Source organism: Diuraphis noxia, unplaced genomic scaffold (assembly GCF_037042655.1).
Source record: "Diuraphis noxia isolate RWA-SAM2 unplaced genomic scaffold, SU_Dnox_SAM2 contig0001, whole genome shotgun sequence".
Lineage (NCBI taxonomy): Eukaryota > Metazoa > Arthropoda > Insecta > Hemiptera > Aphididae > Diuraphis > Diuraphis noxia.
In genome coordinates this window covers 65,036,305-65,172,109 of record NW_028301711.1, presented here as the reverse complement: position 1 = coordinate 65,172,109, position 135,805 = coordinate 65,036,305, and the positions used below count along the sequence as shown (strand labels likewise).

Here is a 135,805-nt window from a genome sequence, read left to right as displayed (position 1 = left end):
GACAATAACAGGCTTTTGAACTAAAAATAATCGTTCTACTGTGTGATCAAGTAATGCTTGTAAAGAAATTTCTGCGATTGTAGAAGTTACTTGTATGTTTTCTGGTTTTGGATAACACTGTTTTTTACTTTCTTGTACGACTTTGTATGATGGAAATTTATCTGGGACACTCATCCTAATAATATTGTACTGATGTCTAGAAAGCTTTGCATCTACTATAACAGCTAGAGCATCTTCACCCGATAGTTTTTTAGGTGCTTGTGCAGACTGCTTCTAAGCTTCTTAAATACTTTTCTATATCTACTTGCACGTGTGGAAGTGGATGTAGTTATTTCCTTCAGTAACTTTGCGGCTTCAACTTGTCCCGATGCTCTTAAGCTCATCTGTGTTGCATGACTTAACACATTAACAGACGTATTATTTCTCAGTTCTTGAGTTCTTTTCCGCTTGTTTCGTTCGCTACTCATCTCAAATGCCACTACTGGACAACCACGATTATTCTGGTTATTTAAAGATACAAATTTAATAGAAGCATTTAACCAGTTTTTATTTTCTACAATAAATCGTAATTAAATCGTTAAATCGTTAAATTATATATCATTTTCGTGATACAAATATATTATTATTATTATTATTATTATTAGTTAGTTATCTAGGTAAATATTATGTATAACTCGGTAAAACGTATATATTAAACGTTACGTAACTTACCTGTAGCTAATGGTTCCATAATAAACTGAATTGAATACACAAACAATCGCTAAGTTACAGAAAAAAACTAAATTGTAAAATAATATTATTCTGTTGGATTTACACTGCAACACTGTGGACTTATATTACGACTGCTGTAACTAAATCAATTTAAGCCACAACACGTGCACTAAACCAGTAAACTATGCAGTATGAACTCCATTATTGATACATATAATAATTCGATAAGATAAGTAAAATTTGATAAATGCTATTTTTGCCAGCTTTCGATGTCAATTGCCCCACTGTGCATTGGTGCGAATATAAGTATGTGGTAAAATAGGCAATATTATACAATTAGGTAATCTAAATGTCGTAAAAGAGTCAATGTATACATAAGATATATATAATAACTTATTCTTGATTTAGACTTGTTAGAATTTTTTTCATACTTTTGGTGGAGATCATACTTTTGGTGGTCAGGAATGGACAAAGAAATCGAAAATATCACACAAAGTTGCGACAATTGTATTAATGTCAGCAAAATCCGCCAAAATCTGTAACATCACCTTGGAAATGGCCAGAAAAACCGTGGACTAGAGTGCATTGCGATTTTCTTGGACCATTTCAAAATAAATATTTTTTTGTCATTGTTGACGCAACCACAAAATGGTTAGAAGTATTTCAAATAAATTCTATGACAGCAGAAATTGTTATTCAAAAATTTTCAGAAACGATAGCACGATTTGGAATTCCAAAAACAATTACATCAGATGGTGCAAAATGTTTCACTGGTTTTGAATTTCAAGCATATTGCAAAAATCTAGGTATAAGGCATATGACAGGCGCTCCATTTCACCCAGAATTAAACGGCTGTGCGGAATCAGCAGTCAAAACAATAAAAAATTTTTTTTTTAAATGCTCGACTGCACAATCCCAATTATATAAATTTCTTTTGATGTATCGTAATACACCTCATTCAACAACACGAGAAACGCCAGCTAAACGAATGTTAGGTCGATCAACACGTTTACAATTTGACGCGTTAATGCCGAATACAAGTGAAGTGGTTATTGAACGACAAATATCACAAATAAACAATGGTGGTAATAGGATAGTATCATTTAATACAGGTGATAATGTTTTAGCTAGATATTATAGGAATAATAACAATAAATGGCAAAAGGGTAAAATTATCAAATCCATTAGTTGTAGTACACACGATGTAGAGCTCGATGACGGAACTATTTGGAAGAGACACAATGATCAATTACTCATTGATAAATCGCTGACACCAGCGAATAATTCAATTTCACTTACACCCACTAGACAAATAAATGAAAATACTGAAAATATCGAAACCGTAGGTGCAAAACAAAATCCTGATACTATAATAATAACATAAACGTATTATATAGACATTTATTGTTAACAGTATAAATCGTAATGACGTACAATATTTATATTAATATTTCTACTCGCTAATAACCGATGGACAGTCCCCACCGATCGTAATATGATACTTATGATTATTGTTAGTATAAACAGTATAGGTGTAATATCATATAATATAAATGTTGAATATGCAACAGGGAGGGGGTCTATCCCCCCTCTCGTTTGACCGCCACTGGTGGATAGGTACATTATTAAATTAATAAACCTTACAGTTATGAAATCAAATAAACTAAATTTGACGGCGACAAAGACGGATTAATTGTATTTATAATTTTATAATGAAATAAAATTGGCAAATCACATTATTCAACACAGGGTAAAAGTGAGTCATAATAATACAAAATTATAATGTGTAATATTAAACAGCTTTATTTTGGCGACACTGACGTTTTGAAATTTGACTGTATTGATTATTTGAATGGTGGTGAATTTTGTTGTGATAAGCACGGACTAAACTAAGTTTATCGTAGTCCGTGGTGATAAGTAATTAATCAATACACTAACATATTGTACATTGAACCCTGGAATCCCAGCAACTAGTGACCTGGGCATCAACTCACTTAAAATTTAATAATTTAATAATCATCGGTTACTTATCTTATCTGACATTTAACAATAACCCAATAAGATGGCTAAACATCATCCAGACTTGGTATTTTGTCGTAAGCAGCCCGGCGTTGGTAAGTGTAAAACTGTAGACAATGTATAATATTTATATCTGTAGACTATACTACTCAATTATGTTACGATTGTCTATAATGGTGTTTTTATGGGGTGAGTTGATTTGATAAGATATCATGAATTACGACCATACAAATGAACAAAATACAATAAAACTTACCTACAAATATTAATATTTCATATTTTCATCTTTTAGTTGTCTCTTAAATCTCTAAGAAACTCAATATTAGCCACTTAATATTAAATTAAAACAATTTAAGTTTTCATAAAAAAAATAGAAAACAAAAACATAAAGATTTCTTTATAAGTGTTTAATGTTTTTTTCTTATCATAATGACTTTTTATTTTAGTTACATATTTTATTAAAAGATTCCAATAGTTACGGTTACATGGCATTTAATGTTGTAAATAAATAATTTTTAATATAAACTAAAAAAAAAATATATTAACAATAACTATTAATTTTTTTTTTGATCTTAATTGTATTAACAATAATAGGTAATCTAGAAAAATTTATAAATTTATAAATTTATAACTTTTTCCTACATTGGAGGGTTGAAAATAAAATGAAGATTTTACTCAAAGTCTGATTTACCTAAGTACTAGTTATTTCTGATTAAGTTGTCTATAATGCCCACTCAGAACACTTAGCATATAGTTGACCTCAAATATTTTTTGTGAATAAAATGATGAATACAATATACGATTTTGAACTGTGATAATTTATTTTATCAGAAGGTTAAAATAATAATTGAAATATTTTATAATTTTTTTTATGCAATTATTTATACACAATAACAATATATCAATATAAATTTACTACCCCCTAAACATTTTGCTACCTCTGGAACCTAACTATAGTAATACAATATTTAATTATTATAATATTCTTTTTAGTTAATTTAAGTATTTAACACACATTACCTTCATTACAGCTATAGGACGATTATGTGATAAATGCGACGGTAAATGTGTTATTTGTGATTCCTACGTTAGACCATGTACACTGGTACGCATTTGTGAAGACTGCAATTATGGCTCATATCAGGGTCGATGTATTACATGCGGTGGACTTGGAATTTCAGATGCATATTATTGTAAGGAATGTACAATTCAAGAAAAAGATGTTAGTTATATTTTAAAATGTGTTAAAATTGTCATGACTAATTCAAGTTTGTAATATTTATTTTATTTCAGAGAGATGGATGTCCAAAAATTGTAAATTTGGGAATTGCAAAAACAGATCTATACTATCAACGGAAAAAATATGGGTTCAAAGTACGTTAACATCTACATATTTGCATTTTTATTTTTATAATTTTAAGTTTCTATTTTTAGTTAACTCAAAGAATAAGTATGAAATGTATGTTTTTTTTTTTTTTTGATTACCATTAAATGATTAAAAATTGAGGTTTTATGTAAAATTACTCAAAATATTATAATTTCATAAATATAACTAGTGTTTTTATATATATATTTATATAATTTATAAATTTTAATAATTTAATAAAAATAATTATAGCTATAAATATTAATATAATTGTTTAATATACTGTTATTTACTATAACAACTTAATAGGCAAATAGGAATGGTAATTAATTAATTTTTTTTCTTCATTAAATAAAATACGTGGTAACTTACCCATTGGAATTCAAAGTTTGTAATATTATTATTTGCATTTAACTATTCATATTTTATAGTTTTATAACTATACAAAAGTTGACAAAAAAAAAGTTGTAATCGAGTTATTTTGAGAGGTTCTTTGAAAAATGTGACTCTTAGACTCTTTCGATCTCAGACCAACACTGATAATGTAACATTCAATCTATAAATTTACAATTTATTTCATATTACATAATATGAAATTATTTATAATCTTGTAATATTGTTAATTTTAAGTTAAATGTAGGCTAACCTATAGTTTTTCTATAATTCTATATTATAATTGTCTGCACTGTGTTGATCTTAAAATGTATTATCTCATAACAATAGAAATAAATAAATAAAATAAACTGGTAAAATTATATATATGTATATATATTTTTTTTTTCTGTGCATTATTAATATGAAACTCCATAGTTAATAAATATTTATTAAATAGTGGTTATTTTTTACCATACTACACAAATAACTAGTAACAATTAACGAAATCGATATATTTAAAATATAGCCAGCATCAAAATAATAAATTCAACTTAAAGTTATTAGGTATAAGAACTGGGATCAGTTCACCAGGAATTTGGGAGTTTTCATTATGAACTGTCTCATTTGCTATAAGCTGTTTTTAATTTTCTAGTTAGTTATTGCTAAATGTCTTTAATCAGTCATAAATTAGCCTTTTGTTAAATAGAAAAATAATAACGATATCTTGCACATTTAGGTGTTTGAACGCAACTTTACTACTACCTAATCATAATATCGGATGCAGGTGCATTTACTGTATTTCTACTACTATACCTACAAGGCTACAAATATCATATAATTGATTAATAAATTATAATGTTTTTAATTACTTGTAAATAATACTATTAAATATTTTTTTTATGTGTTACTATATGATTATCATGCCTATTGCCTAGTAATTAAACAAAAAAATGTATATAAAAATTGAGTTAAATAATACTATAATATATATTATACATGACAAAATAAAATATACTTATCATCGGCATAGATCACAAAAAACCTAATAGATGTATTAGCCCCATCTCCACCCAAAGAATAAAATAAAAATACACAGTTTTTTAGTTGTGTGAGATCAAATCCGGCTCTCATTATTTTAAAAAAGTTAGACCTCCTGAAATTTTAAAGAGTTACTGCCAATAATTCAAATATATATACTTCAAAAATATAATATATTTTCTCATTATTATATATAAATATAAGCACACTTAAGAACAAATTATTTGTGAAGTATAAATCAAAATAAATAAATATCAAACTTGTCCTTGTTTTAATATCAGTAAAAAATGTTTGCAGGTTTTGACAGATAAATTTATATTATATACAAAATATTAGTTGAAAAGAATTAATTATTGTAGTACTGTATAGAAACTTATTTTTTTAGTGTCTTTATTTTTTAATTAACAATATATTATATAATATTTATAAATCAATAATTAGTATGTAGCAATAGTATTGGCATAACGCGTATGAGTTACTAATCTGGTTATTAATGTATATATTATATTATATCAGTTTGCTAGCTGGCTAGGTATTAACAATTTAAATAATCTTAAGAAAATAATTTGAATCAAAGATAAATCAGTCAATAATAAAAATTTGTCTATCAAGAGATTAACAATGATTGTGCGCTGATCTATTTACTATAATATCTTCCCAAACCACTCCTGTTAGGTCCATAAGTTAAAATTGTCTTCAAATTATTTCGGTTATATGAATGTTTTTCTGTGTGACTAATATAACATAATTTCACCATTTCTTCATTAACCTAGCTTCACAATGCCATAAGATCAATCTTGAATGTGGATAATATATTTGTATCAGTGCACCATCAAATTCCATTTAATGTGTTATAGATATTAGAAATTATTTACAAATTCACGATGCATACCTTGATATTATATAATATTATACAATACATACTATTATATAATTGTATCTACTTTACCTTCCTCTAAAATATGTTTCAAATTTTATGTAGTAGAGGAAAGTATGACATATTTAAACTAAGAACAATAATATCATATAATGTAGACAAATTCATTTATTTATTATAAATGTACAAAAATAGGATATTTATACTCTTTTTCCGACCGAAACTGGTCGCAGCCACGCATCCTCCACCCAAAAACACAACACTTTCGGACTGCGTGGAGGGGGATTTCACAGGCGAACAAGCCGACTGGAGCTCATTCTACATGCGCAAAACGGTCCTGTTCTCTCGTGAAAAAGAGTATAGGGTGATTTTTGTAATATGATTTATGTACAGTTTCATCATTTAAGACATTTAAGTAACAATAATTTTAGGATCTATTGATATTTGAATTTTGTTTTCAACTAATAAATTATCAACAATATATATTTTGTAGTACATATAACAATACATTTAATCGCCAGAAAAAAAAAATATACTTGCTACTGTTTTACATATTTAACAATTTTAATAGTCTGTGTGTCACTATAAATCATAAAACATGTATAATTTATGGCAGAGTGTATTAGAACTGTGTTCTATGACAGTATAAATACCCCTAGGTACTTAAAAAGCTCATTAATATTTTTATTATCAATAGTTACTTAGAAAATAAAAAAGATTTCAGCATATTATTTTTATTTTGGAAAAGTCACTCAAAGTCAACATTATGACTTTTAACCGAAGGAAATATTTATATTCTGCCGTGTGGTTTTAAAATTATATCTCAACTACACAGGCTATAATAAATTTATTAAAATCAGCACTGTTCGTACTTATAAAAATAAAATAAAAATGTTATTTTATTTTAAAATAGATTTATATGCTTATTATTTTTATTATCTATATATATAAAAATGGAGACGAAAATGTATAACAATTCATCAGTTGAGAACGGCTGAACCGATTTCGCTCACTCTTTTTTTGTTTGGGTCGTAATTGTCAGGAGAAGGTTCTTACGGATGAAAAATTTGAGAAAGTTATCGGGTTAGAGAAATATGATGAGGGTGTGATGAAATTAAAGTGGCGCCATCTGCCCAGTAAAAAATAAAATAAATAATATTAATATGTTTTGGTAGTCAAAGGCAACCATTTAAACAAACAAGTGCTCTCGAGAGCAGCTGGAATTATTTTTAGGATGGACATTTTTGTTTACTTATAAATGGTTGCTTTACTGACAGTTATTATTAGCGGTTATTATTGTTCTGTGTTATTAGTGATGGTTATATATATATTTATCTGTTGGTCCGATATACATTCTAAGACAGCTGGACCGATTGCGACCAAATTTGGTACATAATTTTATTAGACATAATATGAGCAGAAGATATGGTAAGTTAGAAAGTGTTATGCCTAAATATCATTGAATTGAATATTTAAATTGTCAACATTATATTGAAAAAACGAAGAAAATTACATAATGATATACGAAATTGAATATCGTTGTAAGATTATAATATATTTTAACCACTATCTATCATTATGTATAAAAATATACTGATAGCATCATCACATGAAATGAATTTAACACACAATATGAACTATGGACCATAAAATAGATAGAATTTTTAACGGGCTACGAAGTGCACGGGTTCAGCTAGTCTTACAACGATATTCAATTTCGTATATCATTATGTAATTTTCTACCAAGCTACCAAAACCGATCGTTTTATTTTATTGTATATTATTTTATTTATTTATTTACCAACGACATAATTTTATACGAATTAAATTAAAATGACTACATTTTTTTGGCAAGTACCTATATCATATATTATAATATTATATATATTATATTATGTATATTAGTATTATAAAATTACATGCATCGCTGACCTGTTCAACTATACCAGTGCTTCTCAACCTTTTTTGTTATAAGGCCCCCTAAATTTAATGTTAAACTGTCAAGGCTCCCTTCCATGGATGTAAAAGCAAAAAATAAATAAAAAAAGGTCATCAGTATTATTTTTTTCAATGATATACTAATATACTATACTTACATGCACTAATTTCACAATTTCACACAAATAAATTATTAAAATGTACAGATGTATAAAACCTAAAAACATATATTATAAACAAAAAAAGAATTGGTAAAAAAGGCTAGGTTAATAATAATAATAACTGAATAACCAAAAATATTTTAAATAAAAAAAAAATTTCAAGACCCCCAATCATATAGCCACGGCCCACAGTGGTCCACAAATTAAAATTAGGCGGTCTTTATTGCCCAATTTTAAAATGATAAAAATTGGATTTTTTTTTTTATTTAATATGTCTACATCCTGACAAGTCCAAATGTGTGTTTTGAAATTCATAAATATTTTCATAACTCGAGTTATAGCTATTTTAATGAGACATTTTTCGATTTATCTGTTATTTTATTTTAATTTTGGTCATTAATTGATTATTTATTTATATCACATTGTAACCACAAAAAAATTAAAAATATACTTTTTTAAATGATATTATTTCTGTTCTATAAATAGATATACTTTTACGAAATATATATATTTTTTAACACATTTATGATGAAGTTAACTCAAAACTTTTCGTTTTTTTCTTTTTTTTTCTTTTTTCAAAGTCTGCAGATAAAATTTACTCAACTTTACACTATATCCAATACATTTATCTTATAGATGAACTTCTCAGCTATACATTGATGTACATTTTGTTTGCAACTATTACGTACACGAATTATTATCACTTCAAAATTACAGATTACTCTAAAAACCTAACCTAACCTAACCTAACCCTCGACATTATTACGTTATTATTTTTAGACTATGTGATTTAAAATGTAGTATTTCTTTTCAGAAATCTTTTCAGTATTGGTTCCTTCATAATTTTTACTGGAATGGACAAATTACTCAAAACGGGGCAATTATTATCAGTAGAGAAAACCGGTCTAACATCTACAAGTAAAAGCAGTACTTCGTCTGTTCCATTGGAAAACTCGACTTTCCACCGTGAAGCAGCTCCTCCCCAAAAACTAACTGTCGAAAATGAGGCATTTCTAAGTAAGGAATACACTCAAATTAATTTTTCAAAAGGTAAAACAAGACGATATGATGAAGAATATTTATCGTTTGGATTTATTCTCATTGGAGTAGACACGTTTCCCGATGTGAGGTGCGTAGTTTGTGAAAAAGTTCTCAGTAACAGTTCTTTGGCTCCTGCGAAGCTTAAGCGACATTTGAAATCTAATCATCCAAATCTGTAAGGGAAAGATCTGGAATTTTTTAGAATGAAGAAAGAAATTTCAATTGAAAGTGCGAGTTCTCTCACTAAGTATGTAAAAGACGAAAATGAGAAAAACACAGAGGCTTCATCTATATTAGGTTTTAATATTGCACGTGCCGGAAAATCTCACACCATTGCCGAAAGTTTGATTAAACCTAGTATGATAGAAGTGGTCTCTTGTGTTCTCGGAGAAGATGCGGGAAAAAAAGTTGCAGCAGTGCAGTGCTCAAAAGCCTCAAACAATACAATTTCTGATCGAATTCAAAAAATTTCATCCATTGAATACGAAAGTTTGCTTGAAGTAAAATCTTCATCTGAATTAAAATTCAAGTTCAAGTCACTTAAAATTAAGGAATTCTGGATCGCCATGGAAAGTGATTACGAACAATTGTCCATAAAGGCTATCGCCGTTATATTACCATTTTCAACTTCCTACTTGTGTGAAACTGGCTTTTCAGCGTATACAAAGACCAATAATAAGTTTCGAAATCAACTGAATGCGGCTCCGGACCTACGAATCCAGCTTTCATGAATAACTCCAGATTTAAAAACAATTATGAAGAAAACTATGGAAAGATTCCAATCTTCTCATTAAATCTATTTTAGAGTAATAAAAGAGAAATATTAAATTTTAAGCTATGGTATGATCATTTATATTTATAATATTGTAATTGTAATAGTTATAAACAAAATAAAATGTTAAAACTGTCTTAACTATGTTTTTTAAATTTTATTAATGACACTTTTATGCCGGAAGTGTCCAAAAACCCACTCATTTCAGTGTACAAAACATATATCTGCATTACTATTATAGAAAAAATGGGGGTTCCTCAAAATGTTCAAGATCTTGCAAGGGTTCCGCAAGTAAAAGAAGTTGGGAAACGCTGCCTTAGATCATATACAATGGATAGAGCTACTGCATTATAAACGTACTATGGGTTGAAGACAACATTATGAAGTTGACTGATATTTATTGCGCATGCGTTATCATTATTTTATTTAATTTTTTAGAATATACGTCCAGGACCCTTTTGTACATAACAGAGACAGGTATAATAGTTTACAAAGAAATAGTGAAAGAGAGAGAAAAAAGCATATAAAATATATACATACATGAGTTATAGAGAAAAGGATATATGAAAGTGTTTAAGTGTGATATAACAAAGTGAATAATAATAATAGGATACAATAATAGTGAAATATATTTAACTATTAGCTAAAAAAGAGAAAAGTGGGGTCCAAAATGGCATTACGCATTATACGTTTAATAGGCTCATTTAGCAAGTAGTTGGTAGAACAAAAAGGAACATAAAATGTAGTGATGGAACGAGTGGTGCGTTTAGGTACTTTAAAGTTAACTGAGGAAAGTAACGTTGGGGAATCAACTTTACCATCTAACAGCCCTTTTAAGAACTTGCCACCCATTATGCGCCTGCGCTCTGCCAGTGATGCTAAATCAAGATGAATGGCAACAGGGGAGTAATCATGTGATGGACATTTGATGCCCAAAAAGTAGCTGGTGAATCGCAAGAACCTGCGCTGTATCCTTTCAACCTGGCATGAATTTTTGGCAGTATAGGGATCCAAAATAATAGAACCGTATTCAAAAATTGGTTGGACTAATGAACAATAGAAAGTTTTCAATGACGAAGTTAGATTAAAATCCTTTGACAATCTCAATATTATGCCCAAAACTCTTAGGGCTTTACAACAAACCATTTCAATATGAAAACCCGGGTCAAGGCTACTGGATAGTTTGAATCCAAGTTCCATTACAAATCCATCACAGCGAGAAATAACTGAACCATGGATAAGATATGAGAATGTTATAGTGTAGCGGGTCCTAGTAAACGTCAAGGTTTTACACTTATCTAGATTCAGTGACAAACCTAATTTATCAAAAAGAGTGACAAATCTACCAAAGTCACTTTGCAGTTTAAGACAGTCTTCCAAGCAGTTTATTTGCATAAAAAATTTGACGTCGTCCGCGAAACAAAGAACCTGACAATGATGTAGAGCTTTACTAAGACTGTTAATAAAGATAGAAAATAGTAACGGAGACGATGTCTGCCTTGAGGTACACTAGAAGGGATAAAGAACACATTGGATTTAACATTGGGTAATTTAACCAATTGGTATCTATTTTCCAAGTAGGATTTGTAGCGTCCCAATATACAGGAGGACGAATGACTGGTGTTGAGGTAGATTGATTGAGTGAAATAAGTATAACACTTGATTTGTGATTAATTATTATATATTTATTTGATTACTAGGTATGTAAATAAAACACTTTTACTGCACAAAATGATTTAATTCGAAATATTCTAAGTCCAAATGATTAATTTAGAATGGTGTCTGGCGTGAAGGTGCATGCACTGACTCTGGTGGCTCACGTCTGATTTGAGTCTAATTGGGGCTCTCCAATATAGTCCTACTCCCTGCGTTTCCTCTCCTATCGATAAGATAAGTATGTGTCCATGGTCGGGTCGTGCAAAAGCATACGCGAGTATTATTTTAATATCGCAGCTTCCCATGCTCGTGCGACCGGTCGGTTAGGTATTTACATATTCGCGATATGTAATCTCAATAACCCGATGACATTAATCATCTCTAGGTATGCCTGTCAATACTACGATTTCATATTTAATATTTCGTAGAACTAATTCTAACTATGGCGATATTTTGAAAAGGCTAGTAGTTTGGCCTTTAATACAGCTATTGAGGTCTTACACAATATAACTGGTTGGCGAAATCATACGCCCCGGGGACACTTACGTACACCTACATGTATATGCAGATTTAGTGGTTTTAGCGGGACGTCAGTACATAGCAGATTTTAGCCAAGATAATAGAGGCTCAACAGTACCAAAATCTTTAAGAATTTGTATTAAGACAGTATGGTTGATGGTATCAAAGGCCTTATGAAAATCAGTGTAAATACCATCCATCTGCGAATGGTGTTGAAAAGCATTGAAAATAAAATTATGAAAAATTAGACTGTTGGTGGTGGTAGAAAGGCCAGGGCGAACCCCTGTTGCTCATCCGTGATAATATTGTTGAACGATCTTTGAACCTCTATTTGGACCAAAGATTCAACAATTTTGGCTATATGCGATAAAATTGAGAGGAGCCTGTAGTTGGAAATAACAGACGGACATCCGGACTTTAAAATTGGCGTGATTGATCCCAGCTTTAAAATTTGTGGAAAGATGCCTTCATCAAGTGATCGCCTAAAAAGGATCCAAAGGGGATACGATATAATAGACCTTAGTTTGAAAAGAAATACAACAGGTAGCCTGTTGTATTATATATATATTATATTATATATATCTGGACCGACGGTCTTATTACAGTGTAGTTCAGATATTTTTTGGAAGACACCATTAGCGCTTAATGAAACGTTGCTGGACAGATCAAAAGGGTAGGTGTATAGACTATCAAAGTCGCAAGGAATATCCATGGAAGTATAAACAGAGGAAAAGTATGTATTATGAAATGTGATTACGTATTTACTATTTACGTGAATTCAAAATTTGTTCTCAGTTAATATTTAATAATTAATATTCATATTTCATAATTCATTACATATAACTTTGTAGGTCGTAGGTACCTATTTAAACTATGCTGCAGTAATAAGAATGCTATTTAATACTTAGTTTTATACTAATATACTCTATTTTTAATGTTTATAGAAAAATTTTATAAATTATACATTTAAAAAAATGGTTATTTCTAAATAATAATTAAAAAAATAAAATAATATTTATATCCAGTTTAAACTTTAATTTTAATTTTAAAAATAACCGGAATTTTGTTTTTCGTTATCACTGTCAAAATCTCAAAATCAGTGTTTCCCTTCACTAGTGAGTAGTTTATGGGCCTTAAAAATCCCAAATTCTTACAATAAAATAGATAACCATATATTATATTAAAATTGTTTTTATTGATCCATCGGAAACTATAGCAATTAGTATTTTGGTATAGGGGTTACTCTATAACTTCATATGTCTATTATATACCGAAAAAATGAATAATATTTTTAAAATTTTCAAACGACTGCAATTTAAAAAAAAATTATTTAATCATAAAAAGTATCGAGGTTCGCTTCAAAATATTTTCCTCTTTCATTTTCATAATATTGATGTTTTTATTCTAAAATCTCTTCTATGCGATATATTTTCAATAAAATTAAACATGCTATATCACACTAAAAATCACCTTTTTACAAAATCGGAATTTACGTATTTTGTTAAAAGATTTGAATTATACATCTAGAAAATAATTAAATTTCATAATATCATAGCTATTTAGAATGTGAAGAGAAATAATTTGGTGTAAACTGTACAAGTGTAACGAATAATTTATTTATGGCGAACACAAATTATGGCGAAAAAAGAAAAAAGAAAAAGAAAAAAGAAAATGTTTCAAATCAAAAACATCGGCAAAGTGAGCAGCAGCAGCTAGGTTAGTCAACGTGTGCACTATGTGTAAAATACCGTTTGATGATAACGGTCATGAGCTCCTGGAACTCAGCGGCATCCTGCTTCATCCGGTTGTCGTCTACGTCGTGGCCGCTCTTACTATTGTCATCTGGCAAGTGGCTATATCCATCGCCCCACCGCTTAGCGACAAGTTGCAGCCAGCTGGCTGTGGGCAACAGGTTGAATGGTGGTGGCATGTCATCCAGCAACATATAGCTGACGTACACCTGGGTTCGGCCAAAAAGCCACTCATATTCAGCGTTGTCAGCCACCCGCTGAAATGTGTCTGACATGGCGGCGACCAACATGTTCATCATGACGATGACCATGAGTACCTCGAACACAGCAAACAGTCCGTAACCCACTAGCTGGGTGAAGTGATGTGGCTGGACAGCTGTATCCACGCCACCGGTGGCGACCACCATGTTATCAACCACCACGTTGGGCGCGTCTAGCGAAGTCATGCAGAATATACCCCAGAACAGCGTCTTAAACGTGTCGCTGACGGCGATAAACGAGTCCTCCTGCCGGACCATCTCACCAGTATCACGGTCCCTATGCGTCATGCCTGCATAATAAGCGTAGTATGTACCTAGACCGCACGTGAACGCCGCCATAATGATGACCAGGAACGTGGTGAACTTCGCGAAGTCGTACAGCACCTTTCCTAGAGACACCTGCATTGGTCCAATGTCACAGTTGAGCTGGCACAGGAACAGCAGACGCATGTAAGCCATAACGGTGGCCACGGCGAATAGAGCCTCAGCTACCAATTGCGGGTCAGCCCAGTGCCAGTATTTTCGGTCCAAGTCGTCAGACATATAGCCGGCCAAGGCTAGAGCGCTCTCCACCGCCCAGCACAGGAACGCCAGCGTGAAGAGTGTTAGTTTTACCGTGTCGAACACGTTCCATAAGTTTCTGAAGAATCTCTCCGGGCCCTGCTGCATCCGAAGCTTTATCTTCTCAACCCCGTGGCCAAGTAAAAACACGGCGATCAGCAACCAAGTGCTTAACTCTTGCACACCCCTTCGTGCCATGAACTTGTCAGCGTTCGAATGCACGAACAGCAATACCAGAAACACCAAATACACGACCAGGCTGTTAAACATCCGGTTGATCGGCAACCGATTGACCTGGTTCCACTTCGAATTGGGTGCCAACATGCCAAGCACCACCATGACAGGTAGCATGAAGAACCTCATTAGGAGGTATGCCAACTTCCACAGCACCGAGTAGGACTTCCACTCGATCCAATCACCCAGCCACGCCGTCTCCAACACATGTTGGATATTGGTATGCGCCACGAACTTCTTTTGCTTATAGTCCATAGCCGTTATCAACCTAGGATACGGAAACTCTCCTCTAAACTTGCATCCGTCTCGATTTCGCAACATTATCTTCACTTCCTCTGACGTCCTACAATTCACTATCATATCAACCGCAAATTGTGTTACCTGCAGCAGAATGTAAGTGTAGATTTAGTTTTTGATATGAAACATCTAATGTGACAGGCGAATCCGTTTGTCGGCATAGTGATGCTCTGAATAAGATTATGCGCGGAAAGCATAAAAAGCACTCAACGTACGAATAATTTTCAATGTTTGACTCCATCAGGTGCCTCGTGACGGCTCACTTTTTTTAAGAGTTTTAATTGTAAAATAGTGAATATTTACATTATATGGTTAAATAAAATAAATGTATTTGATTATTATTATAGCATATACAAAATAGGTATAGAAATTAAAAAGTTATTTTTATTCTTTAACTCAACTAGTTAAATTTAATTTTAGTATAACGGTCAGACACTCGGACACAATATTTTCGGATGTTTTAAGAGCTTATTGTGCTTCCTAAATGCACGAAACTTTTGATACTCACCTGTTCGGCCATTGACGTGTAGGTGGCCTTGTACACAAGTTCTTCGGATCCACACCTCATCAGTTCGTCACGCAACTGGAAGCATCTGAGTACTGGATCGGCGCTGGTGGACGTGGTGCATATAAACGTCGGATTGCTGATAGCCCAGTACGCATTTAACCGTTCACAGCTATCGGTAACCACCTCACCACGCTTGGCCGCGGCTGCGCACCGTTCATCACAAGTGCATCGCGGTGGGTGCGGTCTGTCCAGCGTGTGGCCGTGGTTCAGCAAATATTCTACCGTCTCATACAGACCGCATTGTGTAGCCAACAACAGTGGCGTCATAAATTGTGGGAACTCTTCCGAATCGTAGTCGTCAGAAGGGCCAAAGGTATTCGACTCTATCTTTTTCCACCCACTGGCTCTGCCATGAATTTTGGCTTTGCCATTGATCTCCTCGAATTCCAGAAGTCGATCCAGCAGCTTAAGGTTGTCGCACGTGATCGCCAACAGCATCGAATCACCAATTACCACACCTGCAGTTTATGTTATATTATATAGTACCAGCTATTATTGCATCAGGACCAAATTTTGGCAGTTATACTAAACAATATTAGGCGAGTGATTAATTTTGTTAAGGTGGAAAATTTTTTTTATAATTTCTATAATTCTTAAACAAGTAGGATATATTTTGACTTGAAATGATGGGTTTACTGTACCACACTACCACGAATCTATACGTAGCGTAATTTAAAATGTCACAAAAGTCAAACTGGTACCTAATAAAAATCATCAAGTAGATACCTATTCGAAGTTACAAATAAAGGTAGTTGATGACTTAATTTTTTTAATAATGTTAACAAGTTTTACTGTATAAAAATACACATGTATATTGTATTTATTCTTAATTCATGTACCTATGAATGTATTAATTTTTGCGATGAGTATTTTTATCTGTGATCACATTTTGAATTACTAAAAATTCTAGAATTTTTGACTTTAATATCTTTTTCGGTAAAAAATTGAATCAAATTACTATTTTGAAGAGTTAAAAGTAAAAAGTAGAACATCAGCTGTATTGAATTCAATAATAATAATTACATACCAAACACAATTCTATGCGAAAAAAGTGTGTCATCCTATCATATTTGTATAAATAATTATATTTAATAGTTATAAAAATATTAGTCATAATCAACAATATGTCATGGCTATATAGATTAGGTAGATAACTTTCCGGCAGCACTTATTCCCCAAATCATTATTCGAATTTTGGGGTTTAGGTAATCAGGTACTTGATGCATTCAAGTTTCCAAACATCGGAATAGCATATTCAAACAAGTGTTTGGGTGTTTACAATCAACTTTATTTAGGTACATTTTCCTAAGAATCTTAAAAAAGCTAAGTCGAAGGATATAAATTTAGGACGGCGAGCCAAAGAGAAATAAAATAAAATATAAATCACGATTTTCTGATTTCCAGAGAATTGGGAAATATAGCCTCGAATACAATATCGCTACAATATTCTTTACTAAATTATAATAATACAGATTGGGAAGTTGATTTGCAAATAAAACTAGATATTAATTATTAGAGGTATAGACAGGGCTGGTCAGGAGGCGGGAGCCATGGGACCAATTTGCACCTATTTCGCTTACAATGTTGCGGCCGCTGTGATTCAAAAAAAAAATTAAGTAATCATCTATATCTTCATAGATACATAGATTAAGTAGATTAATATACTCAAGCACTTTAGTAGTAATTTTCAAAACACTATAACAAATATTTAATAATTTTGACAAGACTTAGTGTTTAAAAAAAATAGTCAATATGAAAATAACACTTTCATTAAATCCAAAATGTATTAGTAGAACAATACTTAATTAATTCACACTTCATTTTAATCTACTGTGGACTAAATTAATCTCACATAAGATGGTATAAATAAGAAAAAAATCTCGAAATATAACATATTTTGGTTAAGTAAATGCAATTATTATAAACATAATTAACGTATCTTTTATTTTTACACATTTATTGCAAAAAATTAAAATAATAAATATTTCTCTATATATTATAGCAATAGCTATCTCTATTAAATTATAATCAATTTTTTCAAATATTATACTGTAGTTAAATTTTTTATCTCGTATTCGGTCCAAATTGTACATGCAAATTAAAATAGGAACATAGAATGCCAGAACAATGTTACAGACAGGAAAATTAGAAAATGTAAAAATTGAAATGGATAGACAAAATATAGAAATATTAGGTATTGGTGGAACAAGATGGGGTGGAAATGGTGATTTTACATCAGACCTGTACAGAATAATACACTAAGGGAAACAATCAGAAAAAGCCGGAGTGGCAGTGGTATTAAACGAAAAATGGGCACAATCAGTTATCGGACAAGCCACAATTTCTGATAGATTAACAATGGTAAAATTAAGATCATACCTAAATTACATGATACTATTACAAGTATATATGCCTACATCAAATGATGACATTGAAGAAGTTGAAAAAATTTACGAAGATATGGAAGAATTTTTAAAACTAACAAAACAAAAGGAAAATCTCATCATAATTGGTGATTTCAATGCAGTCATTAGTGAAGGATCAGATGGAAGAGAAGTTGGAAATTATGGATTAGGAAAAGGAATGATAGAGGTGACCGACTACTGGAGTTCTGCAGACAACATAAGTTGGTTATTTCTAACATTTTATTCGACAATCATAAAAGAAGACGATACACGTGGAAGATGCCTGGAGATCTTGGAAGATACCAAATAGATTTTATACTAGTCAGAAATAGATTCAAGAATCAAGTCAAACCATGCAAAACATACCCAGGTGCAGACATTAACAGCGACCATAATCTTTTAATGATGAAATGTGACCTAAAATTCAAAAAAAAAAAAAAATAAGCCAAATAAGAAATACCACAAATGGAACTTAGAAAAACTAAAAAAAAACAGAAATAACAGAAAAATATCAAAATAAATGTGACGAACAAATCAACTGCCAAAAGTACCTCAACTTTGAAATAAATGAAATATCTATAGAGAATCGTTGGCATCAGATAAAGGAATCCATTACCTTAGCAGCAGAAAGCTTCTTAGAAAGAAAAAAACAAGACCCCAAACAAAAGTGGATAACTCAAGAAATAATTAACGACATACAAAAAAGAAGAACGCTTAAAAATAAAAATTATCCAGATAGTATAAGAAAATATAGAACACTGAGAAATAAGATAAATAGAGAAGCGAGACGTGCAAAAGAACAATGGAGTGAATCACGATGTAAAGAAGTAGAAACCACAATGAAGAATGCAAGACAAAGCCTACAAAATAATAAAAACATATTTTGGAGAAAGAAAAACAAAATGTGCATACATCAAAGATAAAGATGGAAATATACTAATTGAAGAAGAAAAAATAGCTGACCGATGGAAAGAATATGTAGAAATATGAGGAAAATGATCCCGAACCATTTATCCGAATGCAAATAAATGTAGACTTACAAGGAAACATGATGACTACAAATATTTTAAGATCAGAATTCGAATATGCATTAAAAATTATAAAAGCAAACAAAGCACCGGGACCAGATAATATAAACACAGAATTACTACAATAAGTCGGCACAAAAACAAAAGAAGAACTAATACACGATATATACAACACAGGGAATGCTCAAAAAGACTTTAACAAAAGCACACTAGTACTATTGTCTATTACCAAAAAATCAGAGGCAGATCAATGTAATAACTTCAGAACCTTAAGCCTAATATCACATGGCACATGCTTCTAAACTCCTAACAATAATTATAAGTAAAAGAATTGTAAATAGAATTGAAGAACAACTAGATTATGATCAATATGGTTTTCGAAAAAACAAAGGCACCAGAGAAGCAATACTAAGCCTAAGATTAATATCTTAGATAGATAGATAGACAGGGTTAAAGAAGATATAAACAAGTGCGCCCAGAGATTAACTTTAGAAGATAGTATTGACAGAGATACTTGGAAAAAAGTAGTAGAGGCAGCGAAAGTCCTTCAAGGACAGTAAAAGCTGAGAAAGAAGAAGAAGAAGATTAATATTAGAAAAACAATTAGATAGACAAAAGAAAACCTTTATGGCTTTTCTAGATTTAGAAAAAGCTTTTGATAATGTCAATTGGAAAATACTATTTAATATAATGGAAAATGTTGGAATAGACATCAAAGACAGAAACATCCTACATGCAATATATAAAAATTAAGAAGCCGAAATTAAAATCAACTCCACTACAAAGACTGCTAATATACAAAAAGGAGTAAGGCAAGGACGTCCACTGTCGCCATCTTTATTTAATGTCTACGTGGAACAAGCGATAAGAGAAATAAAACAAATGATAGTAGTAGTAATAGGAGGTATATTAATATCAATGATACGATTTACAGATGACATAGTTATGCTCGTCACATCTGAAAACTATTTACAAACAGCACTTATTGAAATGGATAACATATATTTTATAAAATTAAAATTAAATATAAATACGGGAAAAACAAAAGTAATGATATGTAGTAAACAAAATGAACCAAAAATTAATATATCCCTAAATGGAAAAATAATAGAACAATTAATAGATCAAAGAAATATTTAGGAAGCATAATAGATAATGAAGGAAGATCAAAAAAGGATATAAAAAGAAGAATAAGTCAAGCAAAAAAGGCATTCATACTTAAGAGTAAATTACTAACATCTATAAATGTAGATCTAAGAACGAGAAAACGTTTAATTAAAACATACGTGTGGAGTACAGCATTATATGGTTGTGAAACATGGACGATGAACAAAAAAGATGAAATCACTCTAGACGCTTTTGAAATGTGGGGATGGCGTAAAATGGAGAAAATAAAATGGACGGAATTTAAAACAAACGAAGAAATATTAGATTAAGTCAAAGAGAAAAAAACATTGCCAAAAAGTTTAAGATCAAGACGATGGCATATGATAAGTCATATGTTAAGACACAATGAAGAACTCCATAGCTTCATACTGGAAGGTATGATAGAAGGGAAACGCGGAAGAGGAAGGCCAAGAACGTGTTACATAAGTCAAATAATAAAAGATGCAAGAGTCAATTCATACAAACGACTTAAAGTTAAAGCACAAGACAGAGAATCATGGAGAGAACATTTACTGTAAACCAATCCACGGATTAAATACAAAAAAAAAAAAGGGTTCGAATAACGGAGGTTTGGATAATCGAAGTTCTACTGTATTCAATCTTACCTATGAAAGTAAAATGTTTCTAACATTCAACTGAAAAATAACTTATAGATTTGTATGGGTATAAATAATTCAAAAATGTAAAAATAGTTTGAAACTTTTGCCAATAAGGGAAAATTGTAATTTTGGTAGTTTCTGCGGTAATTAAATGAAAAGTAACTGTAGATAGGTACCTACTGGCTACTTAAAATGTATAACAAATATTTTTAAAATTTATTTATTTATTTATTTTTGGTAAAATTTCTGAATAAGTTGTCTCTTTTTGAGTAATTGTAATATTATATTATTGCCTTTTTGTTGGAGAAATAAATCGACTAGGGGTTCACATTGGTTCTGTATAGCTAGATGCAATGGTGTGTCTCCCTGGAATTTCATATTGATATTCACACTATTGGTTGTCAAATAGTTTTCGATTGCCAGTAAATTGCAACTCTTTACTAACTCGAAGAATTGTTGGTCCTGCGGCGTCAACGTGTCCGTATATTTATAGATTATAGACATTAAAATTTTTTTTTTTTAATTATTTATATACATATATATAGTATTAATATTGTATACATATATCATAGTATTAGTATTATATGTGAGAGGTTTATTTTTTTTTTCATGAACAATTGATATTCGGTAAAATTAGATATTTAAACGTACCTATATAGATGATGAATTTTAGTTAAACTGTTGAAATTCAAAAATATTATTATTCTTTAGATTAATTGTGATTTATGAGCTTTCTACTAGTTATTTATTTGGATTTTTTTTACTTTGAAATACCTTGTATGATCTAAGTAAAGTCAACATTTTGCGTCTATTGTTTTATAGTGAAGATTTAGGTACTCGCCTTTTTGTTGGAGGATTAAATCGACTAGGGGTTCACATTGGTTCTGTATAGCTAGATACAACGGTGTGTCTCCCTGGAATTTCATATTGATATTCACACTATTGTTTGTCAAATAGTTTTCGATTGCCGGTAAATTGCAACTCTTTACTAACTCGAAGAATTGTTGGTCCTGCGGCGTCAACGTGTCCGTAAACGAATACAAATGCCCGGACATGTTGATCTTCGTTTCTTTCTATATGAAAAATAATATATTATTGAATAAGCATGAAATTTAATGCAACACAGGCGTAAAAAACAAAAATTAACCTGTTATTTAAATTAAGAGGTATACAAGTGAATAATTTGAATATAACAAACATCATTATAATTTACGTTCTCATGCATACCGATAATATATATAATATATATATATTATAATATATAATATTAATTTAGCATAAGAAACTATTATTTCAAAAACAATTTACCTAAACATTTTAGAAAATATTGAAAATATTTTACAAGAGTATAAAAGAAAATTATTCAAATTATTAGTCTACTGAACAGCTCATCAAAAATTTAAAACTTTAAATTCATTTAGCTATCTAGCTACCTAATGAACTATGTATTTATCTGAAATTTGATGTTTAAAAATCAAAATACTCCGAACAATACTATACTATACAATACTATACAATAGTACAATACAATACTCTGTTTCAGAATATTGTAACGGAGTAATAACATAAAATGTCCTTTTCAGGACCGTCACGCTATACACATAGCAGGTTGTACTTGATTATGTTTCAACGATATGACGAGGAAAATTCACGCCGAACTAATGACAAATATTAGACAACGGTGCGATGATGGCTCGTCATAATAACAAACTTGTAACCAATCAACAATAAATACACAACACAAACGGGTATATTACAGGTGCAAATCGGAGACTTATTGTTGAGTATGAGAATGAGTTTTCGATTTTAGTGATGAAGGTGAGGTCAGTAAGTATTCAATGATTTTAACGATTTCAGTCGGAATGTTGATTTGAGAAATTTTGTTAAGGAGATCTTTGTGCCAGACTCGATCGAAAGCTTCTCCACGTCAAGAAAGATGGAAGTGGTGTTAACTTTGTCGTTAAAGTTCTGGTTAAGTTGGTGAGGAAGTTTGATTAGTTGTAAAGTAGTTGAGTGTTCAGGTCTGAAGGCAAATTGTTCAGGGAGGATTTTGTCTCGGAGATTGTTTTGAAGGAGAGCGAGAATGAGACGTTTCGTAGATTTTAGATAATGAGGATAGTAGCACAATGGGTCGGTAGTTTTCGGGTAGTTAGTGGTCTTTGCGTGGTTTGGGAATGGAAATGAGAACTGCTTTTTTCCAGCTGAACATCCTCGCAAGGGTACCTCAAGGATCCTGCCTATCCCCAACTCTACACCTGATCTATATTAATGACTCCAAAAGCTTACCTCTCACTTTTCGCCGATGATACTATGTTCTTCACCTCCGACAAAACCCCAAACGTGTGGCCATACAATTACAACAACAACTCAACCTAGAAACCACCGGTTCCCTCTCAAAATATCCCATGCATCAAAATATCCCTCGTTCAAAATATCCCCCGTTAAAAATATCCCCGTTACAAATATCCTACGTTGAAAATATCCACGTTACAAATATCCCAATTAAAAATATCCTATATTCAAAATATCTCCAGTAATATTATCCCTTAATTTATAACAATATACATAAAAAAAGATTTTTAAACTTTAAACTTTTTTTAACTTCTCATCAATTAGGTTATAGTTATAGTAACATACATACTATTTGTAAATCATAGTGTATAATGAATATAAGTAGAATTCATACATATCCTTTAATTTATATTTTAATGACTGACCGAACAAAAGAAACGTATTCAGAAATTTTTAAATTTTTAAAAACTAAGAAACCAAATCTGAAGCCATATATGTTAATGGTTGACTTTGAAAATGCTTTTATATCAACTTTTAAAGAAGAATTCCCAACGGCGGTTATTAGAGGTTGCTTTTTTAATTTTACTCAGTGTGTTTGGAGGAAAATACAAAATAGTGGCCTACAGATAAAATATGGTTCAAGATTCTGAATTTGCATTACAAGTTCGACTTCTTTGTTCATTGTCATTTATACCACTAAATAAAGTAATCGAAGCCTTTGATGAGCTTATTGAATCAAAATATTATATACAAAATGAAGAACTATTAGAATCTATAATAATGTATTTTGAAGACACGTGGATTGGACGTTTAGGGTGAAGAGGACGAAGAGGAGCACATTTTAATATTGATTTATGGAATTGTTATCAATCAGTTATTGACAATAAGCCTCGCACAAACAATGCCGTTGAGCGGTGGCACCATGCCTTTAATGGATCTCTAGGAGCTCATCATGCATCGATATGGAAATTTATCAAGTGTCTCCAATTAGAGCAAGGTAAATAAAATATACAATTATTATTCATTTTCTTTTTATTTAAGTAATATTATTACAATTACGTTATGATTATATTACAATTATGTAGGCCTTCAAGAAGCAAAAATTGAAAAATACATGTCTGGTGAGCTACCCGTTAAAAAAAAAGAAAATTTACGAGAAATTAGATAAACAATTAAAAGAAGTGGTTCTTAATTATGAACATGTTACTGTACTTAACTATTTAAAAGGCATTGCGTGTAATTTTTTATTTTAAAAAATCTTTTATATGTATATTTTATTTCAAAAATAATGTTAAAAGTGTTCTGTGTTATATGGCTATTATATTGAATTCTACTTATATTCATTATACACTATGATTTACAAATAATATGTATGTTAATATAACTATAACCTAATTGATGAGAAGTAAAAAAAAGTTTAAAGTTTAAAAATCTTTTTTTATGTATATTGTTATAAAATAAGGGATAATACTACTGGAGATATTTTTAATATAGGATATATTTAATTGGGATATTTGTAACGTGGTTATTTTCAACGTAGGATATTTGTAACGGGGATATTTTTAACGGGGGATATTTGTAACGGGGATATTGTTAACGGGGGATATTTTGAACGAGGGATATTTTGATGCATAGGATATTTTGAGGGTGCACCGAAACCACCTGGTTCTACCAATGGCGTATTAAAATTAACCTAACTATACTGTAGGCATCCTATTCGACCGTCTCGAATATAAATGAATACTATAGTGTGGTCCATGAAAAGTAGGCCGCGATCGACACGCGCCTACCGGCCGTTTTACCTTGCCGCGCATGGACAATGGAAATGGTACGAGAAGTTTTCCAAAAAATTGTATACATGATACAATCATTGATATCGATGGTTATCGATGGTTATCTATTGTATAGTCGTAGAGACACTGATTATGGTGATCAATCACATCAATTACGCATTTTAAACGGTACAACAGTTGACATTGACAGTAACTGACTAGTTCCGTATTCACCATTGCTGTGTAAAATCTATAAAGCGCACATAAACATTTAACTCTGCAGGTCGGTAAATTCCATAAAATATATTTGCAAATATGGCCAAAAGGGCAGTGATATGGCTGTATTTACTGTTCAAAATGTTAACAAAAACTATGAAATAACACGGTATCAAATGAGCGGATACGGCGGATACATCAGCATCAATGAAGTAGTTAGGCGTATTTTGAGTTTTTCGATACACGAAAGAGACCCTACTGTTATACATTTGACCATGTACTTTGAAAATGGACAGCGTGTTTATTTCATGGAAGTGATTGCTCTACAACATGCATCATTTCTCCCAAAAACCATAGTAACTGAGTTTTTCTAACTATGTAGCCAACCAGATATTCCCAGTCAATTCACTAAGACATTAATGTATACTAATATACCACGATATTTTGCATGGTACAAAAAATCAAAAAAGTGAGAACCGCGAAAGCGAGGTGTTCCGGTTGAAGGATACAACAGCATATTTATGTGAAATACATTAGGCTGATTATACACAGTTCATCCAAAACAACGTGAATGTCTCTTTTTGAGTTTATTATTGGTTAATTTTCCTGGACCGACGTCCTTCCACTACTTGCGAGAAGTCAATGGTATTTTGTACGACAAATATCATGATACATGTCGTGAATTCCATTTACTGGAAGATGACAACCATTGAGATATTAGACTTGCAGATGCAGCATTGAGTTCCTCTATTCATCAAATTCTCCAGTTATTCACCATTATATTATTGACGGCATGTTTTTCAAGCTTTTGTCCTTTGAGACAAATATAAAGATTCCATGAGCGACGGCATTCTACACCGTATTCAGAACGCTGATCAAGATTTTTTGCCAGAAATATATAACAAGGTGTTTATAAAGATTGAAAATAATTGTTTTCTGATTTCGAATATTCCAATCATTCATTTTGGTATGCCCTAACCTAACCACTCAGCAACAAACATTATTAACAGATTCAGCGCAAAAAACAGTTCGATACGGTCTCTTTAACTACTTTCGTTAAAAATAATGAGCAACTACTCACTGATGAACAAAAGAATGTATATGATTGAATTAATTTGTCAATTGCAGTAGAACAAAGTAGATTCTTCTTTTTTTTGGGGCACACATTTAAATGCACTTAAGCTATGCAAGAGTTCAAGATTAGTCATAATAAAAAATTATAAGCAATGTTCTTAAAGCTATAACTTTGAACGGTAAATTTGTTCTCCTATCACGAATCTCAATGATCCCTTCAGACCATAGATAATACATAATGGATAGGCCCTGTATATACTAGTTACATAGCGGGCAGCGTTTCCGAATAAAGAAGAGAGACGGCAATATAAAAAACGTATCTTCTATCCTATTCAGCAAAAAAGTTATCTTTTCTTCCATGGTTTGTGTGTTTTGCCATGCGTGTTATAGCACAGAACACTGATAAGTGATAAACGATATTCTATATTACTTGCATTGTGGGATTTGAATCGTGCGTTTAACGTTGACTTAAGAAGTTAAGTCTAATTGTTATAAGTTTTCTTTTGTTACTTTAAGTGTTAATTATTGAAGTTTAACTTTCGTTAATAACCAGTCCACCGATTTAATAGTATTTTAGTTAATAATTAGTAATTATCTATATATATTTATGATTTAATTTTGAAAACAATTGTATCAATGTGCACGAACTTAAATATATTTCATATACCTATGAGTTTTACATATTAATAAATAATACATAGATTATTTTATATACATAAAATAACAATAAATTATTAATAGAAAATACAGTTAAATGTTTAAAAACATTAAAATAACACAAAATGTTTCATTTTTATTATTTGCCTGACTTTAAATAAGCATTTAGTTAAATGCCTAGTCATTTTATTAAATTACTAGGCATTTGGCTAAGTGTCTATGCGGATAGTGAAATTGCATAAAAATTAAATTCTTTGATTATATGCCAAGGCATTTAATAAAATGCCTGTTTTGACTATATGCCTACGACATATTCACTTCTGTTATAAAAAATTCAAATTTCAATTAATTTCATGGAAGGATATTTTTTAAATATCATGGAGTGTAAACTCTTTTGTCGAGTGAGTCAGAAAATCTAAGAACGTCTGATAATCAATATGGCCTATGCATTATGTATTATCTATACTTCAGACTCCCCCATTCCAGGAGCGTTTAAATACAGGAATGCACCGTTCATGGTGCGCATGTGCAATATGGTATCGTCTCCATAACGTTAGTAACTGATAAGAGCTAACTAATAATAATAATATTTATTATTCTATTGTGTAGGTATAACATTTTTAATAATAAAAGAATAGTTTTAGTCAATAGTAATATTAATAAAAACAATAATCACTATGTATAAATTTAAAATATTGCAAAATATAATGTGCTACATTTAGTCAATGGTAGGTACAACATATTTTAATAATAATAGAATAGTTTTAGTCAATAGTAATATTAATAAAAACAATAATCACAATGTATAAATTTAAAATATTTCAAAATATAATTTAATAACAATAAAGTTATAGTTATCTATTTCATCAATTTCACTTATTGTTCAAAATTTATGTAACTGATTGTGGAAATATAAATAAAGTAATTAAAAAAAAAAATAATAATAATATCGTATTTATTCAAAATTTAAGTTTGCCGCTTAAATCACTGATAATCGATAATACAAGCGTCTAGTGACAGGGAATCCGAATGGCTGCAAGATGGCCGACTTCGATATCATAATCAGTAATCACAGATTTTACAATCACTTCATTCTCAAAATAATATATTTCTTTCCCTTATACCTTATTTCTACCCGAGTTGTATTCTAAGTAGTGTGTTCTAAGTCTAATATACTAATTCCAAGTTTATTATTCTCTAGTGACAGTAAAGTATCTAATTGCTCTATCTTATTTTAAACACTGAACAGGTTAAATGAACTCACTACATCAAATACTTTCTTTAGCCTTTTAAATGTTTTATTCATCCCTTTTCTTTATGTACTAACCTGGAATATTGTTTTAAATTGTAATCAACACGTTATCTAATATCTACGTTATGCGGACGATACCATATTGCGCATGCGCACCATGAGCGGTGCATTCTTGTATTTAAACACTCCTCCCATTCCATTCAGAAATCTGCAATTTCCAATTCACTTGGCGTTTGCCGTGACTATTAATAAGTCACAAGGTCAAACAATGTCGATTTGTAAGTTGGATCTAGAAATTCCAGTCTTTTCACATGGCCAATTATATATTTACGTGAGAACACGCCTATATTTGAAAAACCGTCAAGTTTATTCATTTATACTCTTCAAATTGACTAAAAATATTGTTCATCGATTCGCAATATGATAAAATTACAACCAGCATTATTAATTATTACGAATTGTTTTTAGAAAAATGTATGTTATTTGAAAATAAAGAATAATGAAATTATTATATTATTTGTCTTTCATTTCATTCTTTGCGTAATATCATCTTAATCACTTGAAATATCATGCAGGACAATGTCTGTCTAGTTCGCTAGTATTATTATAAATTAATATTTTAAATTTGGGACTTATGACTTACATTCATTTTACCTTGGTTTACAATGGAATAAAAAAATCATGCGAACCCAGTGTATTATAGAACTCCTACTAAGCTATAACTTTTTCGGTTCAACTTATTGCTTATGACTCATGAATTATTACAATATTCATATGCATAGGTAGTGAATAATATGTAAGTTTAAAAATATTTTTTCTATTTTGTTAGTCCAAGCCTTTCCCAAGTGCGCAATTATAGGTAAGTACTAAGTATATAATTAATTTCTCCTGTTCGTTAAAATTAAATGAAATATTTTAAATTATAATTATTCACACTTTAACACTCACTTTAATTCCCATCGCGAGAGGTTGAATGCCAGAGTTATATGTATAAAAGTAATATTAAACTCATGGTTAACAAATTGGTTTGTATTTTGTTTGATAATCGTATTTCGTAAGCAAAAGGTAAATAAAAATAATCGTTTACGCTTATAAACTATTATTCGATAACCACAGTAACTATGTTTTATTATCTTTTAAAACTAAATGTAAGTAGGTGTCATGATATTTTAATATTTTATTCTGTTCTATTGTATTCTCTGATATTATATGATCTAGAATCTTAGACAGTTTTCAATTTTGTTTAACGGTCTCGAATAGTAGTAAGCATACCTACTAGGGTGGTCCTTATTTATAGAAGTAAGAAAATAATATTTATATTTTTAATGTAAGACCCCCTCATTTTTTTCATTGTTATAAGAAAATAATTTTGGTTAATTTTGGTCGTGACTACTCACTCCCTTCCCGTGCCCCTGGGGGGTTGAAAAATAGCCAACAAGGGTAGTTTTATCATTTTGTCGACCTAACTAAATAAATATGATACCTAGCGAAAAAATGTATAGAACTTAAATTGTAGAACGTAAAGTTTTCAATAAAAAGTTAAAGTATATTATTTATTGTAAGTCTATTACTTTCGAAGAAAAATAACAAAGTACAACATTAAAATTTTTTTTTACCAAATTGATAATTTGTAGTTATTTGAATATATTTGTTGAACGGATGAAATTATAAAAAAACATTTTCTATAAAAGTTATGTAAAATTAAATTTCTCATTAAAAAGGTTATATGTAAAAAGTTCATATAGTTGTCCATTTTATTGTTATACCGGACTATTGTAACATATTTTAATATTATTGAAGAAAATTATAATTTTGTTATATTAATTTCAGTTAAGTAATTTACTATAAATACCTTTTAATAGGTACGAGATATGATTAGATACAAAGTATGAGTGTTTAATAGTTTTATCTTATCTTATCATGTCCATTATTTAATGGGTATGATAAAATAAGTTGATTTTATACGTATTTCTCAGTTACTGTGGAGCGTATGTTAGTACAGTACGAGTGTCCCAACGTCGTCACGTTGTTTAATATTTGAACAGCTCTAATTTTATTCTATATGTTTAATAGTTTATACCTATTTCTATTTATTGTTCTTTTTAAGTTCTTTTTAAGATTAATAATGGCTGCTAGAATATTACGATGTAGAGAAAATTATTGCAATACCAGAGTTAGAATGTGGTACAGGAAAAGAGCAGGCGTCTGCAATTTATGATACATTATTAAATTGGAATATTCAAAAATCGATAAAAGCATTAAGTTTCGATACAACTGCGGTAAACACTGGTCGACTAAATGGTACATGCATATTATTGGAACAACTTTTGGAAAAAAATTTACTATATTTGCCATGCCGTCACCAAATTTTTGAAATCGTTCTTCGTAGTGTTTTTGACGAAAAAATGAGTAAGTCAGTAGGTTGCGATGTACCCATTTTTAAAAGATTTCAAAAAGAGTGGAAAAATATAGACAAAACGAAATTTAAACCAGGTATTGAAAATAAAAAAGTAAATGAAATCCTCAAACCTTATATTAACCATATTGTTTTTTATGCCAAATCAAAATTGTCTGAAAATCAACCACGTGATAACTATAGAGAGTTATTAGATCTAACATTGTTTTTCCTTGGTCACGGTGCTAACCAGACATTCCGTTTACCAGGAGCTTTTCACCACGCAAGGTGGATGGCTAAGGCAATATATTGTCTAAAAATATATTTATTTCGCTATGAATTTAAATTAACAAAAATAGAAGAGAAAGGGTTATGTGACATTTCAATATTTTTGGTCTTAGTATATATTGAAGCTTGGTTTGATGCAACGTTAGCTTCGACTGCACCTTATAATGATCTTAATTTTATTAAAAAACTTTATAACTATAAAACAATTGATGATAGTATATCAAGAGTTTCATTTAATAAATTTAAAAATCATTTATGGTATTTAAGTCCTGAATCAGTTGGTTTAGCTTTTTTTGATATCAATATATCAGTTGAAACAAAAAAAAAAATGGTTAAAAATCTTAAACTTGAGAAAGAATCACCTGGAATGTGTAAACGAGTTCAAGTAAATGACCAATTTATTGCGTATTTTATGAAATATGAAATTGAACATTTTATATCAAGTGAAACTAATGAATTTTTTAATAGATTCAATTTTGATATTAGTTTCCTTCAAAAAGATCCTTCTACTTGGCCTCTTGACGAATCTTATAAAAATGCTTTTGATATTGTAAAGAAACTAAATGTTGTAAATGATGCGGCGGAAAGAGGTATAAAAATCATTGAAGACTACAACAATTTGTTAACAAAAAACGAAGAACAAAAACAATTAGTACTGCAAGTAGTCAGTGACTATCGTAGCCATTATCCAGACTGCAAAAAAAATAATTTGAAAAACCCATTATAATTTTATAAATAAGATTGTTCAAATTAATATAAATAGTTAATAATAATTGGTTTGATATATATTTAAGAATTAAGTGTGTAAATTGTATTAAAACATGTTTAGTTTAGTATTAATTAGCATAGAAACATATTTTTTTTATGTATTTATTAGAAGATGACTGTTTTTTTTTTTTATCTTAGTATTTATAATATTTAATAAATCTGACTCAAACAATGCAATGAAGGATCCAATAAATATTTTACATATAACCTTTTTAATGAGAAATTTAATTTTACATAACTTTTATAGAAAATGTTTTTTTATAATTTCATCCGTTCAACAAATATATTCAAATAACTACAAATTATCAATTTGGTAAAAAAAAATTTTAATGTTGTACTTTGTTATTTTTCTTCGAAAGTAATAGACTTAAAATAAATAATATACTTTAACTTTTTATTGAAAACTTTACGTTCTACAATTTAAGTTCTATACATTTTTTCGCTAGGTATCATATTTATTTAGTTAGGTCGACAAAATGATAAAACTACCCTTGTTGGCTATTTTTCAACCCCCCAGGGGCACGGGAAGGGAGTGAGTAGTCACGACCAAAATTAACCAAAATTATTTTCTGATAACAATGAAAAAAATGAGGGGGTCCTACATCAACAATTTCAAAGTTCAAAAATAAGGACCACCCTAATACCTACATTCAATAGTTTATGGTTTTTACTAGGGCATATATTATACTGTATACACTAATTATACACAATTCTTTCTTAGTCCTATCTCTATTTCATACTTATGCCAAGTACTAACCAATTATACTAGTCACAAAATTAACTCTTAAAAAAGGGAGAAGATATAATACGGTGGATCTGGCAAGTGATTAATAGAGTATAGAAAACAGAGAAACTTCTAAATGATTGGAAAGTGGCGGTAGTATTCCCAATTCACAAAATAGAGATTAACAAGATTCCAAAAACTACCGCGGAATATCCTTGCTCGATGTAGCGTATAAAATATTCTCGTCTTCTCGAATTATGTTTTAAACAGAATAAAAGAAAAAGCAGATAAAATAATAGGGCACTATCAAGCAGGGTTTAGAACTGACAGATTCACGACGGACCAAATGTTCATAATAATCAGGCAATTGTATCAAAAATGTTGGGAGTTCAATAAAAAGATTCATACCCTTTTCATGGACTTCAAGAAAGCGTATTATAATATTCATTAAGAGAGCAGTGGCGGTCTTTGACCAATTCCAAGGGGAGGGGGGCGAAATATTTTTTACATTAAATACAATAAGTACTCAAAAATAGAAGTCATAAAATGTATTTCATGTAGTAATTTTATATTTTATATTTACCAAGGCGAGCCAACCCCCCCCCCTAAAGTAGGACCACCACTGGGAGAGAGTCTACTGAATATTATGAAAGAAATTCATTTTCCATAAATACTGGTAAATTTAGTATCAATAAATGTTATTGAGACCTTGATAAAAGCTCAGATAGAAAATTCAATAACTGACCCGGCTACAGTGAACTCGGGGTAAGTCTGTTCAACGGGGTGTTTGAAAAGGTTATTAGAGAAATGAAAATTTGCCTAACAAGGGTATAAGGCTACAAGACACCTCGATAGGCCTACTTGCTTATGCTGACAATATAGTATTGATAGAAGAGTCTCAGGATAGGTTGAAGATTTTATTCAGTAGACTATATAAAGCAGCATCAAAAGTAGGACTATATGTAAACGAGGGAAAAACTGAGTATATGTTTTTGAGTAGACGGGAACTACCTTTTTGTCAATCTATAAAAATAGATCACTATGAATTTAAAAGGGTAGAACAGATACCTAGATTCTATTTTAATTGAAAAAAATAATGTAGCAAACGAGGTAGCAGCAAGAATTCAAGCTGAGAATAAATGTTACTATTGACTGACTAAGGTACTAAGCTCACGAGAAATATCGCGAAGAATGAAAGAACAATTATATACGTCCTTAATACGACTGGTTGTATTGTATGGATCGGAAATATGGCCTCTTAGAAAAATGGAAGAGCATAGATTCATGGCCTTCGAAAGAAAAGTGTTGCGGAAAATATATGGTTCGATCAAAGACAAAATAACTGGGGAGTAGAGACTTGGTTGGAGGAGCTAAAATCTACTATTAAATGCAGTGATTGAAAAAAATCCTGTAGGTAAAAAGTCTCTGGGAAGACCAAGAATGCGATATTATAAAAAAGGACGTTGAACAGTTAGGAGGTGTTGATTATGAGACGGGATGGTCTAAAAGGCCCAATAAACTCCCCCCCTCCAAAAAAAAAAAAAATATATATATTTTATTATATTGTTATTAATTGAAAAAGTACACAATCATAGTGCCTTTAATAAGTCAAAAGTTTCATAGGCATATTTTACAAACGAGTCACAGCTTAAGTTATACTTTTTTAACATGTATATTAACATATAGATAACAACTAAAGCGCAGTTTACGTTATACCTTTTTAACGTAGATAAAAATTTGAGCTCAGTTTACAAAAAAAAAGGTCATTTGGGCATAGTTTACGTATGCCTGATGACTTACCTACTTCACTGTTGTCACCCCGAGTATGCTATAACATTTTTGTGGTTGCCGGATGTCCTGGTTTGCGTACGGATCTAACGTTTCCACTGGTGTTGTCGTCTAATTTAACGTCACCTTGGGTAACATTTTTTTATATACTTCTATACGCATTAGAGGCGCAAGTATTATATTCGCATGTCCCGAAACTGGTCGGTGTCGTGTAATTGTATGCGCGTCGAAGTCCGGTAATACATATTGCACGGTAACTTTCATTCGAGTGGTATCTGCTCGCCATCACATTCTGTTTGCCAATTTCGCTGAGATCCAGAAGTCACACGGTTCGCAAAATTCAGCATCACGGACATGTCAGTTTTGTCTTTTGTCCGTTCAAAGCTGTCTTGGAGGTTGGTCCACGTGATGTTCGTGGTCCGTCGGTCCGACGGTATTATTGTATTTGTAAACTTATACTCATCATCTTCATTTATATTGTGTTCTATGAGGCATTTAAATTAATTTGGTTCCGTTATTATAACAGTGAAACCTCTAAATACTGGACACTTTCGGTAGTCGTAATTTTGTTCGTTATTTCAGAGGTGTCCGCTATTCAGGAGAGGGAGGGGGTAAATTCTCGAAAATAACTCGGAGAAATTAATATTTACATAATATCTACAACATATTGCATTATTTATATACCTAATATTTATAATCAATGATATTTATATATTTCTATTATTTTAATTCAAATATTAATTTTACGTATTATTCTTTAAAATTATATGAAAAATGCAATTACTTTAATTTGTATTTGACCTTGATGCATAGTAATTTCGTATATCAAGACATTTTCTAATTTAACAGCGTTGGAGACAATACGTTTACGTTTCTAGTTTTTATTTTATTTTTGCAAACTTAATTATAATAAGTACAAAAAACACTGATGAATCAGTGGAAGCAGTCACACACACGTGGCTTAAAAAAAACATGTGCCTGGCCAAATGATAGAAAACATTCTAAAAGATACATTGTAAAAAGGGTTATTCCTAATCAGCTAGAATTTTAATGGTTGCCTACACGAAAACTTGGAAATGCCTATAGTATAAGTATTATAAAACATGATTTAAAAATTATATAATTTAATCTTTAACAAGATCTTTAATCAACATAATATACCCAATTGTTATTTTGAATTAATGTTCACAGGTAGTTTGAATCAGCCCATGCTAAATGTAAATTAGCTTAATATTTATCTGACTTATCAAACACTGAAGAATTGAATATTACCAAAAGTGAGCAAAATCGTGTGTCTAAAAACAAAAATTATCAATTCAACAGAATTGCAAGTCCTCCAAAGTTGAAAACTACAAGTTCTTATCAATTTTTTAATTTTTTAGTTAACTTTGTAACATTAAGTAAATATAAATACTTTTATAATTTTTATTTCTATTTTAAACTAATTATAGTTTTTTCTAGAATTTAATTTTAATAATCTGGGTAACAAAATTATTGGTTTAGTACATATTATACCTACACTTTTTTATTTATATTTTATTTTGAGTAACTATATATATATATACATATAATATACATATTTTAATATTTAAATAACTAACTAGTAACTATATTGTTATATTGTTATACAATATTGAAAAATGATATGATTAAATATTTTTTCAACTTATTAATAGTATTATAATCAATAAGCTTAAATAAAAAATTTAAGATGCTTGTATCAAATAACACAAGCGGGGAATCAGCTGATGAAGAAACATATGATTCTGAAAAAGATCCTGAATATGTGTTAATCCCCCGTGTTAGAGAAAACTGTAAGTTAAAAAAAAAATCCCTATCTATTATCTAGTCATAAAATATTTTATTATAAACAATGAATGCAATGCATAGGCCATATTTTAATATCTAAATTTGTGATTTCCAAATTATTTGTTTATTAATTATTATAGTTGTTAAAATACCATTTGATTTGTTTATCAAATAACTACACTCATTATTTTTTCAAAAACTATTAGAAATTTAGAATAATAAATTAATAAGATTGATATAATTAAGGTTAATATTTTTACATTTATTGATGATCAATGTAAGGTTTTATCTTCTTGTAGACGATGAATTAGACCAAAAAAGTCCATGTTTAGAAGCAAACACGTCAGTTGATTTTAATAAGTCTACTTCTTATGTTCAGTCTCCAATAGGGAAAATAATGGTCGAAAATATTGATGATAATTTAGACTCTGCTGCAAGCACCATTAATATAAAGTTTGAAATCGAAGCATTATTTCGACTAGTTATGCTGTACACAGACACAAAAAAAAAAAAAAAAAACACATAATTGTAAAATCAATACATTCATCACTTCGTTCAGAATCTAATAAAATGAGAACACTGTATCACATCATTAGTAAATTAATACCTATTATTCGTTATCCATGTCAAAAAAAGGAACGATTCTAGTTTAGCAACCTATCGATTTTAAAATTTTTTTTTTCTAAAATCCGTGGTTTACGGTGCTTTATAAGAATATAAAAAAAAGCCCCCTCAAACTTCGTTTTGAAGTTATTGACGAAAAACATTTTTTTTCGTCAACGCGCAATTAAAAAAAAATACTTACAATTGAATATTTTTAATTTTTTAAATTCTGAACGAAGTGATGAATGTATTGATTTTACAATGATGTGTGTTTTTTTTTTTATGTGTGTACAGCATAACTAGTCTAAATAATGCTTCGATTTCAAACTTTGGGGGTGGTTTCCGATGTAAAATTGAGATCCTTGGTGCATTATAGAGGTCAAAAGTAAACATTTTCAAACAGTTTTCAAAAAAATCGAGAAAAACAAAAAAAAAATGACAGAAAACCGGGAATTTTTACGCAAAATCAGTTTTCGACCAAATCGATTTTTTTATATGGTTGAAATTCAAAAACTAATCACTGTAAATACTTGAAATTTTCACCAAATGTTTATGTTAGTGATATCTATATACAGTTTAATTTTCAAAAATTTTTGACTTTTTTTTGAGTTATTTATAGACCACTGACATTTTCAATTTTTTTGAGAATTTTTTTTTGAAGTGTCGGTAAAAAAATGTTGGATGACCAAAAAAACTTGAAAATTTAATAGAAGGTTCCTTATAAGTTGTTCTTATTGTAGATAATAAAAATTTAAATTCGTAAGTCACAATTTTTTTTAATAAGCGTTTATAGTTCAAAATTTTACGAAATCTGTCAAAAACGCGAAAATTTGCAAGTAATTTTGAAGTTGAAAAATCATAAAAAATTTTGCGTTTATAACTAACTAAATTCGTCAAAACCATGAATATTTGCAAATTATTTTGTAGTTCAAAATTCATAAGTCGTAGATACTTGAAAATTTCACCATTTATTTAGATCGGAAATTGAAAAATTGAAAATTTGTACACAGATTATATTATATTATATTATGATTATATTGTGATTATGAAATGTTATCATGGATATTAGAGAAGAATTTGTTTGAAAATTTAATACAAAGTTCCTCATTAGTTATTCTTATAGTGATTAAAAATTTATAAGAATACATACGCACAATTTTTTTTTATAAGCGTTTATAGTTCAAATTTTTACGAAATCTGTCGAAAATGCGAAAACTTATTGCTAGTAATTTTGAAGCTGAAAAATCATAAAATTTTTTGCGTTTATAACTAAGGATTGAAAATACAACACTAAGTTTTCCATAAGTTTTTCTTGAGTTGCTATAGAGAAAACTCGAAGCATCATTATAGGAAAAATTTTAAGTGCGTTTGAATTTTAAATTTTTACGAAATAGCGTAACGATAACGATTAATCCTCAAACGATTTTGAATATTTATTATTATTCAAAAAGTATAAGCCGTAGATACGTGAAAATTTTATCAGTTATTTAGATTGGCATTTTCTTTACATGATTTAATTTTCAAAATATTTTGACTTTTTTTTAGATATTAATGGACAACTGAAATTTTTTGAAGGGTTGATAAAAATTTTTCGGCCCTATCAAAATACTTGAAAATTGAATACAAAGTTCCTCATAAGTTATTCTTATAGTAATTAAAAAATTATACAAATACGTAAGCACAATTTTTTTTTTATTAGCATTTGAAATTCAAATATTGACTAAATACGTAAAAATTACGAAAATTCGCAAATTATTTTAAGCTAGAAATTTATACAAAATGTTCTTTTTAAATCAAAGATTTGAAAATTTTTAATTATCTATAATATATCCTAGACTGACAAATCATCTCCGTTCAGAATCGTTTTTCGTATACAATGATACCTATCATTGCATTGAAATCTAACCTACCCTAGTCAGAGGTCCCCCCCCCCCACCACCTAATGTACAGCAGAGCGACATCCACTTACCCGCTTTTTTTTTTTCTCAATGTTTAGTTTTTAGCGTTTAATAAATTGGTAAAATCAAAACTTAACTAAAATACCGACATTTGAAGTTTTTGCACGTATAAATTGGAAAACACCATTTTCAAGATTCATAATAAATCCTTTCTAAAATTAGCTAAAAATCGGTTTGTTTAATATTTTTATTTTATTACTGCGTATAGTTTTTGTAGAAAAAGTTTTTATTGAAGTCAGAATTGTGCTATCTAGCTTAGTTTTAGAGTTACAGGTAAAAGAAAGTTTCCTAATTTATGAAAAAATGTAATACAGGAAACAGGTAGTTTCAATTTTATTTATAATTTTATAAAGCAAATTTTTTTTTTAAAAGACGTGTTTTTAATACTAATTTAGGAACTGTTTGAACTTAGTAAGTACTGTAAGTTGTAACCTTGCCAGTTAAAGTAACATAAGTATATTATTGACTCCGGACCTCGAGTTTGTTGGGGGCTCGGCTCCTAAACCCCCTGAAGCTTAAATATCCAACCTGGGTGGCAGGGGGAGGGCGACCCCTTCAGGGTCGCGGGGGGGATTGATACCTGCCCTACGGGCAGATGGATGACCTAACAAGTATAACCTGAACTTCATTATTTAAAGTATTTAAGTATTTAAAGTATAATCGCTTCGGTTTTCAAACTTAAGAAACAATTTATGAAAAAATGTAATACGGGTAAACAGTAAGTTACAATTTTATTTATAAATTTAAAATTTAAAAAATTAAAAAATTGTTAATTAAAAAAAAATCATCATCCTCATCGTCTGAACCCGAATCAGAATTATTTGGTGTTTCTGTGCAGTCTAAAGTTAGTCCATTTGGGTCATACAATTGTGCTGCAAGTTTGAAAAATTCAACTAAAGGGTTTAGGTCCAAAGAACGACATCCCTTTAGGGACATATATTTGGCCAAATACCCCGCATAAAAATGTTTTTTCCTAGAGTACTGTGTCATGGAAGCTTTGGTATGACGCCACATTCCTTCGACGTTATTAGTATGTGCGCCACTTTCCGGGTTCTTAAATTCTATTGAATGGTTTACCGTTAAATGACTATATCCTTCGTCTTTTAAACAGTCATAACTCTAAAAACATTGAACTCATTTAAATTTAACACAATTGAGTTAAATCAATTAAAACACAAACTTACCTTCCAACAATCACTTATTATTAATGTTCCTGGCAAAATACAATCCTTAATTATAGTTAATAATGTATCTTTATCACGCTTGGTAAAAATTGCACTTAACATTCTTTTTACTGCTGTTCACATAAGTTTGTTTACATCGCCAAACGACACCGTCACAATAAGCTGTGCTAGGACACAATTCTAAAAAGTGATCTTTATTACACTTAGTAATATTATTTTTTGCAATAAGGCTCCAGGACTGTAAAACACTTATAACCTGCATGGACAGATGGCCACTCGTTTTATGTTCAAATATTTCATAAATTTCAATGATCGATGTCATTTTAAATTTTGAATAAAATAAAATTATAACTGCATAACAAAATACTAGTTTAACGTACTAAGTAATCGATCGTAAAGACGATCATGAAAATGCATGATTATGCTATTATTATTATAATATTATTGTTATTGGACAAAGTAGTATCTATTAAAATTTTATCTTTTTTTTTCAAGATATTATAAGAATTAAATACCACATTTTCTGTATATATTTTATCTAATTAATGATGCTTATTTTGGCAACTACCAATATATATATATATATATATATACCTGTTTACCTGTATTACATTTTTTCATAAATAAGGAAACTTTTAAGGCTGTTGAAGCATAGCATATTTTAAGGAGTAATATTTAGGCAGAATATATTACATGTATATTTGAACGGTGTCATTGTGTGAGTAGTGAATGAACATTAGTGTGTGTGATGCTTTATCTGGGCAATTATCGCGTTGTCGTACCACCGCGCACCGCCTACCTATCAGCTGTAATACGCGGGTATTCTCAGAACTGATTTATTACGATGGTTCAATAACCAAAATAAACTATGTTTATTATTTATACTGCAGTTGAAGGCGAATTCCAGTTTTTAAAGCATAAGTGATCTTTACTTTCGATTCCTAATGTTGATCTATGATCTAATCTATGACAAATACAACAGTATTTGTTTCTTATGCCTATGAATAAAAATTTTTTGGTTCTTTGGCCAACAATACAAGCCTGAAATTATATTTTTAAATTTTAAAATTATGACAATTTTATAAATCTTAATTATAATTACTACTCCCGATGACGCGTTGTAGTTTCTTTTATAAGATCTTTTACTCCAAGCACCATCTGTACGTAATATTATATTATGATAATAATGTCCAAAAAAAATCAAAGCATTCATAATGTAAGTCATATACCTATTATGGCAGATAATACGATAAAACGATCTATATTATTTTTATCATATTATATACAAAAATATAACTTCCCATACGTAATGCACATTTCGTTTATCGTTATTCGTTTATACATAGGTACATAGGTAATAGGTTTATAATATATATTATATAAGTAAGGTACATATGTAATGATAATTACTTGGGCCGCAACTCACCTATCGCTAAAATATTGTCGGGCCGCAACTAACTTACACCTAAAATATTATCGGGCCGGAATTCACCGGTCTCCAACACCGAAACGAATGGTCGGGCCGCAACTCACCTTCAGCCAATACTACGGTCTACGGCCCAAGAAAGAAATTATTTTTATCATTTCATTCTAACGATTTCAATATAAGAGTGGTGTTATTGGGTGTTTGACCTTTGACGGTGTTTGGTGTCAGAAACAACGTCCAAGTTACTTAGGTAAGTAGTTTTACAATTATTTTACATTGAAAGACAACATTAAATTGTGATTCGTATATAATCATTGTCGTCATTGGTGTTACGTAAATACTAGAAATTTAATATTAATTATTAAAACTAATGGTTTTGGACATATTTATATATTTCATCTACATAATATATTAAATTTTAAAGAAAATTAAATAACCTTATAATTTAAAATTTTATGAAAAGTTGTTAGTAAAATCACGTGAGTTGTCATATTACTTTATTAAATATATCGTATATCGACAATCTTATTATTATACCGTGTTCGCAAATCGTTACGTTATATTATATATTTATATTGTGGACGCGATTGTCACTTATTATAATATATCTATTATACATTTTATTCATATTTTTAATGGAGGCTTGACTGTTTTCCTTAACTCACATTTAATATTTTTATACCTCCATCGAGAATCACTACATATTATTATTATCGTTATTGGTGAAGACGTTTGCTCAAAACCGTAGCAGAAAAAAACCATTTTCATTGTAAATAAAATATTATTATTACTCTTTCCATAATTATAATTCAATAAATTATTTATTTACTATAAACATATATTTTTTTTTTATTGCATACAAATAAACAGCCCTTTAAATAAACAGCATGTTTAGAAATTTAAATTACAGATATAAAAAAAAATATCCAAAAAAATTGTAACCACGGGCCTCAATGATCGTAGTTCCGCCACTGACGAAATGCTTAGCAGAAATGAAAGTAAGATTTATTACTTTAAAATTAACTTAATGTAATTATTATTTGTATAATGTTTATAATTGTCGTTAAGAAGACGCTATCCATGCATTTGATGTCTTCATTTTACACACGTACAAAATAGAAAATTTTCATTCACAGTGCTTAAGTGTCGGGAATTTTTCAATACATTAATTTTCAAATAACCATTAAATTAAGATATTGAAAAATCGACAACTTTTAAGCACAGATAATGTTATTATATCTAAAAGTTAAATAATAGATCAATTTTAAATAATGTCGTATATGTGTAAGACGGAAATAACAAATTCATGTGTAGTGAGCTCTTAAATGAAGACTACTTCTATTACTACTGAATGTAAAATGTAATATTATTACTAGAATAAAGCAACAATCACTGACAAAAATTGAAAAATCTATCAACACCGTTTGCTGAAGGAATAGTTCAACTGAATATGAACAACCAAACTGAAGGATGGATCACAGATTTTCTAAATTAGTAAATCATTCATATCCATGCATATGGTTATTCATAGAAAATATGCGATTAGAATTAGGAGTCGATGAAGTTAAAATTGGGCAAAGAGATATCGGACAATCTCCGGCAAAAAAATAAAAAAAATGTATATTAATATGCAAGAACATTTTTAAAAAATATGTAAGGAATTTAATAATAATGATGAAAGAAGTATTGAAAACTTTTTAAAATGTATATCATTAACGTCATTGATGAATCAGAATTCATCTAGCTTAAGTACTACAGTTTTATTAGGTGATGTAATACTTTCTGTTGTTTTAGTAGTAATATTTAGTTCATTGAAACATCTGACATATGACATATCTAACCATTCTAGGAACTCAGATATGCACTCTGATAAATTTATAAACCAATCACATGTAGACACTAAATTATTTAGATTAGACTCACTATAATATAATTATTATATTACACACAGATTACATTTTATTATTATTTATGTTAAATTACCTAACTCATTAATGAATGTAAACATTCAAGTAGTTTAGTAGGTACTTGCCTACTTACAAGTATGAAGTTATTTATATTGTAATTCCATTGTTGGATCTTACGCAATTTTAAGAATATATGAAAAAATGGTTTTGTGCTAAATGAACCACTTATGCTACAGTCATAGTTAATAAAATAAAATAAATACCTACAACCTACGTCATGAATCATGATAAAAAAAACTTAAAAAACCAATATCTTCCGTAGCAAAGCTTATAAATTCATAGCTGAGCAATGAATAAACCTATATTGATTTTATGGGTCAAACATAAATTGCCTATATATTAGGTGCCTAGGTATAATATAATATTATGATTTTCTATTTTCTTTCTGTCTGCATCACTTTTTAGTGAAGTAAAAGTTAAAAACTAAAAGAAATTAAACAATTTTTAAGTAGTTTTCTATAACATGAGAAAAAAATTAACAAAATTAAAGAAAAAACAAAATTTTTACCCAAAACCTGCAAATAAATATCTCAAAAAAGTCAAAATATTTTTTAAATTAAATCATGTAAAGAAAATGGCAATCTAAATAACTGATAAAATTTTCACGTATCTACGGCTTATACTTTTTGAATAATAACAAATATTCAAAATCGTTATCGTTACGTTATTTCGTAAAAATTTAAAATTCAAACGCACTTAAAATTTTTCCTATAATGATGCTACGAGTTTTCTCTATAGCTACTCAAGAAAAACTTATGGAAAACTTAGTGTTGTATTTTCAATTCTTAGTTATAAATACAAAAAATTTTATGATTTTTCAGCTTCAAAATAACTCGCATATTTTCGCATTTTCGACAGATTTCGTAAAAATTTGAACTATAAACGCTTATAAAAAAAAAATTGTGCGTATGTATTCTTATAAGTTTTTAATCACTATAAGAATAACTAATGAGGAACTTTGTATTAAATTTTCAAACAAATTCTTCTCTAATATCCATGAAAACATTTCGTAATCACAATATAATCATCTCGTCTAATATATATGTGTTATAATCTGTGTACAAATTTTCAATTTTTCAATTTCCGATCTAAATATATGGTGAAATTTTCAAGTATCTACGACTTATAATTTTTGAAGTATAACAAATAATATTTAAATTCGTTTTACTCGTTTGAGGATAAATCGTTATCATTACGCGATTTCATAAAAATTTAAAACTTAAACGCTCAAAACAGTTTTCCTATAATGACACTTCAAATTTTCTCTATAGCTATTTGAAGCAAAACTTATGGAAAACTTGGTGTTAAATTTTATAACCTTAGATATGAATACAAATTCAATGAATTTTGAACTACAAAATAATTTGCAAATATTCATGGTTTTGACGAATTTTTGTCAATATTTAAAATTCAAATGCTAATAAAAATTTAATTTGAATTTCCGGTTGACATTTTTTTGGTGATAAAGATTGACAAATTTGTAAGGAATCTTGTATAAATTTTCAAATCTTAGATTTAAAAAGAAAATTTTTTTATGAATTCCTAGCTTATAATAATTCGCGGATTTTCGTGATTTTTACGTATGTTGTCAAAATTAAAATTTAAATGCTTGTAAAAAAAAAAAATGTGGCTATACATTTCTTTTATTTTTCAACTGCTATTGTAAAAATATTTTAGGAGTCTTGTATAAAATTTTCAAATCTTAGGTATAAAAAGAAAAACTTTTATGAATTTCGATCTAAGATAATTTGAACATTGCCGTAATTTTTATGTATTTAGTCAAAATTTGAACTTCAAATGCTAATAAAAAAAAATCCTGCATATGTATTTTTGTAATTTTTTAATCACAATATGAATAACTTATGAGGAACTTTGTATTAAATTTTCAAGTATTTTGATAGAGCCAAAACATTTTTTATCAACACTTCAAAAAAAAATTTTTCAGAAAAATTGAAAATTTCAGTTGTCTATAAATACCTCAAAAAAAGTCAAAATATTTTGAAAATTAAATCATGTAAAGAAAATGCCTATCTAAATAACTGGTATAATTTTCAAGTATCTACGACTTATACTTTTTGAATAATAACAAATGTCTAAAATCGTTTGAGGATTAATCCTTATCGTTACGCTATTTCGTAAAAATTTAAAATTCAAACGCACTTAAAATTTTTTCTATAATGATGCTTCGAGTTTTCTCTTCAGTTATTTAAAGGAAAACTTATGGAAAACTTAGCGTTGTATTCTTAATACTTAGTTACAAACACAAAAAATTTTATGATTTTTCATCTTCAAAATTACTTGTAAATTTTCGCATTTTCGACAGATTTCGTAAAAATTTGAACTATAAACGGTTATAAAAAAAAAATTGTGACTAATGATTTTTAATTTTTTTTAGCTACAATAAGAACAACTTGTATTAAATTTTCAAGTTTTTTTGGTCGTCCAACATTTTTTTACCGACACTTCAAAAAAAATTCTCAAAAAAATCGAAAATTTCAGTGGTCTATAAATAACTCAAAAAAGTCAAAACTTTTTGAAAATTAAACTGTATATATGTAATACTAACATAAACATTTTGTGAAAATTTCAAGTATTTATAGTGATTAGTTTTTGAATTACAACCATATAAAAAAAAAAACGATTTTTTTGAAAACTGTTTGAAAATGTTTACTTTTGACCTCTATTATGCACCAAGGATCTTCAATTTTACATCGGAAACCACCCCCAAAGTTTGAAATCGAAGCATTATTTCGACTAGTTATGCTGTACATAGACACAAAAACAAAAAACACACATCATTGTAAAATTAATACATTCATCACTTCGTTCAGAATCTAAAATAAAATATAATATAATTAATTCATTAATATCTTATTTTAACTAATTTAATTTTAGCAATACAGTTTATTGTTGTCAGTGTTACGAAAATAAATAGGTTCGCTAAAATTATTGGCCGTGGTCGAGCTGTTAACTCGCAACGTTTGAAATAAAGTGTATTTATAGTTTTTAGTATATTTATATTTATAGTCATTTTATTGTAAACAATAAAATGATTATTTTGCGAATAAAGCTAAAACGTATTGTAACGACTTTATTTTGTAAAATATATAGTATTCGACCAATCGTCCGTCTTGTGAGTCGTGTTGTGTGTTTTTATATTTTGTTTTAAATATTTGTTAGAATATTTATGGACTCATGATTTATATTTAGAAAATAATTTTTAACGAGATGTTAAATAAAAGGTTTTTTTCTTAAAAAAATAAAATAAGCCATTTTTTTTTTTAATAAAGTTATTTTATTTTATAATTTGACAATTGTTGGGTCATTTTTTGCAGACATTTTCCATAATTTTTACATCATTTATTTATATTTTTTATGTCATTTTTTTTTTTTTGGTTCTTTAGGTCAACAACATCCGAGCCAGAAATAATTTTACAATTATTTTTACGTGTAGGTTAAGCTTATATTTGTAAGTGAATTTAAATTTAAGAAATTGAACACTTCAAATACAGTGACCTACTCAATAGGTACCGAAGAACATTCGACACTGCCATATTTTTTTTGACACAGTTCAATAAAACCACGAAATCGTTTGCAGAAAAAGCTTGACTTTTTGACTTTTTTTGACTTATAAATAGATCACTGAAATTTTCGACTTTTTTGAGAATTTATTTTTGAAATGTCGGTAAAAAAATGTTGGATAACCAAAAAACTTGAAAATTTAATACAAGATTCCTTATGAGTTGTTCTTATTGTAGCTAAAAATATTCAAAAATCGTTAGTCACAATTTATTTTTATAAGTGTTTATAGTTGAAATTTTTACGAAATCTGTAGAAAACGCGAATATTTGCAAGTAATTTTGAAGTTGAAAAATCATAAAAATGTTTGTGTTTATAGCTAAGAATTAAAAATACAACACATTTATGTTCAAATATTGACAAAAATTCGTCAAAACCATGAATATTTGCAAATTATTTTGTAGTTTAAAATTCATAATATTGTTTGTATTTATATCTAAGGTTATAAAATTTAACACCAAGTTTTCCATAAGTTTTTCTTCAAATAGCTATAGAGAAAATTTGAAGTGTCATTATAGGAAAAATGTTTTGAGCGTTTGAGTTTTAAATTTTTATGAAATCGCGAAATGATAACGATTTATCCTCAAACCAGGTATATGTTTATCTATGATAATATAAAGTATTATGAATTATGGTAACTATATGCAATGTTTTTGGAAAAATTGATTAACCATGCCTTATTCAAAATGCGTCCTATTTGAAAAATAATTTATTTGTTTCTAAATAGAATATATGACAATATTTAAATATAATATATCCTAGACTGACAAATTATCTCCGTTCAGATTCGTTTTTCGTATACAATGATACCTATCATTGCATTCAAATTTAATCCCATCCATTACAGTAACCTACTGTACAGCAGAGCGACATCCATGACTAACCGCTTTAAAAAAAAATATTTTTAAAATTTATTTGCGTAGAAAATAATATGTATTTAGATATACGTGATGATGAAAAGTGTCAAGTCACTGCGATTAATATTTTTTGAATTACTGGGAAATAATTAAAATCGTAATTTTTCGTTAATAATTTAAAATATACTACTTAAAATTAAAACTTCAATTAAATTAAATGTTAACAAAGAAAATTGTGTACCTATGTCAATTTTCAATCTTTTTAAAATTCTGTGAAATAACTTATAAGTTATAAAGAACTTTAAATTACATTTTCTAGTAAAATGTATTTAAATTTTAAATTGTATGATTTCTTAACTATCAGTACAAAATAACTTAAAAATATTAAGGTTTTGTTGAATTTCATCTCAATAAATTCAATAAATTCAATAAAAAGTTAAGTTAATGTCGAAGGTTCCTCAGCGTGTAAGTCACTGCTATTAATGGATTTGTTAAATTTGAACACAATCAGTGTTGAATCCAGCCAATTTTTCTGGGGGGGGGGCCCACACTTTTTCACTTTTTTTCATTGGTGAATGGTGATACGTCATTTTAGTATTATGAATTATATATTATCTATTAATTAATAGGTATTTATTCTTATTACAATTTATAATTTAGACCAGCGGTTCTCAACCTTTTTATAGTCACGTACCACCTACACAATTTGAAAATTTGTACGTACCACCTGACAATTTTTTCGCTTATTAATAATGTATACGTTTATGTGTTATGTATAGAATTTTGTTAATAAATTAATTTTTTATAAAGGTAGATTTTCTTCACGTACCACCTATGAGCTTTCAGCGTACCACTAGTGGTACGCTTACCACAGGTTGAGAAGCGCTGATTTAGACATTTCAAATTTATATAAAACTACAAAACAAATTAAAAACAAATAATTTTTTTAAAATTTTTAAATCAATCTAAGGTTATCACACATTATAAATCGTATTACCTATTGGCTATTATTATTATTTATAGCAATTCAGAAATTATAAATATTTAAAAAGTTATAAAACAAATTATTAATTTTTAAATTTTTAAATCAATCTAAGGTTAATATAAAGGTCGTCACATATTATAAATTGTATTATTATAATTTATTACAATTCAGAAATTATAAATATTGAAAAAATTACAAAATAAATTAGAAACCTATTAATTATTTATTTTTAAATTAGTATTGTGCATTTAATAAATAGGTACATTTTGTTGAAAGACAGAAAATTGTATTTGTCAAGGGGGGCATCCGCCCCCCTGAAGTATACCTGGATTCAACACTGAACACAATAGTGTGACAATAGAAAATCATTGCTTACAAAAAATGATTCTAAGCATTTACTAATATAGTTATATGATGCTTATATTATGTTATATTCCTATAAGAATATTTTATTATATATTTATATTGCAATAACTATATGTCTATATAAGTAATAAGTAAATTAATACATTACATTGAACTAATTTTTCAAATTTTTGTCTAAAACAAATCAAAAATTCAGGCAAGGTAAATATATTAAATGTGCACCTTAAAACTTATAAGGTTAAGATCTATAAATAGTATTATTAAATATTTTTGCCTATAAGAACTTATAGCAACTTATAGGATGATCAGGAACCTTATAATACATTATCATACAAACTTTCGCTTTAAAAATTGAAAATTGCTATCCTGATACTACTTTCAACATAAATTACTAATGGCAATATAAATATATAGGAGTGATCTACAAAATATTTCTCTAGAAAAATAGAATTTTATGAAAAATATTTTATTTAAAATCTATTCAGTATACAAAAAATAAATTGTTAAAAATGATGTCCCAAAACGTAGGTACGTAGTTTATCTGAAAATCAACTTGGATTTCAGAAATCCAATGAATAATTTCAGAAAAAATATTTTCTATTGTTATACTGTCGGTATAGGTACATACTCGTATTCAGACGAAATACAGTTCTAATATATTATTAATTTATTATATATAATAATATCTAATATTGCGACATTACAATAAATAGTTCGAGCAGAATATTTTTCTGCTAAATTATGGTTCTGATTAAATATTTTCAGATATTTTACACACACCTAAAGTCAGGACCCCTTGGTTTTGGTAAAGGGAGTCACTTTAACTATATTTGAGTTACTTCAACTAACAAAAATAAGTTTACTTGTTAAGTTATCCGTCTGCCCATAGATTATAATGAATTATATTATATTAAAATAATATGCTTGTTATTTAAATTTAATGTCACGTGTTGACACAGAAGACATGTGTAATTGTGTGCGTAATGTTAAGGCTATGTAGGTAGATATAGCAATATATTAGGTACCTTATAAGTTATAAATTTATAATTATTAAAAACTGCCTGTACCAACATGCCTGTATGGAATACGCGTATTCGGATGTTAAAAAAACTTTGCAGTATGTATGGAGGGATGGTAAACAAGCATGTTATTTTATCACATGCATGGAGGTAAACTTAGGATACCTAATGTGATCCGACGCACCAACAATAAGTATTAAAAAAAAAAATAAAAAGTAATGTACTAATGTCTATTCATCTCTTGTCTAAACAACTGTGAAAGCAACGCTATCGCGGCGCAACATTACGAGCATCGAGGACGTCCGACGCGGGGATCGGACACGGCACAACACAAAGCGACGCGCATGCGCGGCATAAAGCGACACGCACGCGCACATATTACAGCACACGCAAATCGCACGATGATAGTGGTGATACGCACAGAGAAACACAATAATAATAATAATAATAAATGTGTAAGCTGCATAAAATGTAAATGTTTTAGTCGTTCATAGAATTGTCGTCGTCGGTTATCACGGACGGAAGTTGTCGTGAGCGAAAAGAACAAGATATTACTATCGTAGTGGTCGTTTTCTCGTATTGACTCGTAAGTTACCTATACAATTTCTTACCGTTTTTCGATCTCACTGCTGTCGCCGCTGTCCGACGGACACCAATACACCACACGCGCGAACGACTGAGCAAACAACCGCGACATCCGGTCCCGGAAGACATTTTTATTTCGAGAATTCTCCATTTCGCGTCCGGCGGTCGCTGTTCATTTTCTCTTTTTACTCTGATGTGTTCCGGTGAGATTGATCGATCCGTTTCTGATAAATGACGTGTTTAGATTGACGTGAAAATGGGACAAAAAGTGAGCAGCCTTGGCGACGTGTTCCCTTGGAAGAATGCCGACTCGTCGAAAAACAATGACGGGTCGACGGTGGGAGCCAGAAACAGTACGCGTACGTCCGCCCCGGCCACAGCTTTCGTTCCTGTCTGTGCAGTGCACGGAGTCCCGGTAACTGGAGACCAGCAGCATTTCGAGAACCTTTACGTTTCCAACAGCGATGTGCCATCGACATCCAGCAACGACCAGAATGTGAACGGTTCTGAAGCGTCAGCAGTGGCATCCGGCATAGAAACAATGGCGTCCAAGAACACTCAGTCGTCGTCATCGTCATCAAAAAGTACGACTGGTTCCAAGAAGCTTAACAACTGGGTGTTACGTTTCAACTGTTCTCGTCCAAAGTCAAAGAATAAGTGCTACAATCCGCCTGAAAATGTTCCCGAGTCAAACGAAGGAAAGTGCGAGACGTGCGTATGCACACGATATGAACGCACAGAAGATAATCATCAAATTGACAACAATGTTGTGGTATTCGATCCTTCTCCTGTACCAGTCGAATATGAAGAGCAAGATGAAGAGGATGAAACATCGCAAGATTTGCTAGACTTTGAAGGTGCGTTCAATGCGTTCAATGCATTTGAAAGTCACAGCCAGTTGGTGTTACCTTCATTTGATGAAGGCCTCATGGATCTGCATTCAGATATTAGTGGGGAAGAATTTATGAATGAAGACTTTGAAGACAGAGCTTACAAAGAACGAGCCAAAGAAATTCAAGAGGGTATTGAACCACCACCAGGATTTAGGCCTGGGTTACACATACAGTTGGTAGAATTTAGTTTGCCCAAAATGACTATAGACAATTTAACCTCATTATTCCATAGAGCTGCACTTACAGCTCTAACTGCACCACATGATATGGATGACAGCCATCGAATACATACATCCATTGACTACATTCACTACCTAGTTCCTGATCTACTTCAAATCACAAATTGTTCATTTTATTGGGGCAAAATGGATAGATATGAGGCAGAAAAATTGCTTGAAAATAAACCTGAGGGCACCTTTTTACTTAGAGATTCGGCTCAAGAAGAGTATTTGTTTTCTGTAAGCTTCAGGAAATATGGTCGTTCTTTACATGCACGAATTGAACAGTGGAATCATCTCTTTAGTTTTGATTCAAGGGATCCTGGTGTTTTTGCATCATCTACAGTTTGTGGGCTAATAGAACATTATAAAGATCCTACCTGCTGTATGTTCTTTGAACCTATGCTGACCATACCGTTACATCGGAATTTCACATTTTCTTTGCAACACACATGCCGTGCAGCTATTTGCAGTCAAATTACTTATGATGATGTCAATCAATTGAAACTTCCAAAATTGTTAAAGTCGTACTTAAAAGAGTATCATTATAAGCAACGTGTAAGGGTACGCATATTTGATTCAGAAAATTAATCTCCTTTTTATAAACTCATTTAGTTATATTTGTATTTTATATCAATATCTATAGTTATATAAATAGTTCTAACATTATTAGTAATGCTAGATAAAATGTTAATTATTTTTCATTTAAATAAAAACAAATTGATACAAATATAAATTTCATAACTTTTTTCTATACTTACCTGCCAAAATGTACTTGTACATTACTACCTGTTTAAATTATTTATTTAGTTTTATATTATTATTAGATATAAGTTATATTTTAAATTTTTGTTAACAACTGTTAAATTTTAAAAAAATTATTTAAATCTGACATATTCTCAATAATTTCTTCAAATGCCTTAATTTGTTAACTAAAGCATTTTATACAATAATATACAATATTAATAACTCAATATTAGGCGAGATGTTAGGTATGTATTTATTTAAATAATTATGTAATATTAATACATTATTATTTATTTTTTGTTATTTTCATACTTTAATTTTGATGGTAGCAGAGATTTACCAATATTATTATCATTATTATTTTATTCATATATAATAAGTTTTAAAAATTAATTTAGTTTAAATCTAACAAAATAATGAATTAAAAAGTCCCAGAAATCTTATACCTGTAATCCTGTATATGAATGAAGTTTATGTATGTAACATTTTAATAGCATTATGTTATGTATAAATTATTTTTAAAGAAATCTCTGTATATTTTAAATTTTTATAATGTACTTGACTTGAAGTATCGGCATTATCAATGTTTTTAATATTAGTGTTTAATGTTTATTTAACTTTTTTTAAATTTTTTACATGATTATCGTTAAATTTGAATATTTGATTAAATATCTATCTTGCACTTATGAAATATTAAAAGTATATAATATGTATATATAAGCGATTATTTTCATGTTTTTATAACAGTTTTTGGAATTAATTTCTAAAAAAATTATTTAAGTATAAAATAGGCTAATATTGTTAATCATATTTACTATTATTATAATGTTTAATAATGTTATTATTAGTATTAATATTTTATACACGTAAAATATATCAATCTCTAAATGTTTAAGAAATAAATACCTTTTTATTATACAAACAAAATATTGATGGTATTTGCTTAGTAGTATGAAGTATGTCACTATAAATAAATATTCATTTTTGTGATATAATTTGTACATAAATGTCATAATTTAATAATATCGTTCAAAGATATTTTTGAATCTTGCCAGTTAATAATATTTTCATCTACCTAGTAAAATATATCTGGAATGTATTTTGAAATATTTTGTCATATATTTTATTGGTCTTATTCAAAATGTGTTATACCTATAGTAAATTAATTGTTCAATGTTCATACAAATATAATAATATTTAAAAATGTACCTATATGATGTTTTTGTTTTTTTATTATAAAATGTTTATGAAAGTATGATGACAATGTTGAGATTTAGTAAATCCAAAATGAAAATGTAGATATATATAGAGGTTGCTGGTATTAATGTATTAAACATGTTACAAACTATTTGATTTTCAAACTGGAAATTCCAAATAATCGAACCAAACCAAATACCTAATAGTTTAGTTTGATGAGCCAACTATAGAAATAAAAATAAATTTCAAGTAAAATAACAAAATTATAAGTAATTTTAACTTTTTAAATATTTGGTTTGAGTTTGATAAAATATTTGAAGAGTTCAGTTCGGTTTGGGTTCAATTAAAAGTGTATAGATCTATTTGAGTTGACTATTCTAAAGAAAAATTTGGTTTGGTTTAAACCTAACATTAAATGTTATGGTTTGCAACATCTCTAAATATTATATTATTAACTAGAATAACATGTATATATATAAAACCATAAAAGTTAACAAATAAATAGTGGAAAGTGCTAAAAGTAGTGGAATTCTCTGCTATACAAAAGGAATCGAATGGGCCTCATAATTTTTTTCATCACTGAGCAAAAATTTTTATGATATTGTAAGATCAAAACATTCATTACCTTACTCAGAATCTAAAATTAAAGTACTTTAATGATTAATTGTTTGATATTTGGACTATAACAATTATTTCACTTTTCACTACCTACTAAGGTATAATTTATTATTGATTATACAATGAAGCTGCTTTAGATATGAAGAAATCAAAATACCACTTTTCTTATCACATATACTATTCTGTACCAAATATACATTTTCAATAAAACAATTTTTTTTTAATAACGGCAGTTTAATATAATCTGATATGAAGGTTTTATATTTTAATGTAAATGTTAATTGGAGCGCTTTCTAATCGGTTCCAATTAGAAGGGCTGATTCCCACTGTGTCACTTTATTTTAAAACATATCTTGGTATATTTTAGTTTAGTTACTATAGTAATTTCTGTTATTCTTAAGAGGACTCCACACCTGCTTCTGTTGTCTCCGTCGTATGAATGCATAACATAGCTAATTTTATGTTCAGCAGATCACATTTATCTCCGTTAGTTTAATATTTAAAAAGAATTGACCTATTATAAAAATTAAAGGCAAGATTATTATCTGGACATCTCACAGGTTTTTTATTATATTTTAAATTTAAAGTAAATTTTGAATATCTCAAAATTGTAAATTGTTTGTATATCTAAAAATAATCATAACTTGCTTTAATATTAAAATATAATAAAAAGCCTTTGAGATGCCTTAGATAATAGTCTTGCCTTTAATTTTCATAATAGGTAAATTCTCTCTAAATATTAAACTGACGGAGATAAACATGATCTGCTGAGCGTAAAATTTGCTATGTTACGCACTTTTGCGACGGAGACAACACATGCAAGTGTGGCGTCCTCTTAACTGATTCTAACAGTTTCTGTAAAAAAAAGTACCTGGGAAACATGATATAATTTATGTTTATATACTATTATAATTGACTTGTAGGCTATAGTAAAATATTACCTCTTAAGTCATTATTTATTCTTCGATTGAATATGAATCAATATTTCTATAATATAAGTAAATTACATATAAAATATTATGTCTATAGATTTTACAGACATTTAACCATTATACATCCTATTATCTATACAATAAACATAATATATTATAATTACAGTTGATACTTTTTATTATACATACTGTTTACTCAATGAAAGTATGGGAATAATAAATTAACAAAATATTTAGTTTTCAAAACTGTTATTAGCCATTATCACTAACACTTGGTAATTGATTGTTATTTTGTTGCTTGAGTTGTAGTTAAATCATTTATTTAGCAAGCAAAACTAATGTTGAATCCTATTTTACTTTATTTAGACTGTATAGCATATTATGTTTATGTATACAAACACAATATAATATTTTGTAAATATTTAAATAGGTACCTTGACAACAAAACTCATAATAGTTTTATTTGTAAGCATTGTAAGCTATATTATTTTCATCTATGTACCTTTGTCTTCTTTTTTTTCTCATTTTAGATTCAATTTAATACAAATAGGAAAAAATTTTTTTAAATGTTTAATATTTTAAAAAAAATAAATCATAAAGCTAAAACCAATAAAAAAACTACAAATATGAAAAGCAGAAACTCTATGCTAAAATCTGTATCCAGTGACTTATTGTCTTACATGATGAGAAAAGAAAACTGCGGCATTAGTTTGTATAATATTTGCTAATTATGACTAGTTGGAATTGTATTATAGATGGTACATAATTGTTGTATAGGTACACACATATCCAAACATTATTAGATATGTTTATATTTCAAAATCCTATACAGCCAATAACATATTTTGAATACTACAGTGAAAATATTAAGATGCTATATCAGACAACAAATTCAGATCCTGATTTGAATTTTTTGAATAATATTGACATTGATATCTATAGCAAAACAATAGAAATATATAAAGTATTATTTAATTTACATTAAATTTGGGATAAAATGTAAACATTTTTCAAGCATGATACATTTTAGGATACCATATATAATATCAAAGAATATAAGACAAGTAGTATATCCTATGGGTATGAAGTCGAAGGTGAATATGATGACATGCAATATAATAAAGATATAGATGAGATTAATGTACAAGACTTATCAAAAATCAATAACATGTTCAATAAAGCAGGATGTGGTATAACAAATGATGAAGCTCACCTTATTGGGATAACTATAGACCAAATGTCACAACTAGGAAAATTTAAAAATATTAGGTTAGGTATATTTTAGATAATTCTAGCACAATGGTGTCTATTGTTGGTTCAAAAATTATTATGAATATATATTCATGTTCCCAGGTATTGGGGTAAAATAATAGGCTTAAAACGTAACTATTACATCCTAGAGTGTGATTGGAAAAATAAAGAATTGGAATATAAACTAAGGGTAATCACTAAAAATTTTACTGACTATTCTAATTTTTCAAGTCCTATATTATAAAATTTGGATATTTTTTAAATTATAATGATTTAAAAATCTCCATCAAGAGGACTCTGCACTAGCATTTGTATTTTGTTGTCTTCGTCTCACAAGTGTGTAACATAGAAAATATATGCTCAGTGTTTAGTTGTTTAGCTTCGTATGTCTAAAGATTAGAGAGAGTAGACCTATTATGAAACTTAAAGGTAAGAACAATATCTATATGTACTTTGGTTTTTTATGATAATTCTATTTTGTATGAGTAGCTAGATATAGGTATAATTTGTAAATTTGCATATAGAAAATATGTGAAAGCTGCAATTTTAAAAATACTCATAACTCACTTAAAACTAAATTATCTTAAAATATCAACTTATGAATACAGATAGGTAATGTTGTTACCATTAAGTTTAATAGGTCGATTCACTCTAACTTTTAAACCGATGAAGCTAACGTGAATTACTAACGTGTATTATTGAGTGCATACATTTTGTATACCTACTTCTAAAACAAAGACAAAAAAAAACAAACATAGTGTTATCTTAACGAAAACTTGTTTGCAATTTGAATATTATACATTGTAATGTAGGTATTTTGTTGCAGCTTTTAAATGAAATATTTAACGCTAACAAAAAAGAAGTATCACATGATTATGAAAATGAAAATGAAAATCAAGAAGATGTAGACTTAGAAAAATATATACTATCTGAAGAAGAAAATCTATTTTTTTCCAAAACAACATTGTCCGTTCCAATCAGTAAAGATATCAACGATGAGTCAGAGTCTTTCGATTCTCTGAAATCGGTAGAATGTTTCTTTCCATCCACAGAATTCGATAATGATGATTTATCCCATGAAATATTTGGTTTCGGAGCTAACAAAAAGGTTCGTAATATTATGTTTTGCCGAATTCCCCGCTTTTCTTATAATATTCATTATTTAGTCGTACTTTGTAACGAACCAATTGAACGATTCATGGATTGAGTTGCCACTTATCAAGCCTCATCATATCATTCAATCACGAAATATCAAACGATATTTTACAGGAGATTTGGAGACACCTGTAAAAATACAATAATTATGTCGTTAAACATATATTTTTTTAATCGCCTGTGTGAAAATATTTGATAGTTGCCTACTAATGAAATTTCTTATACATATACAGGTTGAATCTTATCCATTATTTCAAGGTTTGGAAAAACATTATCTCAGAGCTCAAATTGCAAGAATAACAGCTGCCACTCAAATATCACCTTGTGATTATTTTGTACTCGACTACAATTCAAATTCATATAAATGGAGAAAATTAAACTCTTTTCAATCGAAAGTGATGTCACAGAAATGTAAGATTTTTAAATCTTTCACATATTTTACATCTATCAATCTGAGTTCTAAATATTATTTAACCATATTAGAAGGCCAGGTTAATATAGCAATTACTAATTAGTATTATAATGTATTAACATTGATTAAATATACTTATTATTGTAATATACTTATTGATTATATTTAATCAATGGTATTAATTAGCAATATTACTAAATATCTACCTACGAATACGAATTGTATTCAAAATTTTAAAAGCTTTAATAATTTTAACTCCTATACTTATTATATTGTTTAGAATAATTCTTATTATATTAGTTTCTGTTTGAAACGATGAGTCTATAAGTCTATTAATTTTTCAATGACGTGTGGATTAGTAATTTGGGCATCGCCCGTTTCCGCCAAAAAACTGGTCCCTTGATTTAGGCCAAAAACGAAAAACGTATGATTCCCGCTTCCTCCAAAATGTATTTTTGTGAAAAGACGTTTCCGTAAATTTGGGAACCATGTGCAAATATTACATATTCTTAACATATAAAAATATTTTTATTATTATAAATTATAATACAAGTAGCTAATAATAATTAATAATACATTATATTTAACTATTTCAAATTATAATACAAGTATAGGTCAAATATAGCCTCAAAAGAGTTTTGAAAAAACATATCGCTATTTTTAAATAATTAAAAATGTCACAAAAAATATTAACAGTAACTCCCATTAATTTAGTATATGTGTAGTATGTAGGTATGTACACGATTTATGGTAGAAAAAATGCTTTGATTTACAATTTTAATATCTTTTAGTTCAGTTATTTGAAACCTTTTGGTACCTATTTTAGAGGACTAAGATTACAAATTTTCTATACTTGTCAAAACAATCGGGAGAAACAAAAAAAAAAAATTAAGAAAAACGGAAATTTTTTTATAAATGAATTTTGTGATATTACCAATATATTTACCTACTTAATTATATCACGAACCTTTTCTTACTGACACCGTTATGCTATATCATAGAGTTTATTTTGCTGAAAATTTTGATCTTTCAACATTTCATTTTTATTAATCAGATTTTTAATACATCTTTAAGTTTATAGATAAAACGGAAAAAAACTGTTTTTTATCCGGACGGCGAGTGCCCCTCTACCGCTAATTGGTATATTCTCACATGACATCCTGTATAAGTAGGTATACCTACTGTACAGCAGAACGGTTACACCTATTCTTTCTTGTTTTTTAATTACTTAACTTGTAGATTGTATTATTATGTAAAACAATATTCTTGAATAACCGTATATGGTATATGTAATTTTTACCATAATTTATGATTGATAGTGCATAAAGCACTTATTATAATAATATAAGTAAGTCTTTATGTATATTATGTCATGATGAGACAGGTTATTGGTAAATAGCTTTCATTTCATTAATTAATTATATATTATGCTTTTTCCTATTTTTTTTTTAGTTAACGTATTATTTTCATATCTGTTTTAGTACAACTGTAATAATATTATTAAAATTATTATTTATTTAATTCCCGCCCTTTACACTTTCACTCACGTTACTCTTTACCTTCTTAATTTAAATAATTTACGTCACTTTTTGTATCTAAAAAGTCATATGTCATATTATAAGTCATTTTCTTTGGACGTTATATGCCCCAAGTAACTTGGGCCAAGTTGGGTACTGAAAAATGATTGATATTCATTTATAATGATAGGTGCTTAATTTAATAATGTTCGTAAAGTTTTATGACTGTAAGTATTAACTATTAAGTGGATAATATGGTAGTTGTCCTGCGCTGCAACCCACCAAGTTAGTTGTTATATTAGTTACACCAAATTACTGTATTACTACGTTTATATGATGGCATTAAATAGGTTTGAAATTAAATCGGTTTTAAATTCTTAAACTACATAAAGCGAGCGTTTTAACGCCTTCATATAAACGTAGTAGGTATATGAGATTAACAAAGTACTGTAAGTTGTAACGGGAAATAAAAAATATATACATATATCGATTATCGACGTCAGTCTTACTGCAATAACTCGTGATGCTCATCGTTTTCAAGTGTCCTTTGACCTTTATCGTATCAGTATTATTAAGTTTATTTTAAACTATATAGTCAATAATAGACATTAGGTACGTACCTAACATTAGTGAATACTAAACAATTTATCTATTTCACTTACCACTTTGTAAGTATATAGTTTTTGATTCTATCATTACAATTGGATATTATGTTGTGTCGATGTTTCGTTATTGTTGCCTATAAAGTAGTCATAATAAAGGTCACTAATGTTTTCATTACGAAGTATAGATATTGCTTTTTTAAGCATATTATATATTATTGCATAGGAACTATATTTTTGAAAGTTATGATCGTATAATTTTTTATGTTTTGATGTTTATCTGTTAGAACAAATAAAATATTAAGATGCCTTAATCGTACTCAACTTATATAAAAATAGGCACTTGCATTACGTTTCTAGGGATTCATGAGTATATAGTGAACGTGGATTACAATCCTTTGTCAGTATATGATTTATTGGATCCGAGCAACTGGGTACATCACACTCCCTTGATATCGGAAAAAGGAGTGACTAAAGCGTGGACCAATATTATAGAGTCCGGTGAAGACTTACAACAAGTAATATTTATCGACCGATTTACTGATATAAATTGATAATCGATTATAATAATATCGTAAAATATAATATATTGCAGGTAATTTGTATATATATAATATAAACATATATAGATGTAGTTGGGAAATACATCGTTACGACCTTATTTTATAGAACTTATATAGATTTAGTACATAAAATCCAATAATGATATGCGTAATAATTTAATAAAATAACATTGCTCAGAATTCGGAGAGAATTGAATACGGTTGTAAGGTTAGGATGAACATAAAAACCGGTAAAGGAGATGGTGATCATCTAGACATATTTGGAAACCTGTCTAACGACGCTTATATGGGTGAGATGCCACCATGGAAATTCGAATTGACTAATCGGTTTGACCACACGAACACTTATGCGACCATCAGGTCTAATCTTTGGCCAGGAGCACACGCAGTTGCGCGTGAAAAGTAATATATAGTTAAAAATTATGATGCACATTCATATATAATGAGGTCGATTCCGTTTTGGTTTGTATTTAAGTATATTGTTTTCAATATTTTGCCGCGAACAGCGTTTCGGATTACACGTATCACGGTTGGGGCATCAAATGGGATGCTTTTAGTTTCACGGTCCAGTCATTGAGTGGATATCAGCCATCCGATCCCTATCAGGACGAAATCGGCATGGCCAAAGAAATCAGAGATCCAACACGTGAGGACGAACTGACATACTTCTCAATAGTTAACAAGAGGAAGGAAAATCGGACTAGTAAGAAGATCAACGCCCTGCGACTGTTTTCTGCATCAGACGAGGATGAAGAAAGAATCATTAATCAACACGACTACGATTGATGCTGGTAATAAGTGCCGTTGATCGTTGTTATATTTTATAAATTGTTATTAATATAGTGATTATCCACGTACAACGTTATACAATATACCTACTTCTTATGGTAAGTATACTCACCTAAAGCATCTACCATGTATAACTGTGCTATATAATTTTTTTGTTTGATAATTATAATCCTATTTGGCTTAATACAGCTTTATAGTAATGAAATTGATCTTGTTTGATTTATTACGTAGAATATTTCATATCCAATAAAAGAAGGTTAGCTACATATTTTAAATTAAACATTAAATAATAACATAATAACATATCTAATCTTACTAGTGTTTTTATTTATAGGTATACTTACCTAATATATATAATCCTATCAGCGGCGTAACCAGGATTTTTTTCCGGGGGGGGGGGGGGGGGGCTGCAGCCCTCCCCCTGGCTACGCCACTGATATCCTATATATTGATAGACTAAAAAGTGGTCTAATGGACATAATATACGAGTAGGTATAAATACGATATGGCTTAAATTAGATTAGATTATATTTATTCATTTATTATTATCATTTATGTCATTTGTGTCAAGATAGCATGTTAATGTATATGTATAAATTGATTTAATAGGGTTAACTTTTATATATATACACAAAAAGTGTAAAAGAAAAAAAGATTATAGATATGCTAGACTTTAATATGACATCAATAATTTACATAACATGCGAGACTTTATAGTTTTTAACTGAACAACACTTTAATCATTCACTCAAATTGTAGTTAATTTCAAAAAAATAAATCGATCGCATAAACAATATAAAAATGTTTGAAAATATGTAAGTACATACATCAATACATGTAATTATTATCAAAATAAATATTGTTGATTTTTGGTACACACTTAAAATAATAATAAAAATGAATTTAATAAACACCTATATAATTTATGCATTTAAAAAAAATATACTATGTTAAAATTTTTCTTGTTTTTGGTCCTAGTTGGAACGATCAGAACTAAATGACGGTAATGACTAATGATTATCATTTTGATAATTCATTTTACATAGCTGAAAATTAATTTTTAGTTAAATCAATTATTTTTAGTTTTTATTTATATCACTTTATTACCATATAATATAAATGTTTATTATTTGTTTTTTCTATTGAAAATTAATTTAAGTTTAACCCTACAATTTTATTTTATACTAATAATTTCAAGTATTATGAGGTTATATAAAAACAATATGTCTCATATAATTAAATAATTTTACCTTTTATGAACCGCGAAATGAGATAATGTTTAACTATTTAAAACAAAATATTGAATCAATTAAGTGATATACACTTTTAATAGGTATTATAGAATATTAACTAAAAATAGTTATTTCACCATATCTATCTTCATAATGAATGATTAATTTTAATGTAGAAATTTATTTATTTAATTAAACATTGATATGCTATGTTTTTTATAATGACATAAAATATGGTGTTGTTTCAAATCTAGGATAATCTATTTTTTATTTTTTACAAACCAAATTTTACAAATGGTTGATTGATTAAAAAAAATTAAATACATGAAATACAAACACAATTTTTTTAATTTCTATTATTACTTTTATTAACACTGTAATATAAATGTAACACAACTTACATTTTAATTTCTACAGAAAAAATAAAATAAAATAATAAAGATTGAAATTATAGGTTATAGGTATGTTTCATAATTTTGTAACTAACAATAAATAATATGATAAAATATCAAGAGATAAAAAAAAAATATGAATATTAAAAAGGAATGTAAAATATTTTATTTAATGTATTTGTTATAATGTTAAAAAATTATTTAAAATTATAGTAATTGTGTCATTTATTGATAGTCATCAAATTATAATTGTTTTACACATAGTAATATTCTTAAAAAAATATCTCTCAAAAAAAATAATAATATGTTTTAATATAATATATAATTAATACCGTCATATAAAAGTGAGCATATATATCTATTAAAAAAATATGCAAATGCTGTCAGAAATCCAATTTTAATTGAAAAAATGTAAAAGTAGAAAAATACATTAAGTCATTTAAACACAACAAACATATGTTTTGACTACACATCAGTTACCTGATGCATTTATTATACAAACTGAAGTTGTAATAATATTTCTACAAATAGAATACGTTTGATAGATAAAATGAAATATATTATAGTTATAGTATTTAAATTAACTAAACAATATATAAATACATCATAAAATATGATGTTTAATAAAGCAGTTTCTCAATGTAGAATATTCCAGGGTTTATTAGTAGTTTTAAAAGCTAATGAAATTAATTGAAACGAAAGACATTCCAAAAGAATTGATAGAAATGCTTAATGAAAACTAAACATGATTACCTAAAACTTATATTATGGCATGTAATTAAACAATAAAATGCTATTATTCTGTTATTTAATTTTTTTTAACCTAATATGGTACGTTTTTGACTAAATTCATTATTGTTTGGTAATTTTGATTATTAAAAATAATTTAGTGTTGAAAATATACAAAACAATAAATCTCATAATAAGTCTAATCTATAGTTGTATACTAACAAATAAAATATATCCATAAAATTAAAAACTAAATCAATAAAAACACTAGATTTAAAGTATATGGAGAAAGTAAAAGTCTTATAACTATAGTAACTTAAAACATTAATTCTAAAAATAATCACAATATCGGTGACGTTACATTCTTTTTACAAATGCAAAAACATTTTAGTTTCTTTTTAAGATAATATAGCAACACTTTTACGAGCAACTGTATTACTGCTTACATTATCTAGACTAGACCACTTCTTTATACCATTTTTTAAAAATTCAGCCGTTATCTTATCTTCAAATACTCTAGACATTGCTTCTAGTTTTTTAGCTCGTTCTTTACTTAATGGTTCTGCGGGAAATGTCAATTCATTGTCTTCAGCCAACGAACGTAGATCAAAATAATATTTGGCATAAACACTAGATGGAACATTAATGTTGAATTGTAGCATCTCAAGGAATTGCCGTTCTAATTCATTCCTAAGTAAAATTAACATTTATTAAAAAATAATTTTTACATTTCAATATAAAATATTATTTCAATTGTTAAAAATTTTTTCAAGATGAAACTATCACTGTTATTTTTATTACTAATTTGTAGGAAGTATGGTTATTAATTATCTAAACAACGATATAGTTAAATAATGACTATTATATGTTTGGACCATGACACTTAATACTAATTTTAAATTAAAATTATTAATACTATAAATTAAATTTAAATATATCATATGGAAACAGTAAGTTATGCTTAATGAGATCACTGGTTTATAGAATCAACAATTTATTGGAATAAATTGTATGTTACTAATACAATTTATTGGAATAAATTGTATGTTACTAATATTAAATTGACCATTTATTAGAATCATTATGTACTTGATAATTGAATTTTTTAAATAAACATATTTAATTATGTTATATAACAAACTGATTATGTAAGGAAACAAAGAACTGGAATAGGTATAAGTATACAATTAAATTGTCTTTTCATACTTATCAGTGTATTAATATACATCCTATCATTTAATAGGTATGGCAATTATACTTACTGTTAAAAATTTTTATATAGTGTACTATCATGACAATCACAAACAAGTACCAAAATTTTTCTTACAAAGCAACAAGCAAACATAAAATAAATAAATAAATGAAAAAAGTGAACTATTTCGATAATTTGGAAAAATGTTAGCAAAGTTAATTTTAAAAACTCTCCGACTCATATTAAACAAAATTTTTAAATTTTTAATTAAATTGATGTTGATGGAAAAAACAGTTTCGTTAAATTATATAATATATGGGTTTTCATTTCAGGTTTTTATGGAAATTGAATTACAATTCACTTAGATCAAATTTAAAAAAAAATAAAAGAAAAAAAAATGATTTAGGGAATCAACTACTTTAGGATCAAAATGATATGTACCAATGTGATCATAATAAGCAGAACTCTATCTGTAATATGATTTATTACATCCCAGTATGTACATATTATGAATAAATTTTCTTACATTAACTTTTGTGTCGTAGCAAATAATTGTATATTACACAGAAACATACTGCTAAGCTTTGAATAACTGTTTGAATATAGTATAGTGTTATGTCTTTATAGGCTCCCCAATTGTTATGTTAAAATTAAGCTTGATCGTTTTATGTTTTATTAAAATATAATGTTGATAAGTGAAAATGTTCAGTTTAAAATAATATATACATTTTTTTTAAACGTATATTGGTGATAGATGATGAGCAATAATTTTTTTTTGGTTTAAATATTTAATGGGTTTATAAATAATATTATGTAACTACAAAGATTTGGAAAAATTTAATAGATTGATAACTTTTTTTTTGTTAATCTCTACAGCTTCAGTATTAATATTAAGTGCAGTGTTACCCAATAAAAAATGTAATGCATTAAGAAGTTGCATTTATGAAATATTAGTACATTATAACCGCAATAACCTAAATGTACTAGAAATAATAAGTTTTAAAACCTGAAGTTAAAAATATTAATTTAAATTGCACATACATATCTTCTACTGTAATATCTTTAAGAATTTGACAATAATCTACATTCCATACAGCTTGATCATCCCATACTTTTGAAGCCAACAAAATTGCTCCAAGAACAATTCTCTTCCAATTGGCAGGTGTTATATCAACTTCGGCATAAGTTAATAACCTATAATTTTTTTTTTTTTAATTAATGAATAAAATAAAATATTGAAACAATGAAAATAAAAACTTTACCTTTCTAAATAAACTAATGTTATAATAGCACATTCAGCAGTTAATTGTGCAGCGTTAAATAATGTTCGAACAAATTTATATATATGGCGATGTTCTGGACTATGAACATCATAATTATCAGGTACTCTATCTCTCTAATAATTCAAATAAAATATTTAAATTAACACAGTTAAAAGCTGCTCAAAAGTAACATAAAAGTTAATGTATGTTCATTAAATTCATACTTACAGTTAAAGGATGTAATTTTTCATCAAAAATTTCAATTTGTCTTTCAGAAGTTCTATTTTTTATATGATAGTAGATTGCAAGTGCTACGCATTTAACTGTATTTTTTAAATTAGGTTGAGATACTGTACTATCATCTAAATATATAGTTGAACATGAACTACTTTTTTTTAGAGATCTGAAGTCTACAATCTGTAAAACAATTAAAAAAGTACAAAATAAATAAAGTTATTGTAATAACAACACTATAGCCAATAATGAAATTTAATATTTAGAACAAATATTAGGTATTATTATGATTTGTATTTTGTAATCAATTAGATGTCAATACTAAATAATGTAAACAAACAAACCTGAGACTGACTTTGTTTTCTTGTTAAACCATCTGAAAAAAAAAATGTGTTTATATAAAAATAGGTACCAATATCATTATATATTGAATTGAAAACAAAATGTATTATTGAGTAAATTCATTAACATTTAAAATAATCAATTAAATGTTTATTATGATAAATATATACTGCAAATTTACATTGTTTAAGACAAAATAAATTGTCTACCATTAGGTAAAAAAGTTACTAGATGAACTAGAAATACTTATGAAAGGGTAAGATGATTAAAATTTCTTAAGGTAGTTTCAAACTTAAAACACAAAAAATAAATACTAATCTTATTATTAAGAAACTAAAATATGTATTTAAAAGTCACTTGTAAATTGTAGGCACCTATTTGAAGAAAAAAAAGGCAATATTACTAATAAGTAGTTATTTAATATTTTATTGGGTATACTTAATAACAATATAATATTAATATTATATTATAATATTGAATTGAATTACAAACTTATATTTTAAGACTTGAACTGTGTTTGGGTAGTCATTTCATTGTAATAACAACCAAGTAAAATAAATTGAAAATATACAGTAAGTAAGGCTTAGATATAAAACTTACTTTCAACTTTTGATCTTTCTAGAAATATTGTAGCAACTTTTGGATGGACAGATGGGTCAGTATTCCAGTCGTCTTGCTCGCGTTCACTAATATGCTGTAAGTTGCCAACACTTTCCTCGCCCTCTTGCGCGAATTCATTTATAGCGCCATTTGCATCCTTACGCCTAGACAGGGGACTGCTGTACGAGCAACAACTAGTCCAATTGCCCATGATTTGTAACAAGCAGATGCTTTCGTCAATAAACATGAAGATTACACAAATACGTTCAATGAAATAGTGCTAAACGTTATAACATTTTTAACTATTTTTTATATAATCATTACACATGTATAAAATGTATAGAAGATATAATATAATTATTATCGTGTAACGTTTATTATCTTGGCTGACAGTGCCACGGCAAGCGTTGGTAGTATGCACTTTGTTGGACACAAAACTTTTTTTATTAACCGTCGTCTGTTTGTCGGCTAAAGTTTGAGGCGGCGTCGGCGATGGTGAGGGAATAGGGAATGGAACTGCGGAGCTGGCGTGCAGACTAAAGAGTGCGAGATTTATATTTTTATCAGGCGACGTTGAATAATCAACAAACACTCTCCTGTCACCGATGACAACATATTGTCACTTGTTTAATAATAATAATAATCGTTGTTTACAATGAACTTACTCACACCTGGCCTTGACGGATTATTGTATTATGTTCCTAATGTTGCGATGACTGATGGGCGGATAGAATGGATAGATAAAAAGTAATATTATGTATTTATATAACACCCATAGCCACACAAACGAATTAATGTTATCACTGACGCGTGTTGACTGATAACGTCGACCGCGTGTTAGGGAGGGTATGGTATGCGGAATTCTGTGATTAGTATCACCTTATCTTCTCTACATTACATCTCTTTCTCTGAACCTCGGTTGTGGTCTGAAATCTAAAAGTCAACGATGATCTTTTGTTGGGCAAGTGAGACAACGATGCCCGGTGCCTCGATTATCGGTGACGAACTTACTGACGACCGATGGTTTGGACGCCTAGTCATAAGTTACTAAGTTAGGTTAACTGAGTAATGTTTTAAGTGTTTGTTAGTTGTTTCATTATTGTCTATTTCACTGTTAAGTTTAGTCGAGTACTCTCTCTTTCATTATGATTTATAAGTCGAGGAAAAAATGTAAATTAAAAACAAAATTATATTTTATATTTTAATTTATCGTTTACCCTATAATTGGACAATAGTAACAACTGTAACGTCTGTAACTATTCATCGACAATCGAAGTCGTAACTCGTGATCGTTGGCTGTGTCCGGTGTACTTCTTATGGGTAAGTAATCTCGTACGTTATATAATATGACGTTTAGTGATTTACATTTGGCGTAATTCACTCGCTTCTTGTCATTGAACAAATTACTTTTTTAGTGACTGAATATATGAAATTAGGAAAATGTAAATGTTAGACAGTATATTTAAAATTTGGTCTGTTTTTGTATGCGGCCTTTCAACGACAAATTTTTTTTTATTGTAAACAATTTCCAAAATATAAATAGTTAAATTATGGGGTTATTTTAGATTTTTGAATAAACAACAATTTTATAAGTGTACAATAGGGCATGTGTGTGAGTGATTGTGAAGCCCGTTTCACATGGACATATATTATACGCGCCACTTCGGCGATGACGCGTTTCCCTTGCCAGTATGACGCGTATGAACTTAATCAATGTAAATTAAAAACGCGCGCGTATGATACGTCGCGTCCATGTTGAACGGGCCTGCTATGGACTAGCGTCCCGCATTGTCTAGTTCACGGTCAACTAGGTACCAGCCGAACCAAGATAGGGTAGGATGCGACCAACTTTGTAATTATAAGAGAGAAAGCATCTCGTGGAAATCATTAACGTTAGGGCAACATGTAATCATGTGGTTAGACGACTATGAAAGATCGTTGATAGGTGTGCACAGGATGTGGGATTATGCATCATTACAAAAGTTACAAGAAACAATGTCATAATGTATTATTATAATGTATATTTTTTCATAATAATAATAATGTTAATAATAATATAAATTATCGAAGTCTGTAGCCGCATGGGATACGCATTTAGCTCGTACGTGGGCGAGTGGCATTTCCGTCAATCTAGATAACTTTACCACATCCGTGAGAACAGCGACAAGAGCAAGTAGACTATGGGGAGTAGAGGGTAGCACTATATAAGGGACCCCGAAACGGCCTGTATTCAGACGCGACTTGACCAGACTAGCCAGAGCACCTTCACGCCAGTCTGTTGTTTAATTTAATTCATTGGACTTAGAAAATTTCTTATAAACAATATTCTGAACTTAGAAAATATTCGAATCAAACCGAATTTATTCTATCATTCAGAATACTTAACTTACATTCAGCTTTCATGTTATAAATAAATATATGTTTTATCACAATAAATAAACAATTAATCTAATTAAGAAGAATTCTACGTTGTGTAATTAACTCAAGAGTCACCTTCCAACCATCATCCTTGACTACTGATACCTGTAGGCGACGTGATCACTACAGGCCTGAGGCCAGGTGGAATGAAAGTCCTTGGTTTAAAAGCTAAATACAAAATATTTTTTTATCTTTAAATCTTCTTACCATCAAGTTTTCGATAGGTCTGTTCACTCTAATTCTTAAGCTGATGGAATAAAACATGAACTGCTGACCGTACATTTGCTATATTACGCATATATACCTAAGACTAAGACAACAAATACGGGTGTGGTGTCCTCTTAATAATTCTCAATTCGAGCACTGTAACCACTTTTTATCTAAAATGTCATCCTTTGAATTGAATAAGAAACAAAATGTCACTTAAGTGATTTTTAATTTGAATCATTTTTTATCCCATTTGGTATTCCTCAAAGGTCACACTTGGCTCCAATATTAATTTTACTATTTATTAATGATTTAAAATTTACACCCAAGAAAGCTTTTCTATTCTACAGTACAACCACAAAATATAGTCTGTATATTTAATCACTAGTGACTATAGTGTTAAAATTAAATAAATTGGTTTTATTTAGAATAATTGTCCTGTTTGACTCCAGTTACCTATTACTCCTATATTGCATTTTAATTACAAATTAAATTGTATTTTATAAATAAATATCTAAACTTTTTACTTTTTACTGGTTATTATCCTCCTTGAAAATAATTTAAATATGCAATTTTTTGTTATTATTTTGCTGTTTTTAAATGTAACATTTTTTGAGTACTAACCCGATGCCTGACTATTCAACACTTAACATCGCTAATCTTATCAATTTATCATATTATTGTGGTATCAAAAAATATTGTACCAAAGCTGGTTAATTTCATTAATATTAATTAGTACTTTTCTGTTGCCCCTACTAACGCGACTTTCAATTCTGTTATCTCGACTATCTAGCTGATTCCGCGACTATTCAATTCTGTTATTTTGACTACTTTAGTACTATCCAGATAGTACCGTATTTTAATACATAATAAACGTTATAAATGTAACAATGTATATTAGGATAACGGTTACTATCAGCAATCACATAAATTATCACAGGAGAGTTATGGTATAAAACCACGATTTAAAATAGTACTAACTTAAATCGTGTATAAAACATAAAATCATCAAAATTATCACAAAACGTCAAATTAAAAATTCTAAAATTCTAAAATTAACACAGCATTGGAAAGTTATTATAATGTAAAACAACAGTCATCAAAATTATCAATAAAACGTCATGCGGTAGGAGCATCGAACGGTAGTAGGGATAACAGAAAAGTACCTTAATTTTATATGCCAAACTAACTTCTTCAAAGTTCATTATTGATGTTTATTTTCATATTTTTTTTTTTTAGATATGGATACTTATAAACTAACTGAAAAGATCTATACCGTCACACCAGTGATAACTAATAATCAGCGATTAATTTTAATATTGTATGGAATAACTATTATATTTGAACATCATACATACTAAATATATTCTAAAATGATATATAGGTATTTCATTTACAATTATGATTAATCGGAATGACAAAGTACAACTACAATAATTCATTGAAAAAATTTTGCTCATCCAGTGAATCAACATTTGGAGAATTGGTGTTTGATTGGATGTAAATGTATATATCAAACAAGAAAATGATGTCATACAAAAACATATTGATGAATAAACTTAATTGAGACTAGATTTTGATTGTAAAACAATCTTCAATGGTGAGTATTTTATTAGTAATCTTATTAGAGTACCTGATTGTCTTGTGATACTAGTTGCTATTTTATTTGTTGTCTTCGTAATTTTGTATAGACCGTCTTTAACCTGTTAACTGTAATGTGATTTTTTGTTCATTGCCACCACGGTAGATTATAGAGGTATATGCACGGCCATATATTCATAATGCAAACAATTGTCCCAGTGGATGTGTTTTATTCGCAGGTTTGCCGGTAGATCACGCTGCAGTCTTTTGGCCCTAATTTTCATGCTTGAAATACAGATTTCATACAATAAAAGAACAAAACCTCATCAAAAACAAAATTGTACATGTATTATAAATTTGACGTTATACTAGATTAAATATACACATTAACAAATTAAGGTAAAATTATAAAATCAATAAATAATAATGGACAGTGCTAGAATATCAGCTTGTTCTTTATAAATAATATTTACATACATAATAAGTCAATAAAAATTTTAAAAAAAATGATATAAAAGTAATTAATTTTTGTTAGAACTACCCACTAAATTGTTCTTGCATGCACAATTATAAAGCAATTTTTTGGATTACTATGTTGAAAGTTATCGTTTAATATTAATAAATTTTCATTAAATAAATATTTTTAAATGCAGAATAGACAATTAAATGCAGAATGAATTTAAAATTGTAAAATTATACATAATATAATATCTAAATATATTTTCATGTTATGAGCAAAAAATAAATTATTGTACCTACCTGATAATATACTGTATGATTTAGCACTAATTATTTTTTTGTTCATGATCAATTTTTAAGATTGTGGACTCTTTTTTTAGGACTTTTCCTATTTTTTAAAATTTTTGGTATGCACGATATAGGGCATCCTGGAAATATAGAAGGAATTGCTCCATTCAATAATTTTGGCTTTTTTAATTGCGCCTGTCAAAAAATATATTTAAAAAGATATATTTTTACTTTGTGATCAAAGAAAATATTTTATAATAAATACCTATTTACAATAAATTAATGAAAAAATATTTATGGATAATTGTATTAACTGGAATAGCTATAACTAGCTTCGTTACAGTGTCTTTTATTATTTAATAATATTTATGTAAATATATTGGTACTTAATTTAACATGATTTTTTTAGTTAATGCATAGATTGTTAAATTAAATAAAACAAATATTAAGAACATATATTATATTATTAATTTATTATTATTATTAAATACTTTTATTTGTGAGTCTCCCTCTCCAGAACTCCAAAACCATATAATTTCTTCTTCTTTGAAGTGCTTTGAACAAACAAATGAATTTGTGCTTAGTTCAATATCCCTTTTTGGTATAGCTTTTTTACATTTATCAAAATCTGGTTTTTTTGTACCTAGGAGCTTTAAACATTGAAACCTAATATGATAAATTATATTATAAAACTCTAAACCATATGTAACCAGTGCTTGAATTGGGGAGGTTGAAGTCTTCTCTTTTAATAATATTTAAACATAGGTACCCCTTTAATTATATTCTAGTCAATAAGGTAGGTAGGTAGGTATATAATTAGGTATCTGCAGTTACATACAATTCTTATAATTTTTGCACCACTGTAATTTTTTTTTTTAAATTTAACCATTGGATGTATCCAATAATTATCATTTCAAAATGTATATTATGATTATATTTTAATGGTTTATTTTCCTTATCCTTGCAAGTTGCATAACCAGATTTGCAATATACTATAAAACACTTAACTATTTTACACAAAAACAATTGAAAACATTCAAATAAATAAACAATTTATTATTATACTTTGATTTTGTTATGTTGAAAAATGTATTACAATATAAAATATAATTTATATTTCATTGTAGACAAAATATAATACGTACCTACCTATAATATTAATATAAATAAACATTTTAGTTAGGGCCAAAAGACTGATACGCAATCTAGCAGTGAGAACCTTCTTAAAACATATTTCTCGGGACACAATTTTGATAGTCGTGCGTATACCTCTATAATCTACCGTGATTGCCACAAAAGCTATGAATACTACTACAAAATGCACACACCTAAATATGACATTTGATTTTTAGTACAAAATATTGTACTCGTACTGTGTTCGACTTTTATGCCATGTATACAGATCAATCACAGAAATGTGTACATGTTCAAGAAATTGATTTTATGGCCTCCTAGAACTATTTTATTTGGTTACATTAAAAATATCACAATTTTTTAAACACTTTAAATATACTTATATAATTTTAATTAAAATTAAAATTTCACTGTACCTATTTTCCAACATATTTTCACCCTTGTTAAACTAAAACTATATAAAAAGCTGCTTGTTTGTTTTAAACTTCAAAAGTACACTAAATTAAGTTATGATGAGAAAAAGAAAAATATATACAAGTATTTACTTAAATTTTCTTGTTTTGTAAGCGTTAAAAAAACATACCCTACAAGAATGTTGATCACACTCATTACGTCTTGTGTTTATTCATTTTTTTTTTTTTTTTGCAGTTTGTATTCCTAAAAATGTTTATAAATTTCTATAATTCAAAATATTTAATTTTTAGATAAGCTTCAATTTTTGCCAGTTAACTGTAACATGATTTGCACCTTGATGTTTTCAAAGATTTTATAGACTAACCAGACATATATAAAATTTTAAAGAAATAAAACTATTGTACAGTTTACTGTAACTCCAATAGTGGATAATACTAGGCATTTTAACTAGCCCTAAACCTTATAATAATACCATAAAGTTAATTCATTTCTTTTTAATCAAAATCCTCCTTATTTTTTACTCTAACGTTTTAACTTAAACCTAATTCACTGAATTTATCATTTGTATATATGTTAGTTTCAACCACCATTAACTTAATAATTTCTTCATAAAAAAATAAGGAAAAACATAAATGAACTAGCTAAAGACAATGTCCCATAAGGTCAAGGTTAATCTAACTGGTAAATCATTAAGATTGAATGTTATATTATATGCTCGATTATATGTGTTGATATTACGTGGCTCATTAAAATTGTCTGTCTAATTATTACCTGCCATACCATCGTAAGAAGTATTAATATGACCATAAATATTTTGATCAAGATATTCATCTTCATCATCAACCCCATATGAGTTCAGATATATTACTATCGAATTCGTAAGTTGATGAATTTTTTGATCAACATCACTATTATATAATAAAAACAATTTTTCACTACGATTCAAGTTAGTATTATCAATTCTAACTGATGTATCAGTAGGTTAGAGTACTTGAGATATAATAAAAGGAAAAATGATGAAAATAAACGTATAATATGTATGTACTATAATTTTAATTTTATTGTGCTTAGTCTCGTGAAGTTTATAATTGGGATACAATCGGATAATTTAATCTATTAATAAGTAGTTGATAGCAATATTATTTACTTAGACATATTGTTATTGCCGTAGGGTGCCACATGTACAAAAATTATGCATGGTGACAGTTTAAATTCATCTTGATGAAAACAAAGTGCCCTCTTCCCTAATATAATTATTATAAAATTAAAACACTCATAATTCCAATAGACCACATAATTGCGTATTGGTCTACACTCTTAACCTTCTAACAATTTTCAGTAACAAATTTATATTTGTCATATTCATAATATAAATTCTGTAAATTACCTTTAGTACATATATTACTTTCTGTAAATACTAAAGTTCCAAGCTAAACAAGCTAAGTTATAGATTAAATATTTATGCTAACCAATATATAAAAATTATCGTTTCAGCTACCATATTATTTCTAAACATGCTACTGAAAATGAAGATAAAATAAAAATCGAAATGGAAATAATTAATATCATTATAACAAATGAAATGCAGCTATGAAAATGTTGTTTAAGCTTCAGTCACAGATTTAAAACAAGCATTGCAATATTCACGTTCATGAATCAACAACAAACTAAGACATAAACAAGATGAGGTTATTGAAAAAACAACAAAGGTCACATTTCTGTCAGTATAATTTTTTTAATGATTTGAAATGACTAACTGTAAAAGTCATACATAAACCTGTAATAAATTATATTAATTTAGAGAAACAACTTAAATTTAACCCCACAGACTTATTCATTACAAATAAAGCATTTATATAATTTTTTCCTCTAATTAATAGAAGAATCAAAATTTGAATTATAATTATTGCAATAGAAAACACATAAAAGTGAATAATTTGTTATAATAGTTATAAATATATTTCTCAAATATTAATTAGTGAAAAATACAGGTGTAATATTTTCAAGTGTTTTCTTATGTTCTATCTTCAGTTCATACAGTGGTAATTATAATAAACAAAATATTAGACAGTATGATTTTTTCTCCCTTGTAACACTTTTATTCTAACTGTAAGTTTTGCTAGGTTATCGAATCTACTACTAGATATATTAAAGGAGTTAGTAATAAATCTTTATCAAATGCAACAATTGAAACCAACCTAAGTAAAATTCATTTTCAATTATCGAAATGATATTAGGGTAGGACAATTTATTATATATGATACATTTATATGGCTTTACTCACATATTAATCATTGATTTTAATGCATGTTTCGCTAGGTTATCAAAACTTTCATTAGAATTTATACGGGAGTATGGCCATATTAATGATTTGTATATAGTAAATCTTCTCTGAAATTAATACTCCAAACCTACAATAAAGTAGTATCAATAGAGCTTAATTTCATCAATCAAAACCCAACAACATTATAAACATATAAATTTAGATAATGTTTTCCTATAATTGTCAAATTAAATTCTGTTTGTAGAATTTATGGTCCATTATTCAATTATTTCACAAACTGAACTAATTTTTCAATTATCAAAATGATATTAGGGTAGGACAATTTATTATGTATGATACATTTATATGGCTTTACTCACGTATTAATCATTGATTTTAATACAAGTTTTGCTAGGTTATCAAACCTTTTATTAGAATTTATACGTGAGTATAGCCATATAAATGATTTGTATGTAGTAAATCTTCTCTGAAATTAAGTCTCCAAACCTACAACAAAGTAGTATCAATAGAGCTTAACTTCATCAATCAAAACCCAACAACATTATAAACATATAAATTTAGATAATGTTTTCCTATAATTTTCAATTATCAAAATGATATTAGGGTAGAACAATTTATTATGTATGATACATTTATATGGCTTTACTCATGTATTAAACATTGATTTTAATACAAGTTTTGCTAGGTTATCAAAAGTTTTATTAGAATTTATACGTGAGTATAGCCATATAAATGATTTGTATGTAGTAAATCTTCTCTGAAATTAAGTCTCCAAACCTACAACAAAGTAGTATCAATGGAGCTTAATTTCATCAATCAATACCCAACAACATTATAATCATATAAATTTAGATGATGTTTTCCTATAATTGTCAAATTAAATTCTGTTTGTAGAATTCATGGTCCATTATCCAATTAATTCACAAACTGAACTAATTTTTCAATTATCAAAATGATATTAGGGTAGAACAATTTATTATGTATGATACATTTATATGGCTTTACTCACGTTTTAAACATTGATTTTAATACAATTTTTGCTAGGTTATCAAAAGTTTTATTAGAATTTATACGTGAGTATAGCCATATAAATGATTTGTATGTAGTAAATCTTCTCTGAAATTAAGTCTCCAAACCTACAACAAAGTAGTATCAATAGAGCTTAATTTCATCAATCAAAACCCAACAACATTATAAACATATAAATTTAGATGATGTCTTCCTATAATTGTCAAATTAAATTCTGTTTGTAGAATTCATGGTCCATTATCCAATTAATTCACAAACTGAACTAATTTTTCAATTATAAAAATGATATTAGGGTAGAACAATTTATTATGTATGATACATTTATATGGCTTTACTCACGTATTAAACATTGATTTTAATACAAGTTTTGCTAGGTTATCAAAAGTGTTATTAGAATTTATACGTGAGTATAGCCATATAAATGATTTGTATGTAGTAAATCTTCTCTGAAATTAAGTCTCCAAACCTACAACAAAGTAGTATCAATAGAGCTTATTTCATCAATCAAAACCCAACAACATTATAAACATATAAATTTAGATGATGTCTTCCTATAATTGTCAAATTAAATTCTGTTTGTAGAATTCATGGTCCATTATCCAATTAATTCACAAACTGAATTAATTTTTCAATTATAAAAATGATATTAGGGTAGAACAATTTATTATGTATGATACATTTATATGGCTTTACTCACGTATTAAACATTGATTTTAATACAAGTTTTGCTAGGTTATCAAAAGTTTTATTAGAATTTATACGTGAGTATAGCCATATAAATGATTTGTATGTAGTAAATCTTCTCTGAAATTAAGTCTCCAAACCTACAACAAAGTAGTATCAATAGAGCTTAATTTTATCAATCAAAACCCAACAACATTATAAACATATAAATTTAGATAATGTTTTCCTATAATTGTCAAATTAAATTCTGTTTGTAGAATTCATGGTCCATTATTCAATTAATTCACAAACTGAACTAATTTTTCAATTATCAAAATGTTATTTGGGTAGAACAATTTATTATGTATGATACATTTATATGGCTTTTCTCCCGTATTGATCATTGATTTTAATGCATGTTTCGCTAGGTTATCAAAACTTTGATTAGAATTTATACGGGAGTATGGCCATATTAATGATTTGTATATAGTAAATCTTCTCTGAAATTAATACTCCAAACCTACAATAAAGTAGTATCAATAGAGCTTAATTTCATCAATCAAAACCCAACAACATTATAAACATATAAATTTAGATGATGTTTTCCTATAATTGTCAAATTAAATTCTGTTTGTAGAATTCATGGTCCATTATCCAATTAATTCACAAACTGAACTAATTTTTCAATTATCAAAATGATATTAGGGTAGAACAATTTATTATGTATGATACATTTATATGGCTTTACTCACGTATTAAACAATTGATTTTAATACAAGTTTTGCTAGGTTATCAAAAGTTTTATTAGAATTTATACGTGAGTATAGCCATATAAATGATTTGTATGTAGTAAATCTTCTCTGAAATTAAGTCTCCAAACCTACAACAAAGTAGTATCAATAGAGCTTATTTCATCAATCAAAACCCAACAACATTATAAACATATAAATTTAGATGATGTCTTCCTATAATTGTCAAATTAAATTCTGTTTGTAGAATTCATGGTCCATTATCCAATTAATTCACAAACTGAATTAATTTTTCAATTATAAAAATGATATTAGGGTAGAACAATTTATTATGTATGATACATTTATATGGCTTTACTCACGTATTAAACATTGATTTTAATACAAGTTTTGCTAGGTTATCAAAAGTTTTATTAGAATTTATACGTGAGTATAGCCATATAAATGATTTGTATGTAGTAAATCTTCTCTGAAATTAAGTCTCCAAACCTACAACAAAGTAGTATCAATAGAGCTTAATTTTATCAATCAAAACCCAACAACATTATAAACATATAAATTTAGATAATGTTTTCCTATAATTGTCAAATTAAATTCTGTTTGTAGAATTCATGGTCCATTATCCAATTAATTCACAAACTGAACTAATTTTTCAATTATCAAAATGATATTAGGGTAGAACAATTTATTATGTATGATACATTTATATGGCTTTACTCACGTATTAAACATTGATTTTAATACAAGTTTTGCTAGGTTATCAAAAGTTTTATTAGAATTTATACGTGAGTATAGCCATATAAATGATTTGTATGTAGTAAATCTTCTCTGAAATTAAGTCTCCAAACCTACAACAAAGTAGTATCAATAGAGCTTATTTCATCAATCAAAACCCAACAACATTATAAACATATAAATTTAGATGATGTCTTCCTATAATTGTCAAATTAAATTCTGTTTGTAGAATTCATGGTCCATTATCCAATTAATTCACAAACTGAACTAATTTTTCAATTATCAAAATGATATTTGGGTAGAACAATTTATTATGTATGATACATTTATATGGCTTTTCTCCCGTATTGATCATTGATTTTAATGCATGTTTCGCTAGGTTATCAAAACTTTCATTAGAATTTATACGGGAGTATGGCCATATTAATGATTTGTATATAGTAAATCTTCTCTGAAATTAATACTCCAAACCTACAATAAAGTAGTATCAATAGAGCTTAATTTCATCAATCAAAACCCAACAACATTATAAACATATAAATTTAGATAATGTTTTCCTATAATTGTCAAATTAAATTCTGTTTGTAGAATTTATGGTCCATTATTCAATTAATTCACAAACTGAACTAACTTTTCAATTATCAAAATGATATTAGGGTAGAACAATTTATTATGTATGATACATTTATATGGCTTTACTCACGTATTAAACATTGATTTTAATACAATTTTTGCTAGGTTATCAAAAGTTTTATTAGAATTTATACGTGAGTATAGCCATATAAATGATTTGTATGTAGTAAATCTTCTCTGAAATTAAGTCTCCAAACCTACAACAAAGTAGTATCAATAGAGCTTAATTTCATCAATCAAAACCCAACAACATTATAAACATATAAATTTAGATGATGTCTTCCTATAATTGTCAAATTAAATTCTGTTTGTAGAATTCATGGTCCATTATCCAATTAATTCACAAACTGAACTAATTTTTCAATTATAAAAATGATATTAGGGTAGAACAATTTATTATGTATGATACATTTATATGGCTTTACTCACGTATTAAACATTGATTTTAATACAAGTTTTGCTAGGTTATCAAAAGTGTTATTAGAATTTATACGTGAGTATAGCCATATAAATGATTTGTATGTAGTAAATCTTCTCTGAAATTAAGTCTCCAAACCTACAACAAAGTAGTATCAATAGAGCTTATTTCATCAATCAAAACCCAACAACATTATAAACATATAAATTTAGATGATGTCTTCCTATAATTGTCAAATTAAATTCTGTTTGTAGAATTCATGGTCCATTATCCAATTAATTCACAAACTGAATTAATTTTTCAATTATAAAAATGATATTAGGGTAGAACAATTTATTATGTATGATACATTTATATGGCTTTACTCACGTATTAAACATTGATTTTAATACAAGTTTTGCTAGGTTATCAAAAGTTTTATTAGAATTTATACGTGAGTATAGCCATATAAATGATTTGTATGTAGTAAATCTTCTCTGAAATTAAGTCTCCAAACCTACAACAAAGTAGTATCAATAGAGCTTAATTTTATCAATCAAAACCCAACAACATTATAAACATATAAATTTAGATAATGTTTTCCTATAATTGTCAAATTAAATTCTGTTTGTAGAATTCATGGTCCATTATTCAATTAATTCACAAACTGAACTAATTTTTCAATTATCAAAATGTTATTTGGGTAGAACAATTTATTATGTATGATACATTTATATGGCTTTTCTCCCGTATTGATCATTGATTTTAATGCATGTTTCGCTAGGTTATCAAAACTTTCATTAGAATTTATACGGGAGTATGGCCATATTAATGATTTGTATATAGTAAATCTTCTCTGAAATTAATACTCCAAACCTACAATAAAGTAGTATCAATAGAGCTTAATTTCATCAATCAAAACCCAACAACATTATAAACATATAAATTTAGATGATGTTTTCCTATAATTGTCAAATTAAATTCTGTTTGTAGAATTCATGGTCCATTATCCAATTAATTCACAAACTGAACTAATTTTTCAATTATCAAAATGATATTAGGGTAGAACAATTTATTATGTATGATACATTTATATGGCTTTACTCACGTATTAAACAATTGATTTTAATACAAGTTTTGCTAGGTTATCAAAAGTTTTATTAGAATTTATACGTGAGTATAGCCATATAAATGATTTGTATGTAGTAAATCTTCTCTGAAATTAAGTCTCCAAACCTACAACAAAGTAGTATCAATAGAGCTTATTTCATCAATCAAAACCCAACAACATTATAAACATATAAATTTAGATGATGTCTTCCTATAATTGTCAAATTAAATTCTGTTTGTAGAATTCATGGTCCATTATCCAATTAATTCACAAACTGAATTAATTTTTCAATTATAAAAATGATATTAGGGTAGAACAATTTATTATGTATGATACATTTATATGGCTTTACTCACGTATTAAACATTGATTTTAATACAAGTTTTGCTAGGTTATCAAAAGTTTTATTAGAATTTATACGTGAGTATAGCCATATAAATGATTTGTATGTAGTAAATCTTCTCTGAAATTAAGTCTCCAAACCTACAACAAAGTAGTATCAATAGAGCTTAATTTTATCAATCAAAACCCAACAACATTATAAACATATAAATTTAGATAATGTTTTCCTATAATTGTCAAATTAAATTCTGTTTGTAGAATTCATGGTCCATTATCCAATTAATTCACAAACTGAACTAATTTTTCAATTATCAAAATGATATTAGGGTAGAACAATTTATTATGTATGATACATTTATATGGCTTTACTCACGTATTAAACATTGATTTTAATACAAGTTTTGCTAGGTTATCAAAAGTTTTATTAGAATTTATACGTGAGTATAGCCATATAAATGATTTGTATATAGTAAATCTTCTCTGAAATTAATACTCCAAACCTACAATAAAGTAGTATCAATAGAGCTTAATTTCATCAATCAAAACCCAACAACATTATAAACATATAAATTTAGATGATGTTTTCCTATAATTGTCAAATTAAATTCTGTTTGTAGAATTCATGGTCCATTATCCAATTAATTCACAAACTGAACTAATTTTTCAATTATCAAAATGATATTAGGGTAGAACAATTTATTATGTATGATACATTTATATGGCTTTACTCACGTATTAAACATTGATTTTAATACAAGTTTTGCTAGGTTATCAAAAGTTTTATTAGAATTTATACGTGAGTATAGCCATATAAATGATTTGTATGTAGTAAATCTTCTCTGAAATTAAGTCTCCAAACCTACAACAAAGTAGTATCAATAGAGCCTAATTTCATCAATCAAAACCCAACAACATTATAAACATATAAATTAGATAATGTTTTCCTATAATTGTCAAATTAAATTCTGTTTGTAGAATTTATGGTCCATTATTCAATTAATTCATTATGAACTAACTTTTCAATTATCAAAATGATATTAGGGTAGAACAATTTATTATGTATGATACATTTATATGGCTTTACTCACGTATTAAACATTGATTTTAATACAATTTTTGCTAGGTTATCAAAAGTTTTATTAGAATTTATACGTGAGTATAGCCATATAAATGATTTGTATGTAGTAAATCTTCTCTGAAATTAAGTCTCCAAACCTACAACAAAGTAGTATCAATAGAGCTTAATTTCATCAATCAAAACCCAACAACATTATAAACATATAAATTTAGATGATGTTTTCCTATAATTGTCAAATTAAATTCTGTTTGTAGAATTCATGGTCCATTATCCAATTAATTCACAAACTGAACTAATTTTTCAATTATCAAAATGATATTAGGGTAGAACAATTTATTATGTATGATACATTTATATGGCTTTACTCACGTATTAAACATTGATTTTAATACAAGTTTTGCTAGGTTATCAAAAGTTTTATTAGAATTTATACGTGAGTATAGCCATATAAATGATTTGTATATAGTAAATCTTCTCTGAAATTAATACTCCAAACCTACAATAAAGTAGTATCAATAGAGCTTAATTTCATCAATCAAAACCCAACAACATTATAAACATATAAATTTAGATGATGTTTTCCTATAATTGTCAAATTAAATTCTGTTTGTAGAATTCATGGTCCATTATCCAATTAATTCACAAACTGAACTAATTTTTCAATTATCAAAATGATATTAGGGTAGAACAATTTATTATGTATGATACATTTATATGGCTTTACTCACGTATTAAACATTGATTTTAATACAAGTTTTGCTAGGTTATCAAAAGTTTTATTAGAATTTATACGTGAGTATAGCCATATAAATGATTTGTATGTAGTAAATCTTCTCTGAAATTAAGTCTCCAAACCTACAACAAAGTAGTATCAATAGAGCCTAATTTCATCAATCAAAACCCAACAACATTATAAACATATAAATTAGATAATGTTTTCCTATAATTGTCAAATTAAATTCTGTTTGTAGAATTTATGGTCCATTATTCAATTAATTCATTATGAACTAACTTTTCAATTATCAAAATGATATTAGGGTAGAACAATTTATTATGTATGATACATTTATATGGCTTTACTCACGTATTAAACATTGATTTTAATACAATTTTTGCTAGGTTATCAAAAGTTTTATTAGAATTTATACGTGAGTATAGCCATATAAATGATTTGTATGTAGTAAATCTTCTCTGAAATTAAGTCTCCAAACCTACAACAAAGTAGTATCAATAGAGCTTAATTTTATCAATCAAAACCCAACAACATTATAAACATATAAATTTAGATAATGTTTTCCTATAATTGTCAAATTAAATTCTGTTTGTAGAATTCATGGTCCATTATCCAATTAATTCACAAACTGAACTAATTTTTCAATTATCAAAATGATATTAGGGTAGAACAATTTATTATGTATGATACATTTATATGGCTTTACTCACGTATTAAACATTGATTTTAATACAAGTTTTGCTAGGTTATCAAAAGTTTTATTAGAATTTATACGTGAGTATAGCCATATAAATGATTTGTATGTAGTAAATCTTCTCTGAAATTAAGTCTCCAAACCTAAAAGAAAGTAGTATTAATAGAGCTTAATTTCATCAATCAAAACCCAACAACATTATAAACATATAAATTTAGATAATGTTTTCCTATAATTGTCAAATTAAATTCTGTTTGTAGAATTTATGGTCCATTATCCAATTAATTCACAAACTGAACTAATTTTTCAATTATCAAAATGATATTAGGGTAGAACAATTTATTATGTATGATACATTTATATGGCTTTACTCACGTATTAAACATTGATTTTAATACAAGTTTTGCTAGGTTATCAAAAGTTTTATTAGAATTTATACGTGAGTATAGCCATATAAATGATTTGTATGTAGTAAATCTTCTCTGAAATTAAGTCTCCAAACCTACAACAAAGTAGTATCAATAGAGCTTATTTCATCAATCAAAACCCAACAACATTATAAACATATAAATTTAGATGATGTCTTCCTATAATTGTCAAATTAAATTCTGTTTGTAGAATTCATGGTCCATTATCCAATTAATTCACAAACTGAACTAATTTTTCAATTATAAAAATGATATTAGGGTAGAACAATTTATTATGTATGATACATTTATATGGCTTTACTCACGTATTAAACATTGATTTTAATACAAGTTTTGCTAGGTTATCAAAAGTGTTATTACAATTTATACGTGAGTATAGCCATATAAATGATTTGTATGTAGTAAATCTCTGAAATTAAGTCTCCAAACCTACAACAAAGTAGTATCAATAGAGCTTAATTTTATCAATCAAAACCCAACAACATTATAAACATATAAATTTAGATAATGTTTTCCTATAATTGTCAAATTAAATTCTGTTTGTAGAATTCATGGTCCATTATTCAATTAATTCACAAACTGAACTAATTTTTCAATTATCAAAATGATATTTGGGTAGAACAATTTATTATGTATGATACATTTATATGGCTTTTCTCCCGTATTGATCATTGATTTTAATGCATGTTTCGCTAGGTTATCAAAACTTTCATTAGAATTTATACGGGAGTATGGCCATATTAATGATTTGTATATAGTAAATCTTCTCTGAAATTAATACTCCAAACCTACAATAAAGTAGTATCAATAGAGCTTAATTTCATCAATCAAAACCCAACAACATTATAAACATATAAATTTAGATAATGTTTTCCTATAATTGTCAAATTAAATTCTGTTTGTAGAATTTATGGTCCATTATTCAATTAATTCACAAACTGAACTAACTTTTCAATTATCAAAATGATATTAGGGTAGAACAATTTATTATGTATGATACATTTATATGGCTTTACTCACGTATTAAACATTGATTTTAATACAATTTTTGCTAGGTTATCAAAAGTTTTATTAGAATTTATACGTGAGTATAGCCATATAAATGATTTGTATGTAGTAAATCTTCTCTGAAATTAAGTCTCCAAACCTACAACAAAGTAGTATCAATAGAGCTTAATTTCATCAATCAAAACCCAACAACATTATAAACATATAAATTTAGATGATGTCTTCCTATAATTGTCAAATTAAATTCTGTTTGTAGAATTCATGGTCCATTATCCAATTAATTCACAAACTGAACTAATTTTTCAATTATAAAAATGATATTAGGGTAGAACAATTTATTATGTATGATACATTTACATGGCTTTACTCACGTATTAAACATTGATTTTAATACAAGTTTTGCTAGGTTATCAAAAGTGTTATTAGAATTTATACGTGAGTATAGCCATATAAATGATTTGTATGTAGTAAATCTTCTCTGAAATTAAGTCTCCAAACCTACAACAAAGTAGTATCAATAGAGCTTATTTCATCAATCAAAACCCAACAACATTATAAACATATAAATTTAGATGATGTCTTCCTATAATTGTCAAATTAAATTCTGTTTGTAGAATTCATGGTCCATTATCCAATTAATTCACAAACTGAATTAATTTTTCAATTATAAAAATGATATTAGGGTAGAACAATTTATTATGTATGATACATTTATATGGCTTTACTCACGTATTAAACATTGATTTTAATACAAGTTTTGCTAGGTTATCAAAAGTTTTATTAGAATTTATACGTGAGTATAGCCATATAAATGATTTGTATGTAGTAAATCTTCTCTGAAATTAAGTCTCCAAACCTACAACAAAGTAGTATCAATAGAGCTTAATTTTATCAATCAAAACCCAACAACATTATAAACATATAAATTTAGATAATGTTTTCCTATAATTGTCAAATTAAATTCTGTTTGTAGAATTCATGGTCCATTATTCAATTAATTCACAAACTGAACTAATTTTTCAATTATCAAAATGTTATTTGGGTAGAACAATTTATTATGTATGATACATTTATATGGCTTTTCTCCCGTATTGATCATTGATTTTAATGCATGTTTCGCTAGGTTATCAAAACTTTCATTAGAATTTATACGGGAGTATGGCCATATTAATGATTTGTATATAGTAAATCTTCTCTGAAATTAATACTCCAAACCTACAATAAAGTAGTATCAATAGAGCTTAATTTCATCAATCAAAACCCAACAACATTATAAACATATAAATTTAGATGATGTTTTCCTATAATTGTCAAATTAAATTCTGTTTGTAGAATTCATGGTCCATTATCCAATTAATTCACAAACTGAACTAATTTTTCAATTATCAAAATGATATTAGGGTAGAACAATTTATTATGTATGATACATTTATATGGCTTTACTCACGTATTAAACAATTGATTTTAATACAAGTTTTGCTAGGTTATCAAAAGTTTTATTAGAATTTATACGTGAGTATAGCCATATAAATGATTTGTATGTAGTAAATCTTCTCTGAAATTAAGTCTCCAAACCTACAACAAAGTAGTATCAATAGAGCTTATTTCATCAATCAAAACCCAACAACATTATAAACATATAAATTTAGATGATGTCTTCCTATAATTGTCAAATTAAATTCTGTTTGTAGAATTCATGGTCCATTATCCAATTAATTCACAAACTGAATTAATTTTTCAATTATAAAAATGATATTAGGGTAGAACAATTTATTATGTATGATACATTTATATGGCTTTACTCACGTATTAAACATTGATTTTAATACAAGTTTTGCTAGGTTATCAAAAGTTTTATTAGAATTTATACGTGAGTATAGCCATATAAATGATTTGTATGTAGTAAATCTTCTCTGAAATTAAGTCTCCAAACCTACAACAAAGTAGTATCAATAGAGCTTAATTTTATCAATCAAAACCCAACAACATTATAAACATATAAATTTAGATAATGTTTTCCTATAATTGTCAAATTAAATTCTGTTTGTAGAATTCATGGTCCATTATCCAATTAATTCACAAACTGAACTAATTTTTCAATTATCAAAATGATATTAGGGTAGAACAATTTATTATGTATGATACATTTATATGGCTTTACTCACGTATTAAACATTGATTTTAATACAAGTTTTGCTAGGTTATCAAAAGTTTTATTAGAATTTATACGTGAGTATAGCCATATAAATGATTTGTATATAGTAAATCTTCTCTGAAATTAATACTCCAAACCTACAATAAAGTAGTATCAATAGAGCTTAATTTCATCAATCAAAACCCAACAACATTATAAACATATAAATTTAGATGATGTTTTCCTATAATTGTCAAATTAAATTCTGTTTGTAGAATTCATGGTCCATTATCCAATTAATTCACAAACTGAACTAATTTTTCAATTATCAAAATGATATTAGGGTAGAACAATTTATTATGTATGATACATTTATATGGCTTTACTCACGTATTAAACATTGATTTTAATACAAGTTTTGCTAGGTTATCAAAAGTTTTATTAGAATTTATACGTGAGTATAGCCATATAAATGATTTGTATGTAGTAAATCTTCTCTGAAATTAAGTCTCCAAACCTACAACAAAGTAGTATCAATAGAGCCTAATTTCATCAATCAAAACCCAACAACATTATAAACATATAAATTAGATAATGTTTTCCTATAATTGTCAAATTAAATTCTGTTTGTAGAATTTATGGTCCATTATTCAATTAATTCATTATGAACTAACTTTTCAATTATCAAAATGATATTAGGGTAGAACAATTTATTATGTATGATACATTTATATGGCTTTACTCACGTATTAAACATTGATTTTAATACAATTTTTGCTAGGTTATCAAAAGTTTTATTAGAATTTATACGTGAGTATAGCCATATAAATGATTTGTATGTAGTAAATCTTCTCTGAAATTAAGTCTCCAAACCTACAACAAAGTAGTATCAATAGAGCTTAATTTCATCAATCAAAACCCAACAACATTATAAACATATAAATTTAGATGATGTTTTCCTATAATTGTCAAATTAAATTCTGTTTGTTGAATTCATGGTCCATTATCCAATTAATTCACAAACTGAACTAATTTTTCAATTATCAAAATGATATTAGGGTAGAACAATTTATTATGTATGATACATTTATATGGCTTTACTCACGTATTAAACATTGATTTTAATACAAGTTTTGCTAGGTTATCAAAAGTTTTATTAGAATTTATACGTGAGTATAGCCATATAAATGATTTGTATGTAGTAAATCTTCTCTGAAATTAAGTCTCCAAACCTACAACAAAGTAGTATCAATAGAGCCTAATTTCATCAATCAAAACCCAACAACATTATAAACATATAAATTTAGATGATGTTTTCCTATAATTGTCAAATTAAATTCTGTTTGTTGAATTCATGGTCCATTATCCAATTAATTCACAAACTGAACTAATTTTTCAATTATCAAAATGATATTAGGGTAGAACAATTTATTATGTATGATACATTTATATGGCTTTACTCACGTATTAAACATTGATTTTAATACAAGTTTTGCTAGGTTATCAAAAGTTTTATTAGAATTTATGTGTGAGTATAGCCATATAAATGATTTGTATGTAGTAAATCTTCTCTGAAATTAAGTCTCCAAACCTACAACAAAGTAGTATCAATAGAGCCTAATTTCATCAATCAAAACCCAACAACATTATAAACATATAAATTTAGATGATGTTTTCCTATAATTGTCAAATTAAATTCTGTTTGTTGAATTCATGGTCCATTATCCAATTAATTCACAAACTGAACTAATTTTTCAATTATAAAAATGATATTAGGGTAGAACAATTTATTATGTATGATACATTTATATGGCTTTACTCACGTATTAAACATTGATTTTAATACAAGTTTTGCTAGGTTATCAAAAGTTTTATTAGAATTTATACGTGAGTATAGCCATATAAATGATTTGTATGTAGTAAATCTTCTCTGAAATTAAGTCTCCAAACCTACAACAAAGTAGTATCAATAGAGCTTAATTTTATCAATCAAAACCCAACAACATTATAAACATATAAATTTAGATAATGTTTTCCTATAATTGTCAAATTAAATTCTGTTTGTAGAATTCATGGTCCATTATTCAATTAATTCACAAACTGAACTAATTTTTCAATTATCAAAATGTTATTTGGGTAGAACAATTTATTATGTATGATACATTTATATGGCTTTTCTCCCGTATTGATCATTGATTTTAATGCATGTTTCGCTAGGTTATCAAAACTTTCATTAGAATTTATACGGGAGTATGGCCATATTAATGATTTGTATATAGTAAATCTTCTCTGAAATTAATACTCCAAACCTACAATAAAGTAGTATCAATAGAGCTTAATTTCATCAATCAAAACCCAACAACATTATAAACATATAAATTTAGATGATGTTTTCCTATAATTGTCAAATTAAATTCTGTTTGTAGAATTCATGGTCCATTATCCAATTAATTCACAAACTGAACTAATTTTTCAATTATCAAAATGATATTAGGGTAGAACAATTTATTATGTATGATACATTTATATGGCTTTACTCACGTATTAAACAATTGATTTTAATACAAGTTTTGCTAGGTTATCAAAAGTTTTATTAGAATTTATACGTGAGTATAGCCATATAAATGATTTGTATGTAGTAAATCTTCTCTGAAATTAAGTCTCCAAACCTACAACAAAGTAGTATCAATAGAGCCTAATTTCATCTATCAAAACCCAACAACATTATAAACATATATATTAGATAATGTTTTCCTATAATTGTCAAATTAAATTCTGTTTGTAGAATTTATGGTCCATTATTCAATTAATTCACAAACTGAACTAACTTTTCAATTATCAAAATGATATTTGGGTAGAACAATTTATTATGTATGATACATTTATATGGCTTTTCTCCCGTATTGATCATTGATTTTAATGCATGTTTCGCTAGGTTATCAAAACTTTCATTAGAATTTATACGGGAGTATGGCCATATTAATGATTTGTATGTAGTAAATCTTCTCTGAAATTAAGTCTCCAAACCTACAACAATGTAGTATCAATAAAGCTTAATTTTATCAATCAAAACCCAACAACATTATAAACATATAAATTTAGATAATGTTTTCCTATAATTGTCAAATTAAATTCTGTTTGTAGAATTCATGGTCCATTATCCAATTAATTCACAAACTGAACTAATTTTTCAATTATCAAAATGATATTAGGGTAGAACAATTTATTATGTATGATACATTTATATGGCTTTACTCACGTATTAAACATTGATTTTAATACAAGTTTTGCTAGGTTATCAAAAGTTTTATTAGAATTTATACGTGAGTATAGCCATATAAATGATTTGTATGTAGTAAATCTTCTCTGAAATTAAGTCTCCAAACCTAAAAGAAAGTAGTATTAATAGAGCTTAATTTCATCAATCAAAACCCAACAACATTATAAACATATAAATTTAGATAATGTTTTCCTATAATTGTCAAATTAAATTCTGTTTGTAGAATTTATGGTCCATTATCCAATTAATTCACAAACTGAACTAATTTTTCAATTATAAAAATGATATTAGGGTAGAACAATTTATTATGTATGATACATTTATATGGCTTTACTCACGTATTAAACATTGATTTTAATACAAGTTTTGCTAGGTTATCAAAAGTTTTATTAGAATTTATACGTGAGTATAGCCATATAAATGATTTGTATGTAGTAAATCTTCTCTGAAATTAAGTCTCCAAACCTACAACAAAGTAGTATCAATAGAGCTTATTTCATCAATCAAAACCCAACAACATTATAAACATATAAATTTAGATGATGTCTTCCTATAATTGTCAAATTAAATTCTGTTTGTAGAATTCATGGTCCATTATCCAATTAATTCACAAACTGAATTAATTTTTCAATTATAAAAATGATATTAGGGTAGAACAATTTATTATGTATGATACATTTATATGGCTTTACTCACGTATTAAACATTGATTTTAATACAAGTTTTGCTAGGTTATCAAAAGTTTTATTAGAATTTATACGTGAGTATAGCCATATAAATGATTTGTATGTAGTAAATCTTCTCTGAAATTAAGTCTCCAAACCTACAACAAAGTAGTATCAATAGAGCTTATTTCATCAATCAAAACCCAACAACATTATAAACATATAAATTTAGATGATGTCTTCCTATAATTGTCAAATTAAATTCTGTTTGTAGAATTCATGGTCCATTATCCAATTAATTCACAAACTGAATTAATTTTTCAATTATAAAAATGATATTAGGGTAGAACAATTTATTATGTATGATACATTTATATGGCTTTACTCACGTATTAAACATTGATTTTAATACAAGTTTTGCTAGGTTATCAAAAGTTTTATTAGAATTTATACGTGAGTATAGCCATATAAATGATTTGTATGTAGAAAATCTTCTCTGAAATTAAGTCTCCAAACCTACGATAAAGTAGTATCAATAGAGCTTAATTTGATCAATCAAAACCCAACAACATTATAAACATATAAATTTAGATAATGTTTTCCTATAATTGTCAAATTAAATTCTGTTTGTAGAATTCATGGTCCATTATTCAATTAATTCACAAACTGAACTAATTTTTCAATTATCAAAATGATATTTGGTTAGAACAATTTATTATATATGATACATTTATATGGCTTTTCTCCCGTATTGATCATTGATTTTAATGCATGTTTTGCTAGGTTATCAAAACTTTCATTAGAATTTATACGGGAGTATAGCCATATAAATGATTTGTATGTAGTAAATCTTCTCTGAAATTAAGTCTCCAAACCAACACCAACGTTATATCAATGGAGCTTAAATTCATCAAACAAATTTATACAATGTTATAAACGTAGAATTTTTTCACTTAACCATCAATTGAAAAATATTTAGTAGATTTCAATGTCTATATTTCAATTTAGTAACAAACTGAAATATTTTTTTAATCATTTATTTTCTAATGTAGTTTTGGAAGGTTATTAAAAGTTTCTTTAGAATCTATATGGAAGAACATTCATACATAGAAGTTGTTTGTAAATGTTTTTTTTTATTTGTATGAAGCTTAATTGAATTGAGTAGCAGTTTCAAAGCCCATAATCCATTGATTCATAATCAAATATCTAACTTTTTATGTATTTTATATTATTATTGAATAATTTTCTCAAGCGTATAGACTAATACTGATTTTGGTCTATACAATTATGTATTTTTTAATGTTTTTTCTGTGTAGTATTCTTAAGGATGTTCTACAAAGTTTTCAAAACTCCCATTAGTTTTTTTAATGCAATATTAGTCATACATTTAAGTTTTTTTTATATTCATTTTGCATGCAATAAATTTTTTGAAGTTTTCATAAAGCTTTCAATCATATAACTAATCAAATAAAGTATTATATAAGTGCTATATTTTTTATTAATAATTTGCTCAACATAGAGTAAACATTTAAGTATTTATTGTATCTTTATTATTTGTAAGATTTTCTCCTGTTTAATTAAATACATTCATTATTATTCATTAAGTTGGCAAATCATTTTTTTTTCTGTTAAAATACAAAGATTCTTAAAATAAATACCTTTATAATATATTGAGTAGAATAAAATATGGGGAATAAATATAATCCCTTTATTTTATCCTTTTTCCATAGATATATATTGCCATATTTGTTTCATGCAATATAATTCAATTTAATTTTTAAGTAGCTACTATTATAAACTTGATTTATAAGTCAATTTTATCATAATGTATTTATAATATTATATTTCAATTAATGTTATCTTCATTCAATTTATTTTAACTATTTCTTATTTAAATATATTTTTTGTTTTTATATAGCTCATATTTATTGCAAAACTTTAAATAAGTTTCAACTTAATTATTAAAATTATATCAAAATTCAATGTTTAAGTTTAATTGTTTTTTTTTTTTTACATTTGTTGTTAGAATTATTATTATGTTATATATATGTATGTATTAAAAACAAAACGTATTGTATCGTAACTATTTCTTGTTGCCATTAAATAATTTTATATAATCATTTGCTTCTTAGTATATTGTTAAGTATTATTAATATAAATAAACGTATTATATAGACATTTATTGTTAACAGTATACATCTTAATGGCGTACAATATATTTCTACTCGCTAATAACCGATGGACAGTCCCCACCGATCGTAATATGATACTTATGATTATTGTTAGTATAAACAGTATAGGTGTAATAGCATATAATATAAATGCTGAATATGCAACATCTTTTTCCTTAAAACAAAAATATAAATAGTATTTTGTGTATTACTTAATCGCTATGTTAGTGTGTTAGTAAGTTCAATCACATTAATTATAATCACTTGGAGAATATCGCCGAGGTGGTTTTCTAGATCTAATTTGTCTGAGTATTTTATTTATTATTATAGTATCAGGATTTTGTTTTGCAAATACGGTTTCGATATTTTCATTTATTTGTCTAGTGAGTGTAAGTGAAATTGAATTATTCGCTGGTGTTAGCGATTTAGCATAGAGTAATTGATCATTGTGTCTCTTCCAAATAGTTCCGTCATCGAGCTCTACATCGTGTGTACTACAACTAATGGATTTGATAATTTTACCCTTTTGCCATTTATTGTTATTATTCCTATAATATCTAGCTAAAACATTATCACCTGTATTAAATGATACTATCTTTATGTATGGTACTATTGGAGTTGCCCATTCGCTGTGGTCGACGGGAACTAAAATGTTGCTTTTGATTAAACGCTCAATTTCGGTTTCAACTTTTCCCTTTAATGCTAAAGGAATAGACCTATGTTTGTAAAGTTTAGGTACTGCCCCCGCTTTGATATTTAATGAAATTTCGTATTTGTTAAAAGTGCCTATTTCATCTTTAAAAACATTGTTATATTTTTTTATAATACTATCGACACTTTCGTCATTTTCAATAATACTAAAGAAGGTAAAACATTTTATATTTTTTATATCATTTCGACCTATTAATGGAGGACAACCATTGTCGATAACATAAAGGCACATTGTAAATTTTTTATTTTGGTACACCGAATCAACAAATATTTTTCCTATCGGTTTAATGTCGTTGCCGACGTAATCAGATAGCGAAATATCATTTTTTTTAATTTGATATGAGTAAACAGTTGATGATATAATCTTTTTGAAATTACGCTATGTTGTGAACCGGTATTAATTTCGAAGCTAACATTATTGTTTTCTACGATTAAATTTTCTGTAAACGATTTCACCGCTTTATTTTGAGAATTTTTATCAATTATGGAAAAAAAAGTATTCGAAAGATCATAATTAACTGTTTCGTCATCATCATTATTATCATACAAAAATATATTTTGTGTTTTGATATTTTTCCTTTTTTTCTTACCCTTTTTACATACGGTAGACAAATGACCTTTTTCACCACAATTGTTGCACTCGAAGTCCTTGTATCTGCAGTCTTTTTGAAAGTGATTGGAACGGCCACAAATCCCGCATTTGATTTTTGATTCCTTGTATGTATTGAACCCCTGCTTGGTAGTGTGTCCATTATTTTTTTTTTTGGTACTTCAAGTCTGCGTATTCTTCTTTTTTCCAGCCACTCTTGTCATTTATTGCAGCTTCTTTGGCTGTCGCGATTTCCATTAGATTTGAATATGTAACTCCAATTTTTGATGTATCCTCTTCTAACAGACGATCTTGGATAGGTCCTGAACCCATACCGACAACAAATGTGTCGCTAATGACTTGTTAGTTCCGACGAAAACCCACATTTGAAGCAAGATTTTTGACACGTGCACCCCTTGGCACACCGATTCATCTTGTCTTTGTTTAGCTTGATAAAATGTATACCTAGCCGCGAAGTACGATTTTATTGGTTTGAAATATTTGTTCAAACTTTTTGAATATTGTTTTCGATTGAATTTTCCAAAAAAAAAAATGTCAATTTTGACTCAAAAATTGTGATATCCATAGGTACCTGTTTCAAAGTTTCCAGGTGACCCAATAACTTGATTGAAGTTCGTTATGGATTCTGTCTTTTAGGAGTTGCCATTTTGTATTATTATGAATACAATACTTGAAACTTCTAATGCACTAGTGATTACGATTAAATTATTATTTTCTTCGTCGCCAATTTGTTAAGTATTATTAATATAAATAATAACATATACGTATTATATAGACATTTATTGTTAACAGTATAAATCGTAATGGCGTACAATATATTTCTACTCGCTAATAACCGATGGACGGTCCCCACCGATCGTAAAATGATACTTATGAATATTGTTAGTATAAGCAGTATTATAGGTGTAATATCATATTATAATATAAATGCTGAATATGCAACATATATGAAAGTATATTTTTACTGATGATGTTGAATAACCAATAACAGAATATAACATTTTACCGTTAATGATGTAAATTAGGTAATTACTTATTACATAAATGCGTTGCTACTAGCTACTATCATAAATTCCAAACATTAGTAGATAGACGATATGTTCAATACCTATAAACATTAACTGACAACACACTCAACACAGGAAATGTTGAATAAAATTTAATATTTTGTTAACACATTTACAACTATGACTTGGAAATTACCTTAATTTCTAATGCTTATTATAGGCAAAGTTGATAACTTTGGTGAACGAAGTATTGAAATTAGGTCAGAAATTTATTTATACAAGATAAATTACACATAATTACTTATTTCCTCAGTTTGGTGTACTTTGATACATTTGCATAGAACATTTGTACAACTTCGTCGAATACATCTAATATTGCATTGTGATTCCGTGATTCCAAAAGCAGCTGCCTCTATATAAGTATAATAGGTAAATAATAATGGATACATGTTATGCAATCAGTGTCGATTAGGTTAGTTATGATTATTGGGGCCCCTGATTTTATACTTATTAATATTATTATTATTATTGTTTATTCAGAGTGAACAGAATTACCAAATAAACATTTTTTTTTCAAATCTGAAACGTATACTCGTATTTCATGACAAATTATAAGATGGGTATCATCTCAGTTTTTTAATACGCATTTCCGCTCTTTACTTCACCTATATTGTAGACCGTAGTTCTTCACTTCTTATTGGCTGTCAATCTGCAATCATATACATACAGATATGACATAGACACATAGTCACATAGATTAAAATCAACCAATGAGAAGTGGAGAACTATTATTATGAATTAATGACATTATCATTAAATTAATTCAATCGCTACCTATAATATATAAATATGTATCAATGATTATAAATAGTGTAAAATGACTATTAAATATAGCATTACATTTATACGGGCTTTTACTTATTATTTGGAATATTTACGATAGATAGGAATCAATGATTGTAACTGAATTAGTATATTTTGGAATTTTGGATAAGTATTGCACTCTTGTACGTGAAGACCACAGGGTTATAACTTATAAATTTAGTATGTTAGTTCAATAATATCTATGTATTTTTAAAACAGTAATTGGACATTAGGAAGTACGTAAATTCATTATCCGCTTATTATTGGTTTAAAACTACAAAAAATACCGAGTGCTCCAGCCTCTTAAAAAGTCGAATAGCTTTTTAGGTTTGTTCATTATTTTATAAATAGGTACCTATGTATACTGTTATCATACAGAGTTATTCAAAGGAAGTGGACTACGTGATCTTCGAACAAGACATACAATGCGTGTTTAGTATACCGTAAGGCGTAAGGCGTGAAGTATGTAAATGTGTAGGTATCATTACTTACAAGTTTCAAACTATAAAAAATTGATAAAATAGGTAGATTAATGGTTATCTTTACTGTATTAGGTGTACGCTTAAGAATATATATACGGATAGCTGCCCCCTAATAAAAGTTGCCGTCTGGACCAAAAGTATAATAAGTTCGCCCTTGATTTTATATTTCGAAATAGCTATAATACATTATAATAAATACTTATTGGAAACATCGTCATACATTTTCAAGCTTTTTGATTGTATGGAAAATATTTTATCGATAGTGATCGAACAAAAAATTAAAGTTTCTCGTGCCTTTATAAATACCTACCATAAAATGATTTAAAAATTTTATCATTGGTGGAACCGCGTACCTGTATTGTGCACTATAGTGGCATAGGCGAATCTACAGGGTGTGCCCTGGCACTCCCTGCGACTCGTATACACCTGTGTAGGCCGTAGGGCACATAATACTCATTTCAGTTACAATGTTACCTATTGAGTCTAAACATTAATCAATTTGTATTTTAATTTTAATACATTTTTATGAGTACAAATATTGTCAATAAATATTATAGTTATAAGCATAGTTGATAAAAAATCAGCAATATTTTCAAAAAAAGAGAAAACATGCATGTTTATTTATAGCACGGCTATAGTCGTAATTTATAGCCATAATCATAGTTATTTTATGTAATTTAATTTTTCCAGTAATTATAATTTTTATGGTTATTGACAAAATGAAAAATACTTTATTTCGTATTAAGTATTAACATTTAACACAGAAGTATTAAGTATTTAAGTATAATATCATGTCGCCTATAACTAGATACCAGTTATATATATATATATTATATATTTCATACAATTCTTTGTTATTAATGATAATAAAATAAAGTTATATATTTAATACAATTCTTTGTTATTAATAATACCTAATAATAATAATAAGATGTTATGTTAAACTTCCAAGAATTTTAAACATAATTGATTAATAATTTGATTGTTGGTTGTAAGTATGCCCCCAAAAAATAGTTGAGTAACATAATATATCGAACTTTGCAATAGTTGTAGTTCATTAAATTGAATAATTTTGAAACATTACGTGTGTATTTTACAGCATGAAAAATAGCATCTAAACTAGGTAATAAAAATTAATCTTAATATTATTATAAATGGTATTTCAAATGGGAAACATATTTTAAACGTGTGATAACTGAGAGGTATTTTGAACTACAGAGGGTAAAGGCACACCCTGCTATGAAACCGTACAACTACTACAACGAACACAATCGCAGTGGCGAAACATGCCGAGCTCACCGTATACGCTGACGTATATAATATCTGCAATATCGTATTAATTATTATGAATATTGTTGTAGCCTGTAGGTATAATCGGTTGAAGTTAACGTATCTAAATGATGGATGACCGACTGGTTAAAGTTATCTTAATTGATTTAACAATCAGCCTGTCGAATTTATCGAGCAATATTCATTGAAATATATATATCAGCTGTCGTGGTCGCGTACGTTTTATGTAGTACGAGTTCGAATAGGTATTTGCATTCTAGTTCAAACTAGTTTTAACTGACTTATTTGAACTTTGAACCTATGGTTAATTCTAGTTTTAACTAGTTAAAACCAGAAATTACTAAAGAGATTTGTGGAAGTTAGTTTTGACGGATTTTTGATTTTAACTGGAAAATATACACTAACAAAAAGAAAAACTCATCGTTGTAAATACCTACATTTTTTGTTCTGCTTAGAATTGAAAAAATTTGTATAACAATAGATATCTATTAAATTGTTTTGAAAGAATATTTAATTTTTGACAAACCAATATTATGTCTATTATGTCATGCCTACCTTTAAAAAAATGACTCTCTGTAATTTTTGTAATGGCAAATGGATTACAATCTAATAAGATTAGATATTCAAAAATATAAAAAATATAAATGTATGGTAAATACGTTTTACCCATGTAGTGCGTGGATCAGAGGGAAAACTCAGAACGGACATTGCGCTGATATCGTCTTAATATATTCCTATTACTATTACTTATCTTACGTTAGTAATGTAGGCGCAGAGGCGCAGCTGATGACTGTTGTAAATAAATCCTATTTTTGACAGCTAATTTTATCTGTATTAAATATAAATATAGATACATTATATACCTAATTAATTAAGAGTTAGAGATGTCCATAATATGTGTTATAGTGTTGTCTCCGATTGTCTGATAGACTCCGTCTTTCAAATGTACCTACCTATACATCATTTAGATAGGTAAGAAAATACAATGTTTGCTGCTAGCTATCAGTTTTAATATTAGGTACTATACATTTAATAAGTTGGTAGGTCGTGGTTGGTAGGTACATATCATTATTAATTTTAAAACGAATACAATCAACGGAAAACTGATAATATTCTCATTTTTTTTAATGCCTTTTGGAAATCATCGATGATCAAAATTACCATTGAAGGCTTTCGATTACATTTCACAATTAAATTCGTTACTTAAATTGTCTGAACGTTCACTGCGCCACCATGCCGTTTAAGGAAGGAATCTAATATAGTAATATCTATACAATATTTTCAAGACATATTATTACATAGTTAACAACGGCGTACCCACTGGCCTCCCCGGTGACGTGACTCTTGGCCTCTTAGCGTATAATCTACCGTAGTTGAAACTTGAAACACAGATTTCTATATGGTTAGTAGTGCTATATAATTTCCATACAAAAATAAAAAGTCTCAAATATAGATATAAAATACAAATCGTTGTAGTAAGTAAAAAATTTAAATTTTATAAATGGCCAGCCATGGAGATCTGGACACGCCTATGATATTTAATAATTATAGGCATTAGTTATAGCATCCCGTCCAGTGAAATTAAACGTTCAAACGGTTATTATTATCAATCGAATGTTCGGAGGCCTACAGTGGCGTGCAGATCCTTTTCTCCATGTGGGGCAAAGCTAATTTTTTTACACCCACCACCTACCTAAAACCAAAAGTTACAAATAATAGATGTTTTATTAAGGGCCTCTATACAGTTAAATGAAAACACAATATTTATTAAATATAAAAAATTAAAAAATCCACACCCACCCCGCATTCAAGTGGGGCCTAGGCCCCATTTGTGTCTTTTCTGCACGCCATTGCCTACCTAGGACGACAGGCTAACAATTTCAAGTCACGTGAGTTCTCAGCCGACTGTTTCAAATTTTCGCGCGCTAGCAGAACGTTTCGCCCCGGCGCGGCCAAACGTTTGTGGTTCACGTTGACCGAGGGGCGGGCGGTCTTGCTTATCGTTATCATTGTTTCTTTTTATTCTTTTTCTCGTTCTCCGTCCCACGAAACTACAGACTGAGTGCGCTTCACTGCGATATTACACGACTAGTAATTAGTAATTCCTTTGATAGCGTTTTTTTTTTTTTTGTACCGAATTCCCTGTACACCATTACAAACAACAGCAGCATCGACGTCTTTCGCGTGACGGCGAATCAGAAATCAACGGACGAGATGTAACGTGGACACGACTGTTTTTCGATTCGATCGCAACAGCCGATCGCGGACGCCCTGGGGCTGCACAAAACTCAGTCCTGTCTGTTCGACGGTTTCCAAACATCTCCAGAAAAATATCTGATGTCCGTCGTATTGCTCACGTCCAACTCTGTCGCTAAATAATGAAAATGAGCGACGAAACACCAGTCAGTTCTCTGGTTCTACCAGTATTGATCAGGCCGATTTTGTCTCAGGTATTTAATGTTCCGCGCTGTCCCTAACAATCCCTCCGAAAATGCTTCTATTAAATTTTTTTGGTACTATCATATTTTTGATTATTATCAAAATTGTATTTATGTATCTACATCAATGATATTGTAACAAAACTAAATAATGTTGTGATTTTCAGTTAGAGAAACGCAACGTTTCTGCGTCTCAAACTTTACGGTCAGCATTGTTTAAAACTGAAAATACTCATCCAGGGTTTGCATATAATTTGGTTGCTGGCATAATGAAACAAGGTGATATTAGTATTAATATGAATGAGAGTGTTTTGAGACTTCAAGGCACAGTTTCTGATCTAGAAGGTAATTTTTTAGGTACCTACTACCTGTTTAAAAATAAGTATTTAATATTTAAAAATCATTTCATGCACTAAATTTTCTAAAGATGTATAAGTCATGTTTTTATTTTAGTTACATGCAAAATTTTAATACAGAAATCACTAGTTAAAAATATTTTTGGTGTAGGTATAGTATTATCATTTCCAATTTTTGCAATCTAAGACATATCAACTACTGCCACAGATGTATAGGTACTATATACTATATGATACAACTATGTTAATAATCAATAGGTATAATAATGATAACACTCATATTTATATGAATTCTAATATTTTTTCTAGTCGATTGTAGAGTAACTTAGTTAGCACAAAATATGATTCATTAACATGTTCGCGGTCACTTCACTTTTCAATATAATTCAAGTACCTACTTCAGAGAATCACTTTTATATTACTACTTATTTTTAATACTATTATTATTATTTTTATAAAAATAGAATTGTTTATTTATTAGTGGGTTTAATAATATAAAATCTCTTACAGCATAATATGCAATATTTTTCAATTTTCTGTGCAAAATGCATTTTAAGGTCATATTTAATCTGTTTATGGCATGTCAAACTATTTTTACTTAAGTATTCCGTAGAAGAACAATAACAATTAATTAAAAGTCTACCTAATTCTTAACCAATTATTATTTTATGTGCTACTGATTTTGATGTCCAACCATAAATTATTTACTAATTATCCAGGTTTAGTTAATATCTACCATTTATTTCTTTTATGTTTTTCATATCAGTTTTGTATCTAATAATTTATTATAACATTTATACACCTTGACTACCTTTACTTATACCATGATCTTTAATAATATCACCACTGGCCCTTTTGTGTATCTAAAACCATTCTGTAAATCAACATTACAAGTCTGAATCTTCCAGTGGCGTACGCAGAATTCTTTAATGAGGGAGGGGGGCATACAATGTACTTCATAACAATGTAATAAATGTACAATGTCAGTAAAAATTCCATTTTTCGTATTTTACTTGGTGGGGGGGGGGGGTCACTCCACTGGAGTTTTCTGAATAATATTAACACCAATAGTTATTCAATTGCTGTGCACACCTCATATTAAATTTGTTGGAAATACTTGTTTTGTTTTAGTAACTATACTTAGTATTTTCAACTCAATATTACACATAGTTATATCTTGTATAATACTATAAGGATTTAAAAAAATTATTTTTGAAATCTTCAATAAGTGAATTTATACAGATTTCATTTTTTTTTTAATTACCTATAATAACATCGAAAATATAATATAAATATTTGGCGTGTGTTAACTAAACTTAGTTGGATATGGAATATTTTCTTGATATGCTTATACAAAATCTGTACCTTTTAAACCATATGATTTTATCAGAAATCATAATTATACAAAAATATATGAATAATTAATAAACATCGCTGTAACTTTTATATTAATTTAAAATCAAAATCATACCTTTTTTTTAAATAAATGATTTTTACAAGTATATATTCTAATTTTTAGTGTGTATATATCTAATCCCTTATATAATACTAAGTAGTACTGAACTGTAAGTATAAAACGCACTAAGGATTGACAAACCAGTCCCATTATCAAACCATATTGATTCCATTTTCATTATTCTGTATAAAAAATAATGCATAGGTCTATTATATTAAGAATTTTATTTTTTATATAATTCCAATGAAAATATACCAAATGGAATCAATTAGTAGTCTCCAATTAGAAGGCGGCACTTTTCACTGCACAAATTATATACACTTTGTGTTATATTATGTTAACAGTTTAGTGCTTAGTAGCACTTAATATTGATATTTTAAATTAATTGTTGTAATTATATTATTATAAAAGTTAAGTACAAGAATATAGATTATAATTTATTTATTTTTATAAATTAAATGAATATGGTTATTTATTTGTTAAAACTTAATATATGTTTGACATAATTACTTGTAGCCTGTTGGTAAGAATTGGGATGTTACTAAATTAGTTGAAAATATTAATTTTGAATATTGTACTATTATTTACCTACTTCATCAATTTTAATAAAGGTATAATATTTTATAAGAATTATTATGAATATTAATAGTATTTGATTCATGAAAAATTAAAACTATGGATTTTTTAAATACAAAATTTTAATAAATAAAAGTATTCAGGTAAATAAAATATTTGTTCTCCTTGGAATCATATCATAGTAATAAACACCAAAACTCATATTTGGTGTTTATATATCTATTGGAAAAATTAATAGATGTATTTTTTGATTATTCTTGAAAAATTTTTACTTATTTTTCAGAATATTTATAAAAATATAATAAAGAAGTTAAAACTTTTTCAAAAACACTAAGTTTTTGATTTTATTAAAGTTTTCGAGTATAAAAATTAAATGATTATACAGACAAAAATTGTGTCGATAGTTTTTGTTATTTTTTTTTTTTTTTTGCTAGTCTTAATATTTTTTAGTATTTTTGAATGGTTATTATAAAGTATTCAAGCCTCTTTTAATAATCATAATTGTTATATGTCCTGAACCCTGTTTTACTAACTCTATTTACAAAAACAATTGTTTTATTTATCTTTATTTTTAAAAAAAGTTTAAAACTAAATTATCCTTTGTATTTTTCTATACTTTTTATAGAAAAGTAATTTAAGAAAAATGTTTTTATGAAAACTTGTTTTGTAGGTAATTTATTTTAAAAATTCTTAATCTTTTTTCTTCTATCAACATTTATCTATTATTGTGGTAGATTAATAGATAAACTATGGGTTAAGTATCAATACATAATGAGTATTAGGTTTATTTACATTGTAGTACATGTGCAAGAATTTTAATTTTACTTAGATTATTTTATTATAATGCAAAATATTAAATTATTAATACAAATATTCTAAAATCTCACATATTATTTAGGTGGAGAATATAGATTAAATAGATCTGAAGATGCATTTCAAGAGTTGAATAAAAAATCTATGGCTTTAAAAAGAATATTAAGCCGCATACCAGATGAAATCAATGATCGTAAAACCTTTTTGGAAACAATTAAGTAAGTTATCAAAAATTTGAAGTTTTATAGTTTTAGTACTATTACATAAGTAATAATAAATATATTAAATGATATGTGGAAACTCTTAAATAACTTAGTTCAGCCCAATACTTGGAAGAAACACATTCAGAGGAACTTGTTTCAATTATTTTGTTGAATTTTTAGATACTTCTTAGAAACTTAGTTTTGTTAATTTTGTAGTGAAACATAAATGATTTTATTTATTGTTGTTTTTTTTTTTGTTTAGATGTTCTAAAATATAAGGAATTTAAATATTTTTTATGCCATAAGTTTTTAGAATTTTTTTAGAAATGTTGTCAATTATATAATGAGTTATGTTATATGTTTAATGTTTACAAAAATCACAAATAAAATATTTTTAAAACAAAACTACTACCTATTTAAACATTTATTGCTATATATTGTATCAATACAATTTTTAAATGTTGTTACAATTATAGGCTAATAAACACAAGATGTTGAAGCCTTTAAACTTACAATAAAACAAATAATAAAAATTCATATTATTAAAGAACAAAAAAATATTCTTTATTTAGATTGAGAAAATGAACTAATTACTTTCTTTTAGCCAGGAACGAGAAATTATTTAGTTCCATTTCAACAAAATGAACAGTAGCTTCTCAATTTCTACTACTGATAAAATGGTGACATTAATTTTTTGCAAACATAATTTATTTGTACTTTTTATTGTTTATTTTGTGTAGATTAAAGTCTTATGTGTTAGATTACCTATAAATTATAATATATTCATATATAGAGAGACTTTCACACAACATGAATATGTTTTAAAATCACAGAAATAATTAGTGACTGATCAATGTTAATTTTGCTGTTTTTGATTGTATGAAGCTGATATGAAAAAAATGTATTAATATTTGTCTTTTATAAAATCTATTTATTAAAACACAATTCATTTCAGGGCTGTTAAAAAAAATAGAAGCATAAAAACAGAATTATTCACTTTATATTTTTTATTAGTGATTTGAATAGCTAAGTAAAAAACCTTTTTTTAACATAAATATATTTTTAGACTGGTGACAGTTATTATTTTCTGACCAATTTTCATAACACTTTTAACATTTACTTTTGTTACAATGATAACCCTTCCCAAAAAACTTATATTTTATTATTCAATGATTTTCTTTTCAGAAGAAAAATATTAAGTTGTCTTCTGCATATTGCAAATAAGAATCATTCTTTTTTATGTATGATATTACTAGTGTCAAAGAGGGTTTACAAATACTTAACTACACATAATTTAATACACATAACAATTAAATATCTCAATTAACATTAAATATTTTACTTAGAGTATGTACAATATCTTACTCTTTGGTTCATTTGTTAGTTTACTTTTTTCACTCACGTTATGTTTTATATTTGCTGAACAACTAATTAAAAAATCTATTTAAATCTTAGAATTATTATATTAAGTTTTTTAAGTTATTATCTTATACTAAATAATATTATTTTTTGTTAACTAAATTTGTTGATATTCACTAATATATTAAGATATTACATTATTTTATTCATGATTACAGAGAGATAGCTAGTGCTATAAAAAAATTACTTGATGCAGTGAATGAAGTATCTGCATATATTCCAGGGCCTAGTAACAAACAAGCATTAGAACAGAGAAAACGCGAGTTTGTGAAGTATTCCAAACGGTTCAGTAATACACTAAAAGATTACTTCAAAGAAGGACAGTAAGTAAATTTGATGTTTATTTACCAAACATAAATCTAATCTTACAACATCTAAAAATATAGTATCTGTTAAATTATAATAACGTTAACAAATATTTTTTGACAGTTTAGTCTTATTAAATATTAGTTAGGTAAGATTTATTTTTAAAACTAACAATGTATACACACGATTTTGTTGATTTCTATTATTAATTAGTATTTTTCATATCTATATTTCTAACTAATATAGTTGTAGACTTTAATTTACTTCATGACTTAATATTATAGATTTCATTTCTACTACTCTATTTTTAGAACTAACTATATGGCCTAGTCAGTTGTGGAGTACAACGCCAGGATTACTAGTAAATTCAACACTACATTTTTGACCTCAGTGAGCAATCTATAGTATTTATAATCAATGGTTTTAGATATTTGCTCACTAATCTAACTTAACAAATTTTAATTCATGTACCTAATACTCAATTTAACTTATAGTTGAATTTTTTTTTTTTTTTTGGTGATTACCAGCTTAAAAATTTAAGAATTTTGTTGATTAATAAAACAAGATCAACAAAATACTTTTTTAACAATTAAGTATAAATCAATTTTTACTAAACTGGTATCATTAAAAAAATTGTGTCCCCTATTGTTGGCCATTTTACAATTCATTCATAAACTTCTGGTTAAAATGTATTTATTTAGTAATTATTGAAAATAATAGATTTCTACAATTTAGGGACATGTTATACATAGATTACGATAAATATGATAAAATTGCATATTTCATGTACCTCTATCAAAATACTGTAATACCTACTTTCTAAACATTTATTAAAATGATTATTATACTATTCTATACATTTTGTTAGTAACAAGAATTATATATTTTACATTTATATTAGAATAATGATTTTTTTTTTTCAGTGCCAATGCAGTATTTATCAGTGCCTTATATTTAATTCACCAAACAAACCAAATTATGATAACTGTAAAAAGTAAATGTGAATAAAATTGTTTTTATTTTTCAATTAATCAGTAAGCAATGTAATACATTCCACTACCAATTATTTATTAAAATTATTGTTCTCATAGGAAAAAAATGTTATATAGTTTTAAAATTATGTCGAATTATATTATTAATATCTATATTATGTTTGCTATTTAAGTGTATTGTCATATTTAAAAAATAATTTATAATTTATAAATAACATTATTTTACAATTACTTATTATTTATTTATGGACAATATTTATTTTATTTTGAAGTCATGAGTTTGAAAACCTTGGTTTCAATGAAGTCAAATTTCTATTTTTTTTTTATTTCATTATGTTTCAACTAGCAAATTCTTATCACAAATCATAATATATTTTAGCACTTATCCAATACTGAAAAATATTTTCCTTTGTTAACATTTGAATTGAATCATTATCAATTATGTTAAGTAATAACTATTATTTTATTCATTTATTAATTATTCATAAATGTTATATTTGTATGCACAGTATTATAGTAAAGAATGTGATTAAGTACAAGTTGTACTGATAATAAATCCTGAAATCATACATAAAGTATAGTGTGTTAAGTATCAAAATATAATTATTACCATTATTTATTATTATAATTAAAATAAACTATAAATACAATTTTTATTTTTTGAATAATTATTATGTTTCGAAACTTTTCAAAGCTCTATTTTGAATAAACAACTGTTAACCTTTATCATATACATATAACTATTTACTCAACTAATGTATTGTAATTGTATTAATAATATATTATAATATTAGTTAATTAATTAAATTAAATTGTATTTATATATTTAAAAAAAATACTAATGATTATTAGAATTTAATGTTTTCATTAGATTATCAGTAGAACATTTTATAGATTCCTATAATTGTTATAGAATATTAAATTTAGAAACATGTGCAACTAACCTAAAATATCAAAAGAATGTATCCAGGATTTTGAACAAAATAGTATTTTCAATTCTCAAAATAACATGTTTACATGTTATGTTATACATGTTGTTGATTATAATATATAAAAAACATTTTTAAATATTTATATAGAAATGGGGATCAAATGAAGTGATATTGAATTGCTTACATAAATTTAATTTAGTTTAATGTTTAAAGAGAAATTTGAAGTCTTTTTTACATGTCCGAAAATAAAAATAATAAAAATTGTCCCCTGATTAAATCTATTGAGTATGATATTTTACTTTTTTCTGAATAGTGTCCTTTATGTTTTTATAATTATTTTTTGAATTGTTTAATAATATATTTTTTTACAAACCATTTATTAGATGATAGAAATTTTATTTTATAAAATCTGTCTCAGAAACAAACAAATGTATTGTGTTGAATGTAAGACATTATACAGTAGGGTTTCGATAATCCAAACGAGATTGGGGAAAGTGGTCGTTCGGATTACGTATGACTTAAAAAAAAAAACACCAATTTTATTGTAATTTAAATTATGAAATTTTATTTTATTTGTATTAATCGTGTAAAAATTCATAATTTCAAAAGACAATGAATATATAAAAATATTAATATAATTATGAACTTAACTATTTTAAATATTGATTTATTTATTTATTTTTTTTTTTTTGTAAACTAGTTTCTATCATGGATTGATGTACCTTGTCTTACATAATCGAAAAATTTTATTGCCGGATAAAATATTATTTATGAATACATACATATGTACATTTATGGCGATAAGATAATTCTCAAGCTCGTTCAGATTAGCCTATGCTCGAATTATCAAAACCTTACTGTATATATATATATATATATATATATATATATATATATTAACTAGATACACACCTCCTTTTTATCATTAAACTTGGTCGCTCTTTCTAAAATAGACAGTATTTTCAAAAAAATGTTATCACAGTATATTGAGTAAATTTAAATGCTGCCTGCTTAAAAATGGTGGCAGATCTAAACATTTCTCATTAATGTAGTATAAAGATTGCAATCTAGTTTTTTAATATATACAGTGTGTTTCCTTTTAAAGGTAACACTAAATTATTCTGTCCAGTGACATCGGATTAATATGCGGATTTCGGGAGGGAATAGGGAATATATAAATACACATTTCTTGACGATTTTTACATTTTTAGATCTATCCGTGTGCGCATGCGCAATACAACTTGCATTTTTTTAAATGGCAACAGGTGTTTTGAATACCAAATTCGGATAGACCGAATTTTTTAAGTCGATTTGGTCCTTTTTACCATAGCTCTAAAATCAAAATTGACTAAATGGCAACCAGTCAAAGTTTCGATTAATATTATTGAATTATTTAATAATATCTGCAAACCTACGGATACAAAAATAATAAATAAAATTTCATAATAATTCATAAAATTCTAGTATGATTGGTGAAAAATTCAATAATATTAATCGAAACTTTGACTGGTTGCCATTTAGTCAATTTTGATTTTAGAGTTATGGTAAAAAGGACCAAACCGACTTAAAAAAATTCGGTCTATCCAAATTTGGTATTCAAAACACCTGTTGCCATTTTAAAAAATGCAAGTTGTATTGCGCATGCGCACACGGATAAATCTAAAAATCATCAAGAAATGTCTGTTTATGTATTCCCTATCCCCTCCCGAAATCTGTATATTAATCCGATGTCACTGGACAGAATTATTTAGTGTTACCATTAAAAGGAAACACACTGTATATGACAGTCTTGTAAAGCATGCTTATCATTTATCAAATATATTCAAAATACATATTTAAATACTTGATGTCATTTGTATTTAATACACGTAGCCAAATACAGTTTTTCAAAAGTATTGGAATATAAATACAAATACATTTTATAAATATTCAAAGTACTTAATAAGCACTTTTTATAGTTTATTAAAATGTTTATCACAAATGTATACTTAAAATTACTAGATAATAAATATTTAAATTAAATAATTAGTAAGTTCATCCTTTATTAGATTCAAGTTAAACTTTAACAAGGTACATACAATTTAGATATTGTATGATCGCGTATTGAATGGAATTTTAAAATGTTCATTGAAATACAACAAGAAAAAGTATTTAAAATTCACTCATCAAAAAGTATTTCGAATACAAACAAGATTAATATGTGGAAAAATTGTATATGTTTTCGTTAGGTAATGTAATATTATGTTAATGCTTAAATTGGATTGTTTAATATTATATGAAATTTTTTTTTTTACTTTTTGCCAAAACCAAATCAAACCATTTGAAACTATATTCTTAAATTACAAATTAGTAATGCATTTATATATATCAGACTTTCATATGGATGATATAATATTATAATTTAAAAGTTATAACAATAATTATGGTATTTTATCTAGACAGTTTAATTGTCGATTTGTTACTTGAGCAAACTAGTATAAATTATTTTTTTGTATTTATAGTTCATACACATTGTAACATAACTGTTCTGTAATTTAATTTTTAAGATAGTCACAAATGATAATAAAATAACAATGGAAATATACATAACTTATAAGTTATTATTACCTACTAATAGTACCATTTAAAATACTAAAATATGTAATATTTTAAATATTTAAGCAATTATTTTAATTTTGGTATACAAATCAAACATATTATTTTTTTTTAATTATTAATCATAAATAATTAGTGACTTAATTAATAGGATACTTGATAGACAACATCTTATATTCAACACATTTCTAAAAAATTGTATTTAAATCAATGTAAGATTACTAGTTTATTTGTTAAAAATTGTATACAATTATGTAATAGAGCAAATAGAGAGATTTCTTTTTATGTTAACATGTATTCAATTCACAAAGGTTAACTAACTCTGAATTATTTATTATACTCCTCTTATATAATGTATCAGAGATATAGATTTCTCCATAGCGGCAAAGACCTTTCCCAACAATGCCTTTTTTTCTAACGACATAAGAAAGCCACAAGTCCTACATCTTACTATGCCAATTTGCTAGTAGGTAAGTGCCGATTTCTTAATTTGTGATCGTATAATATAGATTCTTTATATTTGTCCATGACAATAGTTTCATTGGGGATATCCAATTACTAAGTGCGATAGTCTGACTTTTTTATCAATATCATATATTTTATAGTATTTTTTATAATGATATGTGAGTAGGTTTATATCATTACATCCATCTGTGCTTTTTTGTCTGTGTCCTCACAACTCCACTAGTGGGCGAGAGTGAGTGCAATACATACATTGAAATTTGAAATATAAGAGAAAAAAATAAAAGTAAAAATTTAGTTTGAAAGTTGAAAAAAAAGAATTTAAATACAACTTTAAATGGAAATATTTAAATATATATATATAATTTTTGTACATATATTTTTTGGAGTTAAATTATATTCTATTCTTGTAAAAATCAATCTAAATTTCAGTACTAATTTGGCATCATTTATTTTTACCTTTATGGCAAAGAGCCAAGCCAATTATGAAATACTTCAAACAAAAAACAAATAAAGTGTTGCATATTTTTATTGACCTACTACTGCTTGTGTGTCTACTAGTTGAATTATACAAAATGTAAAATAAAAGCATATCATTTTCTGGTCTTTAGAGAATACGAAATATATTAAAAGTCAACATAATTTTGAATCTTACATACATACATACTTGCATATATTTTTGCAGTATGTAATTTTAATATATTGTACAATCACATTTATTGGAATACCATAAATATTAAAATATTATATAAATTTAGGAGAATATTAATGATTCAATAATTTTTCTGATTTTTAAATTAATACTTAATAACTCAATAATATCTTTGTTCTAAGACATAATTGTAAATAACAATAAATTGTTAGTAATTAGTAAATACATGTTTACTGTGAACTTCATTTTATTACTTCTTTTTTAGATATATATACTCCATATAATTATAATTTTAAGAATATAATATATTATAAGCTATTACTATTTTAATGGTGAAATATCGGATATTTTTTCATGTATTAAAAAATACTAATAACTGTTGATACTTAAAATTGTTACCGAATGTATATTTCACTATTTTCAATAGGTACGTTTTTACTCTTTTTAGAGTCAAAAACTCTTTTTTTTTTAGCTCTTTTGTGCTATTTATAGTCATGAAGAACTGTCGTTTTATAAGTTTTTTTAATTTATTGCCAATATAAACATTTTCTGATAATGATGGGGAAAATTATGAAAATCTATGACGATGACCGCATTAAGAAAATCATGAAAGCTCGTAGGTAAGTCAGTACTTTTTGTACATGTTAAATAATTTTTACAACTCAACAGGGCAGATTTAAACATTCTGTGCTCCGAGACAACATATTTTGTCACCCCCTTAAAAAGAAATTTCTCGAATAAATTGTAAGATATTACTATTATTTTGCGAAATAAATACAGTTTAGCTCTCGAGTGATTCTTGAATTTTTTTTTCGGTAATTTATAGGAATATTTCAATGAGTTAAGAACAATGTGGTGCATTTGGAATTTTGGTCAGACTTTGTTTAAAATGTAAGTTGTTCACCTTGTACCAGTTGTACGTATGTAAATTATGTACACGGAACACGAGCTTCATCATAGATATTTGTGCTAAGTTAATATATTACGATAGTCGATATTTGCTATCAGCGTGGATAGGCGTAAAATCTATTTAAATAAAACAAATGTTATCAAGAACGGTTGGATCGATTGTACCCAGAATAGCAGAAAAGCTATTAAAATCATAGACATATTTAAACAAATTGTTTATATATGCCTATGATTAAAATAATTATTATATCTAAAAGATTTACGTTTAAAAAAATAAACAATATATCAGTCTAGAAAGATATTATTTGAACTGTTTTAATCCTATATTATCGTAACAACATTTTTTTCCCCGTTCATCGACTAGCAAGCGATAACGGGTCGCTGTGTATTCTTCGAAAATAAAAGCGCAACGGATCATAGATAATATTAAGTTCTTATAATCTTATATATTATTATAATCTAAGCAGTACTATCCCTTGGAGGCAAACGGTTGGACCTGTGTGGGGCCCCACTTACCACAAATTATGTATTACGAATATCACTTTATCTTTAAATAAACATAATAATACTGAAGTAGTAGTACGGAAATCCGTGTGGGTTTCTTAGGAAACTGGTTGTTATGGACAAAAATCAAGACTGTACCAATATTATCATACCAAAATTACCTATATATGTAGATTAAAATTCTAACTAGATTTTATTAGTTCATACATAGTACATACAAATTATTAAGGTTTCTAACAATACCTCGTGGTTTATAAAATTGTAAAAAAATATAGTAAGTTCCCTAGAAAATAAAATAAATAAATAAAGATGTGTAAATATAAATAGTTATTAAATGAATTTGGCCCCGCAAAATTCTGCACCGGGCCCCGAAAACCATCGGGTCGGCACTGACTCTAAGTTTCTATATTATCTATGCGGTGGACATCGACGTCATGCCATGTGGGAAACGAGCGAGGACGACGGCTGTATATTATCGCGACCAATAATAATCTGAGTTGGAATTATATTATTATCTGAACATTATTTTTATAATAGTGCAAATGTTGTCGTCGAATACATTAGGTTCCCGAAATCCAGTACTGCTGGCAGTTGTCTTGCAGCTGTCCACTGTCAGCCGTCAGGTCAGCAACTCGTATTGTGTAACCAAACCTCAAGTCCGATACGCGTCGGTACGTATCGGTGGTATCGCTGGTTACGACATGTAACTTCTTAACATTTATCCGATACGTATCGATACATACCGACTTCTTCCTTGAAAATCCCTGCAAGTGTATTTTGATAGACAGCGCTTATTGCTAGTGTGTAGTATTCTTGTCTGATGACGTGCCTATATTATAATATTAATGTTATCAAAATAATTTAAGTTTTTAAATTTTTTTCGCCAAGCCATTGGTAATAATCATTAGGTGTGCTACACTGCACTTTTGGTCTCGATGTATGACCGTCATCCAATGACGAGATTTCCGTAGAAAAAAACAATAATTAATTATTATTCGCAAATCGCAAATCATTTTCTTTGTCTTGACGTCTCATTGCTACTATCGCACATTCGTAAACTGTGAAATAATCGGTCTCTCAACCTGTCTCACGGCTTTTTATAGTTTTAAAATATTGTTTAACATTTATTAATTACGTACCAATCCTGATCTTTCGTATTGTACTCATTCCTTTCATTGTTACACGCAATTAATCGTACCTATATAATATTATCCTGTCAATATCCGAAGTTCCTATATACCTTGGTAAGTACATAATGTTCCTTATAATCCTTGTGTAATTTGTACCTATTGATTTTTATTTTTATTGTTGTTTGGAAAACACAATTCCGATAAAATAACACGAAATAATATTATTATGGTACCGGATGAGGAAAAGTATAATACCCATCATGTCTTCAGGCGTACAAAGTATATAGCATAGTGAAGTTACATAATATCTGCAGTAATAGATATCAATAATAAATAATAATTAACAATAATTAATAATTATATTCCTAAAAAAAAATACGAAACTACGAAAACTAACGAATTTAAGTAACTACTTTTAAAATTTTTTTCCTGGTCCTTTATGTTGGTGTATATAGAGATGCCCCAGTATCCCTTACACTAAAATATGTTTTATTTTTAATTTTTTTCTAATCTAATATTGTACAATTTTGTTTGAATAATTGTTGTAACTTGGTAACTATTTACGTTTTTTACGTATTTTCAATATCATACTAGAACAACATTATATTTTAATATTTAATAAATAATTTGACCCAAACATTTTTTTTATTTGCCCTTTAAATTATGTAGCATCCCATGCCCTTTTTTACCAGTCTACGCCTGTGTTAGTAACAAATCATTTTTATATAATTTTACAATTTCATATAATAAAGCTTCTCTAAATTCGATCACGTCTGTCGGTCTGTGTTTTCTACCAAAATAGATTTATCGCATGTCAACTGTAACGACAGTTGTATCGTCAATCATAAATTCATAATTCCTAATAATCGAATAAAACTTCTGAAAACATATTATTTTATTTCGCCATGATTCGTGAATTTAATTTGTAAACAACTTTTTAATTTTTTTATTTATCACTGTTAGATTATTAAATGTTATTAAATTAATACTAAATGTTAGTATAAACTAGTTTAAAAATGATAATATTATTAAAGTGAAAAAATAAATTAAAAATGTAGGAAAAATCACGTACGAGTAAATTTCATGACTAATTCAATATATCGAGTGACGATTGTCTTCAAAAATGTTATCGGATAAATATATTAGTTTGTACGATTGGCAATATATTGATACTTTTGACCAAAAACCCAAAATAAATATTATATTCTTATAGAATGGGTACCTATTCTGATATTTATTTTGCACATAAATATCTATAACCATGTACTCATGTCTCATACTAAAATGATTAATGACAAAATGGATTACTATAGGTATGTTATAATGATTATTACTGACTACGCACAAATTTACATTATTCAAAAGCATTACAAAAAAATGCTTATACAGAGTGATCCATTTAAGTGGGTACACAAATTATCTCGAAAAGAATTAACTTTTTTGATGTGTGTGTGTTTTTTTTTTTTGTGTCTGTCGTCACGTTTTGGGGCAGTAAAAGTGCTTCGATTTTCGACTTCATTACATCATTCGATCAGAAAGTGAATCTAGTTGGTACTTTGGAGGATCAAAAGTAAAAATTCTCAATATTTTTCTAAATATTCGGACAAACAAACTAAAAATTAAGGGAAAACCCAGAAATTTTACGCACAATCACTTTTCGACCAAATCGATTTTGGTTTTCGATGTAACATTAAAACAAATGACCATAGGTTTATGAAATTTTAACTGAATGTTTATATAAATATATTCTATATACCATGCAATTTTCAACAATTTTCGACATAAGTTGAACTATTCATAGGCATATGAAATTTTCAATAATTATTAGTTTTAGATTCTGAAGTTTTTGGAAAAATGTATTAACCATCATGCCTTATGCAAAATGCGACTTAATTGAAAAATAAAAAATTTATTTCAAAATATAATATATCCTAGACTGACAAATCATCTCCGTTCAGAATCGTTTTTCGTATACAATGATTATACCTATCATTGCATTCAAATTTAATCTCATCCATTACAGTAACCTCCTGTACAGCAGAGCGACATCCACGACTTACCCGATTTTTTTAATACTGCTAAAACAGTAGTTTTTTTTGTCGTTTGTTATTGTGTCTGTGTACAGCATAACTAATCGAAATAATGCTTCAATTTCAAACTTTAGGGGTGGTTTCCGATGTAAAATTGAATATCCTTGGATAGAGTGAATGGTTTTTTTTTTAAATTAATATTGATAAAAATTAATTTTTTTGTAGAAAAGCTTGAAAATTTAATACAAGGCCCCTAACACATTTTTACGATAGGAGTTGAAAAATGTTAAAAATGCATAGGCACGATTTTTTTTATAAGTATTTAAAGTTCAAATTTTGACTAAATACGTAAGATATTACGGCAATGTTCAAATTATCTTAGATAGAAATTCATAAAAGTTTTTCTTTTTATACCTAAGATTTGAAAATTTAATACAAGGCCCCTAACACATTTTTACGATAGGAGTTGAAAAATGTTAAAAATGCATAGGCACGATTTTTTTTATAAGTATTTAAAGTTCAAATTTTGACTAAATACGTAAGATATTACGGCAATGTTCAAATTATCTTAGATAGAAATTCATAAAAGTTTTTCTTTTTGAATCTAAGATTTGAAAATTTAATACGAAGCTCCTAACTTTTTTTTTCGATAGCAGTTGAAAAATAAAAGAAATATATTCTCATAATTATTTTTTATAAACATTCAAAGTTTGAATTTTGACAACATACGTAAAAATTACGAAAATTCGCAAATTATTTTAAGCAAGAAATTCTTTTTAATCTAAGATTTGAAAATTTTTATAATCTATAATATATCCTAGGTAGACAGATAAACCGTCTCCACTCAGAATCGTTTTTCGTATAGGTACAATGATATATAATATTATTGGATTCAAATTTAATTCCATCCATTACAGTAACCCACTTGTAACCTACTGTAGGTACCTACAGCAGAGCGACATCCACGACTTACCCACTTTTAAGGTTTATGTTTCTTGTTTCTCTAAACTAAAACAGATTAATATTTTATTTTATTTTTTCACTCTTATATTTATAGGTGAAACCACTACCAACTTTTGATTTTCAAATGGTAACATATAATAAAAATATAATAAAACTATTTTTTTTTTTTATGAATTTACGTTTTAACATTTTTATTTTTCGTTGATTATGGTTTGCAAGATACAGCCATTAAAGTATCGGTGGTTTTTACTATTTTTCCAATAATTGTAAAGACCAGGAGCTAGTGATAAATTATTAAATTCGATATCATTGAATCCAAGGTAATAAAATAAGTAACAATTAATTAAATCATTGTTAAATTGGTATAATAGGAAATTCAATTAATCAGGTACAAAGTACAATAGTTATCAATATTGTTAAATACAAGATACAACGGTATCGAATTTATCAGTTATGTTTCTTAGTCTTTACAAACGAAAAAATAGCATAAACAATGGCATCAAGTAGCATCAACCATCAATACTTTGAATTGCTGTACCTCGCAAACCAATCAACGAAAAATAAGAATGTTAACGCGTAAATTCATCATAAAAATGGTTTTATTAATTCATGATATTTTATTATATGTTATACAATTTGAAAATTAGAAGTTGATAGCGGTTTTACCAATAAATATAAGGATGAACAAAATTAAAATATTTTACGGTTTTAGAAAAACATAGGTAAACCTAGAAATTAAAAAAAAGTTAATACTTTTCTAGATAATTAGTGTACCTCTTTAAATGGATCACTCTGATTTAACTCCTTAAAAATGGTCGAATCCAATTGAATATTCGAATACCCTCCTTAAGGTGATATTTTAAAGTAAAAAATAAAAAATGACAAAATATTACATGTAGACTGTGTACTATGTACCTATTATAGAGTTTTTTCACCTGCTTAATAAAGAATATACGAAAAAAACGAGTAAGTATGGATAGGTATGTTAAATTTTTGAAGAAAATTAAGTACTTATTTTAATTAGCCTATATGTTATTATGATATATATATATATATATAGTTATTACTTATTAGTTATTACTTTATTAGGTTACCTAATTTGGGTACTTCTCGAAGTAACACGGTTGGTATTTGACTATAATTGTCGACAAAAACATTTCGCATATAATATTATTTCATATTATACAAGTAGGTAAAAATATTGGTACAACAATGTATTGTATCAATAGGTTAAAATAAATCTGAAAAAGTGAAAAAGTTGACGGTGTTATTATGATGTAGACTCAACATTGCAGACTGTAGAGTAAATAATAGCTAGTAACCAGTAGTATATGAGTTACGTCATAAATAAAAGTTTGTAGTTCCTTTATGAATAATATGTTTTAAATAACAACAAATGCTTTATTTCGTTTACCTAGACCTAGCTATCCAGCAATTTGCAATGAAATTTGAACTTATAAATCTATAATAAATAAATATCCAATCGTATTTTTGTAGTAGACGTTTAGGTATCTGCGAACCTTATTTAAAATTGGAAAATTTGCTAATTATTTTGTAGTTAAAATTTTCTATGGCACAATTTTTGTAGCTAAGAATTAATAATTTAAAATAGTAGGTTTCTCATAAGTATTTCATACTATTATCATCAAATCTTATACAAACATAGATTTTTACATTCTAAAAGGAGTGAAAAATATATATCGATTTTACAATAATGTGTGTTTTTATATTTTGTATCTTCGTTCACGATAAGTGCCTATTATTAAAATAATGTTTCAATTTTCAAATTTAGTATCTTTTTCAGTGGGAAAGTTAATCTAAATAGTAATTTGTGTATTCGAAAAGTTCTCAGTACTTCAGTAGGTTATTTTCAAAAGAGCCTGATGGAACAAAAATTAAGGAAAAACAGAAATTCTTACGCAAACTCGGCTTTCAACAAAATTGATTTTGTTTTTAGGTGTAACTCTTTAAAAATTGCCGTAATAGACACAATATCACTAAATGATTATACTATACCTATGTATTATATTTTATATACCATAAAATTTTCAAGTATTTTAACTCATGTTGAACTATTTTTTATATAATAGGCATAGGTATATGAAATTTTTGATTAAAATAAGTTTTTTTTTTAGATTAATAAAATATAAAAAATATGTTACTCGGGCATAGTGTAATGCAAGGTTCCTCATAAGTTGTAAGTAGAAATTAAAAAAAAATTCAAGTGTAAATTCACAATAATTTTTTATGAGCATCTGAAATTTTGACAAAATTCGTAAAAATCACGAAATTTACAAATTATTTTGAAATAACAATTCATAAAAAATTGTACTTATATATCTATAATTTTAATGTTTGATGCAAGCTGGTTTCTCATAAGTTTGAATAACTTTAAAAAAAAATCGTCTAACACTCTAACCGGAAAGTAAAATTAGATTTTTATGAGCGTTTGAAGTTCAAATCTTACAACATTAGATTTTCACTGAATAATAAATTGTTGATACTTGATAATATGTATACAAAATGTTTGTTTTATTATTTTCCCTTTATTTTCTATACTTTATAAAATTGATTGCATGGTAAATTTATTTGTCAACATATTTTGACTCGTTTCGAGCTGTTTACGGATATTTTCAATTTTCAATTTGTTAGTTTCTTTTTCTATAAAAAATGTCGATAAAATTGTATTCATGGTCATAAACCTTGAAAAGCTACAATATTTTTGATGAGAAGTGTACATTAGAGTAGTGTGATGCTGCAGCTATTGTAATTGTAAAGACGTTCTCTACTAGTTGTTAGTTAATAGTTAGCTTGGGTAAGCAAAGGCCTGCACAGTATGAGAGGTTCGAGCTTCCTTGTTGGGGTATTTCTAATAAGTGAATTGTTCTAAATTATAATTTGTTTTTATTTAATAATCTATCGTTGTGTTCCTGAGTTCAAGCTCGTTGTAGAAGTTAACACTATGTATTAATGCAAGACTCAGGGCCGCCCCGAAAGACAAATTATGGGGTGGCTAGATTTATCAATTTGCCGACTAACATTTTTTTAATATATAGGATCTTAGGAAATGTTATTCGACTAATTGGTTTATTGCATGTAAAATAGGTACGTAACATAATATATGTTTAAAGTAAAAATTATTTTTTTTAAATACTTCATGATAACATAAAAATTGTATTGTTAAATAAGCACTTAATAAAATTGTTAAAATAGACTTCTTGCAAATAAATGGTAATTTGTATAATAATATTATAATAGGTACACAATACAAAATACATATTTATGTAGTTAACAAAATTAAAGCTAAAAATTATCTGTGTAAAATCTAAGTTATCTAAAATGTCTTTTTCTGCATTTAGAATCATAAGTAAATTTAATCGTTCATCGCATGTAGAAGACATAAGATAATTTTTAATTAGTTTTAGTTTGCTGAATACCCTTTCATTGGATGTTACATAGTAACTAGGGTCTGGGACAGTAAAAGCTAAACGACAAAGTATATTTGACAATGGTAAAATATTTTTAATTAATTCCGATTTCTGCATAATTTCATTTAGAGATTTAATTAAATTACCGTTTTCTTTATTGCACATTCTAAAAAGTATTTCACAATCTGATTGAACTGCATCAAAGTCAGATATTTTTATCCATTCATTTCTGAAGGAAATATTAAAAATGGACTTTGTAAGTTTTCTTGTGATAGGTTTGAAACATTTAATGGGTGTTTAAAATTTAAAAAAAAATGGTTAAATTGTATGTACGCATTTTTAAATTGTCTTTAGTTAAATTAATCAATGTATTCGGGATATTTTTAAATTCTTTTCTAATTTTCTATAAGATTGTTTCATTGTAAATTCTGTTTGATTTTTGTAATTCATCTAACCAATTTGGAGCTTTTCTTCTTCGATGATGAGTTTTAAAGTCTGAAAAAGAATCCACTTCTAATAATACATTAGCAAATAAGGATGCACTTTCAATAAGGTTGTTCATGAAAATTATATCAGAGTTTATGTCTTCTAAACTTTTGATTGACGAATCAATTATATGAGCTGGATCAATAAGACTTAAGTTTCAAGAGTTTTTATTAATATTTTTAATTTATACATAATGTTTTTCATGATAGACAATGATACCAAAAAATCAAACGAAAGAATTTTTTTTTGAGTCCTAAGCTTTTGTTCAAGTATTTCTATCAATCACATTATTTGATAATTAAATTTTATGTAAACATGGATATTGCTTCTAATGAAGACCATACTGCTTGAATTGACTCAGCTCAAGCCGTCAAACGTGTTTTTGATAAATTTTGAAAACGTAAAGTGTTTTCAATTTCACTTACACGAGTTTGAGTATTAAATAAACCATATCATTTAGTGCTCGAAGAAGAAAAACATATATTTTCTAAAATGTCGAACATATTAGGTACTAATAATCAAAATTATAACCTAACCTAACGATGGAGAACGTTAGGTCTGCAAATGGTCTTCGCAATTTTCACCGAGGAATAATAAATTAATGTGTAAACTATATAGGTAACCACAATTAAATATTAGTTTTGTTTTTATTAATAAATAATAACAATTATTGTGATCTGTAGATTACGTCGACAATAAATTATGGGGGGGGGAAGGCGTTTTTATTATGTGATACACTAAATAAATATTAAATACCTACTATAATAATATAATATCCTAGGTATTGAGTATTGACCGTTTGTCGTTTGATCATATTATAAATAAAAATTAACAATTTTTACAGAAATAGGATTATATGTATATAACAAAAATAAATTATTGTATTTTTAAATTATTTCGAAATTGAAATTACTTTTATCCGACTATTTTAGATTCGTTGGATATTATGATTTTTTCAACAATTTTGAACATAAAAATCTGAGGGGGGAAGTTCTAGTCCACCCCCTCCCATCGGAATGTCCTGACAAGGCTCCTGATATATTGTTACAAAGTTATGATGGCAGTTGAAAAATATTAAAAATACATACCTATAGGCATTACTTTTTTATAAGCATTTCTGCATTTCAGTTAAAAATGTATAAAATGTTCAACTTTGATAGCTAATGTTTGAAAATATAAAAAAATAAGGTTGCATATAAGTAGATCATAGTGTAATTAAAAAATTAAAAAATCATATAAATACAGCTTTTTTGTAGTTATTTTAAGTTCAAATTTGGACGAAATTACATAATTAAAACAAAAATAACGATATCTTTGTAAGTAATATTTAAAAAATACTTTCCATGGGCACTATAAAATAATATTATAATATATCATTGCATTCCAATTTAACACATTCATCACAATGACCCACATGAAAGTGTCGGCACCTAGCTAATGTATGTAGGTACCTACAGCAGAACGGATTACGGACTGAAACGGTACCCATTTTTTTTTTATACTTACTGTAGTTTATCATCTATCTTCTAATAGGTACATATGTTACCGTTAAAGTATTAAACCAGTTATTTTATAATTTAACGTAACATTCTAGTTAAAGTGTTTACATTCAAATTATATAAAGACTTTATCTAGAAAATGCATAAAATAATTAGTTATATTATAGAATTACAGATAATGAATCGTTAAAGTGTTTACATTTTAAATTGATAACTAGTTAAAGTGGATAAACGAATATTATTAATATTAATTGATATTATAGATATTATTCTAAAAAAATCTAATAAATCATAAAAATGAATAAGCATTTAAAAAAAATATTTTATACAAGATTGGTTTTGGATCTATCTTATATTCATATTTACAATTTGTTCTGCTCGTTTTGAAGTTAAAGGTTTTAAAATACAAAATTTTGTTAAATGATCTTGATAGACACATATAAATTTAAAACCTCTATCAGGTTGTGATTGAAAATCTATAAGATCAATTTGACAGCGACTATTAAATTCGTTAAAAACCATTGATTTGACTACAATACCTTTTTTTTGTGATTTTTTTTCTGTTGACATGGAATACACAAATTTAAATACAACTTCACATCAGCTTGGGTAATATTTTTATATTTTTTATTAAGTTCAAATAACATTCGGTCCCTTCCTCCGTGTCCAATTAACTTATGAACACTGTTTAAAATGTCAAACATATCGTCTATCAAAACGTATATTTTGAAATTAGGATTGTTTTCTGTATACTGGTTGATTCCAGTAAGAACTAAGATTGATTCTGTTTTTCTTTAGAAATTCGAAACTATACGTGATTTTTGTAATAATAATTAGAGATTTTAGAGATTTTTAGAGCAGTGTTATCAATTGTTTTTAAATTATTATTATTATTTAGATACCTATAGCTATTCAAAATTTAAAATTTAATCGTTTAACTAAGTTACTTGTTTCTAATAGAAATAGAAATTATAACTTTTAAATAAAAATAAAATAATTAATAATTCTGGGGATACTGACATGAGTGAAAGCGCCTCACAGCCTTCATTATAATATTTTCTTTTAGGTATAGGTACTCTAAAGTCTAAGTAATACAATCATATACGTACACATGCACGCAAAAAATTGTATATTATTTACTTCTTATATTATATGAACATAGTCAGTAGTGAGGTCAGTAGGTAACGAATCCTCTAAATTTATGTTTCCGTTAGTTGAAAATGAATGTCTTTATCAAAATCAATAAAAATTAAACATTTGTATACAATATACATGTATTATATATATAACTTAATTCAAAATTATTATTAAATTTAAATACACAATAATTATTCCTCAAATGATTTATAATCATGATATAACACATATTATATACTCTTATTACCGAGAGAATACAAGTCAATCCGAATATAATAATGATGCGTGTTACAATAAAGGAGTAAAATATTTAAATAATAATTAATAAGTGAAAACATAGGAAAAAGGAAAATATTTACATATTTAATGTAATTAATTAGACTAAAACAAAAAATAGTATACTATTGTATATAAATTATATAACCTAAAATATTTTATTTATCATATTTGAAATTTGTAAGAATTTTGAAATTTTTCTATAGTTTTAAGATAGGTCTTGAAAACTTAATTTAATTCCTTTAAAGTAATATTCATTTCTTATATCTAGTTAAATGCTAAATAATTGTCTAAAAAAATAAGAAATAGGCTTAGACATTGAAATAAAACCAAGATTTTTATCTCAATCTTAAAAAAATAGAAAGTTTCCTAATTTATTTATATGTTTTTTTTCAAGTTAAGCGATGGAAAATATATCATGTGAAAATTTGGCAGACGAAAAATGTTTGATGGGCATAAAGCGTAAATTGTTAAATGTCAACTCCGAACTCAAAAACCCAAACATGATTAGTACAGTCCAGTCACTTGAATCGAAAAATTATGAACATGTTTTAATTAATCAATCAAACGATAATAAATCTGGAAATAACAATATTTGTCTCGAATCAGATGAATATGATTCTGATTGCAGTTTAGGATCATTAAACTCATTATATTTGAGATTAAAGGATAATTCTAATATTCCAAATTTAAATAAAACTATCAGAGTGAGTATAAAAGAATCACAGCATACTGAATGTAATTTGATCAAAACAAACAATGCTTGTGAGAATAATGAAGTTTCATTATCTAAACTAAAAAATATTAAAGATGCTAAAATCAATCATTTAAACAATAATGAATCTCGTAATGACAATATTTGTCTTGAGTCAGATGAATACGACTCTGATTGCAGTTTAGGATCACTTAACTCATTATATTTAAGATTAAAGGACAACTCTAAAATGTTTGATTCAAATAAAACTAATAGAGTTGGTATGAAGCAATTACAGCCTGCTATTTGCAAATTGAGTAAAGCTGATAGTTCATCTGGAAATAATAAAGTCACCAAAACTAAAAGTTCAAAAAAAATAACAGCTTATGATAAAACAGAAGACATAAAACCAATAGTGAAATTGAACACAAGTCTTTTTTATGGAAAACAGGTAATCAGAATGCATAAAAAAAATGTTTAGTGTTTTATTACTATTACTATAATTTATAATATCTAACAAAATATTTGATAATTGGCAAAATGTAAACTGGCCACTGGGGCCTTGATTACCTTTTTTAAGTACAATACTATAATACTATTAGGGTACTTATACAATGTTTTGAAGTAGTTGATTTTCTACACTCAACAGGTAGCATAGTTACCATTGATTTGATCTTAATTGTATGTAAATAACCAAATTAGAGTATATTATTATATCAACCATAAAAAATTGTTGTTTATTGTTTAGTAAATTAAATCTAACGTATCCATTTATCATAATACAAAATTAAATGATTATAATCTACATGGTTTGGAATTAATGAATACATTTAACATGTTACTTATTTTTGAAACCAATTTTTAACTCAGTACATTACTTTTTTTTTAAACATTTAACATATTTTAACTGAAAATTAATTTTAATTAAAATACAATTAACGGTATTAAAACTAATTTTAATTTTTCATATAACTCCAACACATAATTATACTTTTAATTATTTAAAAAAAACAATAGATATGATTAAAAGGTTCAAGAATTTAAACAGAAACATTTTGAAAATGTACTGCCATATTCATTACTAATTTGTGTTTATCATGATTTATAATCTAGTTATTAATATCTCATTATATTAGAGTATAATAATTTATTAATTTAATAATAAATCATAATATAGAAACAATTTTCAATGGATATATTCACAATATTTAAGTACTTTTTATAGAACTTATATTTTCACAAACACCTGAGAACAAAATATTAACACAACTTTATAAGGTTTAAAAATTATCCGTGATTCGCCTTTAAATTTCTATCATAATTGATGTAAGAGGGGACGAGTTTATTGGAGCATCAAATACCTACTCTCTCCATATCCCTAATTGTAAGCTCTTGATGTGCCATCTATGTACATAGTTTCAAACTTAAAATAACCTAAATTATTTACTTTGGCAGGAATGCACAGGCACGTAGTCAGGATTTTATTTTATTTTTTTTGTTTGGGGGGGGGGGGGGGGAGGGGTCGAAATAAATTGTTAGTACAATTTTTATACTTAATTGATATATAAAACCTTTTTTTTTTATTAACTGTCAAATTAAAATCAAGTTACAAGTTACAATACAATACAAAATACAATCTATTATTATTTAAAATTTTTCACTGATGTACCTAGTGATGTCTATAATATTAATTTTCTGTTTTTTTGAGCCATTACATCCAGCATTTCGTCTGTAGAGATAGACACTTCCCAATGTATTGACAGAAGAGCAAGTCCCGTTAAACGCTCATTTCCAATTTTGTTACGAAGCAATGTTTTTAAGCGTTTTAGTGTTGAAAATGAGCGTTCAACTGCTGTTGTTGAAACTGGTAGTGTTGCAAAGATTTTCAATAAGAAATGTATGTTTGGGTAAATCTTTGCATCACATGCATCCAAAATATCCATCATTTCAGTGGGTTTTTTTTCTACATTTACCCATTTTTCACACCATAATAGAAATTCAGAACAAACCACTTTTTCCGATATACGATCTTCATAAAATATATTTAAATTTTTAAGTTTTGAAACATTTTCGTTTAAGGCAAATTTTGGCAATAAGTTTTGAAACACGTATTTTATTTTTATTTTAATTAAAATGATAATTTATTTTATTTTATTTTTTTCTTTTAACAAAGATACAGTTATTTGTTTAGCAGTTTTAAACTTGAAAAAAGTTTTGACAATACAACCTACTTTTTCTATATTAATTTAATTTTATGAGTTCAGAAAAACGTTTAAAACCAGATTTGCCCTCATCTCATACCTAATAATTAAATTATACATTGCAAATATATTATTATTATTTGCTTCAATTATTTTATACTGTAGTTGCAGTACACACTGTTGGTTTATACTAAATAATTAATTTACTACACTATTAAAAATAATTTTAATAATATTATTTCTATACTTATTTAGAAAATATACTTTATATTTAAAAATTTATAATTATATTTATTTAATGGATAAATTAGTTAAATTGTTAGTTTAATTTCTTAAATGACAAATAATGATTTGTATTTATATTTAAGTAGGTATATTATATACCCATGAGTAATATTGTAATAATTAATAACAGATAACATTTTTTAGAAATCAACTTCACAACATATATTTTCACGGCTACCTCATGAATGTTTGTTTAAAAAGAAGTTCAAAAATTCAAAAATACTTAAAACCAGACCCTCAGTTTGCAAATATAAATATAGTAAAAATAAAATACGAATTTCATCGAAAAAACTGAAACAAAGAAGATATTCAACTATTCAAAAAACATTATCTACCAACAAAACATTTTGGGAAAATAAATATTTAATTCGGTCTCAATTAAAAGAAGCTATTCCACTGCTGCAGTTTACTGCTAAATCCATTAAAAAAAATACTGAAAATAATGAGATATATTCATGGACAAATACTGATGAAAATCTATTGACAAATAAAATAGAATTTATCAAGTACGATATTCAATGTTACCTAAATATATGTATGTATAATTTTTAGGTTTATTATTTAGTGAGCAATATTTAAAAAAAAAAGAAAATACTTAATTTAATTTTCAATAAATTAGTTGTATATTTCTAAATATTATGGATTGTTGAAAATGTATAGATCATACAGTAGTGTATAGATTATAGGTGAATAGAACTTTTTTATTTAGATGAAAAAGAATAATTTTTAATTTTTAATTAATACTTAATAGAATTCAATTTATGAACGCATTTATTACATTTGTTATTTTATAATATTGTTGTCAGGTACTATAAATACATACTACTAAAATTCATTTCAACATTATTTTATTGTTAGTCATTCAACTCTATAATTAATAACTCTAAATAAGTAAATTACACAGCTTAATATTATTATTGTTCAGTTGTATAACTAACGTTTAAATATTAATAACACTGAAATTTTGTAACATTTGTAGTAGGTAGATATTTAATTCTTATTTGAAGCTTACTTTAATATTGTAAGACTTCATTGATACATAAATTAAAAAATTGATTTAGCTAAACATTTAATGATAGAATTAAATATTTAATTGTCAGTTTTTATATATAATATATAATATTATGTTATTGATAGAAAACTCATGTATATCAACTATAATTTAATTAATGTAATTTTTCCTTTAACAGGATGCTACCCATATATATGTTATTTCTGTCTTACACACATATGATATTACAAAAGGCCATTCACTAATTTTAAAAGTGTACTATTAGTTTTGATATTAGAGTAAATTGACCTATTATTAAACTCTACTAACTATCAAAGAAAAATCTCATTTTAATCTTATATCATTATCATAATTATAAAATCACATCTTGCTTGAAAATTAAAATGTTTAAAAATTGCTCACGCTTAAAGCACAGATAATTTTTTTATCAAAAAGTTTGATGATATGACTTGTCAATAATTTACTGTAATATCAAAATTAACAGTACATTTGGTATTGAAAATAGTGAACATATTTTTTTTAAGTTGTACAGTTCTAAGATGGAGACAACAAATACATGATTGTATAACATCTTTTTAAAATTGAATTACTAAAAGTTCTACTATTAGTTATATATATGTGTTTTTAATATGTGTGGTAAATTTATCTTTTGATTTTTTAGAGACGAACATATCATAAAAAAAGAAGACAATTCATCATTAGAATATAATCATATTGAAAATCAATTATATGATCCAAATAATTTTATAATGAATGATTTTACAGATACGGGTAAACTAATTCAAATATTTAAGTTTTAAGTGTCTAATATGTATTTATAGAATTATTTTTCATCAGATGATTTTGGAGATACCTTAGAAATTGAAAATATAATACAAGCACTTGATGAAAATGATTTGTGTATTGACAATAAAACACATACATGGTGGAAAAATGAATATGATTATGAAGATCAAGATGAAATACAAGACAAATTTTGTATACTGTTTAAAGAATTTAATAATTCTTAAACTATATTATAGTTTAAAGTTTAAATAAAAATGTTATATACATGTTTATAATTTAATATTAATATATATTTTTAATAGATAGATTTTAGTTGCTCTATTCACATCTATATTTACATATTTTATTTTGTTTTATTACGTTTATTATTATTATGTTGTGAATATTTTTAAAAGGTTTTTATGATATATTACATATTTTATGTTTTTAAATTTTATAATAATTTACTCAATTTTTTTGTATAATAAGTATAATCTTAATATAATTTTACATTATACTTAATCAAAATTTTTTAGGCAACTCTTAAATTAAAATTAAAACTTACAATAGGAGCTAAACTGTAATGAAATCTTTTATTTTTTTTATCATTATATGTTTTGTTGAGCATTTATTAAAAGCTCAAATATTAAAATGATTACTTGTATATTACATTTTTTGGTGTTTAATAAATTTTTTTTTAAATCGTTTTAAAGTATTTTTGATTTCTTTGACTTTGTAACTATTTGAAGTATAATACTGATGAGTGGCTATTTTATAAAATTAAACTTCATTGAAAATCTTGAATTTAGGCATGGATTGATGGATTGTACCAGTTATTACAATTGTATTTGTCATAACTTAAAATCAAATTATAATAGTAGGATATTTATAAAATATGTTTCATCTTATACATTAAGAACTACAGTTCTTTAATTTTCATTTATTTCTTAGTTGACTATGTATATGGTTAACTTTTTACATTTGTAGGTAAAGCTGTATAGTAAGTATAGTTACACATGTTTAGTTTAAGACTGATTTAAAAATATGACGAGTTTCAACTAATATACATCACCTATTGATTGCACAGTAACAGATTGTTGATACAATAATGGTACAGTCAAATCTGTAAGGTACACAGATAAATGCATTTTAAATGTTTTTACATACATACAGGGTAGGTAAAAAAGTATCTGAAGTCCATTATTTAGTTAATCTTAATCTACCTAAATGACTACCTACAAGTATCAAGTAGGTACGTATCCAGCTATGTATAAAGTGAAAATATTATGGTTTATATTTATGCCTATTATAAGCCTAAATATACATTTTATTTTACGCTAAACTCATTATTATTTTAAAATAGACGTTTTATTTACGTAGAATAGTAATTACTAATTAGTAAATTAGTAAATATTTATAAATCCTTGCTCATTAGTACAACAGTACGTATTTCTACTCCGTACTACGGAGTACAGAACTACAGGCTACACTATAGTATTGGTGTATTTATTTATAATCAATGATTTTACTATGGACAACACGACTACTACAGAGTAGAGTACACTGAGTACAGAGGATAAAATATCATGTCGAAATCTTGAATTTCTTTAGTGATATGTTTGTTCTTTAGTGATAGTAACGTAATTTTAATTCGTGGTGATGGTGGTAATATCTGATTCCCGTTTATCTATATTGATAATCAAACACATGATTCTTTATCTCGATCAAACGAAAATTACTACGAATTTCCGAAACACTGGTCGCCGGTCAAAAAAATAATTATTTATGAGTTCTGATTTTGGATTGAGAGGTGTGAATGTGTGATCGCCGAAGCGCCGACCGGTATTTTATTCGTAGATTGCTGGTTAGTGCATTAACCTATTTATTAATTTAACCAACTTAGTTAATTCTTTAATAGGTCGATGGGTTAGTGTAAGTACATAAATAATAATCTTTAAGTTTGATTTGAATATGATATTGAATTGTGTTAATCATTTACTGATAAATATCTATCTATGTAATTCACTTTTTTTAGATTCAGTCAATCGCTTCAATTCAAATGGGAGTTTGGTGCCGAGTAAAAAATCTTTTATTTGGTGTTGCGATTGGACGCACAGTAATTGATACGTTTGGTTCTGTGGCTAGAGTTGATGGGATTTCTATGCAACCAACATTTAATCCAAATACCACGGTGGACTTTGTGTTATTATCGTATATTCCAGTGCGATTTGATTCTATTAAACGCGGTGATATAATTGTAGCCATATCACCTAGAAATCCTAATGAAACAATTATTAAGCGTGTAATCGGTGTTGAAGGTGATGTTGTGGTATCGAAAAAGAAAAATAATACTTCAAGTACACAAAGGTTTATTCCTAGAGGCCATTATTGGATTGAAGGTGATCACAAAGGTCATACATTCGATTCTACTAGTTTTGGTCCAATTTCTAAAGGACTAGTTGTTGCTAAGGTTTCAATTATAATCTGGCCTCCTAGTAGATGGCAACTACTTCAATCAGAAATTCCTAAATAAGGTAACAATATTTAAAAAGGAGTCGGGTAGTTATTTGTTATTGTTAAAATGTTTATATTGTTTTAAAGTGTCTGGGTGTTTGGTAATATAATATAGGTTAATATTTATTATTTCAGTATCTTTGTCAGAAACATCAAGTTATGATACATTTTTGATGAATAGTCAACCTATTTAAATACTTTTATCAAATTTCAATACTGTATACCATAAGCCATTTAATATTGAAATTCTATATTTTGTTCGAGTTTTGATAATTTATTGTCCTTAAGACAATGTTAAAGATAGGGTAAGGTTAGTATTTATTTTAGTCAAATTTCACCTAAGCTAAAGGATAGTAATGTTTGTTTTTTGCCTAATCATTCCAAACATTTATTAAAAATTGAAAGTGTTTCAAAAGGTTTCAAAATTCCTACAAATTACATGGCAATCACTAGAGATGTACACATACTACCTACTAATAAACAATATTTTATTTAAAATGTTATCAAACACTAATTAATATATTATTTATATGGGCTGAGTCTTTAAAACAATAGTGAATTACACAATTATAATAACAATAGCAATAACAAAATAAATAATTATTTTACAATATTCTGGATTTATAAAATAATATTTGATGATCATATAAAAATGTAAAAAGTAGAGGGTTCTAAATCGGCAGAGGACATTAAATTATTTTTAACTGATTATGTTATATATTTTTAATGAAAACCATAACCATTAGGCCATGAGTATTTGGAAATATTGATTGGGTTTTTAATTCAAGTAATATTGTGTGGTTACTTAACTTTACATTTTTATGTACAGAGTAGGTATATTTTAATCTTTCTAGTTTGTAAGACAAGCTAAGCTTCATTTGGTGTGTCATTAGTTGAGCCATAATAAGGAATTTAAACTTTGACTATTAATTTCAATCTTTTTCTCTAATTTATATATTAAAATGAAACATACAATTTGAACTTTGTTTAAGTATATCAAAATAGCTACATAAATGTTTTTAGATAGTTTTAGTTTGCTTGTATCAAATATCATATAAAACAGTTTGGTGTTGGAATTTCAAAAAATGTTTTTTTTTTTTTTTAATTGAAGAAACCAAACACAATTTACAAATATTTTAGAAAATTAAAACTATATTTTATGAAATTTTATTTATTATATTTTAGGTTTAACAAATTCAAGTCATTGTTGCTTATCATCTTGAGTTGAAAAGGATACTCAGCATCCAGTATATGATCATAAATTATGATGGCTAAAAGATCAAAGAATAAATAAACTTGTATCTCAAGTTTAAATAGTTGTATTTATTTTAACTTATTATTTATCTTTTTATATTTAAGGTTTTAATTACAAAATATTCTTTGCATTTTAAATATAATTGTACTTTTTATGTATATATATATTTATAATATTATATTGTTTGCATTTAAACTCGTTACAAATAGTTTTGTTGTTAAAAAAATATTACACATTATATATTTATATTTTATCTATATAATCAAACAGGGTTGTGATAGTTTGATGTATAAAATATTTGATCTGTTTAGAGTTAATTGAAATTTATGTTTTTATATTAAAACTATAAACACATGGTTAATTTTCTTATGTTACTTATTTAGTAATATTAAACTGTATTATTATATTAGTTACAACTTGGAATTATATTTTTATAAATACTTTAGTGATTACAGGGTATTTATTCAAATTTATTATAAATAGAATTAGAGAACATAATATGAGAAATTACCTATATTAAAAAAAATATTTAATCATTGTAGCCATTTTTATGAGATCTGAGCTTAAGTATTTAAATAATTAAGTTACCATAATTTTTAATTTCATATCATTTGTGCATATTTTTTTGCATGAAGTAAAATTTGTCTAAGTTTCATAGTTTCAGTAACTTGCGATAGTATTTTAGGATTTTTTTCGTTCATATCTTTTGTTTATCTATGTGTTCATGTTACACAACCACATCATAGGTAAAAAACATTATTTTTTTTTAAAGTGGTATGAGAAGAGTAACTGTGTTGTTATATTTCTTCTCTGGAAAGCATTGCTTCTCCTCTAGTACCTAAACCTTATACATATATATAACCATGATATAATAAACTTCATCAGCTTTTTATATCATGTATAGAACTATATTTCAAATAGCTAGTGATATTTCGTCGCTCTGTGCCATACGCACTAAATTTACTCTTAAAAACCGTGAAAAACTAGAAAGTATATCAAAATGTATTATGATTTTACCAGTGTTATAAACACTTAAATAAACTTCAGATTGCATAAAAAAAAAAAATTAGAAAATGGTATCTTTATCAATTGAAACAGCATAAGTCATTGTTCAGACTTCAGATTAATAAGTGCTGCCCCACAGAGATTTAAACTTCTACCCCAGGATTTGGACTGGTAAAAATCTTACTGAGTTAAACCCATTAAATGTTATAATTACCTAATTCTACCAAAATTTAGTCTGTCCCACCTAGTTATTAAGAACAAATAATTGATTGGCAATTAATATGTTAATGTCTACCTATACAGTATGTAAATCAATATATTATATAATATAATTACTAAGGTGTAAATTTCCTATTTAAATAGGTTAGCAAGAAAGATATTTAAATAGCACTTACATCAATATCACCGCCAATCGTTCTTCTGGTGAAATTCCATACTGAAATCAAAATTTTTTTTAGGTAGTGTATTCCACATTCTCACGCTTCATTCAATAAAAACCAAAAAATTAATTGGAAACTTTTTTTTAGAATTTATCTGATAAAAACTTTGTGCTTTTTCTTGTCTTCTAGATTAACATTTTATTGAATGGATCCAAAATATATATACATTGCGAGGGGAAATGGCTTATATAGAAATTTATAACAGACCAACTGTTTCCACAGTAAAAAACCATAAATATTTTTAGTCAATTGTTCTTTAGTTTCCCTTTAGTTTTTAGGAAAATTCTCTCTCACTCACCTCCCTCCAATCAGGCATTATAATCTACAAATTATAAATGTATGAAAATAGTAATGTAGTATGTAGATATGTTAAATAGGACTTGGAATGTATTAGAGTTACATATTATTATGTATGCTCTCGATTTACAGTAGAACAACCTAGAAATCAGGGATATAATACACTATAGCTGTTGAGATTAAAAATTTTAAATGCATAGGTACTCCGAATATTTCATAAATTTTAAGGAAAAATGACATTGTTTGATAAATGTAAATGTCATCAATGGTGTTTAAAAGTGTTTATTTGAGTAGAATGCGTGCTATGATTATTTGATAGACAATATATAAAGTTGAGCTTAAATACACCATATTAAAATATTCAAGAAATTTTCATTTTTAAAAAAATATCT

At 27.2% G+C, this 135,805-nt stretch overlaps 9 protein-coding genes and 1 long non-coding RNA gene across 13 annotated transcripts; 7 read left to right on the top strand and 3 right to left on the bottom strand.

Annotated features, from left to right (window-relative positions):
• Positions 1 to 2,508: 2,508 nt before the first annotated feature.
• Positions 2,509 to 9,770, top strand: LOC107168791 (PHD finger-like domain-containing protein 5A). 2 transcript variants are annotated; one of them, XM_089215973.1, is made up of 4 exons: positions 2,509 to 2,825; positions 3,762 to 3,952; positions 4,024 to 4,104; positions 9,300 to 9,770. In XM_089215973.1, exons 1-4 carry the CDS (start codon positions 2,774 to 2,776, stop codon positions 9,405 to 9,407), a joined length of 432 nt encoding a protein of 143 aa, XP_089072099.1. In that variant the 5' UTR covers positions 2,509 to 2,773; the 3' UTR covers positions 9,408 to 9,770. The 2 variants fall into 2 exon arrangements, with proteins under 2 accessions (XP_089072099.1, XP_015373801.1); XM_015518315.2 differs by lacking the exon at positions 9,300 to 9,770 and having other exon boundaries at positions 4,024 to 4,277.
• A 2,774-nt stretch (positions 9,771 to 12,544) lies between these two features.
• LOC149061306 (uncharacterized) lies at positions 12,545 to 13,185 on the bottom strand. Its single transcript, XM_089214934.1, has 4 exons — positions 13,077 to 13,185; positions 13,012 to 13,021; positions 12,724 to 12,955; positions 12,545 to 12,673 (listed from the first exon to the last, which is right to left on the bottom strand). The coding sequence occupies exons 1-4, from the start codon at positions 13,183 to 13,185 to the stop codon at positions 12,545 to 12,547; spliced, it is 480 nt and encodes a 159-aa protein (XP_089071060.1).
• Positions 13,186 to 14,190: 1,005 nt separating this feature from the next.
• Positions 14,191 to 29,566, bottom strand: LOC107168790 (short transient receptor potential channel 6-like). The gene is made up of 4 exons (XM_015518314.2): positions 29,555 to 29,566; positions 22,185 to 22,416; positions 16,085 to 16,602; positions 14,191 to 15,660 (listed from the first exon to the last, which is right to left on the bottom strand). The coding sequence occupies exons 1-4, from the start codon at positions 29,564 to 29,566 to the stop codon at positions 14,191 to 14,193; spliced, it is 2,232 nt and encodes a 743-aa protein (XP_015373800.2).
• Positions 29,567 to 50,739: 21,173 nt separating this feature from the next.
• Socs36E (Suppressor of cytokine signaling at 36E) lies at positions 50,740 to 53,973 on the top strand. Its single transcript, XM_015518320.2, has one exon. The coding sequence runs from the start codon at positions 51,164 to 51,166 to the stop codon at positions 52,607 to 52,609; it is 1,446 nt and encodes a 481-aa protein (XP_015373806.1). The 5' UTR covers positions 50,740 to 51,163; the 3' UTR covers positions 52,610 to 53,973.
• A 2,105-nt stretch (positions 53,974 to 56,078) lies between these two features.
• On the top strand, positions 56,079 to 62,006 carry LOC107168789 (radial spoke head protein 6 homolog A-like). Its single transcript, XM_015518313.2, has 10 exons — positions 56,079 to 56,224; positions 56,290 to 56,476; positions 56,543 to 56,781; positions 56,866 to 56,953; positions 57,590 to 57,871; positions 57,930 to 58,049; positions 58,152 to 58,329; positions 60,810 to 60,967; positions 61,191 to 61,414; positions 61,519 to 62,006. The coding sequence occupies exons 1-10, from the start codon at positions 56,079 to 56,081 to the stop codon at positions 61,796 to 61,798; spliced, it is 1,902 nt and encodes a 633-aa protein (XP_015373799.2). The 3' UTR covers positions 61,799 to 62,006.
• A 1,368-nt stretch (positions 62,007 to 63,374) lies between these two features.
• CycY (cyclin Y) lies at positions 63,375 to 68,557 on the bottom strand. Its single transcript, XM_015518322.2, has 7 exons — positions 68,450 to 68,557; positions 67,785 to 68,380; positions 67,187 to 67,218; positions 66,837 to 67,025; positions 66,609 to 66,742; positions 66,388 to 66,540; positions 63,375 to 64,844 (listed from the first exon to the last, which is right to left on the bottom strand). Exons 2-7 carry the CDS (start codon positions 68,029 to 68,031, stop codon positions 64,553 to 64,555), a joined length of 1,047 nt encoding a protein of 348 aa, XP_015373808.1. The 5' UTR covers positions 68,032 to 68,380; positions 68,450 to 68,557; the 3' UTR covers positions 63,375 to 64,552.
• A 172-nt stretch (positions 68,558 to 68,729) lies between these two features.
• On the top strand, positions 68,730 to 76,291 carry LOC107168799 (uncharacterized). The gene is made up of 4 exons (XR_001506224.2): positions 68,730 to 69,104; positions 71,649 to 71,730; positions 71,794 to 72,009; positions 75,780 to 76,291. It is a non-coding gene; the product is annotated as an uncharacterized LOC107168799 (long non-coding RNA).
• A 25,136-nt stretch (positions 76,292 to 101,427) lies between these two features.
• Ccm3 (programmed cell death protein 10 Ccm3) lies at positions 101,428 to 109,534 on the top strand. The gene is made up of 5 exons (XM_089216647.1): positions 101,428 to 101,833; positions 101,989 to 102,166; positions 105,108 to 105,240; positions 106,803 to 106,967; positions 107,874 to 109,534. Exons 1-5 carry the CDS (start codon positions 101,762 to 101,764, stop codon positions 107,956 to 107,958), a joined length of 633 nt encoding a protein of 210 aa, XP_089072773.1. The 5' UTR covers positions 101,428 to 101,761; the 3' UTR covers positions 107,959 to 109,534.
• Positions 109,535 to 115,006: 5,472 nt separating this feature from the next.
• On the top strand, positions 115,007 to 130,147 carry LOC149061305 (uncharacterized). The gene is made up of 5 exons (XM_089214933.1): positions 115,007 to 115,240; positions 125,343 to 126,090; positions 128,270 to 128,631; positions 129,799 to 129,908; positions 129,975 to 130,147. Exons 2-5 carry the CDS (start codon positions 125,350 to 125,352, stop codon positions 130,145 to 130,147), a joined length of 1,386 nt encoding a protein of 461 aa, XP_089071059.1. The 5' UTR covers positions 115,007 to 115,240; positions 125,343 to 125,349.
• A 1,458-nt stretch (positions 130,148 to 131,605) lies between these two features.
• On the top strand, positions 131,606 to 134,031 carry LOC107169165 (mitochondrial inner membrane protease subunit 2). 3 transcript variants are annotated; one of them, XM_015518824.2, is made up of 3 exons: positions 131,606 to 131,766; positions 131,938 to 132,436; positions 133,602 to 134,026. In XM_015518824.2, the coding sequence occupies exons 1-2, from the start codon at positions 131,719 to 131,721 to the stop codon at positions 132,433 to 132,435; spliced, it is 546 nt and encodes a 181-aa protein (XP_015374310.1). In that variant the 5' UTR covers positions 131,606 to 131,718; the 3' UTR covers position 132,436; positions 133,602 to 134,026. The 3 variants fall into 3 exon arrangements, with proteins under 3 accessions (XP_015374310.1, XP_015374313.1, XP_015374312.1); XM_015518827.2 differs by having other exon boundaries at positions 131,620 to 131,828; positions 133,602 to 134,031; XM_015518826.2 differs by having other exon boundaries at positions 131,621 to 131,834; positions 133,602 to 134,029.
• The last annotated feature ends 1,774 nt before the right edge of the window (positions 134,032 to 135,805 follow it).

Coding starts and splice junctions, on each gene's coding strand:
- LOC107168791 (XM_089215973.1), top strand. CDS start 2,774: ATGGCTAAACATCATCCAGACTTGGTATTTTGTCGTAAGCAGCCCGGC. Junction 3,953..4,023: donor GTACAATTCAAGAAAAAGAT/GTTAGTTATATT, acceptor ATTTTATTTCAG/AGAGATGGATGTCCAAAAAT. Junction 4,105..9,299: donor GGAAAAAATATGGGTTCAAA/GTACGTTAACAT, acceptor ATTTCTTTTCAG/AAATCTTTTCAGTATTGGTT.
- LOC149061306 (XM_089214934.1), bottom strand. CDS start 13,185: ATGGATATTCCTTGCGACTTTGATAGTCTATACACCTACCCTTTTGAT. Junction 12,674..12,723: donor CCTTTCTACCACCACCAACA/GTCTAATTTTTC, acceptor CACCATTCGCAG/ATGGATGGTATTTACACTGA.
- LOC107168790 (XM_015518314.2), bottom strand. Junction 16,603..22,184: donor TTTAATCCTCCAACAAAAAG/GCGAGTACCTAA, acceptor CATAAACTGCAG/GTGTGGTAATTGGTGATTCG. Junction 15,661..16,084: donor ACACGTCAATGGCCGAACAG/GTGAGTATCAAA, acceptor ATTCTGCTGCAG/GTAACACAATTTGCGGTTGA.
- Socs36E (XM_015518320.2), top strand. CDS start 51,164: ATGGGACAAAAAGTGAGCAGCCTTGGCGACGTGTTCCCTTGGAAGAAT.
- LOC107168789 (XM_015518313.2), top strand. CDS start 56,079: ATGTTTAATATTTTAAAAAAAATAAATCATAAAGCTAAAACCAATAAA. Junction 57,872..57,929: donor GTTTCGGAGCTAACAAAAAG/GTTCGTAATATT, acceptor TTCATTATTTAG/TCGTACTTTGTAACGAACCA. Junction 58,050..58,151: donor CAGGAGATTTGGAGACACCT/GTAAAAATACAA, acceptor ATACATATACAG/GTTGAATCTTATCCATTATT.
- CycY (XM_015518322.2), bottom strand. CDS start 68,031: ATGTTTATTGACGAAAGCATCTGCTTGTTACAAATCATGGGCAATTGG. Junction 67,219..67,784: donor AGAAAGATCAAAAGTTGAAA/GTAAGTTTTATA, acceptor TTTTTTTTTCAG/ATGGTTTAACAAGAAAACAA. Junction 66,541..66,608: donor ACATTAGTTTATTTAGAAAG/GTAAAGTTTTTA, acceptor AAAAAATTATAG/GTTATTAACTTATGCCGAAG.
- Ccm3 (XM_089216647.1), top strand. CDS start 101,762: ATGAAAATGAGCGACGAAACACCAGTCAGTTCTCTGGTTCTACCAGTA. Junction 101,834..101,988: donor TCAGGCCGATTTTGTCTCAG/GTATTTAATGTT, acceptor TGTGATTTTCAG/TTAGAGAAACGCAACGTTTC. Junction 105,241..106,802: donor ACCTTTTTGGAAACAATTAA/GTAAGTTATCAA, acceptor TCATGATTACAG/AGAGATAGCTAGTGCTATAA.
- LOC149061305 (XM_089214933.1), top strand. CDS start 125,350: ATGGAAAATATATCATGTGAAAATTTGGCAGACGAAAAATGTTTGATG. Junction 128,632..129,798: donor AATAAAATAGAATTTATCAA/GTACGATATTCA, acceptor TTGATTTTTTAG/AGACGAACATATCATAAAAA. Junction 129,909..129,974: donor GAATGATTTTACAGATACGG/GTAAACTAATTC, acceptor ATTTTTCATCAG/ATGATTTTGGAGATACCTTA.
- LOC107169165 (XM_015518824.2), top strand. CDS start 131,719: ATGTGTGATCGCCGAAGCGCCGACCGGTATTTTATTCGTAGATTGCTG. Junction 131,767..131,937: donor ATTTTATTCGTAGATTGCTG/GTTAGTGCATTA, acceptor CACTTTTTTTAG/ATTCAGTCAATCGCTTCAAT.